General features: G+C 40.3%; 4 protein-coding genes across 9 annotated transcripts; 3 read left to right on the forward strand and 1 right to left on the reverse strand.

Annotated features, from left to right (window-relative positions):
* The first annotated feature begins 6,111 nt into the window (after positions 1–6,111).
* LOC147181422 (ethanolamine-phosphate cytidylyltransferase-like) lies at positions 6,112–18,170 on the forward strand. Its single transcript, XM_086075451.1, has 13 exons — positions 6,112–6,464; positions 8,738–8,826; positions 11,929–12,090; positions 12,168–12,234; positions 12,322–12,406; positions 12,478–12,519; positions 13,844–13,991; positions 14,062–14,144; positions 14,381–14,458; positions 14,542–14,607; positions 14,687–14,752; positions 15,930–16,018; positions 16,090–18,170. Exons 1-13 carry the CDS (start codon positions 6,316–6,318, stop codon positions 16,178–16,180), a joined length of 1,215 nt encoding a protein of 404 aa, XP_085931577.1. The 5' UTR covers positions 6,112–6,315; the 3' UTR covers positions 16,181–18,170.
* A 445-nt stretch (positions 18,171–18,615) lies between these two features.
* On the forward strand, positions 18,616–28,884 carry LOC147181423 (guanine nucleotide-binding protein G(o) subunit alpha-like). 3 transcript variants are annotated; one of them, XM_086092462.1, is made up of 10 exons: positions 18,616–18,755; positions 19,178–19,325; positions 19,414–19,505; positions 19,692–19,784; positions 19,964–20,124; positions 21,889–22,017; positions 23,047–23,176; positions 23,253–23,324; positions 26,248–26,335; positions 27,995–28,884. In XM_086092462.1, exons 1-10 carry the CDS (start codon positions 18,717–18,719, stop codon positions 28,180–28,182), a joined length of 1,140 nt encoding a protein of 379 aa, XP_085948588.1. In that variant the 5' UTR covers positions 18,616–18,716; the 3' UTR covers positions 28,183–28,884. The 3 variants fall into 3 exon arrangements, with proteins under 3 accessions (XP_085948588.1, XP_085948597.1, XP_085948606.1); XM_086092471.1 differs by having other exon boundaries at positions 19,178–19,313; XM_086092480.1 differs by lacking the exons at positions 26,248–26,335; positions 27,995–28,884 and adding an exon at positions 25,639–26,240.
* A 1,996-nt stretch (positions 28,885–30,880) lies between these two features.
* On the reverse strand, positions 30,881–35,475 carry LOC147181424 (neuropeptide B-like). 2 transcript variants are annotated; one of them, XM_086087500.1, is made up of 3 exons: positions 33,868–35,475; positions 32,547–33,607; positions 30,881–32,358 (listed from the first exon to the last, which is right to left on the reverse strand). In XM_086087500.1, exons 2-3 carry the CDS (start codon positions 32,784–32,786, stop codon positions 32,230–32,232), a joined length of 369 nt encoding a protein of 122 aa, XP_085943626.1. In that variant the 5' UTR covers positions 32,787–33,607; positions 33,868–35,475; the 3' UTR covers positions 30,881–32,229. The 2 variants fall into 2 exon arrangements, with proteins under 2 accessions (XP_085943626.1, XP_085943620.1); XM_086087494.1 differs by having other exon boundaries at positions 32,547–35,475.
* On the forward strand, positions 32,735–92,162 carry LOC147181425 (E3 ubiquitin-protein ligase rnf213-alpha-like). 3 transcript variants are annotated; one of them, XM_086087482.1, is made up of 68 exons: positions 32,735–33,003; positions 34,872–35,195; positions 37,750–37,856; positions 39,053–39,141; positions 42,794–43,243; positions 43,320–43,510; positions 43,611–43,772; positions 44,123–44,328; positions 44,405–44,706; positions 44,777–45,039; positions 45,681–45,863; positions 45,945–46,137; positions 47,316–47,371; positions 47,489–47,651; positions 47,741–47,887; positions 49,150–49,248; positions 49,329–49,451; positions 50,535–50,718; positions 53,686–53,859; positions 53,947–54,099; positions 54,180–54,796; positions 56,369–56,528; positions 56,613–56,830; positions 56,938–57,075; positions 59,253–59,417; positions 60,905–62,105; positions 64,868–65,049; positions 65,125–65,280; positions 65,358–68,954; positions 69,045–69,169; positions 70,376–70,492; positions 70,563–70,687; positions 70,770–70,892; positions 70,956–71,023; positions 72,882–73,038; positions 73,117–73,252; positions 73,330–73,512; positions 74,001–74,131; positions 74,205–74,362; positions 74,449–74,655; positions 75,602–75,789; positions 75,855–75,963; positions 76,040–76,140; positions 76,232–76,420; positions 77,015–77,181; positions 77,790–77,892; positions 78,359–78,473; positions 78,871–79,069; positions 79,143–79,342; positions 80,734–80,856; positions 80,937–81,047; positions 81,132–81,371; positions 82,648–82,735; positions 82,859–82,893; positions 82,993–83,093; positions 84,168–84,324; positions 84,409–84,583; positions 85,966–86,048; positions 86,138–86,389; positions 87,024–87,153; positions 87,753–87,836; positions 87,917–88,097; positions 88,613–88,814; positions 89,167–89,244; positions 89,323–89,520; positions 89,634–89,723; positions 91,408–91,586; positions 91,729–92,162. In XM_086087482.1, exons 3-68 carry the CDS (start codon positions 37,757–37,759, stop codon positions 91,865–91,867), a joined length of 15,219 nt encoding a protein of 5,072 aa, XP_085943608.1. In that variant the 5' UTR covers positions 32,735–33,003; positions 34,872–35,195; positions 37,750–37,756; the 3' UTR covers positions 91,868–92,162. The 3 variants fall into 3 exon arrangements, with proteins under 3 accessions (XP_085943608.1, XP_085943592.1, XP_085943600.1); XM_086087466.1 differs by having other exon boundaries at positions 32,736–33,003; positions 81,129–81,371; XM_086087474.1 differs by having other exon boundaries at positions 32,736–33,003; positions 43,614–43,772; positions 81,129–81,371.
* Positions 92,163–144,179: the final 52,017 nt, after the last annotated feature.

Genomic DNA, 144,179 nt, shown 5'->3' on the forward strand with positions numbered 1-144,179 from the left:
ATTGTTCCGCAATGTTTTAATTTCAACCATGAAATACTGTATCTTGAAGTTGTCAAGGATAATTAGAATATTACGACACTTCTCTTGAAGAAAAAAAAATATCCGGATTATTCTGTAATATTGTATTTTCAATCATACTTAAAACCCACTGTTATTGCGAATACCCTGTTCGTTCCTGTTAATATCCAATTTTCAACATTATTTTAAGCCACTGTTGCACTGCGCTTATGCATTTATAATGTTTGAATAATTATTTTGTGTACGACACTTTAAGAATCGCTGGCCCTAACCTACACATTTTCAGGATAGAAACTTTCTGTAATTTTGCAACCCTATTCCAGATTGTAATGGGCCTACATTAACTCATTCACTGCCATTGACGGCTATAGACGTCAAAAATTCATTTTAACTATTTCTATTAGTTTAACATTTTTTTTCCACTTTTGCTAACAAGAGTATTAAAACCTAGGGAAAAATTGTAAAATTAGAACACATATAACATTTTTGATTCATTGTTAGTTAACAAGTGAAGTCATGTGATTAATTACAATTAAAAAATGTAATCGCCTGACGGGCCTAATTAAAAAAAAAAATTAAAAATAAGGGCCGTTTAATCGTAATTAATCGCATGATAATTTTATATCTGTTATGAATGTACAATAAAAAATCTAGGTTTTCATTAAAAAAAATTAATGAAATGAAAAAAAATTTAAACTAATAGAAATAGTTCATTTGAATTTTTGACGTCTATAGTCGTCAATGGCAGTGAATGAGTTAAAGAGTGATCAACTTTTTCAATGTCATTTTATTATGACATAATGATAACTGGAGCCACTCAAATGAAAGGCTGCGTGTATTTTTCTGTTCTGTTCAGGTTATTTATTTATTTATTTTTTGGCTGAGGGTTTGTGTGTACTACGCTTGTTTTGCTCAGGACAAAACAGTTTCATTTTAAAGGAGAACACAAAAACAAACGTGAAGAGAAGCAACGAGGCAGCTCTTTATTTTATTTTGTGTTTGTTTTTCAGCATTTTCATAATAATAAGCTTATGGTAAAGGGCTCCAATCCACGGCACGACCATGTAGAGTTACAATCAGTTCCTCTCAAGAATTTGCACACCTCGTCTCATGCTGGTCAAGCGAGGTGTTGATTGCCGTCTATTGAGTGGGGAAACTAACAATAACAATACACAAGTGTGTATCGGATGTAGCCCGCTGTTGATGTCGATGCGTCTATTACTGTGGTCGTGTTGTGAAGTCCACCTTTTTACGTGTGCGTGTGTCAAGTATTTTCAAACTGTGTTCAGAGTGTCACCGCAATTGTCTATACAGATGCTGCCTCGCTTTATCTCTCTCACATAAACTCACCCCCCCCCACACACACACACACAGTGTGTGTGTATATAGATATATTGCATATATACTCAACAGACACAGAATTAGGTACACCTGCAAAAGCCAAACAAGCTGTATGGTGGGTGAAATCTAAGGTCAGTGGAAAAATTGTGCAGCTATTACCTGGAGGATGAAGTTGTAATTAAGGATAAGAATTAGAACAAACAATTCCAATCCAAAAAAGTGTTTGTTTTTCTTGTAATATTCCGGCGTCCTTTTAAAAAACAAATACAATTTTAATCTTTTATCAAGTTAAGGCTTTTTCATTGTAATATTCCCCCACAAATTATTTTTTTAAAACCCTTTTTTTTTTTTTATTATTTGACTTTTTTTCATATGACATTTTTGTTATTTTCAGTTTTTTTTTTTTCTATTTTCCACCAAACCCCACCCCCTTTAGCAATTTCCTTATTCAATGGCTTTCCCCCCTCTAAACTCATATAATAAAATAAAAAAATGTATTTGTTTATTTTACACAAAAATTCAGTATTTTTTTTGTATGGAGGAAGAAAACTATATTTCCTGAAATGTTATTGCTTTTGACGGGAATTTTGATGACATTTTGACATCTTTTTGGATACAGTATTGAACTATGTAGGTGTACCTAATGAAGCGACCATGAGGGTGTATGCAGGTGAACAGTATGTAGCCACAGTCCGTGTTGGTAATGCGGGGTGAGGGGTGAAAAAAGTGACCCTTAATATGCAACTCAGTGGAAAGGTGTGAATGGAGTCTTAAATCAATATTGTTGACGTGACCATATTGTGTTGTAATAACGGCTGTTTTTTTGTGCTCCTCCCCCCTTTCCCTGTGTTATTTATGTGGTTGCCCTCAAATTTGGCATCCTGAGTGCACTAAAGTGATGCCAAGGTCCAAGAGCTACCTAACCATCTGCAGTGTAGTGTTTGTTTTAATTATTAGCAGTAATAGTACAGTGGTGCCTTGAGATAGAAGTTTAATTTGTTCCGTGACCACGCTTGCATTTTAAAACGCTTTGTATCTGAAATCATTTTAACCCCCATTAAATAAATGGACTTGCAGTTAATCCTTCCCCCAAAAAATACAGTGTTTACGCATTAGTAATATTTAAGGAAAAAAAACTATTATTGTCAAGGGGGGAAAACTTCTGAAGAAAAAAAAATTGCAACAGTAACGGCTAAGAAGTGTGTAATTTTACGTTAAAAGATCGTAAAAGGAAGATAACAAAATATTGAATGCCGTAATTTAACAAGAAGAAAAAATCAAGTTTAAGGAAGAAAAAAAGTATGGCTACGATAAAAGGAAAAAAAAATTAATTTAAGTGAAAGAGTAATTTAACATGATACTAAGAATAACGTTGTAATGTTATGAGAGAGAAAAATTTGCACACAAAAAAAGCTGTGATTTTAAAGAAAATTATAATTTACAAAAAAATTACAAGAAAAAAGTTTGTGGTGGGAAAAAAAATCCTGTTCCAATAAAGGCAAAAAAAAGTAATTTTATTTGAAAAGGGATCAAAAATGTGTTTTCTCCTAATCAACTATTTCACTGAAAAGTAAAGACGTGTGAAAGCACTTGGTAAGAACATGTTTCTCCACATAACCTGCAAACATGGAAAATGCAGCCCTATCCACTGGCTCATTACCGCCACCAACTGATTTTGTCTTTCCACTGCAAGGAAAACAATGTGATTCGATAGTGGCCGGTATGTTGCAAAGTTTGCTGACGCCAAATCAAGGCGCTCTTATCTCAAGGCACCATACCGCTAGTATTATTTCATGCCGTCGTTTTTCTGGTCCACAGCTGGTGCTTTCTAATTATAAACGTAAACCTAAAGAAACATTTAATTACCAAGAGTTATTAAAAATTTATCGCAAAAAGAGTTGAACTTCAACGTTAAATAAATATAACTGAACTGTACTAAGCCGCTATTCTTTCTCATACCACTAGATGGAGCCACACTTTGAGAGTCACTGCAATAGACTGTCGAAAATGTCTGAAGGGCCACTTGCAATATCTTTTTGTCATTATTGTGTATTTTTGTGCATTTGTTCGTGTTTTGTGCATTTGTATAAGCGAGATTCCTGTGCTGCTACACCACGTCAGTAACACCTGCCACAATATTTTCTATTTTTGTTTCATGTTGCAAAAAAATTTTGTACGGTCTAATAAGCTTTTATTTTAATTTTGCAGTTTAAAAAAATGGTTATAATAATTGGAGAGAATAAATAGCACATGTGCTTCTTTTTTTGTAAACTTTGTACACAATCGACTGTGCAATTATGTATTTTCTCCATGCCGCCCCTGTGTTTTGAAGCTTAAAAAAAGTGAGTAATACAAATGTGACAAGTATTTTTTTTTCTGTATGGGTTGTAATAAAATGCAGCAGTACTTTGTATGAGAACAGTGAATTGTAACTATTTATAAATTAAATTATTATTGTACCATTTTGCAATCTGTAGATAAGTCCCGTATGTATTGATATATACAATGTGGATTTAAATGTGAGGTGTCTTAAGTTATTGATGTATATATTGTATGTTTGTTGATACAGCTTCCTTTATTTTCTATAAGATCAATAAAATGTTTGAGGAAAAAATAATTTCACTGTGTTGCATGTCATACTTGATGACCCACTTGGATTGCGGTCAGGCGGATTTTTAGGATGGCGGCATCATTTTCCATGGCATCATTTTTTTCCCTTCTCCCTTCCATGATCCAAAAAAAGCCGCCGGGCGACCCACTTCGGCTAACCTCCGTGGACGTGTTTCTGGCGATGAAAATGCGAGAGTCATGAAGGATGTCTAGGTGTGCTTGTCCTAGATTAGGTGCGTGGCGAGTTAGTCATCTGTGCGCATCCCCATGGGGCTGGGACAAGCATGCCCCACCCCCACCACCCCTCCGTGGGTGTAGTCTGAATCTTGACTTGCTAAATCATCCATAGAGATAGATGGTAGATGATAAGAAATGGTCCTGGATGACCAGTACCAGAAAAAGAGGGTACTGACTCCCCTTTGCCCCCTCCTCGAGAAGGGACAGCTGGACTGTGAGAAGTTGATTGATGCGATAGACTGGGTTAAGGTGAGAGCTGCGGGCCATGTAGGACCACATCGTTCATATTCACCCACTTCCTGCCACCAGGTGTCTGCCTGGCCCACTTCTCGAGGGCCCCCTCCAGAACCCCTTGTCCCCACGGCACCATTCATCCTGACAAGGCGCACATATTCATTTAGCTCGTAACTTAGCACGGCATGCTAAGACAGATTCAAAGGGCAATAGTTATGATGGTTTAAAACTGTGGTGGTTTAGGCTGGCACAAGATGATGTCGCAGACTAAAATAAATAAAATTATCCTATAAGGCGAGGGATGTCAAATATATTGCTTCAGCAAATCTGTTGCCGTCATAACTCCCTTGGTTAACCTTCCTCCATTTCAATGCTGTTCTAAAAATTTTTTATAGATAGACAGTCTGTCTACTGCATGCTGATTTTCCAGATTTCATTAGCAATATACTTTGGCTAGCTTAGCATCAGCAATAAGTCTTGCTCTCGCTAGCAAGCCAAGCCGACCGACTAAACAGAAGTTGAAAAAATTTACGAGCATATTTTGACAAGGTAAGACCAAGAGAGTAGCCTACACGTTTGATTCTGAAATATAAGGAGTACAGGCATGGACAATTCAGATCATTGAGTATTTCTGATATTTCCGCAATGGTTTAAACAAACATTGTATTGCTTTTGCCTGTGACTTGCAAACAAAGTCACAGAAATGACCTAAACAATATGCCTAAAAGTTGTTGTGCGGTTGGATGTTTCAAGTTAACATGATGGAAACTAAACTGTCATTTCATGTTTTCCCATGGACCTAAAAGCAGTGAAAGAATGGGACCGGGTGGTTCGAAATGGGGACTAACCAAGACCCCAATGCTTTGTAGTGAGGATTTCCCAAGCGGTAAGAATCGTTTTTGAGTGTGATAAAATGTATTATTTTGGTTTCTTCATATTTTAGATGTTAGCCAGCTTGCATCATCTATAAAGCCCCATCTGCTCTCCTCAGAGTGACGTTTACCCGTTTTTCTAAGAAAAACTAAGTATAGTAATATAGTAAAATAGTCGTAAATGTGTGAAATGATTTGTTATCAATAAAGGTTCGGTACGGTGTTCACTTCAAACAGCGCTTCTCACTGAGCGCCTTACAAGACATCTTAATGGATCTTTGCCGCCTTCTACTGGCATTAAAGTGTAACTCCTACGGTCCAAGTTCCCACTCCCCCCCTTCCTTCATGTTATGGTTTCAAGTTATTATATTTTATCCGTTCTATTTTTGAGTGTATTGACATAATTATTACTGTTTTGTTATTGTACTATATAACTACATATTACTGTTTACTCACAATATTGAAGGGCCCTTGGTTTAGCTCCACTGTTTGGCATTATCCAATTTATGAAATTATATATACATTTAGATATTGATATTGTTAACATATTAATTTTAATTACTTTTAAAAATGGTTCAAATCGAAGCTAAAATGTCCGTTGCACGTGCCCAAAAGGTAGCCAGGGTAAAATAGCCGGTCATGTGATCAGCACAGAGCTCGCGTCATTATGTAACACGAGCTCGTCACGTGATTCCCACCGGCATCAAGACTACTTGCTTAAAACCCAGCTTTTCCGGTTATTGCCCTTTCAAAACAAAACAATCACCGTTAGAAATGTAAAATGACATCTTTATAGCTAGTTGGGTATTTCCTGTCCATTTTCTCCCGCGACTTGACTCAAAGCGGGCGTTGGAAAGAGGCGGCGTTGACGCAGCGTAACCGCTCGCCGCTGTTCCACGAGTCCACGATCTGTGTCTACTAGTCCACCGTCACGAGTCACGACCCCCCCACGGCTTCGACCAAACTGGAGGCAGCAGTCGTATAAAGGCCGGGGCTTTCAAGCATGCTCAAAAACGGGCACCACCACCATCACCACCACCGGCTCCCCCCACACCAGGTGAGCAAGGATGCGGTCTCCGGCTCGACACCCGGAGCTCCGGCGGGCAGCCCCGAGAAGAGGAGGCGAAGGGTCCGCGTGTGGTGTGATGGATGGTGAGTATATTTGTCTGTAATATACTAATATTGTCTGGGGGTGAGATAAGTAGTTGGGGTGGTGGGGTCTTGGGGCCTGCTGCAGTTTATCCATTGGGCCACTCTATTAGGTTGTTGCCCATTGTGATAAAGTGAGAGCTGTTCCTAATGATCTGTCCCTCTCCTGGAGATAAATGAGAAATATTAAAATTCAATTATTAGAGACTCCGTATTTACAATGCAAACTACATGACAGTGCCCCCCCCTTGCCTCTTTTTTCCCTTCTCATCCTTATTCGAAAAAAGTTGCTGATTTTGTATTTCTTCTGAATCGCCCTAATATGGTGCCAAAGCAATATCTAATAGAAAAGTAGCACAGTATTACAGTTCTTAGTGGAGCCCGACTGATAGGGAGTCGATATTTGAGAGAAGACAATTCCGATAATCACTTAATCGGCGCGTTTCGGTGGATCAATTGGTATATGAAAATATTGTTGTATAAAATGATACATAATCAATATAGTAACTTTTTTTGTCCCATAAATGAATTACATGCAGATGTAATGTGTTAATATGGAAATCAAACATTTTAAAAGAGCTAATACCAGCTGATTAATGTGAACGGCCGGTTAATCGGCCAGGCCCTAGTTTACCTTTTGTACAGTAGCTATAGTAACAGTCACGTTAATGTATACATTAACAACAAGAGCAATATTTTAAGTCATATCTGGACATTCCAAATGTAAAGTGATGATAACTGCTGCTTAATTAAAACAGACAAATCTGCAAGACATGTAATGTAAATTGTGTTTGTCCTCATTAGGGTGGCGGGTGACATGGAGCCCATCTCGGCTGACTTTGGGTGAGAGGTGGTGTCCACCCTGGACTGGTTGCCAGTCAGTCTTCTGGGTTCTGGGTTTGAATCTCAAATCCCTTCCACATTCCCAAAACTTACATGTTAGGTACACTGAAGACTAAATTGTCCATAGGTGTCAATGTGAGTTTTTTTTTAAATTGCGTTTTATTTTATTTTTTAATCTACATATGTCTTGAGACTGACTGCGACCAGTCCTCTGGCCCAAAGTCAACTGGAATAGGCTCCAGCTCATCAGCAACTCAATGGATATCATCATACTTTTCCTACTGTGGTGCAGCAACAAAAAGGATGTTTTTCATTTTCGGGCCCTGGATTACAACGCTTTTCTCCCCGTAGAATTCCGGTAATGCGCACGCGGCTTTGGACACGGGCTCGGCCCCCCGGAATGTTTCCAAATGTTTGGAATGCCTGAACTCTTATAACCGGCAGGCTGAGAGCGTCAAAGAGTGCCGACGTCAACATGAGCTCTCGGCCCATATGGCGTCATTAAGCCGCGTTGTTGGAATCTCTGTCAGCAGCATTCCAAGGAGAGCGCAGCACAATCACACTATGTGTTGTCGCTGTTGTGGATGCTTCAACCCCCCCAACACCACCTTGCTTCACTCTGATTGGTCAGCTGTGTCACTGAAGCATCAGCAAGGATGGGTAAAGTCCGCCTCCACGTTGTCATCTGTTGAGGCCGACCGAAAACCATACCATGAATTGTTTGCTATTGTGCTGATGAAATCTAGGCAACTTTCAACTATTACCTCCACCAAGGAGGATTGGTTATGTCAATGTTTGATACGTCAACCAGAATTTTAAAGAAGTTATAAATTAGGTATCCATTGTATTTTGGTATGAGAATCCACACGTTGATTTTATAAAAAAAAAAAAAAAGAAATGACGTTAAAAATCACTTCATTTAAAAAAAAAACTAAAAAGCTAATTTTACAATGTATTTTAGAATGGTCTAAACTTTCATAAAATCAATCATGACTGCTTTTACAAACTTATATAAAAGAAAATCAGAAAGCAAAACCTATTTGAATGGGTAAAAAAAAATTATACCAAATTTGTTTTAATGGTCAACCTTATCAAAACGACAAACATCAATAAGTCAATACTGTATAAGCGAGTTTATTCAAATTTGGTGTATCAAATTTAATATACCGTATACAGTATAAAAAAATTAATATTATGGGAAATATATGTAAGTGTACATATTCACGCAATGTAAAGTCAAAGTAATAGGAAACAATGTAAAGTGAATATTATTCAATATATTCTGGTAGATGTATCAGAAAAACCTTTACATTTGAACCGGCCTGTGTAGACGCCTAAAATTGCACATAAACCCTGACAGTGGTATCAAAGCACATTCCACATGAGGAAACTCCCTTATGATTCTTTTCTGTCTGTTTTATGTTGTCTTTCAGCTATGATATGGTCCACTACGGTCATTCCAACCAGCTGCGGCAGGCCAAGGCCATGGGAGATTACCTCATTGTGGGCGTGCACACAGACAGTAAGGCTCAGTTATCACCTTTTTTTTTTATTCATATTTTAAGATTATAATATGCCAACCTGTTGTGGTTTAGCCGTGAGGGACGGGCGTTTGTCCATTAGGAGGTTTATGCAGTAACCTAACCAAAAGTTGGTGAGGGGTAAAGAAGAACCACTTCATTTACTTAAAACAAATTTTGTTTTGTGAGAAAAGACGTTTGGTAGTTAGGTTTACTGGGGGGGAAAACGCACAAAAAGGTTTTCAACAAGTCTTGGTTGAAAGAAGGCTGCCCTCTCCCTTCCCTGGGAGAAATGCACACGTCCCACTGTGTAAAGAAAGCAAACATTGTTAAGGACGCTACCCACCCTTTCTGTCCCCCTTTGAACTCGATTCAGCGAAAGAAAAGACAAATAAATCCATTGAGAGACAATTTCTACCCAATTACAATAAAGACATTGAACAAAGCCATGCTCTAATGTAAACTCACTAATTCTGTTCCTGCGCCGCACTATTTCAAGGCTGTGTGGAAATTGATTTGGATTTGATTTCATCAAAGATGAATGTGTGGTTTTGTGTCTATTAGAAATTCCCGCTAACCATAAACATTGAATTGAAGTAAGAAGTGACAGTCAGTAATAAACTACATGAAAATAAAAGCAGTCCGTCTAAAAATAAAAACAAAACAAAGCATCGTACAAGCAACAACCGAGAGATACCGGTAAACAATAACTCTTTGACTGCCAGACGTTTTCAGAAAAGGGATGCCGTCAGTGCCAGCCGATTTAAGCATTTTGACTGATCTTTCAAGGTGCACAGAAAATGTTCTGTTTGGACTATGGAAACACACGTACTACCAAATGAAAGATTGGACTTTCATCTTTCATCAGAAATATGAAATAAAATTTGTTTTACCTTATTCCGTTCTTTAGTAATCAACAATAGAAAATGGCTAGTTTGACCCAATTTCGCCTGTTTTGGACCAAAATACGGAGAAATCAAGCTTTTAGTGAAACGATATTATTTCATGCATTCTAGTGAATTTTACACTTCTTTTTGTCCATGAATGATGCCACAAACACCTAAATAGTGCTTTACTTCTATAAAACACTACCACCAAGAATGAAAAAGTGTTTTTTGATAGCAAAATACGTTTATTTACATTCAACAGTGTAACAATTTGACAACAATTTGGCAAACTATTTACAAATGTGTGCAACTGTGGTGCTATTTACAAATATGTGGATGTTTCAACGACAGTTTTTCTTTTTGTAACACTCTCCTGCGTGCAAGAAGACGCAACAGCATTTGCACAACAGATTGCCTCTTCGTGTGCTCCACTTTCTTGCAGGCCGTTTTTTCCGGGGAATAGCAAGTATATACTGCAGTGTGTGTTGCCATCAAGTCTAATATCAGGATCATGCTACGGTTTCGTTACGTCTCGCTTCCTCGTGTCCTTCAGTTGCTACACCGGGTTGTAAGAGATGTTTTGATCCATTTTATCCACTCCATTCATGGTGGCATCGTAGTCCAGAAACAGTGTCTTCTCCGTGATCAGACTGTACCCGCTCCTCCGATGAATATGCATTGGACTCGGGGTACTCTTCATTGTCCGACAAAATGTCCGCATGTGAAAGCTCCGGCGTTAGCAGCGGTAGCCGCGCTAGCCGGTGAGGCTTACTACGTGATCATAACAGTCGCGTCAAGGCTTCCAACTGTGGCGTCAACCTCAGGATTCACCATCATCATCAATCTGCATTGGTCGATGCCAACTCTCCATCGCCCGATAGAATGTCCGATTGTGTAGAAGTACCCGGTCGGCAATTGTGCGCGTTTTCCGGCCTCAGCAGCGCTAGCCGCGCTTAGCCGGTGAGGCTTACTACGTAATCATAACAGTCGCGTCAAGGCTTCCAACTTTGGCGTCAAGCTCGGAGTCATCATCATCGTCGACATCAATGCGCTTTTTAGTATTGATTGATGCTTTCCGTCTTTGAAAAAAATGCTCAAGCGTGAGCTGCTTGCAACCGGTTGCTTGGTCAAGCCATTGTGGATTGATCAGCCATTGTCTCCTCAACACTCTAGCTCCGCCTCACGTCTTCTACTGACGCCCACGGTGGGCGGCCCATCCAACCTTGTGCAAAGAGAGTCATCGCTGCCCTCTAGGGGCCAAAACGAGTCTTTTACTAATCAGATCTGCCTGATACTTTCAGCACAGCTGCCCAAGGCTTTCCTGCACCCGTTTTCAAAAAAACAAAAAACAAACATAGTCTTTCAACGTCCTCGGCGCCCGTCCCTAGGTTTATGCTAAACGTTTTATAACGTTTATGCTAAACGTTTTATAACGTTTATGGCGGTCAAAGAGATAAAAACAAGCAAGGAACAAGGAGCAGCGTATATAAATAGTCTGCACACCCCTGTTCAAATGCCTTTTTTTTTGTGATATGAAACAATAAGACCAAGCTAAATCATTTTAAGCTCTTTCCATCATCAACTTGATCTACAACCTATACAACTAAATTAGAAAACAAAAATCTATTCAAGAGATATAAAAACAAAAACCTGGCGACAACATTATGTGGTTGCACAAGCGTGCACACCCTTCTTAAAACTGAATGTGGCTGTGTTCAAAAGTAACCAATCACATTCAAACTCATGTTGAATTAGAGTCAGCACACACCCGCCGCCATTTAAAGTACCCCTGATTAACCCTAGTAAAGTTCAGATGTTCTAGCAGGCTTTTCCTGACAGCCGCATTGTAGGCCCAAGCTATGGTGCACAGAGAGCTTTCAAAGGCATCAGAAGGATCTCAACGTTCAAAGGTGTCAGTCAGGTGAAGGGTACAAAAGAATTTCAGAGGCATTAAATATACGCTGGAACAAAGTGAAGACATTTTATCATCAAGTGCGGAAAATATAGCACAATCGTGACATTAGAACTGAACAGTGCATCCCTTCACAATGAATGACAGGATGAGAAGAAAACTGGGAGAGGCATCCAAGAGGCTGTCGGCAACTTTGAAACACAAACTAAAACAATGACGAGAACGTCCCGTTTTAGTTAACAAAGGTAACAGATTTCCACAAAATTTGCCACTATCATTTTTTCCCCATTGGTTGATTTTCCCAGGTGAGATCTCGAAGCACAAGGGCCCGCCGGTTTTCACTCAGGAAGAGCGCTACAAGATGGTGCGGGCCATCAAATGGGTGGACGAGGTGGTGGAGGGAGCGCCCTACGTCACCGCCTTGGAGACCCTCGACAAGTACAATTGCGACTTCTGCGTGCACGGCGGTACGCGTCCGTCTCACTTGGTGTCTCGAAACGGCAACAAAAAATTCCAAAGCGTCATTTGCCGTCTGGTCTTGCAGACGATTTAACGCTGACAGTGGACGGCAAGGACACGTACGAGGAAGTCAAAGAGTCGGGACGCTACAGGTACGACTCGCTTCTCTTCAATTGATCAACAGTTTGCAACTGAAATAAACAAGGATTATTTCCATTTGGTCACATGGCTTCTTCCAGAGAATGCAAGAGAACACAGGGAGTTTCAACCACTGACCTGGTCGGCAGGATGCTCCTCATGACTAAAGCACATCACAGCAACATAGTGAGTCCTTTTCTCATTGACGCCATTCACGTCACAGTGCGAATTTGACCGTGTCATCTCACCTGGCGCAGGATGCTTCTGACTACCAGCAGCACACAGACAACTTTGGAAAGGTTGGTAGTCGTACCATAATCATCATCATCATCATCATCATCATGTTAGCCAGAAGAGCTTTTCTAAAAAAATCTAATAAAAAAAAGACTTAAAGCTACTGAACGTAGAATATTCCATTTTGAATCGCTACTGCCACCTGCTGACGAAAAATGAAACTGCACATAGCGTTCTTCACATACACACCACGCACATTATGTCACTGACAGGGCGCAAGAAATTCTAACCCGAATCCAGTCTGAAAACTATTGGCCAGAGGCTTGCAGGAGTACCCATTGTGAACAGCTAAGGTGTTCATCTACTATAAATAGTCAAATAAAAAGCTTATTGTAAAGTTATTTTTGTGAAAAAAAGTTCCATATTGCAACTTTAACTTTATAACCAAGGGCTTCTTCCAGGAATGATCAATTCCCCCGCCTGCTCCTATTCCTGTAACAACCATTTGTGGATTTGTGTGGAATTGGTTGTTGATATCAGCTAAGGCCTACAAAAAAGGAATGAAACAGAAATTCAGAACGTTCAGAGAGAAATCATACTACAAAGCAAGTAAATACGTTTACGCCCAATGTCGTATTACGTTTGTTTGGTAGCTAGCCCTCCCAACACACACACACACACACACACACACACACACACACACACACACACCCACACACACACACACACACACACACACACTCACATAACAGTTTGCAAATGCACACTGAGACAATGACATGTCCTGTGGTGTGACCAAGCTAAAACGGATCTGTTAGAAATACAGGCACGGTATTATCACGTGTGGTTGTTTTGCACTACACAAAATAGCCGGCAACATTATGTGGAAATACCGAAGCAGCATCTCAAGATATGAGCCGGGAAGTTAAAGTTGGGTCTTCCAAATGGTCAATGATCTGATTCATACAGTCAGACTGGTTACGAAGTCCCTTAAGGATCAAGTAAATGTATTGGAATGGCCATCACAAAGGCCAGATATCAGTTCTATTGAAAATTTAACTCAGCTTAAATCCAGCATCTGTCAGGAGGAATGCGCCCAAATTCCTGCCAACTATTGTGCACGGATACCCAAAATATGTCACCCAAGTCATACAGTTTAAAGGCAATGGTAGCAAATACTAATGAAATGTATCTATGGTAAACTTCTGACTACAAAGATTTTTTTTTTTTTTTTTTTAAATCGTATCATTATTCTGGCATGTTGCAAAAAGTTTTGGTTTTCCTAATTGACCTAAAACAGGATTTAGTCTGACTTCATGTCAGTGATTAAAACAAACAAGTGTTTCTTTTTTCTGTTTCAGTTTTTTTCAGTTTGTGTTTGGATTACAGGATTCCAATGGTCAGAAGAGCCACAGTCCCTGGACGGGGGTGTCTCAGTTCCTTCAGACTTCCCAGAAGATCATCCAGTTCGCTTCGGGCCAGGAGCCGCAGCCTGGCGACACAATTATCTATGTGGCCGGGGCCTTCGACCTGTTCCGTATCTTTTTCTCTCCGGTTAGAGCTACAATCAATGGCACTTGACCTCTTGTCTCCTTGACACCTGTCAGACATTGGCCACGTGGACTTCGTGCGGGCAGTGCATAAGATGTCAGACAAGCCATACATCATTGTGGGGCTGCACTTTGACCAAGTGAGTGTTTATTACGAGCACTTTGGGTAAAATCCTTATCAATCTTGCTTAACGCCTTTTTGCAATCGTGTTGCTATCTCGCTGTTATGTGAGCTAACCAACCGTTAGCATTTCAGCAACTCTCATTAGAAGTAATAGCTGACTACGTGGCAAGATGTAAAATCCTTGTGGATCTTAGCATAACTTGTCCATAAACGTTCGCCGCATATGAGATGATTCATGCTATTTTTTTTAAGGAAGTGAACCGCTACAAAGGGAAGAACTACCCCATCATGAACGTCCATGAGAGAACTCTAAGCGTCCTGGCTTGCCGGGTACGTTCGCATGATCGCTCGCCACCCTTTCCCGAGTCGTTGCCGCCTTGACCTCATTTAAAAGGCTTTCGTTTTGGTTGCAGTACGTCTCCGAGGTGGTGATCGGCGCACCATTTGCAGTCACCAAAGATTTGCTGGATCATTTGAAAGTAAGCGTGAGAGAGGTCTGCAGTCATCCTTGTTCTTTTAACACCTGAAAAGTAAGCAACTTCACGGCGTCTTCTGCAGGTGGACCTCGTATGCCACGGGAAGACACAAATCTACCCCAACAAGGACGGATCTGACCCATATGCCGTAAGCGTCCGTTTGAATTTTTATGGGTGTTTTGTTGAATATTTCCATTAAAAAAATATTTTAAAAATCTATTCGGCCGCATATTGAATCGATTCGAGAATTGCGCGCTGTAATATCGCTATATATTGCAGAATCTATTTTTTATTAAATATATATATAAATATATTTGCTTTCTTCCTAAATATCAAAATTTTAATTAAAAAAAACAAAAACAAAATGGGATTCTTCATATCTTTTTATTTACATTTATTTACACTTGAGAGTTGAAAATCCAATATACAAAGTGAAAATTAATGATTCAGCTTTTTAAATTAATGAAATGAGTAAACAGATTTATTTATTTATTTTTTGGGAAGACAAAGCAAAAATATGCAGAAATGGATACTACAGTGGCCTTGTGGTAGAGTGTCTGCCCTGAGACTGGGAGGTTGTGGGTTCAATCCCTAGCCGGGTCATACCAACGATTATAAAAATGGGACCCATTGCCACCCTGCTTGACACTCAGCATCACGGGTTGGAATTGGGGGGTTAGATCACCAAATGATTCCCAAGCGCGGCCCCTGCTGACCTGATGGGTCAAATGCAGAGAACAAATTTTGCCCCACTTAGGTGGGTGTGACAATCAGTGGTACTTTAACTTTAACATATTTGGATTATTACTGCAAAAAACATTTTTAATGCATTATTCAGATTTTTAAAAATAGTAAAGCAGAACACAATTGAAAACGAGAAGAAAATGAACATCAGATTTGATTTTAATTAAAAGAACCGAGATCCAAAAATAAGATAAAAAAAAAAAAAACTCACAATCGAGATGTGTCTGTTGTAGCATCTAATTTTTATTTTATTTAAAAAAAAATAATTTTGAGCTCAGTATTGTTCATTCGGTAATCCTACCGATTCGACATCTGGCATAGCACAGCGTAGCATCTAATTTCTAACATTTACTTGTACATGTAACAGAGCTTTCAAAACAAACAAAGAAACTTGTACAATGAGGCGCATGCTGCTTCACCAAGTCTGAAGACTATCATCTAATCATCGCATCACATGTAACAGCTGGTATCTTTCTGCATAATTTTTTATTTTATTTTTTACATGAAATTTCTCTTTCAACAATGATGCTACCCCCCCCCCCCCCCCCCCCACACACACACACTCCCTCTTTCAATTCCAGGTGCCCAGAAAGCAAGGAATCCTGCGCAATGTTGACAGCGGGAACAGCCTCACCACGGACGCCATTGTGCAGAGGATAACCAAAAACAGGTAATCTACCAGCTGCCCTTCACATATAAAGATGAAAACATGACCGTTTTTTTTTCATTTTGGGGATTCAGGTTGCTTTTTCAAGACCGGAACCAGAGGAAAGAGACGACAGAGATTGCCGTGATTCAGGCCATGCAGCGACACCAAGTAGCGGACCAGTGACAGAACGCTGTCCTTGTGCTGCTGGACACTCAATGAACCCAAAAGCTATTTATCCTAGCACACCATGGTGGCCATGTTTTCATCCGGGAAACCTGTGTTCGGTTTGTCTTGTCTGTATGGACAAGCAAAACAAATGTCATATATATATTATTTTTTTTCCTGAAAAGCTTTCGCGTGGATCCAGGAGCCACATACCTCTGCTGGATGTGGGTCTTTTAACACCCAGACTTTTTGTCACGCTGCTGAGGGATGATGGTGTTGAACTACATATGAAAGCTTTCAACACCGACATTCTTAAGGCCTAGATACACCAATCCGACGTCGGGAGTCGGACGGCATTGGGCCGTCTGATCAGTGTGTGCATTGCTGTCGTGAAATCTGGTCGAGTTGGAATACGTCGGAGGGGCGTTTCCAGAATATTCGACATGTTGAATCGGGCGTCGGGGGCATTTGATCACTGTGATTGGCTGTTAGCTAGCGAATCAGCGCATGGGGCAAGAAGAGGAGGTGACGGACGCGGATAAACAGTACTCCACTCAACTTTATGGTTTTTCAGAACAGCACACGTGAATATTGAAGTCCCCCAATGACTTCCAAATCGACACTTTTGGTCACACTCGCGGGGAATGTTAGCGTTGAAATACCCTCACTTGAGCAGTGGTAGCTTTTAACACACACTTTTGGTCGCACACAAAGCCACCTCCATTTAGCCGGTGAAAGGCTTCAACAATTACACTTTTCGTCACACCCATGGAGGATGTGGGAGTTGAAACACCCACACTTTGGTGACACTTGTGGGGGATGTTGGTGTTGAAATACCCTTAGTGACCAGTGGAAGGTTCCATCACCCACACTTTTGGTCACACCCAAAAGACCTACAATTTAGCCGGTGAAAAGTTTCAATACCCACATTTTTCGTCACACCTGTTGGGGATGTGGTTGTTGTAAAACACACACTTGGTAGAATGTTTCAACACCCACACTTTTTTATCACCCTCTGAGCTAATGTGGGAATTTCAACACCCAAACATTTTCCGATTCCACAGGTTTTCCCTGGTGAAATGTTTCCACACCAGCACTTTTCATCACACTTGTGGGAAATGTGGGCGTGCAAACATCAACACTGATGAAAGGTTTCAACATCAGATTCTACACAGTCTCTCGATCCTGGGCGCATGTACATCTTTGGACACCCACACTTTCACAACTTCTAAGGTTTCCCCCTCATTTTTTTGTCACACTTTGTGGGGGACGTGGGTTTTTCATCATCCTCACTTTTCCCGCTGTCATTTCACAAGTGGAAACTTATTCTTGAAATTGAGTGACTACTGAAATACAATGTTTATTGGGATTTTTTTTTTCTAACACTTTGGTATAGGTAAACATTCTCAGGTCAAATTGACGCAGGAACATCATCGCTGCTAGTGAGAAAGTAACATAACAGGAGTGTTCATCATTTGGGAGTGAATACTATATTTTTGGTCATATATTTGAACTCTCCACCTCTTGATGATTAATGTGTGTATAAATGTACAGTGAGCAGCTGCAACATTATGACGACTCAATGAGATCCAATATTAGCATGACACTGACACTCATAATAATCATTGAAAAACATCAACGACAGTCAAATACATTTTTAATAAAACAATTATATTTAAAAGACGTATAGAATATACTGAAATTATATAATCAATACAAATAAGTTTAAAAAAAATCACATAATATACACATTCACACATTACAAGCTCAATGTTCAGCATAACGCAAAATTACATTGAGTTGAGTGTTCATAATGTTGTGGCCGGCCAGTGCATGTACATATACAGTATTTATTTAAATGGTTCATGTGTATTTATTATTAATAATAATATAACGCCTGTATGTCAGTTTGGGACGTATAGGCCATAACATGTCATACAAATAATGTGCAAACTGGACTGCAGTAGGCCTATATAATGTATAATAACATGATTTCAAAAAGCAACAACTGGTGTTTATAACTTTGTTAGATGTTGGCGCAAATGAAAGGTTTCTCTTTTATCACTTAGACTTTGCACCTGCAGGTATGTGGATGTTCAAGCACCCACACTTTATTTTTTCATTGTATTTCCTTATTTCACTCTTTATAAAAGAAATGAAAGAGGGACAGAAAAAGTAAAACTTCAGTGATAATCTTTTAAAAAATATTTTTTATTTATTTATGTCACACAGCAGGTTCCGGTCACGTCACAGTATGAATTTGAATACTGTAAATATGAATATATAAAAATATATACTTAGATCAGTCAAAACAGTTAAATTAAAACATAAATAGCCTATATATATATATATAAAATCTAATTTTAGTGGCTTGTTTTTGCAACATAACAATCAATTACCGTCTCGCACACCTGCCTCCATTTAAACCTAAGTACGTGTTACGTCATCGGTACGAGACCAAAACCTACATCCTGGGACTGCGTTGTGGTTTTTAAATTGATAAGTTAATGGTTGAACGGAACGACGACCGGGGCACTCGAAGCCAGTGAAAGCCATGTTTTGCTGTGCGAATATACTACCAGCTCCGTTGCAGGTACCCAATTTCGTCAATTACGTCGTTATTTATTTCTATTTTCATTTTCAATCTATTTCGGAGCAACAAAATGGCTGCCAAGACTTCGTCATAAACCACTTAAATCACTCCCGTATGGCAATGTTTAAGCGTAACTTCAACCTAATTGACATCAAATTAATCAATATAACTCCAATACAGAATGACCAAAATGACTAACGATTTTAACTCCAAGTACAAATTAAATAATTCGACTCCAAGCAGACATTGATTATACCACTCATATAAAAATCGAGTTAAATGATTCAAAGTGACTACAAATGTTGACATTTGATAAGTTTAGTAGCAGAAATATGACCTCTGTTTGCAGTTTTTTCCCCCCTTGACTTCATTACTAGACAGCACTCATCCGTGTTATAAAAAACAAATTAATGGCTCCTCAGACGTGCATGGAAATGTGCCTTCACCAAGATGTCACTGGGGAAGGCAAAAAGGCCAAACTGCGGAGCTCCAAAATAGAGCAACACCTCTCTGAGCAGGCCTGGAATGAGAAGAACGTGGTCAAAATCCTCATGCTGGGTAAGCCTGAAGGTGTGATGTTCGTTGAAATGTCGAAACTGGATTATTATTTTTATTGTTTTTTATTTAAAGAGAGAAACTGTGCTTTCTTGTGTATTAGGAGCTGCCGAGAGTGGAAAGAGCACTCTGATTAAGCAGATCAAGATCATTCACAGTCATGGCTTCTCCAAACAAGAACTCATCAGCTTTAAGGTGCGTCTGTTTCATTGACATCAAGGGGCCACACGAAGCCTACTTTGACTATCAAATGGGCTGGATAAGAAAAATCAAAAGCGTAAGATTTATAAGAAGTTTGTATTTTCTGGGGTGTGAGAATCAATTTGTTGTTTCTTTTTCTTTTTTTCTTCTTTAAAATACTATCCTTCTGCACTGTGGAAGCCTGCAATTATGGACAACCTCCTCAATTCCATGAAGTTTGTCCTTCGAGGAATGGGGATGCTGAGGATAAACCTGGCGAGCAAAAAGAACAAGGTGTGGACTTTGATGTATGTTGTTAAATGAAACAAAATGGACTCTTCAAAGTTGAATGGGCGTTGCTTGCATTGCCCTTCTTTAAACACCAGATGTCAGCCTTTTATCTGGTGTATCTTCCCATCTGCTCACTGATCAGAAATAAGTGAACTCCTCTTGAACCGCTTCTTTCGCTTCAGATTCACGCCCGTGCCATCCTGTCACGTAGCGAGTGTTTGGGTGACGACCAGGAGCTTCTTCCCTTTGTGGCTCATGCTTTCTGTGCGCTTTGGGCCGACCAGGGGGTGAGAGCGGCTGCAGCCAGAGGTTACGAGTTTGAGCTCAATGACTCTGCCCTCTAGTGAGTACTGTGGCTTGGTTCCAATTCATAATCAAATTCAGTTTGCAGGCATACATGACACAGAGGAGCCCCTCTATAGAACTTTTATATATTGCAACAAATATTCATTTGTATATCTTTAGCTCAATATCACAATTGTCCAAGTCATTTTTGACCATACTAACAATAATAAATAAATCCACAAAGGATGATTTGATATAACTGGACTCTTTTTCAATTTCCCCCCTTTCCAAAAACGTTCAAAAAAAGACTTGTGCAATGATGCTATTAGGCTAACGATATGTGAAAGCATGAGAAAATCCCACGGTTATTTCATGTGATCCCTCCTTTATACTCAATCCACATGAGAGGAAACAAGGATGTGATGTGCCATTTTCATTGCGGTATCTTGATAAGCTTGGAATTGGGATGTAAATCTCAAGCTCCCTTTTTCACCGTTCTTAGCCCGTTCTTCACATTGAAATCAATGAATTCACAGGAAATTAATGAGTGGAACTGAGTTCAGGAAGTAGTGGATTTGTGCCCATTACATTTGTGGAATAGGAGTTATGACGCAAAATCCATTTATCCATCTCAGGGGGAGGCCGTTTTTCCACTTGCTGTCAACTGAAGATGACATGGCAGTTGCTCAGGCAACGACCAATCACAGCTCACCTCTTTTCTGAAGCTGAGCTGTCATTGGTCGCTGCCTGAGCAACATTGATGTAATCTTCAGTCGACACGGCTGAATTTTGCTGCTTAACTCGTATTCCACTAATGCAATATTAACCAGAATACCATATTTACACCAGTGGGTCTGCATAGAACATATTATTAATGTTTCGGGTTGACTTCCCCTTTAAAAATTAGATGCAGCTTTTGGTTAAAACTCATCTGCGCAACCAACAACACTTCAGCTCTGCTTCGCTTTTGACTTTAAAGTGACAGTGGTTTCTAAAAAGTAAATGGTGGATCTTTGCCCAGGTAGCTGCCAACTAGTTTGGTGGATGCATATACTCTTGTCGGTGCGGTAGAGCATTTAAATGACTAAGTCTGTGAAAAAATCCGTCACAGGCCCATACAAGCAATTAAGTAATTCACTGCCATTGACGCCTAATTTTGAATAATCTTTTGGGGGGGTTTTAATCGTGAGTTAAGTCGTGAAGTCACGCAATTAGTTACAATTAATTTTAATCACCTGACGCCTCTAATTGTTAATAATCTTTTCTTCTTTTTTTATATATATTTTTTTAAAAGATTATTAAAAATTAGGGGCATTAGGCGATTAGAATTTGTAATTGTAATTAATCGCATGACTTCACTAGTTAACTCACGATTAATCACAAATTTTATATCGGTTCTAAATGTACAGTAAAAAAATTATACGTTTTCATACTCTTGTTAACAAAAGTGGGGAAAAAATGTTAAACTAATAGAAATAGTTCAAATGAATTTTTGACGTTTATAGCCGTCAATGGGAGTGAATTAATTAAAAAGGAAAACATAAAAAATTTGGAGCATCAGGCGATTAAAATTGTAATCGTAATTAATCGCATGACTTTAACAGTTCACTCACGATTAATCACAAATTTTGGATCTGTTCGAAATGTACAATAAAAAAAATTCTAGGTTTCCATACTCTTGTTAACAAAAGTGGGAAAAAATGTTCAACTAATAATAGAAATAGTTCAAATGAATTCTTGCCGTTAATGGCAGTGAATGAGTTAAAAAGTCTTCATATTCCTTTCTTTAAAAAAATGTGATTGTGATGCTTCCCCTCTTGAGTTTCTTTGAGAATATGAGTCGAATCATCGGCCCCAATTACGCCCCCACTGAGCAAGATGTTCTCCGCGTGAGAGTGAGGACCAGCGGAATCATCGAGACACAGTTCCACGCTCATGATAGAATATTCCGGTAAGACCCATGGAATGTAAACCACTTCATTGGTGATATGCAAACAACTGCCTATTTGAACGTGACGTTATGATTGTAATTTTTCTTTATTGCACATGGTGATATTATTGAAACATTTGGAGATATTTGCATCTCATTTCATCCCTCTATCCTTTATTCTATAGCACTTTTCCTCAGTTAGGGATGAGGGTGACTGTGTGTGACCAGCCAATCACAGGGCTCATATTGGACAACCATTTGCTCACTTTCATTCCTATTAACAAATTAAATTCTATAATTGGAACTTGAATGTGGACGAAACTTATAATAAACTCGTCATAATTAGCTGCAGAAAAATGCTTCATGTGTGTGCATGAACAATCATGCTCACGCGGGAAAGACTCTAAAGTTTCCTTAACACCAAGATGAACTGAACCAACATTATTGTTCAGTTTGTCTCACTTTAATACACATTTACTCTCAATTCCCCCCTCCCCTCCCCCCATGTACTTGGCGGTGTATCAAAAACAATGAACTGTGCGTTCTTCTGGCTGACTGGTCCTTCTTTGTCTGCTGTTGTCACATGTCATCGTCCAGACTCATGATTGTTTCCACGGCTTGTTGGAAGTGACGCTCGACCTCGGCGGATAAACGCGCCGGTGCAATCACAGACACACCTGGAGACGCTCTGACCTTAACGGCAACTCATTACCTGTGTCACCAAGTCCCGTGGTGCTGCTAAATGCCACATCATATTTTGAGATGATTTTCCTTTGGCCCTACTTCGCTATCGATTACGCAGCCACATTGCCAGAGAAGAGCAAGTTTTTCCTTTTAGTGGATGACACCGGCAAGACAAATGCAAGTAGCGTAAGTGAAGTTCACCGGGCTGGTAAAGTTGGTGCCAACTTAAGTCAGTCACAGTCCCGCTTCACCCGAATGGGCAACATCTTTGCCGCTGGTTTTTCTAAAGTCAAATTAGGCCAGGTTTTCTAGTCTTCCAGTACCAAATTGAGATCTGTATGGGCTCATGATGATTCTTGTTGACAGCTTGTACGACGTCGGTGTCCAGCGGAGCGACCGAAGGAAATGGCTCCGTTGTTTTGATGGCATCCAGGTATTGCTGTTCGTTGTGGCCCTGAGCAGCTACGATCTGTCGCTCCCTAAAGACCCAACCGTGGTATGTTCTGACATGAGGTGAATGTTGCCGACTGACCAAATGTGTAATCCTCACCGTCCATGCCTGGAAACTCTAGAATCCGCTGCAGGAAAGTTGTGGACTTTTCACATCAATCTGCACCAACGCGATCTTCAAGCTCACCTCCGTGGTAGGTAGCAGACTTTGGGCATGAGGTAGGGTGCATCCTTGACTGCTTGCCAGTCAAACGCTGGGTACATATAGACGACCGTTCGTATTCATTAACGTGTAGTCTTCAGTGAAATTAACGAATTGTATCACTCATTCAAACTCGTCCACCTCAGTTTCTATAGCTTCACCCTCTTCTTCCGTCCAGACACGCAAAATGTTTGTTACAATATGTTCCACGCGGCCCCACTAGTCTAAACGGTATTTCGATGAATATTGCGCTTATGGAATTAAGCAGAAAAACAGTCCATCTCATGCCGTGGCCCGTTTTGCCACTTTTGGTTCACTGAAAATGACATCTGTGCCCAAGGGCTCAGTTTGAGAATGTCACACAACCAAACCCAGAAAATAGGTGATCCGTGACGGTAGTTACCTGAGCCCTTAGGCACTGTATAGTCATTTTCAGTCGACAGGAAGTGGCAAAATGGCCGCCCCCTGAGATGGACACAAAAATGGGTGGACTCTTCTAACCTTGCTCTCGCAAGATGTATTCTCGTGGTATTTGTGAGTTGTGAACTCCAGAGAATAAATCTTGTACTGCTCCCATTGATTTCCACTGATATAAACCACTGATGGTTTCGGACCAATCACAGACCGACATCGTATTTGGAGATGGGATATGTGGCTGTGACGAAAACAAGAAGCGCCGAAGCCGTGGCAAGAAACAAACCAAAAATGGCGACACCGATGGACGAATGCGTGGACGCTGCAATTAATTCTGTTCTCTCTAAATTAGTCTCTTGTATCCGCTTATCAACATTGCAAAACCGACAACATAAACTCAACGCCAAGCTCAACAGGAGCATGTCGGTGACGACATTTTTATCCTTTGCCGTGATTGGTCGAAACAAAAGTTAGGTAGCCGTGCACGCCATTCTGATTCGTCCAATCAGCTTGAAGTGTTGTACAGCATGCCCCGCCTCTCCCGAGCAAATCAGCGCGGAGCGGTCGCAGACTGATAATTGTGGAGAACTCCCTCGAGTGAAGCACAAATCAATCTGACTATTGCCAGGTTAGGACTTTTCTGCTTAATTTATATTCCAGAAATACAATATTAATCAGATCATTGTTTTTACACTTGTATACTATAGAACATTAAATATTTTTGTTTTATTTGACTTATTTTTTAATTTTTACTTTTGGGTTGGTCCACTTTCGAGGTTCCTCTGGTGCGCCGTTGTCAGACACTCAACAGTGTCTTGTTAGCTTCTCATTTGTGACATGATTGGTTTTGACGTGGCTCATTGCAAAGTGGGGCAAGTGATTTGCAATGTGTAGTTTGGCTCACAATTGTTGCATATAACATTTGTCTGGACTATTTAATGAGTCATTCTCTTTGCTGCATGTTTAATTGAGGCAAGTGCTGCCATGCATCCTTCTCAAGTGATTGTGGTTGTTTTTTTCCCCGACATGTTTTTCTTTTCTTTTCTTTTCTTAGCGGCATAGGGTTGTAACCTTAAGTGAAACGGTGAAAGTAAAACCGTTCATTCAAAATTTTAACATGCAATCGAGAGGCAACAGGAAGGTGTTTGCCAAGTGATACTGTGACCACGTGGCGTTTTTATAGTTATTGGTGGAGTCTATAGACGTGAATAATAGAAATAAAATGTAATGATTTGTATTGCTTATATTGTACTGTACAGCCAGGATTTAGTTATATATTACAAACCATTTCCTGTTATACAGTATTATCTCTACCAACTTAATACCAAAATTACAGACTTAAAGGTAAAACGTCAACTTTTTGGAGCTTTTAGCCATGTTAAAATGCTAATTCCTTGCCAAAAGCATCATCGAGGTGGTGTTTTGCTCCATTGCTTCCTCTATGAGGAAAATCTAGGCCATTTTGCTCTCAAAGCACCAAACCCCTCCCGATCTGAGAAAACTAGCGGGGTGCTCACTCTGACGTCATCAGGTGCGGACCCGCCCCAGCACCACCTATGCGGACTAAACACACTTTGTCTGAGACCACCATGCTCGCAGGTGACGAAAGTAACCTTTATCAGTAAACACTCTGTCCAAATGAATTCAAAGCAATCAATTATCTTTCACATTTGCAATGACAAATGTCTGTCTTGAATTTCCGGAAAGGTTCAGACGCGTAGTGGCTGACACTTGTGGAAACTACAAATAAAATTTCTGCGCCACCGAAGTTAACTGAACAAATAGTGTAGTGGTTGGTGTACTCGCCTTGTAAACAAAAGGTACTGGGTTCGTGTATCACCCATTTTTTTTCTCTCTCTCTTTCTCTCCTCCTCCACTACAATTTCTTGCAGCAAGGAGCCGTTTTGTTTCAAATGTTTATTGAAGAATCAAACATCCATCCAATTTCCACATTTAAAGAAGACACTGTTGTACTGCAAGGGCTGACCGTGAACGCAGCTCTCCAGAGTTTTGTGGGCTGTATGCGCAGCAGCCGGCTCGGAGAAGAGGGGCGCGGCAACCACACGGGAAGAGGCGGGGTTTTACTGAATCTGGCGTTTTACTTGTTAGAAGAATAGCCAGCAAAATACCTAATATTTCATGAAAAATTACATCACTATGGTGTCAAAGGTAAGATTTAATCATTTATATGCCTATAGTTAACTGTTGAAGGGCTTAAAATACCATGATATAGTACCTTTTAATATTTTTTTGCAAGCAATTACTCTGATTGCATGCAAATGTTTACATATAAGAAACTTATTAAAAAAAAAAAATCTGCTGTTACTTTCTCAATATTCCACTGCTTTGTTGCCTAAATGCGCTGTTGTAGAACTATAAGAAGGTAAAGAAGAAATAAAGGTGTTACATTAACTGTGTTTGTGTTCTGGCAACAATAGTGATTATATTGTGCTGCATAACATTTTATTTGAGTTTAACCCTTTCCACTGTTATTCTTCCAGATTTTGTTCATGAACAAAGCTGACCTTTTCCAAGAGAAGATACTCCACTCTGGAAGACACCTGAGATTCTACATTTCCACTTTTCAAGGTACCGGATTTTGCAGACATTTAGATTCAATCATGGTATATACAGGAGGGTCCGGGCCGTGGAACAGTGGACCAGCTCTACACCCTCGGCAGGGTCCTCGAGGGTTCATGGGAGTTCGCCCAAGTAGTCCACATGTGCTTTGTGGACTTGGAGAAGGCGTTTGACGTGTCCCTCAGGGGGTGCTTTGGGAGTACTGGGTACAGAGCCCCCTGATACGGACAGTTCGGTTCCTGTACGACCGATGTCAGAGTTTGGTTCACATTGCTGGCAGTAAGTCGAATTTGTTTCCAGTGAGGGTTGGACTCCGCTAAGGTTGCCCTTTGTCACCGATTCTGTTCATAACTTTTATGGACAGAATTTTTAGGCGTAGTTGAGGGGGTCCGGTTTGGTGGCATCAACATTGCATCTCTGCTTTTTGCAGATGATGTGGTGCTGTTGGCTTTTTCAAGCCGTGATCTCCAACTCTCACTGGACCGGTTCGCGGCCGAGTGTGAAGCGGTTGGGATGAAAATCAGCACCTCCAAATCCGAGACCATGGTCCTCAGTCGGAAAAAGGTGGAGTGCCCTCTCCGGGTCGGGGATGAGATCCTGCCCCAAGTGGAGGAGTTCAAGTATCTTGGGGTCTTGTTCAGTGAGGGTAGGTTGGAGCGGGAGATCGACAGGCGGATCGGTGCAGCGTCTGCAGTGATGCGGACTCTGTATCGATCCATTGTAGTAAAATAGGAGCTGAGCCGAAAGGCAAAGCTCCAGATTTACCGGTCGATCTACGTTCCTACCCTCACCTATGGTCACGAGCTGTGGGTCGTGACCGAAAGAGCAAGAACCCGGATACAAGCGGGTATCCGGGCTCTCCCTTAGAGATAGGGTGAGAAGCTTGGTTATCCGGGAGGGACTCCATGTTCAGCCGCTACTCCTTCGTGTTGAGAGGAACGAATTAAGGTGGCTCGGGCATCTGGTTCAGATGCCTCCTGGACGCCTCCCTGGAGAGGTGTTCCGGGCATGAGGCCCCGGGGACGACCCAGGACACGCTGGAGAGACTATGTCCTTCGGCTGGCCTGGGAACACCTTGGGATCTCGTCTGAGGAGCTGGCTGAAGTGGCTTGGGAGAGGGAAGTCTGGGCTTCCCTGCTAAAGCTGCTGCCCCCGCGACCCGACTCCCGATAAGCAGTAGATGATGGATGGATATATACAGTAGCCGTGCATTTCTTGATTCCTGGGCGTCCACTGCCGTCATTAAGTCAATCTGTAGCTGGCTGTTGGGTAACATCCCAATTATGATTTTTGATTTTTTTTTTATACTGTTGTCAAAACAATGGCAAACATTCAGGGCCAGTGTCCACCCTAAAACGGGTTTGAAGTAACATTTTGACATTGACTGATAGTGTTTCATCCCTCAGCACCCAGCTGGAAAATGAATGGCACTAGCTTGATTTAACCATATTTCCTGTGTAATGTTGTCATTTTCTTCTTATCATCCATTGAGTCTTCTAATTTTGCCAAGAAAGTGGTATAAAGTCCACACAGCCCTGTTCAAATGCCAGGTTTTTGTAATATTAAAAAAATTTGACCAAGAAAAAAAGCCTCAAACTATATTGCTGTTGGTTTCATGCCATATTTGTTGACTTTGTCCGGTTCTACCGCATCTCGGCCTCCCTCCAGGAGCAGATGCAGACGTGGACGCTGCAGCTCGCCACATCACCGCCATGTTCTCCACATGCGGTGGTGACGATTGGCTCATCTTCCACCACTTCACGACGGCCACAGACACCACCAATGTCCGGGTTGTTTTCCAGGTTGCCGTGGAGCAGATTTTGGAGCAGAACCTTGCAACAGCTCAGCTCCTCTAACAGTATTTTAAATATCACTTAATTAGGCTACACATGTTTTAAATCATTTTTAATAAAAATCTATTTATGATGTTGGGGCATTTGTTCCCCCATACACCAACATCTTCAAAAGTCATTGTGAATGGCATCAGCAAATCTCTAAACTTCAGCCCCGTGTGCATCTAGAGCAGGATTACACCCTCAACTGTCCACTTTTATTGGGTCGCAAATTTAGAAAATTTTATAAATCATCACAATGTTTCTTGACAGGGCTTTATTGATTCATGTTTGTTGCAATACAGGTATTGCTATCCTTAATTTTGGCATGTACACATGATTTCAGTAAGTTTGATTCCTTTTTTCTTCTTCTTCTGGAGAGCTCAGTATTGTTCATTTGGTAATTTTACCGATTTGACATGTCATCATCATTGCTCTCTTTTTTTATTTTATTTTTTTATTTTGTATGTGCGTGAGTGTGTATTCATTAGTTCACCTAAAACCTATTAAAAAATCCCATACCGTTCACCTGAACCGAACACTTCAGAATCCAGCCAGAGTCGTGAGGCCGTCAGGAGACCCGAGGAAGGACCAAAGAAAGGAAAGTGAAATCCAGCACCGACCAGACAGTAAGTTTGATTCCTGACGATGGAACTAAATTACTCATTTTAATCTTAATTTTCATATAAATACAAACCCAATTCCAATGAAGTTTGGAATTTAGACATTTCATCATATGTCCATAATATCAAAAGGTTCCGAGAATTTGGAGAAGTCATTGCATGTAAGCTGCAAGGCCAAAAACCAACATTGAATGCCCATGAATTCCAATCCCTCAGGCGGCACTGCATCAAAAACTGACATCAATGTGTAAAGGAAATCACATGGGCTCAGGAACATTTCAAAAAACCAATGTCAGTAAATACAGTCCGATGCTACATTCGTAAGTACTTCAAAGTCTACTATGCAAAGCAAAAACCATTTATCAACAGCCAGAAATGCCGCCGGCTTCTCTGGGCCCAAGCTCATCTAAGATGGACTGATGCAAAATGAAAAAGTGCCGGACCACATTCTGCGCGTGCTTCAAACGCGTGGCTTTGTTGGAAAAGAGTGCGGGTATTAGACTGCCTGCAGTCCAGACCTGTCTCCCATTGAAAATGTGTGCCAACACATTATGATGGGTAAAATATGACAATGGAGACCCCGGACTGTTGAACAGTTGAAGCTGTAAATCTAGCAAGAATAGGAACACATTTCACCTACAAAGCTTTAACTATTAGTTTCAACAGTTCCCAAACGTTTATTGAATGTTAAACGAATGGTAATGTAACACAGTGGTAAACATTAGACTGTCTCAGCTCTTTAACTCACCCATCAAAGTTTGGTGGGCAGGTCCTAACACTTGATTGGTCACTCTGCTCGCCAAGTCAAGGCAAATCCATTTCAGAATAATGAATTGATACAGTGTGAGTAGCTAGTAAACACAATTCGATAGGCTGGGTGGCGCTAATGACCTCAATAGGTGCGTTACCATTATACTCAGATTTACGCACTCATGAGGTGCTTTTTGAGACGTGTTGAAATGGAAGTCACTTTTTCCGCATTTCCTGTAGTCATGTGACCCCACCCGGTAAAAGGAAGTACAGGGCCACACGCTTTTGTGTCGGAATTGCTTCCTGAGGGGACAACAAGTCTTACTGAGCCAAGGCTGCCGTTAGCATGACATGACCACCTACAGCCCTACAAGAACTGCGAGATCTCGCGAGAGTCGAGGCGGGACATTACGAGAACTACGCCTCAGAAGCAAATCACTCTTCAATGGGGACACCTACAAGTCAAAACGGTACTTTAGCGAAATAATAGAAATATCGCTTTTATTTTTATGTTGGTTTTGCACAATAACAAGCCTCGATCACTCTATTTCAGCAACAACAACAAAAATCTATCACCTTAGCCACCATGTTTCTAACCCCTTCAGGCCGAAGCAGTCGATTAGACAAGATTTGAGTGAATCAGCCCCGCCCACTAACTTTGACGGCGAGTTTGACAGATAAAATAAATTCATGAAACTGCAACACAGGAACATGAAATAAATTAATATAGAAATGATTATATATATATGTAGGTAATTTAATTAATGACACATTTATTTAATTATTGGTTTATTTAATTCCATATTTAATTAATAAATGATGCATTTAATTATTTCATGACATTTATTTATTTAATGGTGTATTCATTTATTTAATTTTGGCATTGTTGGTCCTCCATAGGTCTTTGAGTGTGTTCATTGTTTAATTAAATCTAGGTTGAGCATGATTTGTGAATCATTGTATTGTTTCACATTTCAACTTTATTAGAGCTGGGTTTGTATTTTTAGTTATGACTACTACTGTTAGTATAGGTTCATGCTAGACTATGATGAAGCATTACAAATTTGTATTTGTGCAAATTTGAGTAACATTGCATAATGTACTTTTTTTTTTTTAAATAAACACTAAGTACAACCTAAACAAAGCATATCTGTTGAACACCATTAAAATACAGTACATTGGTGCCTTGACACACAAGCGATGCAACTTATATATGAGCCTTCATTCAGACTTGTTTTTAGCGAGAGATCTCTTTTTTCCCCCTTTTTTGTTGTTGCTTGAGAGCAAACTTGATGTGAATGTCATATGGTAGCCATGAACCCAATTCAACTCACTTCACAATAAGCAGCAATTGTTCAACTTGTTTAATGCCACTCCCAGTAAAAGTTATTCACATAACATAACAATTACACACATTTGAAACAACCACATTGCTTTGTCTCAGGTAATGCAACAATACTGACAGGCATGTTTACGGCTTGGCATATATTTATCCTCTATGAGAAATGACTACCATTACAGCATAGTCACTTCAACAACAAAAACACACCATAATAGTAGTAGTTACTTTTAGTTTGTCTGCATGACTGCACTGCATTATACTGTCTCCCAGTGGCTGAGTTGAGCACACAAAGAAGCAGCACAATGAATACGATTGCAGCGTGGTGTACAAACGGATTCATACTTTACATGCCATTTAATTACCTGTATATCACTTTTTGTGAAGTCCACTATTATGGAGTAAGATTTTTCCTTAAAAAAAAAAAACAAGACAGCGGGCTAGAACAGATTGACATTTCCATTAATTTCAGTGATGGGAAAATGATGTGATTGCAAAACAAATTACTCATATCTCAAGGCAACACTCTACATAAGGCTATAAATTAAATTAATCAAATACAAGACTGGTTACATTACTTACTTTTTTTTTTTTATCTGCTCTATGTAGGATTTTGCTCGAAAATATCTTTACAGTAGCCATTTTATTTGACCATTTATGACTCAAACATCTAATTAGCAGATATAGCAGATAAACACCTTAGCCGTTCACAATGGGTACACCCAAAATAGTTTTCAGACTGGATTCAGGTTTGAGTTTGTCGCCCACTGTCTGCAGATGATGTCATGTGCACAGCATGCATGTGAAGAAAGGAGTGTGTAGTTTCATTTTTCGGCCACATGTGGCAGTAGTGATTCACAATTCAATTTCCTATAGAGCAGCTTTAAATATTACAAGCCCTGGAAACATTATGCAGTCTAAACATTAACACTGCTGTGCTATATAGAAAAACTAAAACGGCATTCAACAATCCTATTGACCTGAATTGCAACTAAAAGTTACAATAAAATGTTACACATATATTTGTAAAAAAAAAGAAAAAAGTCTTTAAAATGAAAATGTTTAACTTAAAAGTGAAACACATTTACAACATGATATTCACATACCACAAGAGAGCTAGTGGTACAAGTGCCACACATTAAGAATCACTGCTCGGTAGTCCATCGATCTAAAACCTAGCCCTTATTTTACTTCTTTTTTTTTTGTAACTTCAGGAACATACAATACTTGAAAGTTTTTATATTTTATTCAAATGGCGAACAAGTGAATTTGGTTTGTATTTCTGGTTAGGATTATACAACTATGTACACACAAATACATACAAAAATCTGAAGAAAAAAAAGTGCTGCATGTTACGTCTTAGTCCTCCACACAGTCAGCAGAGTCCAGGGAGAGGAGGATGTCCGCTTTGCACCTGATTGATGTCTTGTCGCCAGAGAAGAGTTCACAACTCAACAGGTTTGGCACTATGTCTCTTATACATGTGGGCTGTAGAAGAGAAACATTCATATTTGTGGAATACTGTAGCCTATATTTGCATGGATGGTCTACTACACCATATCATAGAAATATTAATTTCTACACACTTTAAAATATATATATGTGTGCAGTCAGTATATTAAAAAAGCTATGTTATATTAATTAATTATGTATCTTATAAAGTAAAGAACACTGACCATTGTCTTCAGGCTAATACGCAGCGCTTCCGTTTCAGGAAACAAACTTTCTGACGGCTCCATGTCGGCTCCTCTCCGGACGTACGGTGACCTCCGGATACCTGACAGCAAGCCGGACGCCCTGCCCACCGAGTGGTAGCTTGGACCCGCCACTTGCTTGTACCAAGCCTCGGTGGGGCTAGTGCAGAGCAGCAGAGCGGAGAGTACCACGCAGGGCAACAGCAGGAGTTTAGCCGGCATCTCGTCGTCGTCGATTGTGCTCCTTTCAACTTTTTTCTCTGTTCTTATAGATATCCGGTAATCGCTCTCATGTGACGTAAGTGCATTATTATTACTATTGCTACACGACGCGTGCTATTAACACGCCCACAGCAAGTACTACAAGTCCCAGAGTGCAATGTGACGCTCCCCATGCAGAGCCGCCCCAACCCAGTCTCTCGTTTTGCTGTCGCTCGAGGTACAAGTGAGTTGTCAAACTTGACACAAATCTAGTTTGAAATACAGTAACGGGTAACATAATGTTCAAAGCAAGATTCTGAACACGTTACGAAGTGGTGTTTTGTAACATAAACGGTCAAAAACATTAGCTCACGGGAACTAATGTTAGCTTTCTGAGCTCCAGCTAGCACATCGTTATCTAGCAGAGGAGCAATCTGCCGTGACACAAAAAGGGCTTTGTCTTAAACATTTTTCTTACAGTTGGCGCCTTGCTCAGGCGTTGGCTTTGATAAAATGTGAGGTGAAAATAGCTTGCTTGAAGGGAAATTAAGTCACAATATTTGTTTCACAATAATAATGCAATGCAGTATAAAATCAAGTATCAGTATGAAAGCATGTGCCCCCACTAGTCTAAACACGTCATTCGAATTAATTTTGTATTTATGGAATATGAGTTAGGCAGTAAAAGCCACACGTTCAGTCATCTCAGTGGCAGTGGCATCCATTATGCTACATGCTGTCAACTAAAAAGGACATCACAGTTCCTTCCACGGCTCTGATAACAACCAATCACGGCTCAGCTTCATAAACCAGACGTTTCATCCAAGTCAAGGTCGGTATCACTGAAAAGGACCAAACACTCCATAGGTTGTTAAATGCATAGTAGGAAAGAATTATAACAGTCAAAAGGTATTTGTAGTTGATTAAATTCATGAAATTAGCATTGGAAGTAACAGAAAGCATGAGCCATTTTGGTTGGTTGGACTTGGAGTGACGTCACAAGCAACCTGGCAAGCAGCAAGTAGAAGAAATGTGGCTTGGCAGAATCAGAGAAAAACACACAATTCAGATAATTATATGTATTTGAAAAAATTGATCTTACCGTTGATCATTTTGAGGGCCGATTGTCAACTACACATTTGGGAAATATCTGAGATTTGTAACATGTACTTGGATCAATAGGGAAATGTTAAAGTGATGGATACAACTAGGAAATGTAGTCCATGTCATCATGGTGGGGCACAGTGGTAAGATAAATAATGCAAATGCAGCGAAACACGGAATCCAGCAGTTTCAACACTACTCAAATTGCACGATAGTTGAGTGACCACTGCCAACAGCCAGCCTGCGGTGCTTACACATACCTACTCAGTGGGCCTAAAAATGTTTAAATAAAAATCTTAGGAGCTAGGTTGTCCCTGGCAGGGCCAAACAGGTCCTCGTTGAGAGACTACAAATTAAAGCACAGAACCCTGATTGCAATGTTAATATAGAGACAGCGTTTTCTTTCACCTGTGCATGATGTATTGTTTTCGTTGTGGGTTCTCAATAAACCAAACCTTTACTTGAGGAAGAAGGTGTTATATATTTCAGTTGGACTCAACAGATGTACAGACATGAATACAGTGCAGACGCATTTTCGCTCTCTCGTTTTTCAGTTCTGTCTCACAAGCGCCCTCTGCTGTCTGGTTGTTGCGATATTACACCAACCAATAATAGGCAAATAAAACAGTTACTTTTTGCTGTTATCATTACACACGGGTCATAGGGCACCCTTCAGGTGCCAGCTCAGAACGGGTCTCATTTGAAAGGTGGCGATGTGCGGAAAAGTCAAGGCCATTTTGTTTTTGTGGCAACGGGAGGCTAACAAAGTCACCAACTTCACCCAAAGTGCGAGGAGGCTCTGTATTCAAAACACCTACGTTGACAATTAACTTTAAACCCAATTTATTCCAAATTTTGTCAATCGGATTTGTCAAAATATGTCTCACTTGAAGGCTGGCGATGTGTAGAGTGTGGAAAATGTGAATTCACGCCATTTTGATTTTATGGATATGGGAGTTGGGAGCGAGTTTAAATCTGTTTTTTTTCTTTCTCCCCCTCTAGCTAACAAGGAAACCAGCGTCTTTAGCCATGCAAAACTGTGGAAACGCTGCAATCTACAGGCGAAAAAGCGCATTTGCGGGCTTTTAAGGTGGTATGAAAGGATGAATTAACGGCAGCGCGACTGTGGCAACTGTATCGTCAGGGTCGTCTTTAACGACAATCAGCATTTATTATAAAACGAAAACTGCTAGTACGGTGGGCTATTTCATTTGTGAGAAAACGAAAGCGAAACAATTAGGACAGCTCTAACCTGCCCCTTGCGCGACTCCGGGTTAGTCCACTGCGACTGAGGGAGGGGAGAGGACGCGCCCTTTACCGAGTCGGGTAAGAGCTCAAAACGACTACAACATGCAACTTAACTTTGATTTAATGTCTAGTTTTCGAGTGATTTTCGTCTGCGTAGTTCCATGTGCGGTGGCGCTTCTAAAAAGGAGCACGTCGTCCACTATGTTGCCCCTTAAGCGCCATAATTATTCGTGACGAAACTTAACAGGACGTCAGCTTTAAAGTGCTATACGTATAGTGATTGTTACTTACGTGTTTTTATAATGACATTTAACAAACAGCCATGATTTTCATTTCCTGGCTCTTCACTGAGCTCCTCTCTTCTAACCGACGTACCACTATGGCGCTTACAAATGTATCCACAATGCTGCGGCCTGACTGTTAAAACAGCAGCCGCGCATCTGTAAAATATACAAGCTGTGGACGGTGCTAATAATAATGTTAGGATGAATCGCCTTGTTTGTGCCCCCAATGTTTGAAGCGAATCTTTTAGTGTACTGATTTTACATTGTGAAAAACAGAAGTAAAACGGATCTGTTTTTATGGGACCAGAATGCCTTCACATTTATGGCGTTTCTGATCATTTTCTGAAAGAAATGAAACTCCTTGTTGGTGGCCTCATCACGCCCGGAAACTCACCAATTCTGGCCGGTGTGTGTATGTGCCTGTGATTCTGAAAACTTGACTTGAGCTGACAACAATACAATTAAAACAAAACTTTGCTTTATTGTTTGAAGTTATAGCTGAAAGAGGAGCGATTCAGTTTCATTTCACCAGCGCATCAGAGACGTCATGATTGCACTATGCATGACTTGGGACCTTTGCTTGATGAGGAGCATAATATACATAAATCTTGGTAGCACATACCTCAGGTCAAAGGTCTTCCAACATGTGGATAAATCACTGATTTTACAACGAATAAATGGGCACTATGTGTTGGACAATGTTCATGTGTTTTCAGTACTAATGATGGGGTTCCATTTTGGTCGTATTAAAAAAAAGTGTAAAAATGATTATGCTCATGTCAGTTTTAGCAGGAATTAAAGTCACTATTAATATAAAATAATCACCAGGCTGTTTAGAAATTTCAGTAATTATGATGCCCAAATGTCAAAACTGACTGCTTTTGTCAACTAGCTCCTCTCTGTTCGCAGTCATGTTGTTGGTGGAAGCAGTAGACGTCCTCTGGAATACAGCTTTGAACTTTGGAAGCTGCTTAAAAAAAAATTATGGATAAAATTGCCAAATTAACTCATGTTAAACAGTATAAATAGTCCATAATGAATTCATATGTTATGCCGTTTTACTGACAAAATTTGCTGTCAAACAGCATGCCTCACCAGGTCCAGATGTATTTTATTGGAAAGTCAAGGGATTTTCTCACGTGTACACAGCTGCTTAAAAAAATCTTAATGGATAGAATTCCCAAATTAACTCATTCACTCCCAGCCATTTTCACTGAATCAATCCCCTTCACTCCCGACAGTTTTACTGGATTTTGACAGATTTTTCATATTGTGTTCTATTGCTGTAAAAACATGGAACCTACTAAAAGAAAGATTAGAGTATCTTCTTTCATCAGGAAAAAAAGTATATTTCTATCTGTTTTTGTTTTGCAGCAATTAAAATTAGAATGTAGCTAAGTTTTATCATTATTCACAAATCTGTTTAAAACACTGGGGAAAAGAGCCTTTTTGCAAAAAGGCCCTGGTTGATCTCTTATACTCTGCTGCCACCTGCTAGCCGTTTGTGTAATAACTACCATTTCTCCAACTGTTCTTTGCAGTTGAGAGGCTGCATCAAAGCCTTCTGTATGCACTAGCATTCAAAAAAAGAAGAAAAAAAAAAGCATAAAACGTATAAATATGTCTTTGGGACACTTACAACATTTAAAATAGAACATATTTATACGTTTTTGGGAGCAAATGAGTTAATAAAACGGATTCATCGACACCCTTGGAATGTAAACAATATTTGCCCAGCGACACCTCTTTCACAGACATGAAATTGGGGGAACATGTCTTTCGAAATGAGTCTCAAGGACCCATGCGCGAAATTGAACGAAAGGTTACCCATTTTGTTTGAAAGCAGTCTATGGCGGTAGCATGCTTTCAATGTATGTTGATCATTTGATATAGTTTGAGACAATTTGTTTTCTTTGTCATTGCACAAGTACAAATCAACAAAACGGCGTTAACAGGCTCAACTGTGTAAGAAACACACAAAAAACAAATGGGAGCTGCGATGACACAGCAGGGCAGCAACTCAAGGAGTGCACTCCCCAACATCTGTGGCCTTCACAGGGAGAAGATATGGGCACCAATAGAGGCATTGAAAACAGGATGTGTATGTTTGTGAGTCCTTGTGTATGTGTGTGCGCGATGTCGGTGTCTTTTGTATCAGAACACTGAGCCAAAACAGGGGAAGCGTCCAGCCGTATTTATTGATCCAAGCGAAAAGTCCAGATAACAGATTTACAGATTTACATATATTTGCCTTGATAACAGGTGTCAGGGCCTATTCATTGCTACTTGCAGGTTTTATTAATTGTTTTTATGTCTCCCTCCACCACCCTCTGCATAACTCTGAAAAGTGTCACGATGCGGTGTCCCAGCTGTGACAATGAGGATTTGGAGAAGAAAGACAAGTTCTGCAGAGAGTGTGGCAGCAACTTATCGGTCCAGTCTGCCAACAGCCAAGGTGAAAGAGGTTTTCCTCACCAGACAGCACATTCATAGTTTGAAAATGATGGCCATCATGTCAATGCATCTTTGCAGATGGACTATGAATTCACTAAAAATAAAGTGCTGTACTAAATTAAAGCAAAAAAAACGGCTTCAAAGTTGCCGAAATTATAATTCTAAAATTATTATTTTTTTGTCTTTGCTGCATTCGTCACATAGGATTTGTATGTCAATTGACAGGTGTAATTCAGTAGCTTGTTAATGAAGTGCTGACCCCATGAATGAAAATACAGTCAACACTTTGTCCTTATAGCCTTTATCTCCTATCTTAATAATATTAATAATAATAATAATGATAATAATAATACTGTTTACAAGACAAGGTCTTCAGTAAAAAAAAAAACATTAACCCCACACCATTGACAAGAACACAACTTTGTAAAACATCTAATATGTGGATCAAACTTAAAGCCACCTTATATGTAGAACTACTCTCACCATTCAGTACTTCGAAAAAATATTTTAAAATCAACCATAAAGCAACAATGAACGTTTTTAAGTTGATGCCTTACTTACTGTCTCTTTGTATTAGCTTACCTGCGTAACGGAGACCGCTCAGCTATGTGGAGTGTCATTTGTGTTGTCTTTTGTTTATTCCGCAATTCTCTGCCACCTGGCATGGTCAGGACTCTCCCTGTGAGAATCGTATTTGTAACTCAATGGGAACTATCCTGGCTAAATGCAGGTTAAATAAAATTAAATAATCTACCTTGTATTGTCATGGTTACGAAAGCTGTTCTTTTGTAGGCACCCCCAGGAGGCGGGGTGTGCTGTAGCTATTTTGACATGATAGGACCGCCTCCTCAAAACGGTTCAGTTACACAAAAAAAGAAAATTTAAACCGTTTACTTTGTCTTGAAAGATGGAAAAAATTTATAGAGCAAATGCACAAAATGGAGAATAACCTTTTATTCATTCTACTGTATACTTCTGACAGAAACGTATATACAATTATTTGTTTAATTTCTTAGAACATGGCATCATAAAATATCAATGCTGCTCCACCATACCTAAAGACAAAATGTAATTAGGAAGTTAAGTATTGGTCATGCATGAAAAAATCCTGTAATGGTGTTTGCTGCATTGATTATTTCCATGTGTGTCAATGTAAAAACTGTAGAAATGTAACCTTCTTCTTTAATCTGCATCAAGGAGATGAACCAAAATCCTTGGTAGCAGATTTGGAACATGCTACGTCGGATTGCAACCTTTCTGTAGACAACAAAGATTCTAACAAAAAGGTAAGCATGGTTCGCATTTCTACTAACTAAAATATGTCTTTTGTAAAAAATTGGACACACCTGCACATTAAAATGAGATTGAAAAAAAAGAGTGCCTTTACAAATGGTCAATGCTTAGTTTTGAGTTTTCAGAGTGATTTGTTCTGGAGGCCAAATTGTCGCCATCGTTTAACCAGGGTTCCTACACAAGCATGGAAAGTTTGGAAAATTAAGAATTAGAAAAATACTTTTGCTTCCATGATATAGCACAAGTGGTAGAATGCTGAATGGGTGGTTTACAAGACGTGTTTGCTAACTACTTAATTGTGTCATTTAAGCAAGTTATGCATAAGATTTGAATCGCTTTTTTACACAAGCTATCCCCGCGACCCTTGTGAGGACAAGCGTTTAAGAAAATGGATGGATATGCATTTTACATTAAAACATTTTTAAAATTGGTATACATTATTGATGTCTGAAAATTTTGCGCAGGATTTATTATTGAACAAATTAAACATTTAAATAAATGTTTGTTGTTTTTTCCTTCTGTTAAATTTGAGTAAAATTGTAATCGTCCAGAGAGACTGAAGGGGGAAAAAAAAATATCATAATTTTATTTTTTGGTCATATCCGCCAGCCCTAACACTAATAATGGTGAGATGCAAATTCTTAGGCGCACGGTTTAATAATCCCAAATATGAAGAGAATTGAATAAAATATTACATAATTCAGTGTTTGTTTATAGTGTTGATACTTGAACATTAAAAAAATGTGAGAATTGAAGTGTTAATGTGTTAAAATTTAAGATGTTAAGAATAATTAAAGTACATGGTTTTATTTACTCAGATTTAGCATATTTCTCTTAGACAGAGAAAAACAACAGAGAAGTCTGAAAATTAGCATATGGAAAAGTATGGAATTTTGAAATTCCATATATGTAGGAACCCCGTTTAACTTTATTACTAGTACAGGCAATACAGTTAAAGGTAGTGTTTAACTTCAATTGTAACTCAGCAATAAGCAAAATGTTTCTGTTCGGTTGGGCACAACAAAACACTATTTAACCTTAAGGCAACTCTGGAGGTATCTATTTTTTAAACTTTAAATTTGTTACAAGTATTACATGAACCACTAATGTTGTATAAAAAGGTAAAACAGGATATCCAGATTGCAGGGAGATACAAACAAGAATGAGTAGTGGAAAAAGAAATAGAAGGATGTCAAACTTTTTCTACAGCAATGACATTGTCCAATATTGACAACTGACAATTGACATCACCACGTTGTGTGTGTGTATCTGTTGTTTTTATTTTTATCTTCGTTCTGCACTCGTACTGCGCGTCTGCCTGTGCAGTGACCGCGCGCACCCCAGAAAAGTATTTTCTCGCCGCCGACGCGAGACAGACTGGTCCCATCTGGGCCGGCCCGGAACACTTACGGAAGACTGACGAGTGATGACGATGTCCAATACATCCGCGCCACTACATTGAAGTAAAATTCTGCTTGTCTGACTGCTTGTACACTTTTGTATGCTTGTCCATTAAGGAATTAAATTAACGGCGATGTTTTGTTTTTTGTCACACCGTGAGAGTTACATGTTAACGCCGACAGCCCAGCTCTAAATAAAACACAACTATCCGGAGCAAAAATACTATTTAAAATATCTGGTAGCAAAACTACCGCAAGTGTTTAATCGGGATAGTTTGCACAATTAGGAGTGTCAAAATTAGGGCGTTAGTATCAAGTGAATTTAAAGTTCCTTTTAACGCCACTAATTTCTTTAGAGCTCGATTAACGACCGCAAATGCATCGTAATGCACTGCAGCTAAAATACACAATGTTTAAAGAGCAGAAAGTTTGAGTGGAGGAGCCATTTGGACTGTGTAGCACCACCAGCACCGCTTCTTTGCTTCAAAAAAACACATTCAGCAGTGCCAGTTAGCAGGTGGCACCGAGCTAGGTTACTGCAACTCTCAAAGAGGTCTGTATGGGCTCTCTCTGACCCCTTTGAGAGCCAAGAGCCGAGTGTTTGTCCGTCTTGTGACTTGGAGTGACTCCAAGCCACCCGATCTTTAGATGTAAGGCCTATTTTATTCAGCAACGCCAGAATATACCTCGTAAGGGCAGCACATTTATGTTCGTTTGCAGTAAAGCTGCATGAAACTGTATGAAACTAAACAAAATAAATCGACAATTTAAAAATATTTGCATAAAATTATTGTCATTTTACATTTCATATCTTGCTCTGACAGTTAACCTTGTTTTTTCCAATTCACACACGTCCTCACCACACACACACACACACACACACACGCACACACGCACACACGCACACACGCACATCCTCACCCACATACAAAATAATAATGAAAAAAAAGAGCAACGATGATGACATGTCAAATCGGTAAAATTGCCGAATGAACAATACTGAGCTGTTAAAAAAATAATAATAATAATAATAATTACTCACGATTAATCACACATTTTATATCAATTTTAAATATACAATATAAAAAATTCTAGGTTTTCATACTCTAAGTGGGAATAAAAAACCTAATAGAAATAGTTCAAAATAATTTTTGACGTCTATATCCATTCACATACTGCGGCGTAAGTCGTCCGTCCGGCGCGGCGGCCTCCCTGTTTGTTTTGGTGGACCGCTTCAATGCTTCTCCAGTGCTTGGATCCTCCCAGAATGATGGCAAGCCCTGACGTTTTCTTGCTTCCTCACCTACCGAACCATGGATTCATTTATGTGGAATTATCTCGCGGCTGTTTTATTCCCATGTACAACCGCCTTAACTGATAGATTGCAGTTTAAATTGTGCCTTGTAAGCATGTCTCGACTTTAAGCTAATGCCATTTACTGACTTCCGCCAGAGTTCGAGTCGTCTCCTTGGATAGCGCCGGGTCGCTACACATCGCCTAATGGGTGGGGTCCAAACGGGGTAAACGAAATGAACTACAGGAGACAGGAGGTCACACTGCAGTCTGGCGTTTCATTTGATCTTTGTTTATTCACTTTCTCGTTACATCTCCATACTTGAATACATACAGCGACAGCTCTCTTCTGCCTTCGACCCCCCCCCCCCCCCCCCAGCAGTCCCAACACAGGCCAGCAGCCAACCAAGAACAATCGTGAACCAGACCACCTATCAGAAACGTGCCTTGGCGCAGCAACATTTGCCCCGAAGCTTGGCTGGAAGGAAAACGTCTCCGGAACTCGTGCACACATAAGACAAATTTAAATGCGCCTTATAGTTTTAAAATACGTTAAATTGTCTTGAAAACTTCTTGGGCGGATTAACATGGTGTGGCAATGGCTGTTTCTCCCGGCTGGTCTGGGAATGCCTTGGAATCCCTCCAAAGGAGCTAGACGAAGTAGCTTCAGAGAGGGAAGTCTGGGCTTCCCCGTGCTGCCCACTCGGCCCAACCACCAATAAGTGGTTGAAGATGGATGGATGGATGGATGGATGGATGGATGGATGGATGGATGGATGGATGATGGACGGACTTATAAGAATCGTTTGCAAGGGAGTAAAAATGCTCAAATTTGGACTGATTGTCAGTATTTGTACTCTGTTTTATTTGTTTTGCATGGGTACAGAAGTAGACTATGTATACTAAGATTTTTACTTAATAACATAGTTTCACATGATGTTTTTATTTGTAGAAAAAAAGGAAAGCCCGGAAGAGAAAAAGAAAGGATAGGTCCTCGTCAAGAGAGGACCAGTCCGATTCCTTTGCCAATACCAACAATCCACTTGATGAATCATCAGTTACGCATGATGAAAAAGATAAAGATGAAGATGAGGATAATGCACAAAAATCAGTTCAAGATTCAACAGGTACGACTCATCAGTCCAACTCCAATGACAACGCAAGTTTGGACGCTAACTCAGGTACAGGCACAGCGTCCGCGACTGACAACACAAAGTCTGAAGAAGAGTCAAAAGGAAGTGAGCCAAAGAGTGAGCATGAGCAAGCCACTTGTGAGCAACCGCCACTGGACCAGAATGCCAAAGTGGATCAGGAACAGCCAGGGAAGCAAGAGGAGGAGAAACAGAACCAGTCTGCCACTGCAGAACAATCAATGGTTTTTGGCCCACAATTACCATCCAAGGTAACACTTTATGCAAATAAACAGCTCGGATCCAACATTGTATTCTGCTCCTATTGGGGTGTTTTTATGCTCGCAGGTGCTTGTTCCAGACCCAGGCTCCAGCGTGGACCCTCACAGCTCCAGCGTGGACCCTCACAGCTCCAGCGTGGACCCTCACAGCTCCAGCGTGGACCCTCACAATGCAGTGGAAGACAGGCAGATCCAAACGTCTGATGCAGACTGTCATCCACAACATTCCACCTCTCAACCTCAACCAACGGCCATAAGGTTTGTCTCTTTCAGCAGGTTTTCTGTTGAGGACACTTTCCATCATGTTAACAATAATAATAATATATGTTTATCTTTTTTTTTGGCTTTGCACTTCAAGCAGGAGCAGAACCGTAGCTTCCCATAACAGACTCACTATTTACTTCCATGCCATCCTCTCGAAGGATTTCAAGTTCAACCTCAATGAAGATCGCATCTTCATCAAAGCTGGACCTCCTTTAGCATCATGGGATGACTATGCACTGGAGCTAAATGTGACCAGGTAATTCTTCTGCGTTTAGTGTATTCTTGAGTGTTTCATTAATGATTTTAAAATCCATCCATCCATCCTATTAAAGAGAAATTATTTATATATTCAAATTTTCTAGTACTAAATACTTACTGGGGCACCATAACGGTCTATTTGCTAGCATATCTGAAACAGTTTAGGATGTACCGTGCCCCTCGGCAGTTAGTTAGTTAGTTTGAGTAGGATCCACGTGATGCAGTGACAACTAGTATAATACTGCATGTTAATGTTGATGTCACAATTTTGATCAGTATTAGGATAGACAATTTTTACCTTGTTTCATGTATGCATTATCCTTGATCTATTATCTTCTTTTTGTGCAGGAATCTCAATGACCATGGATTTTTTGTCGAAGGCAGTCTGGTGACCAAGAAAATGGAGACTGAGTCCAAGTCTATACCTTACAAATATGTTGTCTATCGGAAGGCAAAGGGAAAATATGAGTTTGAGCACATCTACAAACGGGATTCTGATCAGCGCAACACCAACAGATGCTTGTTTGTTAAACCTCACCTCCTTAATGAAGATGGTATGAAAACACCTCAATCACACCTGTTATGTAGACTTCTATGTTTGTTAATTATGTTTTTTTTCTTTTTTTTAAGGGGATTGGCATCAATACGATGACATTGTATGTGTGAAGCCATCAAAGAACATGTTCATGCGCTTGTATGAAAAAGTGACAGAGAGCTTGTGGGCTGACCAAAGCAAACAACTGATTCAAGGCCGAGAAATTGCAGGGGAAATAATGATGGACACAATATTTGATCTTCTCAGAACCTGGAGTGACGACAATTTAAAAGGTTTTCTAAAACAGCTGAATCAGTTCTTTGACATTTATGCAAACCCATCTACTTATGAGGAAACCCATAAGAAATGGCAGTCGTTAAACTATGATGAGAAAAAAGTAAGTTCCGTTGCTTGTGTGGCAAATCTGTGCTAGTGTGAATCCTTCTAAACCACTTTGCATTTCTCAGATGAGGGCGATAGTGAAGGACTTCATGTTGACAAATGTCACTCCTGGGTTACTTGGGAATGAGAATGCTGAGCGTTTGTACATTAAAGATCCTCTGCGGGCGGCTGTCATCATGCTCTATGTGTGCGAAGAGTACCGTATCAAACTGGACACTCCCCAGCTCCTCCGCCTGTGCACGGAGCTGTCTTTACCAAAACTGGAAAGAGGTGGCTTCCTCCAGTACTGGCAACATTTCATACAAGATGTTGCTCCTCTTCTTCCAGGGTAAGTACAGTTGTGCTTGAAGTGGATGGTGAGAAAAAGGCTTAATGCTCGTGAAATTCAAAATACTGTGTGTGAACATTTTTGGTGTCATTTAGCGAGGTTTAGCTTTTGTACAATTAAAGTTGTGCACATAAGTTTACCAACTTTCAAGCACAACTGTATAGTGGCACCTGAAGGCTTACTTTAATGCACACCGTAACACTTTAATTTGGATGACGTTCAAAACATTTGGAGAAATGTATCACGAAAAGCAAAACAAACATACAGTGTTAATCCTTTCGCTCAGGGGTGCTCAAGTTCGGTCCTTGAGAGCCCCTATCCAGCCTGTTTTCCATGTTTCTCTCCACTAACACACCTGATTCATGATCAGGATCGTTATCAGGCTTCTGCAAAGCTCGCTGATTAGCAGATCATTAGATTCAGCTGTGCTGCAGAAGGGAAAAATGGAAAACAGGCTGAATAGGGGCTCTCGAGGACCGAACTTGAGCACCCCTGCTTTAGCTACTTGATGACTTTCAGCAACACATAGAAAGGCATACAGTATTGTTTCTTAATAAATGGAATGCCATTATCAACTGAAAATGGCAACCGTTTATTATATTCATCTCATTTGTAATGGATTTTGTGGGTCTATGTTGTAGCCTGCCAAACTACTTGTTCTCTTTCATCAAAACTGTGAAACAACTTGGGAAGCCACACTGGATTGTGGCGTTGCCGCTCTTTCATCTCCTTGAAGGCAAAGCAGCAAGACCCTTTCAGGTGCTGACATCTGCAGATGGTCTACATGATCTTGGAATGGGTGGAATAAACTTTGGTGATAGGAAGTAAGAACACTCCCAACTATGTGTACACATCTTACCTTGAATCTGTCCGTAAACTGATCACTTCTGTCTTTTGCTTGTCAGGGCAATACTCAACATGATGAAAACACATCGTCACTTGATGGAGGTGGATCCACTTGTTGTGCGATCTGGTTTGTACCTGATGTCTGTCAGTGAAATAGAACATTACAGCATCAACATGAATGTCCAGCTTTTGGACATTCTTCGTGTTTTCACTGTCAAGGCACCAAAGGACATAAGCTACACCAACTTTCAGGTACGCTGTTATTAAAACTATATATTAGAAAAAGTACATTACATGGTCCTTCTGTATCAGGAGTCGCCAACATTTTGCACATGAGCACCAGGTGTAGCCCCTATGAACCACATCAGTGATATAGTTCATGGCCATGTTGTAAAAATAGCTCACCAGATATGGGACATTTTTAAAAAGAGCTAGCATTAAAACTAATCAAAGTGATGTAAAAATGCTTGGAACATGCGTGGAACCTAGAGAATTAAAAAGGGCAAAACTGTGGAGTGTTCGGGGTAAACTGGGAAGATACAAGCTGATAGGCGCAGCCGCAGTCAAAAACTCAGGGCTCTTTGTAATCATCTGGGCACTGGTAGAGCATGCATGATGGAGAAAAGTCTTTAACATTCACATTTTAAATTCTGCAATGCAGCTTTGAAAACAAAACATGCTTCATTTGTAAAACATTGCTAGCACTAATGCTAAAGTCAATGGAGGATACCATTTAAATGCTCACGGGAAATTAGCATGGACTTTGGGAATGATATTCCTTACAATAACAAATGGTACCACGCAACCGCTGTGGAAACAAAGTGGCGAATAAATCTTTTACCGGGATGAAACAAGTTGGCCAGCTACAAGCGTTCTCTGCCTAATCCTCACAAGGTCCAGGTTTCTTCTTCTTTTGAAAAGTCACCCTTGAAAATGAATTTTTAGTCATGTACAGTTGGTTGTCCTCTATCGGCTTCATGTAATGAAATCCCACTAGAGTATAGGACAGAAAAATGCTGATGTCCCCTGAGGTCTGTAAGTGGGCATTTACATTCTGTGTGTGTATTCATCTTGTAATCTGATTGGTTTAGATTCTTTAGAAAAAAAAAACAATTTTATAGTGTTTCAATTGTACGGGGCTTGCAATCTTGAGTATGAAGGCGTTGCGAAGATTACACTAATATAGCAACACATGTAAGCTGAAATCCGATTGGACAAAAAAAGAAGAAGCTATAAACGACTGCAGAATGCTTAGCCAAGACACATACTAAAGACAAATACTGTTGGAAATAAATGTATACAATACTTTACAAATTTATATAAAGTTGTAAATTCCGGTCAGGACTTTTTATCATGTTTAGGCTTAGTCTTGGAAGGCCCCGATGACACGCCACTGCTCCAAAAAAATCATTGAGATACTTTCATTTCAGGAAGTATCTGACATTCTCTCACACATCCAAAAGAATCTCCTTGAGAAAAAATACAGGTAATTTAGATTTGTATCTATACTTGGTTGTAATTTTTTTTTAATCTCCCATAATTTTCTTCTTTTGTTCAATTTGCATACTAAACTCTATTACTGCTATTTCTACTCCTTTGATAGTTGCTCCTCTGAGGCTGATGCAAGAATGTGCCTGGTTGAAGCAGTGAAGCTTTTAGAGAAGTTAACTAATGGATCGAAGACATCTTATAGTAAGGATATTCCTGTATCCTGCATGAACCTGGTTGCTTCAGTGTTTGACTTGGTGGCTCCACACATGCAACAGGTATGTAGTGTGAAGGCTTATGAATGCAGTAGTACAACCGTCACATAAAGTTGGTTTGCCAATCTAAACAGAAAAATTATTCCCTTTAGGAGGTTCGAGGCAATGGACAGCAGACACACGCAGAAGAGATCTCAAAGGCAATGCGCATCACAAGAAGCTGGATGAGTTCACATAAGGGGGATTTGCTATCCAGGAGTTTTGTCTTTCGCAAGGTTGAGGCTGCGCAGGAGATGGAAGTAAGCATTGTAATGTTTTCAAATGAAATGTCTGTGTATTTTAATGATCTTTTTAAATTAAGTTCTATTAAAAGTTTACACTTAATACATTAAATATAAAATAATATACTGTATAGTAGTATTGGGTTATGGGTTAGAAATAATAGTAGTGCTGTGGTTATTTGCATAGAAAATTATTTTGTCCTAATTTCAACTCTAATTTGTTTTGTATACTTTTAATATAATTTCATTTAGAAAGATAATAATAAAAAAATACATTAGACGTTGAGGGCATCTTGTAAGAATCAATTTGTTAATTTTTTGTAATCGTTTTACAAACAGATTGTGTAGGCATTACTTACATATTTTGTTGTAGTATTGTTGCTGTAGGTAGTCATGAAAGATGGCCGACCTTCTGCGCATGCACGCATCATTGTTGAGGGGGTCTCGGATCATGTCTTGACAGGCTTATGGGCGCCACACACGGGAGGCGTCATCGCTCGATCTCGATTCATTTCCTATGGAAGCATGGCGACAAGGCGAAAATTGCGTTCTGCTAAGGATTTCACATCATTGCCACACCTAACTAATGAACCGTCTGTGTGGCTGAATTACTACTATCACCACAAATGTCTACTTTATGCTTCAAGTCAATCTTTTTTTTTTAAATTTAACCAGGAAATATGCTGTTGAGAATCAAACCTCTTTTTCAAGTGCGTCCTGGCAAAGAGGCAGCAATAAACATAAAATACAGTTACATATTTAACACGGCATTTTACAAACAAAATGTGAAAAAGAAGTGCATATTATGTAATTTGTCTTAAAAACTGTCAGTTTGGATTTTGTTTGTGTGTTTAAAGAAATTAAATCAGTTAGCTTCCAGCCTTTTTGTAGCATATTGCATGCATAAGGAGCAGAGTAAACACTTTTTTTTTATCCAGTTCTGTACAAGGACAGGGGACTGAAAGCAACAAATGACGCTTTCCCATTAGCCCCAAACAGCACCAGACCACACCGCTTGTTCATTTAAATGGGGGTGGGGGATCAATGGAACTGTGCAAGCCTGGGCCCTCGCAGTGTGTTGGGTTCTGCTGTAACATTTCACGAGTGGCAAGTCTTGGCCACTGTTTTTGCAGCGATTCCAAATCTGAATTTACCCATGCATGATGTAGCGTTGGCGCAAACTACAGCCCATCAAATGCACATCAGAAAAATCAATTTCCAGATTTAAGACAAAAATACAATATATACAATAGTACACACATTGCATTTTACATCAACAGGTATGGAACCGAATACTTGGCATCCGCTTCAACAATAGTAGGTGTGAAGAAGAGTGGAGGCAGAAATTATCTTTGGATTTTGAGGGCAAGTACAAAAAGGTACAGTATATCCATACTAATTGTGCATCATACTTTTTACACTACAAAATGAGTGAAATCCCTGTTATGTTTGGTTTTAGGCAAATCCTTTGGATCAGATTGAGTTTTACTGCACAAAAATAGAAGAACTTGATCACTCTCTTCAACACATCGCGCCTAGTATTGAGAAGTGTGCACTCGAGGCTGTTACGTCCGTATGCCAGGTATCTGTATGTTCTCTTCAACACCTACCACCAACTAAAATAAAATTAGCAGACGATGTGAGAACGCAGCCTGAAGGTGAAAGAGCTTAAGTCTTAAAGTAATACACCATGTATTAAAAACTAAACAGCTATTCTGAGAAATGGTTAATTTCAACTCTTACCTGAATAAAATTGTCAATTCATGTTGAGAAATTATGATTCTCTAGTACTTTTAGAGATATTTTTGCATTAGGTATGGTAGCGGCCATTTTTGGACAGTCATGTGATCATCGTGACGTATCGAGTGCTGTAAACGCGTAAAATCACATGGTGTCGAATGACTAATAAGAAACTCAATAGTAATTGTTGCATCCCACGGCGGACATAAAAGAGGGAATTATTACACCCTACAGCAATTGGCAACAAACCACTTCTTCAAAAGTATTACAGCCACGGAGCACTTGCCCAAAATTTGTGTCGAGCCAAAAGTGAAGATGAAACTGTAGCCGATGATGAGGACGCATTCCTTCGCCTCGTAGCGAGTAAAAGTTAGGGACTGTCAACAAATTACATATTACAGGGTGACGTATGTGGTACTCAATTAAGCATTTACATACGTCAAACTGGAATATGTCATTTGTGGATGGTCCCTAACCTGCACGATAAATAACTTTTACTGGCTTGGCCAGCTACATGCTCAGTCTGCTTACCCTACATCAGGAGACGCCAACCCCCACCACCCCACCCCCACAAGCAAGGACATAAAACCTGACATGCTAAGGATTACGTCAATCAGAATTGGCACAGTATATGGCGACAGTAGATGACATTTTTGCCCATTATATCGTCAAAACTCACATTCAAATGAATGAAGACGGCTGTTCTTTGCACGCTGGATATGTCATTGCGATCACTTTGACTGGATAATGGCGCTGCCCATGTTATATTCTTCTTTTGATACTTAATCATATTCAGGTAATAAAATGCCAGCGGTATTTGCACATCCACTTTTATTCTTAAAAAACACTATGAATACTGGAAAATCTGTTTTCCGTGGTATATTGCTTTAATGTCACTGTATGCTTGTCAAATGTCCTCATCCAGACCAAGTCTGAGGGCCAACTGTTTGAGAATTTCAAGATGAACGGCAGGTTTGTGAAACTCGTCTCACCCATTGTCACAAATTCCTGGCCGAGGGATCACCAAGGAAATTATGAAGACAAAGAAGAGGTGGTCCTTCAGCACCTTCTCTCCTGGACCGCTGCCAGGCACATTTTCCAGCTATTTGGTACAGTTATCCCAACTTTTAATTCCCATGTCCACCATTAGCTAAAAAAAGACTATTACGGAGCATTTAAAAGATGTGCAAATCATCTTTTTGAGATTTGGCGACATTAAAGCAAATTAAGCAACTGTTAATTCCTTGGTTATAGCTCAAGCCCCTTTCACATAGTGTGACATTTTCACATCTGAACCGTAACAGTTTGCCGCCGCAGAACAGTAGAAGGAGTATGGGGTGTTATCCTTTCAAACAGTTGGTTTACACCACAGAATAAGGAATGAGAGCATAACCGTCAATAGGCGCCTTCGTTGGAGTCCGGTGAACCTCGGCAATTTCGGTGGCAGCCATTTCGTTTAGTTTAAAGTAGTGTTACACGAGATGCCGGTACCAGTACCGTACCTCGATGTTTCGGTGTCAAAAACAGCTCTGTATCCTTTTTTTAGCACTGGTATTTAAAAAAATAAATATGAGACAGCTTGCCAACTCATACACGCATGGCCGCCTGTCTACCGATATGTGGCAAACGCCTTAAGCGACACGCCTCTTTATGCGTTTGTGCGAGAGGGCGCATGAAGATGGCTTCACGCACTGAACACTGAAGCGCTCGCTGGCCGTCCACTTATTTCTATTAGTTTGTTTTCTTTTGCGATACGAAGAGGTGAATGCATATGGTGTAGAAAGCAGTGAAGAAAACAAAGAACGGAATCAAATTTTTCGCCTACATCGCATTCAACACCACAGTTTTATAGGTTTACTCCTTTTCTAAACAAAATATCTAGGCAATATTGACTTTTTTTATATGAATCACAATTCCACAAGACCGGTAACTTGGTGTAACCAATAATTATTAAAGTATTGATACTTGAAATATTCTGCGTCAGAGTGATGCTCATGACTTTTGAAAATATCAGCCGCCCTTTGCATTCAAGTTGTCAGCTGTTCTTATCATCTGCATCAATGATGACCAGAGATTCAGTGTATTGCTGAACTCCGAGTGGGATGGGTACCGATGACATATTCCAAAGCGCATTTTAAGTTGTGACTGAGCAGGAGTAGATGTATTGGTAATTGGCAAAAGGAGCGAGCGTGAAAACAGTCCACCAACCAGGAGCGCGGGCGTTCGCACAGCTGAATATGCATAATGCATGCAGACAAGACACATGAATCAAACTCCTAGCACGTCCACAAAACGAGTCCACCAGTCCACCAATCTGTAGTGTGCGTTGGCACAGCTAAATTTGCATATGACACTGATAAAAGTGTAATTACATTATTACATATTATTACCTCTGCGGCTTGGCTGGCGGTGAAACGTTGCAAGTCGGGTTACTTCCGTGAACACTGCAAGGTGATGTTGTTTTGGGTGTACGTCACTCGGCGTGTGCTCTTTTGTGAGTCGCACCACGAGCGCGTTGCGTTCACATTAGATGTCGCATTTGTTTTTGTAATGTGAACGGTACATAAAAAGATCAGATTTAACAAAAAATCCGAATTGGGCATCACGCGCTGCAGTGTGAAGGTAGCCATGTTGTTAGGTGTGTGGCTTTACCATCGTTATAATATATTATCGTTTTTAGAGTTTTAGAACAATACTTACCAGGTACTTATACCATATTCATAATTTCATGGGTAACGATAAAGTTGCAAAATCGAATTGTGGCCAACTTGTCGCAATAGCAAGCATTACATACTGCGTCGGATACATTAAAATGAGTTTGCTCCCGAGTCCCAATTATTCTCTTCATTGTCATTCACGTCCTCTTCCAACTGTCATTTTTTTGCGAGATTTTACTCACAAATTGTGTTTGAATTCATCGTGCTATGTGCGGCAGGCACGTTCTTGAAAATGTGTTCAAACAACTGCACAAGGAACCTAAATAACACAAATACAATTATTTATCTTTTGTTATTGTATTACTGCTTACCGTTGTTCATTGTTAAGAACTTTGCCTCTCACTTTGTAATTAATTTGGTATTATCTACATATTATTAATGTAGTAACTTGATTTTTTTTGTTACTCCATTCTATCTGGCTCATGTGTTTTAAGCTCATGATGTTTTATTTGTCAGATTTTATTTCAATGAAAAATAACTGTTAAAGTGAATGTTCTTTTTTAAAAATTATTATTTTATTGTTAAATAAATTAACATTTATTACCACAAACAACAGAACAAAAGTACAAAAAATTGGTACTGTTCAGTACCAGTATTGATACCCCGGTACTGATAATTGGACCCGAACTGGTTCAAATGCGAAAGGTACCCATCCCTATTTGAAGGCAGTGCATGCTGTTTTTCAGCATCCATCCATAGTCCAATAAATGTATCAAAGATGTTTGCATTTTCGCAAACAGTTTTTCAGTTTTTGCCACAAAATTTTGATCATTTGAATTCGCCATCCCTTCGTCCACTTCATCCCTTCCCGCCCGTTTGACAAGTGCCCGACGAATATTAATGGGGGAAATTTTGGTCAAAGTGCTTCTCATCTTTTTCACCCCTGACCTGTTTTCATGCATGACTTAAGCAAATATTATATATTTGGTACCGAGGTATACTTGTATACCGTAGAGTCATTAATTCCTTCCTCCCCTGTCCGTCAAAAGGCTGGGCGCACTGGTGCAACAGTTTATTTTTAATTTTTAGGCATACCATTGAGAAATAAGGGCACCTAGGTGCCCAAATTGGTCTCAGTCTAGAGGTCAGTACCACTGGACCATAGTTTTTGTGTGGGGGCCTTTGGTACTGAAAGCAAACAGAGTGGTTTCCATAGCTGAAGGACACAATCTGGCTTGTGGGTTGTTTGTGGCCTGAGATGGTTTTCATGACACCGCTCACTCCACTGACGTTACTCAGCTCCAACTTGAGCTTTTTGTTGTCTGACTTCTTCGCCTTCCCAAGCGCTTTAATGACAGATGTAAACTAGGTTTTAATATCTACCCAGCCTAAAATGTTTTTTTTTCTTTTCCTTTCCAGGTGCAGAGGAAAACCTTTTTGACAGACTCACTGAGGATGCCACAAACAGAATCATTTATGCCATATCAACATTTAACACCATCAAAAATAAGTTCATTAAGGGAAACATCACAGTGAAACTGCTCAGAATCATTTTGGCCAGTCAAGCTGCCTTCCTGGAACTACTGAAGACTGGTAATAGTTGTCTGTTTATTACAAAAGACTGATGGAGGCATGTCAAGAAGACATACTGACGTGCATTGCGGACTGTGTCATCTCCAGACTGTCTCTCTGAGAATGAGCAACACAGAAATGCTGGAAAAATGGGAAGGCTTCTGAAGTGCAGGGAAGGAGAAGTTCAAGCTGTTTACAAAGAGAAGGAGCAAGTTGACGCCCTGCTCACAATGATCCACCACCTTGACGAACTTGTGGCGAGTAAGAGGACCATGTTCAGTGTGATCAAACATTTGCAGTGAATGTTTTATTGTGAACGTTTATATCACTTTTCATTTCAGTTGATGTCCATGACATGAATGAGAGACGCCACGTTACTATAGAGACAATGCCCCTGGATTCTTTTATGGAAGTTCATCCATTTGACCAACTTCCCTCCCCTACGGCCGGTGTTGTGACTTACTTCAAAATGAATGAAGACCTAAGATACATGTCAGATATCTTGTACACGTTCAAAGATAGCCACAATTTCATATTGTGCTGGAAGGAAGAAGGCAGACTGGCCAGTGAAGACTTCATGGACGACAATCCCGTTGAGGAAGAGCTACAGTGCCAAACGCTGACACTTGATGAGCTTCATGCAGATATTTTTACGCCTTGCTTTGACAATTACAAGAAAATATACACACGTTTGAAAAATGGCAGTATTAAGCTGGAGGAGGTGAACCGGCTTTTCAGCAACTATAAGGGCAAGTATACAGAACTTGCACGAGACTTGGATGTCATGTGCAAAATTGACATGTCGACAGATAAGCAGTGGATTCACACCAGGCTTCAACAGATTGAGCAATATCACGAGCTCCATCTGGGAGTGGCTGCAGCTGAGGTCATCATGGCGGTCAAAGAGACACTCTGCCTTCAAGGAGACTTCAGCGTGCTGGAGACACTCTTGAAAGTTGTAAGTCTGTCTACTTACTATTGCAATGGAACTTCCAAGGTAAAATACAATCCGATTAGAATTTGAATTTCACATTGAAAAATTATGGAAATAGTTTACAAATTACATGATCAATTTCTTAGTATACAGGTGCTCATCAAACATTTTTGAATATCCTCAAAAAGTGGAATAATTTCCATAATTTCATTCAAAAAGTCAAACTTTCATAGATTATAGACTCAGGGCCCACAATTTAAGTGATTTCAGTGTTTTGTAATACAGTACTATCAAGAGGATAGTGAGGGCCACCAGACCCAAAAACTGAGAGCTGACAGGAAGCATCAAGAAACCCCCAGGCAATGCCACGGCGCATCGAGGCAGTGTTTAGGGCAAAGAGATTCCCAGCCAACTACTGAAGATTGACATATCGTTTTGAAAATACCATCCGTCCATCCATCCATCCTTTTTCTCATGCAAAATACTGCAAAGTATGCATGGTGATTTCTTCACAGTATTCTATTGCTTTGAAATACTGTTTTTGTGGGTTTTATGTGCTGGAAGCCCAAATAATTTAAAGATAAACAAATAAATACTTGAAATCACTTAAATTGTGGGCCCTGAATCTATAATCTATGAAAGTTTGAATTTGTGAATGAAATTATGTAAATTATTAAATTTTTTGATGAGCACTTTTATGTAGTTGTCCGGGGTGTTTATTTAGATCTCTTGAGGGTGGTGCGTGCCAGTTTTTGCACATTTCTAAAAGATAATATTGAACAATATATCACTGGTGTCCTAAACCTGCTACATTTCCAAAATGTCATTACTATTTAAAACATTTACACAAATCAATACTGTTGGTATGGATGTTATTTTTACGATTAAAAAAAAAAGAAAATAAAGTGTTGAAAACAGCGGGATCCCTTTGGCGATGTAATCTTAATGACCCCATAATCAATGCCTGTTTTGGGTTTCCTGAAACGTACGTTATTTTTGAGATTCAATGTTTACGCCCGTCGGCGAGCACGGGCGAAACGTGTTAGTTACAGTAATATATTATGTTTAGGCAGTAACGACATGATATTACAAAATTATAATGAGTAACTCATTATATTACAGTTGCTGACACATTACAATTTTGTGGCCACAAAAAAAAAAAATTCTATCACCACAAATGTCAACTTAATGCTTTGTGTTTCAAAGGAATTTAATTAAAGACAAATATAAAGTCTAAATGTTACTCAAAATAACCTTGCGTTCATGATGCAGACGCATCGCGTGCATATCCCATTAGTATTCACATATGAAAGAGGCCCAGGATGGATTTGAAGAAATCGGAATTGTACTGTTCACGCTCTATGGGAAAAAAAAATCTGGCACGTTGCATATGGGCAAATTTTTTTTATAATTAGGCTGCAGTGTGAACATAGCCTATTTTTTTAAATTTCCATTGGATCTCTGCTTTTGTTACACACTCCCCATCCAGCATTATGTTTCCAGTCACACCATAAGTTCCACTGTATTCCCAATAACAATGAAAGATTTGCTCAAGCTGTCCTGGACATTGTTTGCTTCATGGTTTTCTCCCCTCAGAGTCATACAGACTTGCAAATGGCGCAGCTGCAGTGCATCGACAATGACTTGATCGGGGCTAAGAATGATCTGGTGGACATCACGGAACCTCGTAGACTTTGCTTAAATGAGTTGACGCACAGAGGCCGCTTTGTACAATGGGTAAAAGAGGCACTGAAAGGTAACATTCATGAGTTCCAACTAAGCAATATCTCGAAGTTCATCAAGGCCAAGCAAACATTTTTCAAATGCTGATTACTTTCAGATCTCAAGGATTTGAAGGTTTTTGTTGACTTGGCTTCCATCTCTGCGGGAGAGAATGACATGGACGTGGATCGTGTAGCTTGTTTCCATGACGCCATTCTTGGCTACTCTCCCATCCTGTACGAGCTTCAGCCAGACTCCGGTTTTCTGGCCTTCAAGGAAGTTTTAAAGAAACTCTGGAGAGCTTTAGACAATGACAGCAACCTTCCCAAGAAAATGGTAATAGGGGAAAAACAAAAGATTTTGATTCCGTTTACGATTTCTCATTAAGGTTTATGGCCAGCTATTTATTCCTCTACACTATTAAAAAAGAAGTGCTTCCGCAGAGTGACAGTGCCCGCCATTTGGAATGGCTGAAGACAGTAAAGGATAGTCATGGCTCAGTGGAGCTGTCCTCTATGTCTCTGGCATCAGCCATCAACAGTAAGGGCATCTATCGGATCTCTGCACACAGTGGAAAAAAGGTAAATTGACAAAAAATGGATCTGCAGCTCATCGTATTTTTTAATGTGTATTTACTTTCATGCTGTAATGCCCAGGGGTGGATTTGAGAAATTTGGGGCCCCAGGCAAAGGTAGGCATGGGGCCTTTTGGAATGAGAAGACATATATTTTAAATAGGGATGTTCAATACTGCTTTTTTTTTTTCATACCGATACTCAACTGTTGAGTAGTCACAGATACTGATACCAGATACCGATACCACTACATAAAAATTCCCCCCTAAAAATAGACAGATCATTTTAAAGGCTGACCTATAAATCCCAATATAGTATTCTTCCTTAAAATTGCATGACATACTTTTAGAACTCTCACAGCACATCCAGGTCTTATTATGAAACCAATACGCACATCCACAGTATAAGGCTTCTTATTCAGTGGTATTGTCAAGTGCTAATGTAGAAATTTGAGGATTTTGCCTGTTCCGCTGTATCGCTGAGGCAAATACTGCACTCTCTACTCAACTATTGTACAGTCCACAGCATAATCGAGTACACTACACCCCCTTTAAAAAAATAACCCTTTAAACAATGTGTCAATGAACACAAAAACAATTTCCAAAATGATCCATCCATCACAAGACTAAATTTATACAAAATCTATTTAATCTATAACATGAAAGTAAAATTAATAATATGGATCAGAGAACAACATTTTCAGTTTTACTCAAATAAGGGTGTTGCAAAAATGAGTACACCCCACAGAACGTCTCTGGAGCAAAGCCCAAAAAGCTCAAACTTTAGACTACAAGCGTCTACAGGTGAGTCTCATTATTCATTACACAGGTGTCAAGCAGACAGTTAATTATAAATGGGTGTTACTTAAAGAAAACACTTTACCACTTGTTTTTGTATTCATTCAGATATTGTTTAAAATGTTACTTTTCAAAGTAACTCTTTTACGCTGAGCACTGTAAATTATGTTGCTGGTTACATATTTCAAACCCTTCCTGCTCAGCGGAAACCATATACCCCTAAAATGATGATTTAATGCTTAAAGTGAAAGATTATTTCTTTGCGGGGTGACTTCTTAGGATACAACTTTAAAAAAAGAAATCACACAAGCCTAAAAACAGGCTGGCTGCAACTCACAGTGATGCTACAAAATATATGAACATTGTTTAAAATGTCCAACAGCACATGAATTCATTTAAAATGAGCTTAAAAATGGCACGTAGCCAGGGTAGTGACGTACATTTCTTAAATGTTCTAGAGATAGCAGGCTACAACGATAAGGGGCCCTCCCAAGTTCAATGAGATGAAGAAATACTTATCAATAGAGGGGAAATGTCACAAGTTGAACAATTACTCACTACTTTTGGGTCTCCAACAGGCGTCGATCTTGTTGCTGCTGCAGGCTGTAGGTCGCCATAGATGCAGTGAATATATTTGTCATTTTTGGTAACTTGGTAATAAACTTTCATTTTTTACATTCTCCTTTCTAGTCTCGCTCACTGCCGTCACTTCGCGCTCTTCCGCTCTGTTCTTTTGCCGCATGCACATGACTGTTCCTTTAGTCGAAACTGAGGGGGGGAAGAGACATATGATACAAGAAGCCTTCTGCTGGCATTTTAGAGAAATAATTTGGATCAAAAACATAAAACTATATTGGCCATTAGTGTATGAGGAATTTGATGGGGCCCTAGGCAACTGCCCAGGTTTGCCTAATGGTAAGTCCGCCTCTGGTAATGCCCCTCGCATGTTGAAAAGGAAAGTCACAATTGTGCTTTCAGCGATTTACTTGAAACAAAATCTGGGAGAGCAGTAAAACACATAAGCGCCATGAGCACATTCATGCAGGAACTACTGTTAACCACAATTCATGCCGAGACAATCGCGTTTAAACTCGACAATCGTTTTAGGCAACTGGCCAACTTTCCCCGCTTACTGACATCACACACCACCTCACCAGGGCCTGCCTCTTAAATTTACGTATCTATTACACTAATGCTAAAATATGCACTCTATTCTCTACATTTTGTATTTACATTTATTGTGTGTGTTTAAAATTGTGTTTAAGATTCAATATTTTTAAAGCATTCAATTTAATACAGTATGGTCTTTATATAACACAATTTCAGCCCTTGAAGTGTGTCTGATAATTGGACTGGATATGTGAAATGTGCTTTTTGTGACACACAGGTAAGTCTTGACACCACCTTGAAACTTGAGATCGTAGAGGAGGAGGAGGAAGAGCATGAGACGCGCTACTATTCTCTGGAAGATGTGCGGGAGCTGCAGAACAAACTGATGCTCATGTCTGGGAAAGGCGATCAGGGACAGAAGGAAGTGAATTACTTTGCAGAGGTACTATATTTCTAAGAGTGGCTGATGAAACAAATAGTAGGGGCACCACACAATTGAAGTAATCATGGTCTAATGGGCCTTGTATAGGGATGTCCCGATCTGATCACGTGATCGGAAATCGGGCCCGATCATGCGGTTGTTGACTCGATGGGAATCGGATAAATATGAGGTTATTTTCATATAACTCTTTATTAAATCTGGAGTTACACAGTGGCACAGAGTGAGACTTCATTTTTACACACAGCTAAGCGTGTGGCATGGCTTTGCTACAGTGACACTATTGGCTGAATGCCGCCTACAAGGAAATAGCTATAGCTGATAGTAAATTATTATCATCTTTAATGTGGAAAGCGGAGACGGTGCGACTTGCGTTATGTGCAAGCTAGTGAGCATTCCATGTGGCGGAAAGGATATGATGCGTTGCACGCTTCCCCGCTGCACTTCACTGACGGGCAGCCCCACCGCCATAAGGGGCTGGCGAATCTTAACGTGCTTCATGCCCTCGGATTCGGCTGCAGACGTGCTTCGGGTCCTCCCCGCGGATCGTGTTGAGGCGCTCGCTGGGACTCTGCACTGGTGTCTGTCGCCATTCAAAGGGACCCCGGCGCCTAGCTTAGCCAAGCCTAGCGCGAATCCGGAGAGTCGGATGTCCTTTGCTGGGTAGCCAATCCCGCCCAGGCCGGCAGTCTAGTCTGGTGCGAGTCCAGACCCAAAGTCAGGATATGGTATGATTAAATACACTTGCTTGCTTGCCTTCAAATGCTGCCTTTTGTTTGTTGTGAAGTTGACACACTACACCCCACCCACCCCACGCAAAATTTGAGGGAAATAGTCTGTTACGTTTGTGCCATAAAAAGTTTTGTTTGTGCTGCTACTAATTATTTTTTCGGTCATCTAGAGTCCTTCTCGCCCTTCATCTCCTGAAAAATGGACCCAAAATGACATAATTCGTATGTTGCTGTATTTGTGCTTGTTTTCACTGTATTCTTCTTCCTAAAGAAAAACAACATTCGGTTAGCCCATCAGTTTGTGTTAAGTAGCATGCTTTAAAGCTGCTACAGTAAGTTCTCAAAAATAAAGCTATCGTGAAAAATTAATATACTGGTTAATAATAGCCCTTTGAGTAACTCATAGAGGTGCCAAAAAATCAAAACAAAAGATTTTTAAATGTTTTATGTAGTTAAACCACTGCTCCACTCACCATATAAAAAGTGTTGGGGTAGTTTTGATTAAAAAAAAATCTCTCTAATGTAATGCCGGGGTATCAGGTTCAGGGCTCTGAATCGACCAATCTTCAAAATTAGGTGACTCGGACTCAGACTCTGGTCCAAAAAAGTGTTATCGGGACATCCCTAGTTTTGTATTGTATTTTTTCTTCCTCCTGACATTTTTATGATTAAGTTGAAAAGAAAAGTTGCAACTTAAAAATAATTTGGCTTTACAGGAGACACAGCTTTGCCTAATCAATCCTTTTATTTTATTTTCAGGTCTTTGCCGGTGTTCAAAGACTAGCTGAGGCTTTCATTGCTCTCTATGCTGCTGGAAATCCTCTGTTCAGGCACTGGGAAGCTGAAGTTCACTGCTGCTTCAATAAAAACCTCAGCATTGTGATGGACTTCAACCTGGATGAGAATTTTAATCTTGTCACCATTGAAGGGTGCCTTGCTGAACTTTGCAAGAAAATGGAGAACTGCCTGGACTTTTGGATGGATTTTGTGGACAAACAGCGATCACAGCATTACTATTTGAACTACTTCACAGCAGAACAAATCTTCTTCCTATGCAACAATCTACCAAAAGAACATGGAAAAAGTGTGGATGGTCAAGTTCTCATGATGCTGTCCTTTATTAAGTCCCACTGCACAGACTCAGATGTATGGGGTGTCTGGCATGAATTTCAAAATGAAATTCTCACCCAACTGCAAGAACAAAATGAGGAAACTGAATTCCAGGGGATGTCGGATCCATGTATGGAACTGGATCCTGATGTACAAGGAAATAGATTTCAGAGGTTTGATCAGATATGGAATGATTACATGACAGACCCAAAGCATGTTTTCCCACACATTCTTGATATAAAAAGTGTTGGAAGACTGCTGGAAATGCTGGCTGAGAAGGAAGAGGGTGCTGAAGAGAAGGTTGGAAATTTTATAGAGAGAGCGCTCCCAAAAAGCATGGTAGCTGGGAAACCAAACCTCATTGTTTGCCCTCAGACGGCAGTGTTAACTACTTGCATCTCCATTTATATGACCAGCGAAGATCAACCACTCCCAACTTACGATGAGGTCCTGCTGTGCAGTTCCTCCTCAACTTACGAGCAGGTGGAGCTCTTTCTAAGACGTTGTCTCGGCGCAGGTTGCAAGAGGAAGAAGATCTACTGCCTGCTGTACGGGGAGCTGCTTCCGTATGATGTCAGTTCTAAAGTTGAAAAAAAATTTCAGCGTATGAAAGTGCAGTGCACGACAGACTACAGGCTTATTATTCTGTGTAGCTCAGAAAGAGAACATGCATACCTTCCATCAGCTTTCAGTCAGTACAGGTTGCCGATTATTCCTCAAACGTCAATGGCCAGCATCCAAAAGTACCTCCACCAGCATTATGTGGTCCCGACAGATAAACGCAGTGCAGCTGCTGCATTCAAAGATCGCCTCTGCGTAGGCACCGTCTCATCCAAAAGGGCTGGTGTTGGTAAGTGTATGGCTGTGTGTTTGGTTTTGTTTAAACTCTTTGGTTCACTTACTTTTGCACCTACATGAATTGACCAAAAACTCTTTTTAATTAAGTTTTGACTACACAATTGATAAAAAAAAAAAAAAAAGAACAATGCATTGAATTGATAAACCTTCACCTGTTATTTCATATAAAATCTAATGGTTCAGATTGAACAACAAAATCAGGTTGAAACAATTGGAAAGTCCAAATTGCTCAAGAGGTTCACAAACTTTTCAGCAGCATTGTAGGTGCATGTCCACTCTGAGAGGCACAATCTAAAATAAAAAATTAGAAAATCACGTTGTATGATTTTTACAGCATTTATTTGTATGTTGTGCCTGACTGGTTCGCACGTCTACCGTCCAGTGCTGAGGACGTGAGATCGAGTCCGGGCTTTGGCCTACCTGGGTGGAGTTTGCATTTTCTCCCTGTGCCAGTGTGGGTTTTCTCCAGGTTCTGCGGTCTCCTCCCACATTCCAAAGACATACATGGCAGGTTAATTGATTGTCCCTAGGTGCGATTGTGAGTGTGGATGGTTGTTTGTCTCTATGTGCCCTGCGATTGGCTGGCAACCAGTTCAGGGTGTATCCCCTCCTATTGCCCATAGCCATCTGTGATAGGCTTCAGCACCCCGCGATCCTTGTGAGGAATGGATGGATTGATATTTGTTTGTTAGTGCTAGAAATAAGTATTTGAACATGTGAGAAAATAAAGGTTATATTTGGTACAAAAGCCTTTGTTTACAATTACAGAGGTCACGCGTTTCTTGTAGTTCTTTACCAGGAATTTTGGCCCACTCCTCCGTACCGATCTTCTCTAGAACTCTTTAGGTTTCGTGGCTGTTTCTAAGGAACATAGAGTTTCAGTTGGAGACTGGTGAGGCCACTCCAAAATCTTGATATGCTTCTTACGGAGCCACTTCCTGATTATACTGGCTGTGTGCTTTGGTTTGTTGTCATGTTGGAAGACCCAACCACGACCCATCTTTAATGCTTGACTGATGGAAAGCGGTAACCTGGTAATAGCCAGACTGATGCTGTGATTCACTCAAGGGAGTTCTCCGCAATATCAATCTGGGACTGTTCAATGGTGATTTGCTTGGGAAAGGTGGGACATACTGTACAATATTTCAAGCTTCATGCGGCATATTGTGCACGTCTACCTAACTTTCGTTTTGACCAATCACGGCCATGGATGAAAATGTCGTCTTCGTTCTCGTCGTAGGGGGAGGGAAAAAAAGCACAAACATCTTAACCAGCTAAAAATGCACGAAGAGCATCTCGCTGTTAAACATTCAACAAGGAAACTGTGAGTAATTCTGTAAAAACAGAATTAATTGCAGCGTCCATTCGTCCATGTTAGGTTAGTCTGTTTCCCCCGACGTCGGCACTTCCTTGTTTCGCCACAGCGGCATATCCCGCCCCAAATACAATGCCGCTCTGTGATTGGTCCTGGTGGTTCGGATCGGTGAAAATCAACGGGCTCTGTACAAGATGTATTTTTCCCGAGTTTGTGAACTCACAAATACTGTGAGAATTCAGCTTGCAGAGCAAGGTTAGGAAAGAGGTTGTTGACCGTAATCTTGCAATGCATAGCCCTGTTCATCTTCTCCTTAATACGGCGCAGTCATCATGTCCCCTGTGCAGAAAAACAGCCCCAAAGCATGACACTTCTACCCCCATGTGTCACAATAGGGATGGTGTCTTTGGAATGGTACTCGTCCTCCAAACATGGCAAGTGGAGTTAAGACCAAAACAATTCTATTTTGGTCTCATCTGACCACATGACTTTCTCCCATGAGTCCTCTGGATCATCCAGATGGTCTTTGCCAAACTACAAAGTGCCTGGACATGTGCTGACTTAAGCAGGAGAACCTTGCGTGCGATGCATGATTTTATACCATGACGTCTTACTGTATTACCAATAGTAACCTTTGAATTAATGGTCCCAGCTCTCTTCAGGTCATTGAGCAGCTCCTCCTTTGTCCTTCTGGGCTGATTTCTCGCCTTTCTTAGCATCACTGATTCCCCACAAATTTGACATCTTGCATGGAGCCCCAGTCCAAGGGAGTTTGACAGTCATCATTACCCTCTTCTGTTTTCTAGCAGTTGCTCCAACAGTTGTTTTTTCTTCTTCACCAAGCATCTTGGCATTTGCCACGTAGCCTATTGTGGAGAGTTCTACCATCTTGTCCCTGGTGTCTTTTGAAAGCTCTTTGGTTTTGGTAGCAGTTGTACTCTTGACAGATTGTGAGGTGCACATGTGTTTTTATGCACCTAACAACCTCAAAAAGGTGCTGCTAAATTGGATTAATAAGTGAATTGGGGGTGGACTTTATGAAGGCACAGTAACAGGTCTTTGAGGGTCAGGATTCTTGCTGATTGGCATGTGTTCAAATACTTATTTCCAGCACTAAAATACAAATACGATCTTTAAAAATCATACAATGTGATTTTCAGATTTTTTATTTTACATTGTTACTCTCACAGTGGACAACATGCACCTATAAGGAAAATGTCAGACCCCTCCATGAATTCAAAGTGGGAGAACTTGCAAAATCACACCAAATGTGCCCAGCAGGTACCTTAAAAAAATTAGTTCAGACAAGAGTGCATAACTGCAAGCCGGAACAAAGCATGAACAAAATAAAATGTATATTTCTTAATTTGGAATTGCAGAATGGTGCAAACTGTCAGCATTATCCATCCATCATCTCATCATGGTTTTCAACATTTTAGGTAAATCACTTTACATCCAGAGGATTTACGAAACATTGAAGCATTCAGTTGAGGAACGCACCATGATGAAATGCATTCGCTTGATTGAACCCAGTGTTGATGAGAATGCCATCCTTCAGTCTCTTTTGGAAAGCGCTAAAAGGAACACACTCACCATATTTCATTTCGACATTACCTCATCGGTAATTGTTACTCCTTTTGTTACATTTTGTCTGCTGGTGGTATTCTGTTAATCAGTATTTGTGTTGTTTTAAAAGGTGAGGAAAGGTATCCACGAGTTTCTATTCAAGTTGTTGATTCTGCGTTACCTAATGGACTCTGAAGGAAACACTTGGAAGTGCAGTGATAAACATCTATATGTCATTGAGTTTTTAGAAGAAACTGTCAAGCCAAGCAGAAATGCTTCTGCTCAGGTAAGAGTTTTGACGACTCACATGGTCATCTGATGATACAGCTTTGCTTAAATTGGGCTTTTCTGTTGTCTACTTAGACTAATACACCAATCAGCTCATTCACAGACGTGTTCCCAAATATTCTTTGCTGGTCACCGAAAGACGTCCTGATTCTTGCAATGATGAAGGAAAAAGAGACCATTGACACCCCACTGATGGATGAAAAAGTGTTCAAGAGTTCAGCCTTCCAGCGACCATACCAGTATCTCCAAAGGTTTCATAAAAACATTAGTCTTGATCAGTTCAGCTACAAGACCAATGATGGTACAGGGTCGCATGTGGAATGTCTTCAGACGCTTCTCATATACTGTGGCATTCTGGATCCATCCTGGGCGGAACTTAGAAACTTCACTTGGTTTCTCAACCTGCAGCTGAAAGACTGTGAGAAATCTGTTTTCTGTGATGCTAATTTGACTGGAGACGTCCTCAACGGATTTAAAGCATTTGTGGTGGGTTTTATGATTGTCATGGCAAGGGACTTTGCAACACCATCACTAAGTATCTCCGACCAGAGCCCCGGCAGTTCACAAATAGACTTGAACAATATCCGAGATGAGGACTTGGCTCCTTTTTTGATCAGAAAGAGATGGGAAACGGAACCACACCCTTACATTTTCTTTAATGAGGACCACTCGTCCATGACCTTCATTGGGTTTGATCTAAAACGCAATTTACAGGATCAATTAGATGCAATTGATCCAAAGTCTGGTAGGGTTATTAAAACAAACGTTATGTCAAAGGCGTTGTTTGAAGGCCTGCAGCGTCAGGGTGTTCCTTTTAACATAGACTTTGATAGCCTACCCAGATGTGACAAAATACAGCAACTATGCAATGTCCTCGGAATCAAGAAGCCTTTTGACCCTGATCCAACATATGAGCTTACAACTGACAACATTCTGAAGATGCTGGCGATTCACATGCGTTTCAGATGTGGCATACCTGTCATCATCATGGGAGAGACGGGATGCGGGAAGACAAGACTCATCAAATATCTGTGCGAGTTGCGCAGGAGAGGCGTTGCTACTGAAAACATGAAACTGGTCAAAGTGCATGGAGGGACATCTTCAGAGATGATTTATGCCAAAGTAAGAGAAGCAGAACATATTGCTTTCACTAACAAACAAGACCATGGGTTCGACTCTGTTCTCTTCTTAGACGAGGCCAATACCACAGAGGACATAAGCAGTATAAAAGAGGTACTTTGTGACAAGGCAGTCAATGGGGTCAGTTTGGCAGCCGGAACTGGATTGCAGATCATTGCAGCATGCAACCCTTACCGAAAGCACACAGATAAGATGATCAAGAGGCTAGAATCTGCCGGTCTTGGCTACAGAGTCCGGGCTGAGGAAACAGATGAAAAAATAGGCTCAATTCCTCTCCGCCAGCTCGTCTATAGAGTTCAAGCGTTGCCACCAAGCATGCTCCCTTTGGTGTGGGACTTTGGCCAGTTAAATGATAAGGCAGAAGAAAAATACATCGAGCAGATTGTGAAGAGAGTTGTGGAAAGTGAAAACATTCCTCAGGAGTACTTCAAATGCATTACTCTGTCTCTTTCTGCATCACAAAAGTACATGCGGGGAAGGAGGGATGAATGTAGCTTTGTCAGCTTGAGAGATGTTGAACGTTGCATGCAGGCTTTTGTTTGGTTCCATAACAACCACACTCGGTTCTTTGTAGAGCTTAAAGAATTTGACAGTAATCAAAACAGGAAAAAACTACAGGATCAGAATGGGCAAGAGGAACGAGATCCTGTAATGTGGTCCTTAATCATAGCCTTAGGTGTGTGCTACCATGCCTGCCTTGAGCACAAGGGTAAATACAGACTGTGTGTCAGCAAAAGTCTACCGCCAGAGTACACTCCAGCAAAAATAAGGGAGGAAATCACACTTATGCAGGATTTACTCTTAAGGGGTGTGCCAATGGCTGATACTATTGCAAAAAATGCCGCCCTCAAAGAAAATGTCTTCATGATGGTTCTCTGCATTGAGCTCAGGATCCCACTCTTCTTAGTTGGAAAACCAGGAACATCAAAATCTCTGTCTAAAACGCTGGTGGCAGATGCAATGCAGGGCCAAGCCGCCCACTCTGACCTCTACAAAATGTTTAAGCAGGTTCATTTGGTGTCCTTCCAATGTAGTCCACACTCTACACCAGAAGGCATCATTAATATATTCAAACAATGTGGACGCTTTCAGGAAGGAAAGAATCTCGATGAGTACATTTCAGTCGTTGTCCTTGATGAAATTGGGCTGGCTGAAGACTCCCCAAAAATGCCACTTAAAACTCTTCACCCATTATTGGAAGAAGGGTGCATTGATGATGAGCCACTGCAACACAAAAAGGTTGGATTCATTGGCATTTCCAACTGGGCGTTAGACCCTGCAAAGATGAACAGAGGCATATTTGTTTCTCGGGGTGATCCAGATAAGAAAGAACTGATTGAGAGCGCAGAGGGCATATGCTCATCTGATGTGATGGTTTTGGAGAAGGTCAGGGAACTGTTCTGCCATTTTGCAGTAGCCTATATAAAAATTGTCCATAACCAAGGCAAAGGATTTTTCGGCCTGCGTGACTATTACAGCTTGATTAAGATGGTTTATGCAGTGGCCAAGTCATCCCAACGAAAGCCCACCATTAAGGAGGTCACCAAAGCCATATTGAGGAATTTCAGCGGCAAAGATGATGTGGATGCCATGTCTGTCTTCAATGAAAATTTTTGCATTGCGCCTGACCTGGAGAACATCAATGCCATTGAGTTTGTGAGAGAAAACATTCAGGCAGTTGGACATGAAGAAGAATGTCGGTACTTGCTGGTGCTAACCCGAAATTATGGAGCTCTCCAGATCTTGCAACAAACTTTTTTTTCAGAGATTGGCCAGCCAGAAATAATCTTTGGATCCAGCTTTCCAAAAGACCAGGAGTACACCCAAATCTGCCGCAACATTAACAGAGTAAAGCTCTGCATGGAGACTGGTAAAACTGTTGTGCTTCTGAACTTGCAGAACCTTTATGAAAGTCTCTATGATGCCCTCAATCAATATTATGTATACTTGGGGGGGCAGAAATATGTGGACCTTGGTCTTGGTACCCACCGTGTCAAGTGCAGGGTGCACAACGACTTCCGGCTTATTGTCATTGAAGAAAGAAAGGTGGTCTACGAACAGTTCCCAATACCTCTCATTAATAGGCTGGAGAAGCACTACCTGGACATCCAAACTGTCCTGACAACAGCGCAGAAGAGGCTTGTTGAGAAATTAAAAGAATGGGTCAGGCGCTTTGTTTCAGTCAGCAATCACATTGACATGACTCAGACGTACAAATACAATCCATCAGACGTCTTCATTGGCTATCATTCAGAGGCTTGCGCTTCAGTGATCCATCAAGTGATCAAAAAAAGCAAGGATGCTTTTGAAATCTCAGATGCCGAGCAGAGAGTTCTTCAAGAGGCTAAACTTGTACTGCTCAGGTGTGCCACACCGGATTCAGTGATGCGGTTAGGCCAGACAGACCTTCCTAATGGTGAAAGTGAAGATCTTGCAAATGTCTACTTTGAAGATCAGAACAACAGCTGCCTGCTTGACTTCATAGTTGCTCATACAAGAGAGGAAGTCCATCACGTTTCCTCCTTCACAGAGGTAATGTAATGTTAACATAGCAGTGCTTGATAACTCACAAATCTGTCATTCCTCTTAAATTTACCCGACTTGTTGTTTTTTAAACCACAGGTTACAACATTTTCCAGACTTTTAACTGCACCCGACTTAAAACCATTGGTGCAAATGTTGCAAAGTGTTGAGCTTCTCTCACTGCAGCAGTTTGACACGGAACACTTCTTCTTGAAGGAAATCAGGTTTGTGGATAAAATGACTAACATGCTATTATCAGCACAGTTTAGCCATATAGGTTGCGCACAATAAACAACTGATACAGTACAGGCCAAAAGTTTGGACACGCCTTCTCGTTAAATACTTTGCTTTATTTTCATGACTATGTACATTGTAGTTTCTCACTGAAGGCATCAAAACTATGACGACAACTAATGAACACGTGGAGTTATGAACTTAACAAAACAAAAAATGAAAATAATAAAATAAATATCTAAATAAATTGCCACCCTTTTCACTGATTACTTTTTTGCACATTCTTGGCTTTCTCTTGATGAGCTTCAAAAGGAAGTCTCCTAAAAGGGTTTTCCAATCTTTAAGGAGTTTCCAGAGGTAAGAATGTCATGAGTATGCAAAAAGAGTAACCAGAGAAATGGATGGCTATTTTGAAGAATCTATAATATAAAACATGTTTTCAGTTATTTCGCCTTTTTTTCGTTAAGTACATAACTTGACATCAGTTCATCATAGTTTTTATGGCTTCAGTGAGAATCTACAATGTAAATAGTCATGAGAATAAAGCAAATGCATTAAATAAGAAAGTGTGTCCAAACTTTTGGCCTGTACTGTATGTAATGCTGTGTTGAATTCTATATGACAAATGAATAGACCCAAGATTTATTTTTGTGTTTGTTCATTAAGGCAATTATATATATGCATCATTTCTAAAATGAAAAAGGTAGAAGCGGGTTGGACAATTTTTGAGTTTTGATTTGTTACATACAGTAATTTCTGGACTATAAGCCGCTACTTTTTTCACTTGCATTCAACCCTGCGGCTAATACAAAGGTGCGGCTTATCCATCAGATCACAAGGGGGCGCACTATAAAGGAAGCGCAAGAGCATCAGGCAGAGCAAAACAAACCAAGTGAGCCCAAATACAGTAGGAGAGACAATTTTCGCCCTTATTATGGAAAAGAAAGTAGCGGGAACCCGGTGCGGTAACATTAAAACACCTGCGGCTTACAGTCGGGTGCAGCTTATACATGTGTAACAAGCTCGAGTATTCCCCAAATTTAGTTAGCGCGGCTTATAGTCAGGTGCTCCTTACAATCCAGAAATTGGTGTACATAATACATATTGTAAGGATTTGTTGCAGGCTCTGGAAACTATCAGTTTGTTCTACTTGTTAAGGTGAGAGTGACGGTCAGTAGAATGCTATTTTCTTGCAGAAACTTCCTTACTTCTGACAAAGAAAGCCTTGATAATGGACCTTGTCACAAGGTCCTTATCATTCAGAGTGAGTTCAAGGAGGCCACTCATAGTGCCCATCTCATTGCATCTGCAAAGTAAGCAAGCATCACTTTTGCAATACGCTTGGTTGTTGTACAATACTGAACTTTTGCTGCCCAATCATAGATATTCGGCTGTAAATGAAATCACCAAGATCATTCAAGAGGGCTTGGGCTGGAGGGTTTTTGTCTACTTTATCAGCAGGCTTCCAAGAATTCAAGGAGGAACTTCCTATGTTGGATTCCATGGCGGTATGATCACTAAAACTTGTATATTTGTGCTTTTGGCATAAATAACCTGAAGAATCATTTAAGCATGTCTTAACGTTGACAGATCCCTGGATTTCGGCGCATATAGATGACCTCAGACAGTCAAAAGACATTTTTACAGGCATTAGAAGCTTGCAAAGTACAGCAATTTGTCAACTGTTTGAAACAAAGATGAGCCAACCTCAAGGTCGGGGATATTAATTGATCTTTGATTTAAAACGTTCTGTCGCTAAACACAATCTTTTTACAGTTCTGGAGGAAAGTGAGGTGGGTGATTCGTGTGACTTAAACAAGGACGAATCAGATACAAGAGAAGATGTGAGTATGCAAGGCATGTAATGCCAACGAAAGTTGCGTATGTAACTATGGTTCTATGAGTCCCGAACGACCGCCAGAGGCAGTGCTTAACAGCACAGAAATGCCTTCACACACGCGCACAAGAATGCATGCCAAAGAGACATGTCACTAGTAGGGTTGGGCGGTTTGGCGGTGATACGCTATCCCGGGGTGTCCAAACATGGCAACGGTGTCACTTTCATTACCGTCATAAAAAACAAAAAAAAAACTGCAGGGTATAATGACCTATTATGATATTAAACATAATTTTTGAAAACACATTTTTACTGGCAGCAAATGTCGATGAGGCCTGTGTGCAAAATCTGCATGAGGACGGTAACGGTGTGAGATGGAGTATACTTCGCATCTCCGGACTTATCTGAATCCCCCGCTCACTGCTGCAAAGCGATGAGTTTGTCGCAGAGTCCGCAAACTACTATTAAGCTCATATGACCTCCAGAAGCACGCAACAAAGTGCTTTTATTTATGCAAAATATCAGTACGTGATTTCGTTTTTCATCCAAAGACACAGTCTTGGTCTGAAAAAATGGTGCCGCTAGTTTTATAAATGTAAATGTAGTTTCAGTTGGTTAACATTATTTTATTTTATTTATTTATTTTTTCTATATTTTTTCTCAAAATCTTTTTCAAATTTTTTTTCAATCAACCGCCGGCACACGCAGGTGAGTGGATCTGTGTGTGATGTGGGGTGAGGGGCTGCATGCGCATGTTTGTGTGTCGCATAGATGTCGAGTGTGCGCCCACAATATTGTCCAGTAAACCAAGAAACAGTTTATGAGTGTGTAGGACTGCTAGACGTTTGTACAGGTCTGCGGGGAAACTGTTTAAACTGAGCTTGGCTTTGCGGCGTAAAATAAGCACATGGCATACTCATGTCAGCTGCACACTTCAGCAAAAGTAGTGCTGTCATGGAGTGATAGACATTCAAATGCATCACACAAAAGATTATTACAAATGCAACCGGAACACACAGGGAACGGATCTGTGACCATTAACTTCTACACAGATTGGCTGTCAGCGCAGGATAAGTCTTAAAAAAAAAAGTCTAAAATTAGCAACGGTATTACTGTACACCCCGGTGAAATCTGGAGACGGTAAACGGTGTCAAAATTTGAATAACGGCCAACCCTAGTCACTAGTGACCCAGGACGTGCATATAAAAGGCCATGGCACCCGGAAGACTTTCCCTCAGCACCAACTCGCTCCAACATGAGGGCTCCGAGTGACAAGACACTCTGGCGGTGTTGTTTTGTTATTGGACTTCTGTGCTTGTCATGAATTATTCATAACGAACACCATGTTCAAACATGATGGTGTCCATATGTGCACTTGGCACCAGGACACCCTAGGCCGCATGTGTTGGACACTCGGGGGGGGAAGAGAGGGGCGGAGCTGTCAACTTATCACCATTTGCTGGTGTTTTGGCTCCGATGGCGGGGGAGGATGTCGGTCCGACTTGGTAGAACCAAACTTATTGTAGGGTCTGCTGGGAACGTATGGCAAAATCCCCTGTCAGAAAAAGTTTCAACACCCTCCTGCGGCAGAACTTCTCCCTTGTCCCGGGGGAGGCGGGGGACATTGGGAGGGACTCAGAGTCGAGCCGCTGCTCTTCCACGTTAAGAGGAATCAGTTGAGGGGGCTCGGGCATCTGGTTCGGATGCCTCCTGCACGCCTCCCTGGAGAGGTGTTCCGGGCATGTCCCATCGGCGGGAGGCCCTGGGGACGACCCAGGACACTCCTGGCCTGGGATCGCTTGGGATCCCACCGGAGGAGCTGGTTGAAGTGGCTTTTTCTTAATCACGATATTGTTATTGTGCAGTGCGATGATGACACTGTCTTGGACACCACAGCACTGGTGCGAAGCTGTATGCAGAGTGCAGTAGGCATGCTCAGAGACCAGCAAGGCCGTGGCTGCCGCAGCACTCAAAGACTTGACACACTTCTGATGCTTCTCAGTGACGGTGAACAAGTAACAGGTAGGAGTTTAACTATCTTGCTTTCTGGTTGTTTCCTGGTTGTCATCAGTGCCCTTAATGTTTCCTTATTCTTGGCAGGTGACTTCCTGCAAACTCTGAAGAGGCGTCTTTACTTAATGCTAGCGAGTGAAAGCAACTTTTCATCTGCCACAAGAGATTGGGTCATAAAGGTGGCTTCTAACATTGACGCCTTACAGGAAGGTGGTACATTTTGGTGAGTGGAGTCCCTTTACAGTAAAACATTTTTGTTTGCCTTTTAAAAATTGTAACCAATATTTTGGGGCGGTACAGCCATTCTTTATGGAAACGCATGCAGGCTGTGGTGACCCCTGTCTTGGCTCAACTGGTTTCAGTCATTGACACTGACAAAAACCTGGACATCTTATTGAGAGACTGTAGACCCTCTGTGAAGAGGCTGTGGTTACACATCTTCGCCGATGACAAGTTGCTGGAAATTCCACAGCCATTGCTTGAGTAGGTTGGAAGCACTAATGGACTTCAGAGGTCAATCTCTGATTGAACCAATAAATCAATCAAGTATTTTGAATAATTTGAACAATAAGCAGAAGTTTTCACCATTTCATAATCCGTTCATATTCTAAATTGTGTACAAAAGTTAAAGGAGACATACTACCAGTATGTGGTTTTCACAATTCGAAATTTTAATAACATGTTTTAGACTTGTCAAAATACTCCAGACTTATAAAAATTATGTAATGGACCCTGTTTATTGCGGGGGAACATTCCAGACCCAATTGGCAAAGCAAAGAGAACAAAATCAACATCGAGTGATCAAAATTCGACTGTTATTGGGATCTACAAATATGTGACAGCATTGGAGAATTATTGTTGTTAAAGTGCAGTATTTTATTTTGAACATGTCAGCAATTTTGGAACGTTCAAATCTGGGATCTCTTTTTGCACATTGCACAAATTTCTCAGCAACTTTCTCCCTCAAACAGCTCAGAGACGAGAACAATTCTTGTACGAAACTACTTAGCCGAAGGCAGGGACTTTACCTTCAGCATGCCTTTCAGTGGGAGGATCAAGGACTACTTAGAGGATCTCTGGGTTCATGCGCTTCAAAATGAAGGTAATGGCCTACTGCAGAAAAATTGCTTTTCTTGGTCTTTTTACTTTAATTAACCATAGATTTTACTTGTTAGGTCATACTCAACAAAGATTCCTTGAATTCTTTTCCAAAACGCCATTGGGACAGTACATCGCGAAAGACACACCAGATATGCAGTATGAGTTCTTTCATCTCTACCTGCGGGATTTTCTCTTCTTGACTATGAATGTCAGCCGTCAAGAGGATCTGGAGGTTGATGTATTTGCAATATTGATGACATCTGTTTAGGACAAAGTGTGCATACACATGCATTCATCCTTGCTATTTGCATGCTTTAGCTACTGCATAAAGCTTTGAACAGCTGCGTCAATGAACTGCGCTTGCATTTCGGTGCAATGGACACGGTTCCGGCACTTCCATGGGTCCATGCTGCCTACCACAAGTCCAAGAACCGACTGCAGAACCTCTCCAGAATGGTCTGCCTTGAACCGCAGGTGACCGCTGACCTCTTAAGGAGTCTTGATTTCAGCAATGGAGATGAGCTGGTGAGTTTAGTATTTTTTTGCTGTGTGTAGTAATAGGTTTATCACATTAATTTCTAGACTCATTGAATAAGAGAGATTAGTAAGCACTATCAACTGTACAGAAAATGTACTTGTAATATTGTAATATTGTTGGAAATTGATTTGTGATTTTAATGACTCATTTTAGGCTGTCTTTTATATCCGCCCAAGGGACTGCCAATTAAAATTTGCTGGCCTTAGCTAACTTGGGCACATTTACATTGTAAAATGTTGATTAATGTGCATTGTCCCTTTTTAATTAAATAAATACATTCAAGAAGTTCAATTCAGTGTTTTCTAACCTTTGTCGAGCACCTTATCTCTAGATAGAGGCCAGAGGAAACTCATATCGGCCATTTGTGTCCACGATCTTGTTCCTTGAGTCGTGACCCGCTGTTCATGACCTTAGGTGAGGTGGGGGTGTAGTTGACCGGTAAATCAAGAGCTTTGCATCTCAGCTCAGCTCAGTCGTCACTTTACTGTCAATCTCCAGCCCAGTCTACCAAACTCGTGAGCCCAAGATACTTGTTCCCCTTCCACTTGGGGAAGCTTCTATTCTCGACCCAATGAGGGGCCCCCATCCTTTTATAACTAATTCTCATTCCAACTGCTTCACTAGTGGCCTCTGCCACTAAACCGGACCTCTTCAACGCATTGGCTGCCCCTAGAAAGTCTGTCTATAAAAAATCTGAACAGAATTGGTGACAAAGTACTGCCTTGGCGTTGGCGGAGTCCAATGTTCAGGAGCTGGACATTAGGGCCACATTTTAAGGTATTAGCGAAAGCGTAAAAAAATACAAGCATGCAGTAGGTGCGTCTTTCAACAAGTATTCTTAGTTGCATTTTATGGAAAAATGTGCATGTAGATGGGTTTGTAAATGGCGTTTCATGAATGTGCAGCGTTTGAATTGATTGCACTGTCTTCAAGGTGCTTGATGTGTATGCTGCTTTGGCTTGCCTGGAGTACATGGAGCCCAGAGTCCTGGAGACGGATGCCCAAAGACAAGCATGGGTCAGACGTGTAAACAAACTCAAGTTTCCGATTGAGCTGATCTGCTCGGAGGACAGTGTGAGAGGTTACCAAGACAGGAGCAAGACGATTGTCTGCATTGTCCGGTAAGTCAACATTTAACGAAAGGAGCTTTTGAACAAAAACACATTTTTTTACTCCTACTTCTCAGAGCTAGGTGGAATCGGATATTTTCACTGTCCTTGTTTGTGGAGCACTTTGAAACCTGCCAGAGCGAAATAACATCTTTAGTTCTGAAACACGGGCGACTTCTGAACCAGGTTGGTGAGGGTTATGTGCCTGTTAAATAGATGACATCAGGCACCATAAAAAAAGAAATAAACTTTTCTTTCTCAGGCTCTAGAAAGTAATTCTGATCTGAAAAGTCAACAGCCGTTTGAGGTGATGATTCGCCTGCTGAAAACCTGCAAAAATGAAGCTCTCGAAGGAATTTTCAAGTACATTTTAGCAATGATTGCTCATAATCAGTCTTTTTAATTGTCTTTGCGCTCTACTCCATCATTTTTCTGTCATTTTGACTGTGTCCAGGTTTCGTTCTGTCCCGTGGTGCTTACTGTGTCGAGGAGACCCACAAGATCCCGTCTGTCTGCCCTGCGAGCACATCTTCTGTGCCGCATGCATCAAAAAGTGCTTGGTTCCCTGTCAGATGTATGTTTGTCCCCACTGTAAGCAGGCCGTTCCTGATGACTTTACCCCTGTTCCCTCTGAGGACTTACGGTTGGTGAAAGTGGATTTTTTTTTTTTAAAGACCAATGAATTAATTTGCCTTCATAACATGAGTTACAATTTAAAGCCCCAGTGAAATGAAAATAAGTTATAAAATATAACACACCACAGGAAAAATTTTGTGACAACACTGCCATGTTTGAATGCACACTCACAGCTAACAACAAGGCACTCTAAAGTGGCTACACCAGCAGACTAGCCAAAGAGAAAATGCATTTTCAGTATGTAGGCATAGCTAACTAGCTAAATGTGTGCCACATTTGCGCTGGATAACTTTATATGAACAATGGTGCCCAAGTTCTTATAAAGTGAGGGAGGGGCATGCCAGGGCCCAAGTGTGTCACTGGCCATGTTTACCAATGACCCCCACCCCCCTCCCCAAAAAATTAAATAAGGAAAGCTACAATAGTAAATAGTGACAGTTTAACACTATAGCTCAATGACTGAGTACTAGATAATTCTAATTCTTTATGAATTTTTTCAGCAGTTATTTCCAAAAATGTATAGAAACAAATATATATATTTTTTAAACAACCGTACACTGCATGCCCTGCTTTCATTGTCCCTCTGGTACATTCTGTGCAGGTATCGGGTTGAACAACACGCTTTATTCAGGAGTCAGTGCAACGCTTTCTTCATCGACTTGGTGTCTAGTGTGTGCTTCAAGGACAACTCTCCCCCATGCCCAGCTGTCATCCACCACTTGCTTTCCTTTCTTTTGGTGGAAGCCAGTGCTGCTCCTATTCTTAATGGTACCTATTTGCTTGTGTACTGTATGCATTCAGGTTAGGGGTTTCCAAGATCCACGATCATATTTCCTCAAATAGTACAACATACTCTATTAAATGTTGTCACCACGCTATACTGTACACATGCATGAAAATGAACACTTGATTGAACTAAATATTATCTTATACATCTTCAGATAGTGTTCTGTGTTTGTTTTTGTTAGCAGCATTGACAAACACAACACCACAGAATTCAATGAAAGGTTCAGATGACATTGAGATCACATTCAGTTTGGGGGAACAAAAGAATAAAATATTTGCACAAAATGGAACTGTCAACCACAGCAGGATAAATAGCTATCTGAATGCTTTCAACTTCTATTTCTCATGCCAATGTAATATGGAGCCCGGAGGAGCCATGTTGCTCATCAGGCTACACACTAGTTTAGACTTACTTGCCAGCGCCTGTGATGACGTTGAACTTGGTTCAACACGTGATTAATCAAAAATCTACTGTGCATGAATTCCTCAAGTAGGCCTATTGTAAACAGACCAATCATTCATAATGCCCGTCTCTAGTACACATCTTTTTTAACTGTCACGTTAATTCTGCAATATTTTTAACTTCTCAGGGGATCGGCAAATCATGACCAAGGTGCTCTCTCCATTTAATGACTCTGCGGATAAAAACCCAGTGGTTCGATCAGTTGTGCTCAAACTTCTGTTGAAGTACAGGTGAGGTGCCAGAAAGTAGTACATTTCAGCCATAAGCACTTCTTTTGGCCATTTTTTATTCTGTTGTGGCTAATGACATGCAAGACATGTTATTGATGTTCTCTGTATTTGTGTCTGACAACCGTGCATGCTTTACCTCACTTGCTCCTGATTGGCTATTGTCTTTCACGTCACAATCAAGGAGTTAGTTCAGGCCAACTTGATGGTTACCACCACTACACATAAGGTTGTATGATCATGAATATTGAGCAAGCTTAATATTTATGATTATCGTCCCCGATAATGCAGATAGCAGGAGAAAAATCACTCACACCACATGATAACATATTAGGCTAATCTTTTAGAAGTAACCAAAAATCTGGACAGTGCTGACTTTGATCACAAGAAGGAAAGGGCTCAAAGTTGTCGCTGTTATCGGTAAGTGTTTGACCTGCTTAACCATGTCATGAATGTCACTTCCTCACAGTTTTGATGATGTGAAAGATTATCTGCAGCAGCACCTGCAGGCTGTCGAGCAGTGCCTCATTTTAGAAGAAAAGGACAAAACCAAACTCTATTGCCTTTACTTGAAGTGCCTGCAGGTATACATATTTATTTTTTTACTTTCAATTTCCTGTCTTTATGATCTGGTCTAAAACTTGGTAGTGTTGTAAGATGAATTTGAAGTCATTTTGAACTGTTTTATGATCAAAGTTTATGATATATTAATGTTTTAAACTATTATGAGATATTGTGAACACTGTCCTCGTTCCCCCCAGTCAGTCACATGGCGCACATAGACAATAATGGATTCACACTCAAACCTGCCTTTTAGGCAAATTCTCTTGAACCTAACATGCATGTTTTTTTAATGTGGGATGAAGTCAGAGTACATGTAGAAAATCTGCAGCCGTCTTGTTGGATATGTACGAATATAGGCAAATTCCGCTGCACACACTTTAATAGATAATTTCTTATCGATCTTGTTCTCGCATGGAGGACTCCATGTTTGAGAGTTTCCAGTTCAGGTCGGACACGGACAAGCAGGCATGCATGCGCCGCGAAACTGCCTTCGTGACAGAGGTCCTGCAATCGCTTTGCCCATCGGCGGAGGAGACGGCGGTCACAGTGGAGCATCTGCAGCAGTTGGCAAGAGTGCGAATGGACCTGGATTTAGCAGCGACCATCATTACCACTGGTAAGCAGTGCAAGACGATGACAGGATGCTGCTTGCTGTGTCGTGGTTGAACAATGTTCACCCATTGTAACAGAAATGCCGCACGGAGGAGGTCCGAGTCAAAGCGACAACTTCCTAGAGAGTGTGGTGAACTTGTGTAGCCGCAGTGGCAACAACTGGTATCGCGTCTACTTGGTTCGTAAAATATGCAGCCAACGCGGAGTGGAGTTTGCCCTGGAGCTTCTCAAAATGGATGGCAAGCACTGGCTGTTTCCAGAGGAAGTTCTACAAAAGGTCTGGTGTTCTGACTTTTTACTATGAAAGCAAAGGCTCTAAATCAACGGTGGGAAAAGTATGGCCTGGGGGACACATATAGCCCACTCTTATTAAATCCGGCACAATATTTGCATCATCCAGAGTCCTGTAATATTTATTCCATTGTTTCCCCCCCTAAAATTGGCTAATTAAGATCTATACAATGGTACCTTGGAGTTTGAATATAATTCGTTCCTGCAAAGTGTTCAAAGTCCGAATTGTTCAACCTCCAAAACATTTTTTCCCATAGGAAATAATGTAAATGCAATTAATCCGTTCCCAAGCTTTAAAAACAGAAAATTCCCATTTTAATTTCTATTTATGTTTTTTTTTTTTTTTTACATTTACAGTACAGTACAGTATTTAAACAATTAAAAAAAATGCTAGCTTGAGTTCAGTGCTGAGTTTGCATATTGTTAGACTACTAAGCGGTCCTTGCGTACGTTGTTTAACGTCAGGCATGTTGTTGAACAGTTAAGAAGGGTCCTCGTGCCAGTATTTACAGAAGTAGTCACGGTAGTTACAACAGCGCGATAATCTCCTTCCTAATTCCACTGTGTTTCGTAGCACTGTATGTTTTTCTTTGCTGCCACTGGCACTGTTGTCTTTCTTTGGGCCCATGGTGAATAAAATTGTCGTGGAAAAATCAAAATGCACACGAGAGTATTTACGATCTGACTGGAAATGAACAGTGCATCGAACTACCGTAACGTGAGCATTCGGCATTACTCGGCTTCGCTCGGCTTCACTCGGCTACCCGTTTTTAAGGTACGTTCGGCTTAGCTTGCTTTGCTTGGATGTTCGAACTCCGAGGCATTTTTTTACTCCTTTGTTGGTTGACGTCCGAATTATACAAGTTCCGAGACGTTCCATCTCCGAGGTTCCACTGTATAAATGTTGTCAAAAATTTTCGTTCAATTTTGTCAAAATTTTTCGTTCAATTTTGTCAATTTTATTACGTTTTTGTAAATAACAGTTGTATTGTAAAATGAACTGTCATATACAGCACGATAACATGTTTGATATTAATTAATTACTCAAATATTAAAATGTTAATAATTATAAATACATGTAAAAAAGAATTAACATTTCATTTTTATTATAAAAATAAACCATACTTTACATACTTTACTCTCATCTGAAAATGGGCTGGTCCATCTGTATGTCTTTTTTTATTTTATTTGAACTTTATTTAACAAGGAACTATCTAATTGAGATTAAGAACTTCTTTTTCAAGGGAGTTCTGCCCGAAACCCAGCAAATCTTAAAAGTCAAATGTGGCCCCAGAGCACAAATGTTTGCCCACTGTTGCCTAAAAACAATACATATTTTTTAAAGGAGTTCTTATATTTCATTTGAATTGTACTTAGAGTGGAGAAGCCATCATCGTTGACTATTATCTTTTGTACGGGGAGAGCTACAAGAAAATCAGAGATGCATTCGCAAACGCAATCACAGAGGGCCGAATGGACTGCCTAGATAAGATTTGTCAGGTAATTTGTTCTTCTTTTGTGTGTGTGGTTTTTTTTCTCCACTGTAATCTTTCAAGTTTGTTTTGGCTTTTACCTTATAGGACTGCACAACTTCACCACAGAAGGCAACGGTGTACCTGCTGTTGGCACTGCACAGAGAAGTGACCACCCTCTTCAGAAATGGCAATTTACGTTTGCATCAAAATTCAAAGGTAGATTCCCAAATAAAGCGCAAAACAAGTGTTTGCAAGGTCAGGTGTGACTTTTTGTGTCTTTCTGTTCGCAACTTCCAGCAGTTCCATGCCCTGATGAAATTCATCGATACTTCCAAATGGCTTACCAGCCCAAAAGTCAAGGCCTTTGCTCGGGCTCTGGTAACCAACCATCCCGGGCCTATGGAGGTCACTCCCGGAACTTCCGCGGACTATTGTGCATCATTGGCATTGGCTGTTCACCTGGCTGTTGTTTTGCTTTGCACAAACCAAAATATTGTAAAACCTCTGCAACATCTAGCGATGGAACCTGCCACCATGCAGGTACAGTACAACCTCTACAATCCAGATTTTTCTCAACGTTTATGTGTTTAAAAAAAAAAATGGGACAAATGTAATCGCGAACAGATGTGGAAGCTTTACTAACCAGGCCCACCATGAATTACGTCAGATTGTGGTATAGTTCGTTTTGCGTGTTCTTCAATAGTTTTGTTTATTAGGCTTTTTTCGTGGTTGCTGCCTTCCACAAAATTATTAGTGATAGATTTCTTTTCTATATGAATCAGTAATGATTTTCTTCCACTAAAAAATACAATTCAAGTGCTTCAAACTAAAGCGCAAAAACCTCTTTTCAATGCAGTGGTCCACCATTTTACCTGTTGCCAGCCGCATCCACAAACTCTTCGTGAGAGAACATTAATTAATTTATGTACGTGGGATCTTAAAATTTAACAAAACATAAACCTCAGAAGTTTTTCTATAGCTTTTGCGGCACCTCTCCAAAAAATGTGAAGGTCCCAATGCATCGTATGAACGCCTAGACGCACCTCACCGTTTGCAAATTCACCTACCGGTATGTTTTGTATTCCGTCGAACCTCATGTTAGATACTCGCCGAAAAATTTATCTCCCTGTGGAGCTACGTTTAAATCAGATTTTTAATGGAAGTTATGGCGACTCTTCACAGCATGACTATGCTTTTGCTCTTCGGAGAGACTGTTAAAAAGCTCAAGCTAACCATCGAGTTGGCACATGTCTTGTTATTGTTTGACAATACAATTATTTTGTGAAGGCGACAAACGCACACTTAGTAGTTTTTTTTCTTCTTAATCAAATATTCTGTAAGCCATTTATTTTTAAAGGGGAACTGTCAACCCCAAGCCCCACTAGTAAATATAATATTCTGGTTAATATTGCATTAGTGGAATATGAGTTAAGCAGCAAAAGTTTTTATCAATATCAGAAGGCAGCCATTTTGCTACTTGCTGTCGACTGAAGATGACATTAGAGTTGCTCAGGCAACAACCAATCACAGCTCACCTGTTTTGTGAAGCTGAGCTGTGATTGGCTGTTACCTGAGACCTGAGCAGATGTGATGTCATCTTCAGTCGACAGCAAGTGTCAAAATGGCCATCCCCTGAGATGGATAAAAATGGCTGGATTTTGCTGCATAACTCATATTCCACAAATGTAATATTAACCAGAATGTCATGTTGAGACTAGTGAGTCACATATAACATATTATTGACAAGAAATGTTTAAGATTGACTTCCCCTTTAAGATGACTTTGACATTGTCATTGTTTCATCTGCCCACAATAGGCTGCCTTCTTGCCCACAATGCCACAGGACAAGTTAGCAGAGGCTCAGCAAGCTCTAGTGGCCACTTCAGAACGATTGACGTGGTACAGTAAGTACAAAAAAACAACAACCACGAAAATCACACCATTATGATAAAAAAAAAAATCGAGTTTGTCTGCTTTGAAGAGAATTCATATGAAAACATATTAACGTCTTAACAATGTTCTTATAGCATGTCCAAATGGTCACCCCTGCTTGGTTGGAGAGGTTTGTGATTTTTATTCTCTTCCAAAGATTTACTGTATCTGCAATTCTATTTGTTTTCACATTAAAAGTATGTCCCTTCCCCCTCTTTCGTCTGACCAGTGTGGTCGACCCATGGAGAAACAGATGTGCCTCGACTGTAAAGCTCCCATTGGTGGGGAACATCACAAACCTGTGAAGGATTTTAAAGAACTACAGAGGCAGTGAGTGACCAACTCGTAAACAATCAGGCCACGGCTCCATCCATCCAGCCATCCACCCAACCCTCCATCCATCCATTTTCTGAACCGCTTATTCCTCACAAGTGTCGCGGGGGTGCTGGAGCCTATTCCAGCTGGCTTCGGGCAGTGGGGCGGGGTACATCCTGAACTGGTTGCCAGCCAATCACAGGGCACACAGAGACAAACAACCATCCACACTCACAATCACACCTATGGACAACTTGGAGTGTTCAATTAACCTGCCATGCATGTCTTTGGAATGTGGGAGGAAACCGGAGCACCCGGAGAAAACCCACACAGGCACGGGGAGAACATTCAAACTCCACCCAGGAAGGCCGAAGCCTAGACTCGATCTCACGTCCTCTGCACTGGGAGGCGATTCCGCCTCACTTTGCAGTTTTGCAGTGAAACTTGTTAAAAGTTACTGGTTCTTGGAATGCATGAAAACAAAGGATCGGTTAATGAAATAAAAAGACAAATCGGTAGATGTGCAAACCATATTTTCATACAATGAAGGCCAAATCCACTAAAGGTTTGTATGGCTTGATATAAATGGAGCAATCTGCGAGCATCTAATGCACAAAGCACACGCAGATGAGGGAAATTTATTAGCTGCGCTGCCAACCAGATTGATTTAGTTGGTTTAGTTGCATTTCTAATAGTGTACTAAACATTGAGACCATTTTCTATCATAGTAGTTTCCATTTCCGGTACTATGGCTGCGTGATTGAGTTTATTGATTAATTCAAATTTATATAATATCCTTAAATTAATTTCTTTAGCAGGTTCCATAGTTCAAATCTTATCCCTAAGTCCACTTCCAAGAACTAACAACAAGGTTAACAATCAGTTAACAAAATTTAATAATGCGACCAGCATGTTTAATCCCCCTGTTTAAGAAACAGACATGAGCAGTCATTTGCCTGAATTGTAAGCAGTTAAGATAATGGATGGATGGATGTAAACAATCCTGGATGGTGTGGTAAAAGAGATATGACATCTAAAAGTCATGTACGGCACAGTTCTCATTCGTCATTGTGCGCTGTTTGTTTCCAGGCATGACCGCACTCAGACGGGCCACATACTTGGCGATCCCGATCGAAGGGACAATGCAGACATGCTGGACACCAAGCACCTTTCCACTCTTCCCTTCACACTCATCCGCATGCTTACCCACTTGGCCATGCTGATCGGTGCCTACGGCCACTCACAGGTGTCGTCCCTCGTGCTTTGGAGCATGACTGCAGATGTTTGGAGAATATGAGCTTTATGATGGATGTCTGTTTCACAATGACAGAATATCGCTTCCATCATAAAACCTCGAGTCGCTGAGCCGGGTTCGTTTCTACTGGCTCATCTGAAGAAAGACAAGGAGCATCTTGGTAGATGTCTGGGCAAAGGTACAGATGACACTGTCGGCGCTGTTCACCTGCTCATCAGTGGCTTCCTGGAACCCCAGCATCCGCAAAGCTGTAAGACAAACCTCAGTGCTCAGTCTCTCTACTGACTTTGAGTGAATACTTATTTATTCATAGTTCATTCTTTGTTCGTGAAGGTTTATTTTAATTTTTTTTGAGATTGTTAAACTTAGTGGGATTTCAACCGCACCAAAGTAGATACGAACACCACAAGAGTGTAGTGCCAGGCGAACCTTCCATTTGGTAATAAAAAGTGTGCCAAGCCTGTTGCATTAACCAAAGGTGGGCGGCGTGTCAGTAAATTTCGAGCCTTCGGTCATTGTCAGTCAGTCAATATTTTAAGCCAAACCGCATTGCAATCGTCAGTTCGTCATTCCTCTGTGAAATGGGCGTCTGTCAATGTTTCCGTCATTCGTCATTAAGACGGGCGTTCCATCATTGGAAACGCCCATTTTAATGATGAATGACAGACAGACACGTTAGTACATCAGGTTATTAACTCAATTCACTCCCAGGCATTTTCACTGAAGCAACCCCCTTCACTCCTGGCTGTTACTGGGTTACTTACTGGGTTTTGACAGATTTTGCCATACCCACAAAATATTGTGTTCTATTGCTATAAAAACATGAAACTTACCAAAAGAAAGATTAAAGTCTCTTCTTTCATCAGGAAAAAAAAGTATATTTGTATCTGTTTCTGTTTCGCAGCAATCAGCATTAGAATATAGGTAAGTTTCATCATTATTCACAAACCCGTTTAAAACACCGGGGAAAAGACTAAAAAAAACTCAAAACTGCCATTGACGGCTATAGACGTCAAAAATTCATTTGAACTATTTCTATTAGTTTAACATTTTTTTCCACTTTTGTTAACAAGAGTATGAAAACCTAGAATTTTTGGGGGGATATTTAGAACAGATATAAAATCGTGGGTTAACTAGTAAAGTCATGCGATTAATTACGATGACAAATTTTAATTGCCTGACACCCCTAATTTTTAATAATCTTTTCTTCTTAAAAAAAGATTAAAAAGAAAAGATTATTAAAAAAATATGGGCGTCAGGTGATAATTTTTTTTTAATTGTAATTAATTGCATGACTACTAGATAACTCACGATTATTAACAAATTTTATATCTGTTTTGAATGTGCAAGACTTTTTTTTTTCTAGGTTTTTATAGATTAACCATTAACAAAAGTGGAAACAAATGTTAAATCAATTAGTCAAAATTAATTTTTGACGTCTATAGGCGTCAATGGCAGTGAATGAATTAAGGAACGAAGGTTGTTGGTACTTTAGGGTTTCCACTTTATTCTGTCATTAAGGGTTACTGGAGTTGATCTTTATTGTATTATCTGTAAATGATCCAGGGAGATGAAACATTTTTACGTGATTGTATTGTGAACCGCCTTCCTTGATCTTATCTGTGCTTTCAGCTGGCTCGTGGATCCTTTCCACCAATGTGGAAAGAAATGAATGGGAGGTACAAATGAGCCTCTGCATCAAACCCAACTTGAAGGTAACATGCGTTTAGATGACGAGTGAGGTATAATCAGTGTGAGCAGTGGTGGTTTTTAATTTTGCTGCCTCCCCGTTCTCCACCCGCAGCACTTGGACAATCATCTGAAGGAAATGAACACCTCCATCCAAACGGACTCTCAAAATTCTGACAATCCCATCATGTGGCTACTGAGTGACAATCCAGCCTTCTTATTGGCTTCTCTTCGCGTCAATTCCTGCCTTCATAGTTCTGCTGTATGGAGCTGCAAGGAGGAAGTGTCTCTGCTTCACCTTACCCACGTGGTGGAGCTGAATGATGGCAGAGACACCTTGCCTTTGCTCTGGAGATTTCTAAACAAGGTTAGTAAATGAAATCCTGGCCCACTGTTCTTGACTAAAAACGGGGGTAATTCTAAATCAGAGAGGCCAAAGCATGTCTGTGTAGTATTGATCCTTGGTCAGATTTTGGATTTGCCGCCCTCAATTTAAGCCATTTAAGGTATGGCAAACATTCAAAAGAATATTGAGAACACTGTGTGCAGCTGGTGGAGCTCCTGGCAAAAAATGATATGCAATCCCCTTGATGTGTGAATCCTTACCCTAAGTAAGACGTTTTGTTGAATATTCCCATAAAAAAATGTCTTTTTAAAAATTGATTCGGCCACATATCGAATCCATTTGAGAATTGCGCGCTGTAATATCACGATATTGCCGAATCAATTTTTTCTAACACCCCTACAACTAACTGATTGAGTAATTGACTCACCTGATATGAAGTGATCACTACATAAGCGATATCTACCACAATGAGGAGGATCCCAATTCTCAATTGGCGACGCATTGTTTCCTCTTTTGGTAGCCTGAAGAAAGCAGGGGCCACCCCGTGCCTCCGCCATTGTAGATACGTTTTGATGAACTGATACTTATGATATCAAAAAATTGTCGGAAGGATTTGACCGTGAGCACTTGATCACTTTATCATTTGCACTGTCAGGAAGCCGAGCTGCGACTGGTGAGGCACCTCCCTGACATTGTCACCCTCCAGAAAGGGCTCCTTAAGCAGTTTCTCAACGTCGCCGAAGATTCAAGCGGCACCATCGCCCAGTTCCTCAGCAGCCAGACAGGTTACTGAAACAGTGGCTCCAATTGCACAGATGTGTATAGTGTCCTTTCCAGCTGATAGATTTGCCATTTGAGAAATATTAAAATCACATTTTGGCCAGGCTATGAATCATTTTTGGCTTTGTTAACCGGAGAATACTATGGTCTAACTTGTAATTTATTTATTTATTTTTTAAAGCAAAACGCAAAAACAACTTAATGTTGATGATCTTTTCCCAAACTCTTTGAACCATTCACCACACTTCACCATTGCGACAGGGAATAGGAATAGGAAGGGAAAACAACGCCCATTGTAGGCATCATGTTTAATCAAGCAATCATGATTCAAACTATTAAATAAAACGGGAACATCACCAAAGCACATTTCTATGACCTTAGAAAAAAAGGTTGCGGCTGATCTCCAAATGAATACACAAGTAATTATGTACCTTCTGCAATCTGATTAGAGAATTTCATTGCTGTGCCTGTCATTGTACGTCTCTCTAATTACAATCAATAATTTAAAAAAAGTTGAGGGATACTTTGGACACACCTGATGCTGTCATGAAAAAGTCAGTGGTCGGGAATCATCGATGTAGTCAACATTTTTATCTTTGTGCAGGTTCGTTAAGAACCTGGTATGCCAAACACATCGACACCTTCTTGACGACCTGGAATCAGCTCAGGTCATCTTTGGCAACATATGGTAAGTACGACAACACCCTCGCTGTAAATGCAACAAGCGCGACCGTGTGAGCTGACCTGCGCTGAATTGTCGTCGCCCAGACGAGATAAGTGTGCCCACCGAGTTCTGTCAACGGGACCTGGACACAGAGAGTGACCTCAAGGTGCTGCTACCGCGGCGGCATGGCCCCGGTCTGTGCTCCACCGCCCTGGTCAGCTACCTCATCGGCATGCACAATGACATGATCAGATGTGTGGACAGTCACACGGGAGATAAGACCAGGTGAGGGCGCTCTTTACTCACTTTTGCATCCATGGATATTCATACTCACTTGTACAATGTACATTAAGTTTTATTTTAGATCATTAAGGTGACATTTCAGCACTTTCCTTATATTACTTCTGCCCTTGCTTATAAGATAGTGGGATTGCTGTTAGAAAAAGCAAAATACAATGACATTATTTAGATCATGTTTTGCTTTTTGTTTTGGGCTCCAAGTGATGATTTACTTTATTTCTCCTTCACACTAAATACGTTTTGATTTGTTTTTATCCCCCAGCATTACCTTACATCCACTTTCACTCAAATATGAAAAAAAGAAAGAAAATGTCTCTTTTGTCAAACAAAAGTCTTAATAAATTGACATTTTAAATATTAAACAATTCATCACAGTAAAATTGTCATGCACATCAGTGGGACGTTAAAAGAAAAGTTTTTTCTATATGAACTCAGTATGCAGTGAGCAAAATGCCGCCAGGACAGGAGCAAAGACTAATTTTCTTTTCCCCCTCACCCAGCTACGAGGTTAGCCCTGTAGATTTGACAGACCTGCACGTGATCCACTACGAGCTGGAGAGGGATCTGATGCCGCTGGTCCTCGCCAACACCCAGTACAGTGTCGAAAGGGGCCAGGAGACCATTCGCGAGTACGATTTACCCCGGATCCAGAAACAGATTTTCACTCGCTTCCTTCTGGGCAGACCAATCATCCAACTCAAAGTGAGAACACAGCCTCCTTTTTTCGACACAGAAATGCCTACGACGGCGCTGTAACAGTAACCAGTGTTACTAAACTGCCTTTCAAAAACCAACCAATTTTTGACGACCGCCGTTTCCCAACTTCTATTGAGACAAGGCACACCAACGAACACAAAAATGTCACAGAAGTGTATATATTTTGCACACTCGTGAATGTTTTATAAATGACATCTTCTGCCATCTAGTGGAACAGCATTAAATTGTTCTGCTTGCCCCAACATATCACTTACAAAAAGATGAACAAATATCTATTATTTGTAGTGAATGACTACAAATGCATTCTTTCCAACCCGTGTTCGTCCCTTCACCACAGGGCATCCCGACACTTGTGAACAGGCCCGAGCGCAACTATGACGTCATCCTGAAAGACGTCAAAGAGAAAGTCAAACAAGTGAGTTGGGCTGCCATCTTGAAAGCATCGCATGAATGTCTTTGTGAGGCCGAGCGTTGACAAGCTGTACGCCGACAGGAGCCTCTCACGGCCCAGACCATGCTGGCAGTGGCTGTGGAGCTGCACAACTACAGCGAGGCGTGCGAGGCCCTGTCCACTCTGGAGGTGGCCCTGGGCTTCCTCGCCATGGCCGGGGGAGACCCTCACATGCGGCTGTCCAGCTACATGGAGGACGTGCTGCAGATGGGAAGTCAGATATCGGAATGTATCCTCAAGGTGGCCTCTACTTTTCATTGATTCTTGCCTGTTTGCCCAATTTCCTTCCTGGACCGGTTTGCACCATCTCTGTTGTACTTTCAGTCATACTGTCTTTATTTTGTGTGCCACAGGTCCTGAGTTGGTGCTATTTGAAGCATTGTGTGGTCTTGTGGCAGCTGCTGAACTCTTTCAAATCAGAAACTATGCTGATGCTTAAAAGGGTAATAATGCTTGAAACAAATTGTTACATATTAGTAGAGCAGTCCAACAATCTCCCGGAGTAGTTGTGTACAGGTGATCACAAAAAATAATTTCTGTATGGACTATATGCCACGGAGGAGGCGGGACTTCCGGGTTTTCTCCAATCAGCTTTGTTTTCCGGTTCCGGTTTGCGACGGGTGGGCCGCGTCCCAGTACTTGCACTTCCGCCTTTGGTGGCCCTCGGTTGCGCGTTCCCGTCGACGGGTGCGAGTGTGTAGTGTGTCTGTCTCAGTTGTCCCAAGCATTTCAGAGAACTGAGACGCCCTGGGAGCTCAGAGGTGGGGGTGCGAATGTTGGAGCGCGGCCTGAAGTGGCCGGAAATGGCGCTGATGTGCAAAACCCGGAAGTCAGAAGCCCGTTGCATCTACCCTATACAGAGTTCGAGCCCCTCACAAAGTTTTGCCGTTTAGGAACTAGATGGCACTTATATGTTACACATTTAAACTGACGTCGGTATGTTTAAGATGTTTATGTCGTTCATGAGTAGACTGTTGGCAGTCTAGTCTGAATATTTCCATTAAAAAAATTAAGTAGCTCTATAAAAAGCAGTCTATATGATCCAGCCGCGGTATATAGGCACATGCACTAAACGAATGACCACTCAATTCAAACACAATCTGCTTCTTCCTCTGGTCGCTGAATCGGTGGAGGCTGATGTCTGTGGATCTCACTCTGCTAGCCTTCCTTCCTTCCTTTAGTCTTTCCTTTGGCCTCTTGAGGTCTCTCTAATTTGTTGGAATTTAAATGCTTCTGGGGTTGGTGAAAGATTCTGGATTGTAACCTGGTGGGTAGTAGGTGGTGTCTGGTCAGTGCTGGATTTCACCTTTCTCTCTTTTCTTTGATCACTCCTCGGGTCTCGTGACAACTTCACGACTCTCGTGATTCTGAAGTATTTGGTTCAGGTGAAGGGTATGGAATTTTTAATAGGTTTCAGGTGAATTAATGAGTACAAACTCGCACGCGCACACACATACACGCACATGCATATACTCACGCGCAAAAAAAAGAAAAAAAAGAGAGAGAGAGAGCAATGTTGATGACATTTTGAATCGGTAAGATTACCGAATGAATACTGAGCTCTCTCTCAAAAATAAATAAATAAATAAATGAATGACTACTGTGACAAATTTGCATAAAACAGTATATCTTCCCTAATTGAGACATTATGTTTACTGCTGTTTGTATTATTATCATTGGGTGACACAGTGGAGTAGTGGTTAGCACTTCCTCACAGTGACAAAGCTCTGGCTTCAAATCTGAGCTCCGGCCTTCTTGTTTGCTTAATTCTTCCCCCATTCCAAAAACACATAATGTTCATTGAGAAATTAATTGTCCATAAGATTGAATGCTTATTGATCTATATGTGCCCTGTGATTGACTGTCAATAAATCCCGACATAAATTGAGATCGGCTCCAGCTCACTCCCGACCCTAATGAGGACAAGCACTCTAGAAAACGGAAGCTATGGAATTGTATCTTATTTTCCTTTGTTTGGACAGTCATTTGGTTGCGAGAGAACATTTGAACTGGACTTGTCTTTTGTCTGGTTCCAACTGTACGACTAGGATGAGGAGGTTCCAAGTCGATGTTAAATCATTTGCATGTAGAGAGCACTGGAATTTGATCACCACTGTGTCCCTACAGGATCCTTTTAAAAAAGTGTGCAAGGAGTATAAGCAGGCCCTGGGTGATAAAGAGCGCCGCCTGCTGACTTCTTTCTGCTCTGGGAGCAGCACTGATACTTTCCTGCTGGAGTTGCATGAGTTGCTGGTGCTGGCACTTAAGCATCCCAATGCGCCACTTGAACGCAATCCTGACTGGAGGTAGGTCCTTTTACTGCGGGTTACGCTTTCATTTGTGTTTGTTGAAACCAGGAGTTCACAATCTTTATTGAGCTTCATTTCATTCTTTTTATTTTGGTAGTTGTTTTTGTTCACGTGAGTTGACGTTTTTGTCTGTTCAAAGCTTGATTTCCATTTTGGACCCTTGCCTGGAGGACAAGTATCCGGGCTTCCCGTCGGACGTCTGTCTATCTCACTGTGTCGAAACCTGGAAGTTCGTCAATGCCATCAAGAAGGAGCGTATTCGCAGGCAAATTGGATAAGAGGGAGCTTTTTGTGCCTTATTTGTTTTTCTTCAAATCGTTCCTTATCTGTATACTGTTGAATTGCATTTGCACTCCACTCCACAGCAGAAGCTCAAGAAAATAAATACATTCATTAATCACACAATCCGTTGGTGCGGGTTCACTTCTGCACAATAGACAGAAAATAATTTCTTCTCAATTCCTAAATCCTTGCAGGCCTGCGGTATAAAACAATATACTGCAGACTATATAATCACTTTTGCTGTGAAGGATCACAATCAGTAATATGCAAATAAAAATACTTTTCAACATTCGCATGAGTTTGTTCCATCATTTGTTGCACTCATCCAGGGCTCCAGCAGGTACTGTATTTTTCCCCCACAGGCCTTTGCTGGCTAGCAGTCTGGGGCAATGTTGTCTATTGGTAACCCTTTGTGGTTCTTGTAATTACTTGATCAAATAAGTATTTTAAGGCCAATGTCGTTTTGGAATCTATGTGCAAACAGTTCTCCGTGAGGTGAGATGAAGGGAAATTGTGAAAATGCAAGTACCGGTATAGTAAACTATTTACTCACAGGGGAAATAGACCTAACGCTGCTGTGAATAGGAAAAACAGTAGTAAGTGACCAATCCAAATAAATGTTTACAATTGCCTGTATATTTTAAATAGGTATAGTAGTTCTCAAAACTATATATGCTAAATGCTTCCGTCTCCAAGTACAATTAAAAAAAACTAGTAGCAATACAGGCCTTATTTTTACGGTTAGGGGTATTTAATGTTTAATTGGCCTTACAATTATGTGGAGCTGTTGGGGGTCCATGGAAGAATCCCCCTGTAAGGGTTCTTGGCTTGGACCCTAAAAAAAAATTGGGGAACCCCTGATGGTGATGTCACTCTCCACCTTGACCTTTCACCCCTGCTATTCCCTTTGCCTGTATTCCTAGCACACAACACAAATACACAACACCCTCTTCGGTTGCTCTGGATAATATTTATCTTCCATTTTAATTCCAAAGACTGGAGTGGGTTGGGAGGGGGGGTTACACAGACAGTGGCAGGCAGACAAACCCGAGCGACCTTGGGCCCCCTGGCCCCTTCGTCTGAGGTGAGTTCCTGTGTGAACCTGAGACAATTCATATTCTCTTCCAGCAGTGCGAGGTTAAAATAAGCAACATGGGCCATTAAGAGCTCCAATGCAACCAAGAAACAGCCGTGTGTATATTTATCCATGTGGTGAAACCAAAAATAAAACGGCCACAGTACACTATCAGTGTTGGGTATGTGAGCTTCCACTCACTGTTGAAATTGAATCCAACCACAAGTTTTTTTTTCTCACCACTATTAAAAAAAATAAAAATTCACCATAAAATTGTGTTGTATTCAGGTCATATTTCACTGACCATATTGTACTTAATATTGTTTGCATGAAGTGGCTTTGTGGCTCACTGGTTAGCATGTGCAGAGGTTGAAATCCGGGCTCCGACCTTCCTGGGTGGGGTTTGCACCTTTTTCCACGTACCTGCGTGAGTTATCTCCAGGTACTCCGGTTTCCTCCCACGTTAAGAAAAGCATGCATGGTAGCTTAATTGAAGAGTCTAAATTGTCCCTCGGTGTGAATGATCGTTTGTCTATATGTGCCATGTAATTGGCTAGCAACTATAGTCAGGGTGTGCTAATAATGCCAGTCTCTTATAAAATAGGTTCCACTAGGCCAGCTAGGGTATGTTAATTTATGAGCACAGCTGTATGTCTGCGAATGGTGCATACCCTGATGGTATGTAAATGAGCACAACTGAAACTCCCACTTAAAAGAAGAAGCCAAAAATATTAATGGCTTTGAAATTTCTCTAATACCACAAACCAATTCTTTGGGTGTTGTTTAGGATGAATGTCTAAACTTGAATAATGATGTAATAAGTATGTTTGCAGTTGCTTGGTATTCTAAAAAAAAAAAAAGTTTGTTCCCTGACCCATCTTTCTCTTTCTTCTTCTCTTCACTTGACTCTTTTTTTTTTTTTCCATAGGTGTGTAGTAATATAGCCTAGGCTGCAATTTATCCAACACACCGTATCTGAACAAATTACTGATAATTCACAAGAGAGAAAAAAAAATCTGTCAGGACACGGCCCATATGCACCTCTTTTGGGGAAACTCATTTAGTATTATTACTTTTACATGAGCTCACTAGTTTTCATTTATGTAATTTAATGCAGAAGTACATCAACAATACATATTTACACTGTGTTCCCATTTATTAGCAATTTTCCGCTTTTGAGCTAGTTTTTGCGCTAGTCTGTCCAGTTCTCAAATTACCAAATCAGTCGCCCCCTTCCTCAAATAGCGTACTTCGGATTTTGCATGATATTTCGATGTTATGTTCTGCCTTTTTTCCCTCTCCACACAGAACATTGTATGTTCCTTCCCAACAATTCAACTTTGGTTTCATCCATTCACAGACGACAGTCAGGTTGTGAAACATAGAAGGGCTATATTTGAAACTTGCAGCAGGGGGCAGCAGTAGCACCCTCTGGTGTTCTCCCAAAACAAACTACAAAAACTATTTGTCAATAGAGACACTAATAAATGCCAGACAATTCTGTAAGTCTTAATCTGACATGCCAATATTTTCTTTCAACTCCTTGCACATTCTACACTGTAGGGAGAATGTGGTATCAATGTGCCTTTTACGCAAGGGGATTTCAGAAATGCCTCCTACTAAAATATGTACATATAGTTCAGGATGTTGTGCATCCCTGGGTTTTGCCCCCAACTGTGCCATTGATAAAATATATATATATATCATTTTAATCTCGCAAACGATAATACTATAATAAAAAAGACAAATTCAGTACCAAAGTACTTGTTTAACGTTTATTTACAGTTTTAACATCATCAAAGGCCAATTCGCTTCAACAAGGCCTAACACGTTCAAAACAAAATGAAAATTCCAAAATGAGCATGTAACTGAATCGGAATCAATCATCTGACCATCACTTTAGAGCGGTTATCAAAGAACCCCCCCCCCCCCCCCCAAATTTTGTGCAATAGCTTTACCAAGAGAGGTTGCATTACTTCAGGAACGTGGCATGCCAAAATGGTATCACGCTTTAACCAATCAGGTCCTTGCAACGGTTAAATGTTTATCAGCACATTGCAGTTTACATTCACATTTAGTTGAAGTTAAGTTAAGCTATCTGCTCTAAATAACTATCCAATAATATTAAATAAATGAATACACCATTAAACAATCAATAAATGTGTCATTAATTAATTAAATGTTATATTTATTAATTAAATATGGAATTAAATAAATCTATGTGTTATTAATTGTGTCATTAATTAACGAAATTTCCTATGATTATTTGTAAATATATATATATCATTATTTCTCTATTTAATTAATGATTTCATGATCACTGTGTTGCGGTGTTTCATGAATTTATTTTATATGTCATACTCACCAATCAAAGTTTGGTGGGCAGGTCCTAACACCTGATTGGTCACCCTGCTCACCAAGTCAACGCAAATCCATTTCAGAATAATGAATTGATGCAGAGTAATTCAATAGGCTGGGGGGCGCTATTGACCTCAATAGGTGCGTTACCATTAAACTCAGATTTACGCTCTCATGAGGTGCTTTTTGAGACGTGTTGAAATGGAAGTCACTTATTTTCCCGCATTTCCTGTAGTCATGTGACCCCGCCCGGTAAAAGGAAGAAAATGAAGTAGGAAGTACAGAGCCACTCGCTTTTGTGTTGGAATTGCTTCCTGAGGGGACAACAAGTCTTATTGAGCCAAGGCTGCCGCGGCTCCATGCACGCATACTATTTTTTCTCGTGACGTTCATGAGGAGCCTTTAGCGTGACTTGACCGCCTACAAGAACTGCGAGATCTCACGAGAGTCGAGGCGGGACATTACGAGAACTACGCCTCAGAAGCAAATCACTCTTCAATGGGAACACCTACAAGTCAAAACGGTACTTTAGCGAAATAATAGAAATATCGCTTTTATTTTTATGTTGGTTTTGCACAATAACAAGCCTCGGTCACTCTATTTCAGCAACAACAACAAAAATCCATAGCCTTAGCCGCCATGTTTCTAACCCCTTCAGGCCGAAGCAGTCGATTAGACAAGTTTTTAGTGAATCAGCCCCGCCTACTCTATTTGACGGGCGAGTTTGACAGATAAAATTAATTCATGAAACGCTGCAACACAGGAACATGAAATAAATCAATACTAAATAATTATATATATATATTTATATATGTAGGTAATTTAATTAATGACACATTTATTTAATTATTGGTTTATTTGATTCTATATTTAAATAATAAATGATGCATTTAATTATGTCATGACACATTTATTTAAGTATTGGTTTATTTAATTCCATATTTAATTAATAAATGACACATTTAATTATTTCATGACACATTTATTTAATGATGTATTCATTTATTTAATTTTGGCACTTTTGGTCCTCCATAGGCGTCAATGTTATTTGTTTGCACAAACTCAAAAAACATCTTACAACATTGCAGCGCTGTGGGTGGCGAAGTTGTACCGTCACCTGTCTTTGGTGCAGGTGACATGGGTTTGCTTCTCCACCGATGTATGTGTGCGTGTTTGTGTGAGTGAGTTGGGGGGGAAAAAAAGTTCACGGCGGTGCATGACACCTAAGTCATACAATTTGCTGCTAGTGGTTTAATATGGTCAGATAGCTCTTTCTCTGTGTTCTCACTGAAGACTCGTTTGGTGGCTGCCGTTCTTTCATAGCCATAACTTGCTTATGAAGATTGATGATGTAAAATTAAACTATTCTTTTGCAAGATAGCAGCAATTTTTCCAGGCTAATATCCAATTTACGTCCGGCGACTTGTGAAGGCGTGTATGCAATGCTTGATCATTCATAAATATGCTCAAGTAATGGCCATGACTTTGAAAAATAGCCTGTTTATGCTAGCTCGCAACGCCTGTTGTGACGGGTCTTCAAACTGTACATGTAAAGCTTCAGGCTTATTAACATGCATCTAGAATTACATGAGGTTTCACTGGTGATAACAGGAGGCTCACATGTCATTAACAGTTATTTATGGGCCTGCCATCTAAAATGGATGCTATTGTTTTCTAAAATGGACAGATGATTCAGGCCATTTGTAGATGAGTGCAAATGAATCGGTACGCAAACTTACCTTTGTGGCTGACTGCTTCTTACTGAAAAGTGATCCATTTTTAACTAAACAGGCTTACGCAAATGTATTGAACTTAACCGTTTTCATTTGCTATTCTCTGAAAAAGAAAACAAGGCTTTCTGGCTTGCTGATATACAGCTGAGCATCAATCTTCAACTGTTTATCATTATGTATTATGTGTGTTAAATGTGGTGCCTGTCTTACATCACGCCATGGCCACTTTGATTCATCCATCTCTGTGTCCTTAGTCATGATAAACATAGAATGAGTTCATGCCATGGGATCTCCAAGTCTTTTTCTTCTTCATATGCTTATCTAGTCAAACACAGACACTGTGAGTGAATCTCGGGGCAAACGTGTAACTCCATTGTTGAAGAAAAGACACCGATCAAGCGTCTGATAGCACTTGCATGTTCCCAGCGGTTATCAGTGATTCATAGCCACACACTCAGAAGAGAAAATAACTCCCTCATTCTTAACCCTGCACCAATAGACATTTTGTGTCTTTTGTTTTTGTTTTTTTGGTCCGAGACATTTGGTTTGTGTTGAATGAATGTAGGTTGAATTTGCTACAGTGTATTCACTATATTTTTGCTATCACAAAATAATTAACTTATTGACAATTGCGAACATCCGGGCATTTGTGATATTTCCTCAATGCGACACAATGCGAATGTCGCCTTTATACGGTGAAAACAAACGGCGGATTATGTTTTAGTATTTAAATGACATATCAACACACATATCCAAATAATGCTCACAAGTCAAGTGACAAGGATCCAAAGTCGAATGCCTTTCAATGAGTGGAGTGCCGAGTAACGCCCGATTCACACTGACTGCGGAACGGACGCGGTGCGTTTTCCGTACGGCATCCGCACAGACCGCAAGTCACACCGCGTGCGTTGTGTGAGCTGTCCGTGCACTCGCCAGACCAAAAGATCACGAGGGTTCACGCTGGAGAGTTGAGTTCACGCGATAACAAGCGTGTATATAGAGTCCCATTGGTAAACAATAGCCACACTTGCCTGTTGTCACATGATCGATATGCTTTTGGACATTATTTCTGTGACTTCTACCATGGGTAAGTATGTTTTGTGTTTAAAAAGTGTTATTTTGTCATATTTAATTTATTCTGAGCTTGTTTTTTTCTATTAAATGTCCGACTCATGTCAAGCTATGTAGTTAGCTAGCTTCCCTCTCCCCCAAAATGAGTTTGCAAACACTTTTATTTTGAAATATACCGGATCTACCTTGATGCCGACGCTCGACTTCCTGTCCGGCTCGTGTCATTTCTTAGCTTCATGAAAATCCGCTTGCGCCGCATTAGTTTTGCACCACACTGCAGCTGGTGTGAATTGCCACGCAGACTCGAATGCTTTCTATTCTTGCGGCGTCCGTACGGAAAACGCACCGCGTCCGTTCCGCAGTCACTATGAATTGGGCGGTTAGACCGCCATTTTGACTTCAATGTCCATTTCAATTTGTAATTTCTACATTCGTCCACAAGATGGCCCTACTTCGCCCCGCTGATGTTAGAGATTTTATTTGAAGGCTATATTTCTATTTAAAACTGGAGACACATCGCCCATGCTGCTTTGTGTCGGAATCAACTGTCCATACCGCACTGACATTGCCATGCATCAAATTACCCGAATGTGGTAAGCCATAAGGGTTGTCTTGCGTCTTCAAGTTCTGTCAGAAAGGGACAAGCAAATGAATGAATCCCGGCTCTACTGTGATGCCAATTTGAAAGAATTGAAAGGGGCTAATGAGATTGAGAAGAGATCTGCAATCAGATACAGTTAGCCGCATGTGCTGCTAACATCGTCATCCTCCTTTTGATCAGGCTTGTCTGACACTGGCTCATATTCCAGTAAGTGATCTTCTATTAACAAACATGAGAACAAGCGGCAGTGGGCGTGCAAGAGGTTGCCGACACCAACGCGCTCCATTGACGGACTATTTGCTTGGCCATTGAGAGGTGATGACGGCTTGACGGGAAGTTGTGAACATTAGCGAATTTATCCAAGCCGCTTGGAAACGCTCACGTACAGAATGTCTGCATCCGGATAGCGGTGGTATAAATCTCAGAGGGAGGAAGCTGTGTATCCCCGCCTTCTGTTTTTGGTGAATCTGTCAACGCTGCAGCTCGCCAGGTCATCAGCGCCCCGTTATGAGGAGCGGATGTGTCAGCTCACTTCTGCCAGTAAATGAATACCACAGGCCCAATCACAGTTGAAAAAAAAAAAAAGAAGCACACTCATTAACTCATTGACTGCCATTGACGGCTATAAACGTCAAAAATTCATTTGAACTATTTTTATTAGTTTAACGTTTTTTCCCCCACTTTTGTTAACAAGAGTATGAAAACCTAGAATTTTTTTATGGTACATTTAGAACAGATATGAAATTTGTGATTTATCGCGAGTTAACTAGTGAAGTCATGCGATTAATTACGATTAAAAACTTTAATCGCCTGACGCCCCAAATTTTTTATATTTTCTTCTTTTTTTTTATTAATTCACTGTCATTGACATCAAAAAATCATTTTAACTATTTCTATTAGTTTAACATTTTTTACCCACTTTTGTTAACAAGAGTATGAAAACCTAGAATTTTTTATTGTACATTTAGAACTGATATCAAATTTGTGATTAATCGTGAGTTAACTAGTGAAGTCATGCGATTAATTACAGTTAAAAAATGTAATCGCCTCTTGCCCCAAATTTTTAATAATCTTTTCTAAAAATGAATTTTTGGCAGTGAATGAGTTAAGTTACATAAATGACTGTGTTCAGTAGTTAAATTATTCAAACCACCTTCACAGGGGCTCTTCAGTTGTTATAGATAGCATACTAGCATCCTTCAGACGCAAGCACAAACTGACGTCACACATGGGCCACAAATATGTGAAGAACTTGCCCAGTCACTGGTGTTGTGTTGTGTGAAAGGCCTTGAAATTCTTCAAGATGGTTCCTAACTTGGATTTCAGCTGTTGTACTGCCATCTCATAAAAGGAAAAGTGTCACCCACATTCCCTCTCTTGCAGTACCCCCACTGACCTGTTGATGGCAGTCAAGCTCCATCTGCCAAGCGGTCCCAAGCTATGCTGGACTTTCAGACACTAAGGTATTAGGATTTAACAGCGGACATCTCTACTACGCGAATGCCGTAATTAACATGTGACCGGGCCTGCGGGGTTCTACGCAATTGGCTAACATACTGTATGCACGTGTGAGCACTTACTTGAACATTTACAGTACTTGATTTCTTTGATATCCAGGTTAAAAACAATTCAGCACACTGGTAGAAATACTAAGAGGCAAGAGGACATGTTTCTAGTTTGGCATTGCACGTTAGTTGACAACTGTAGGCTACTAGTACTATTAATGACATTTACACTCTACCCAATAGTTTCCCGATATTTGCACTTCAACTGTGGGCTAATTCAATGAAATTAATCAAATAAAGTTAGGTTGAGGTGAATATATTTTTCTCAAGATGCTGGACTTCCCGTGAGATAATAGACAGAGTGGGGAAAATATAATTGTTTTTATTTCATTATATTTAATTGTGCACAAAAAAAAAAGCAATGGACAATTTCTGCAAGGCAAACCAATGCAAATACTTCCCTTTATCCATTCAGGACAACACAGCATAACTGCTTTTTCTTAGCCAAGCACCTCCTTTCTTACCTGACTTGGCGTTTTGAGATTTTTATGAACACTCCTTTTTAACTTTTTATACTAATATGTGATCATAACATTGACACTAGATAACCGTTATGTTGGAAGACGCACATGCACCCCTTTTACAGAACAATTTTCTCCACACATTTTATCCCCCCGCCCCCACCCACACACCCACACCCAACTGACTATTTGTATGAGTGACGCCAGTGAGGGTTGAAAGGTTATCAGGTGATCCTCTCGCTCTCTGAGATTTCACCGATAGCCTGAAAACACTGACAGGTTCTTAACCGTTGACGCAGTTTCACAACAGATTTCCCCGCAGTGACACAGCCCTCACCCCCCTTGTGTAGTTCATAGAGATTCTTGTGTATTTGTGTTCATCATTCAGATGTAAAGTTTTTGTCATTGACATATTTACTGTAGTAAGTTTTGCGATTAGCAATGATGCATAATTAATTTGTGCAGTGACGTAAGAAAGTCAACATTTGGCACAAGAAGGAACACTGAATTCTTACCCACTAATTGTTTTTCACTTTGTTTTAGAGAAGTGCTTTTTAGCCAAACATTTACGGTAATTATAACTTTATTACTAAGTTAGTGAAGGACTACGCCACTTTGAGACATACATTACATACCATTTTGAATTAACAGCATTGGAACAGAAAGACATCATAAACCACAGTGTTGCATAATATTTGGCTTTGATGTTGCAGCCTAATGTCGTAGGCCTACTTTTATATTAGAGGGAATATTTCGCGCCATCTTGTGCCATGTTCACCAATTCACAATATTTTGTGATTATTTGGGGGGGGGGGGGGGTGAGGAGTGGGAGGGGGGTTCGGTGGGGTCAGGGGTAACCAACAACCATTTTTCGCGATAAACACTTACTTGTGTTTTTTTTTTCCTTCCAATAATTTTTAAGGTTTAAAAATAAAACCTTTTTTTTATTTTTTTTTTTACGGGCCAGCCAAGTTATTATCCGTCCACTGTAGATTTTGTTGTGTAGAACTTCACCAAAAGTGTACAGTAACTTTATAGTCACAATGGTAATATTAAATATTGTCTGCAATATTTCCATGGATTTATAAAACAGATATATAAAAAAAAAAAATCCAATATAGTGATTCCCATCACCCCAAACTTATATAAAAAAAACTCCTAAAAAAGTTATCCCTCTCTCTCACATCATGTGACATTATAGCCATCTTTTTATCTTTGTTTAAAAAAATGCTTGTCTTTCAAAAATAAGATTCCCAAGTTGAATGGATCGTATGTATTGATTTTTTTTTTTAAAGTTCTCTCTGCATCACTGAGTCAAAAACATAATTAAATGGCTATTAGGAAAGTAGTAATTGGAATTTTTACATTTTGTAATGTGGTAGCATGCATTCTTGCACTTTTGGTAATTTTTTCAAAAGTATTTCCACTTCTACATTCAAGGTAAATTTTTCTCAGAAAATAACTGCTCAATTGCAAATTTGACAAGCTTCAGTCCGTCCAATTCAGACACAATTTCCCAAGTTGTTCTTACAGGAATGCAAGATAGAGGACAGCCAGCGGATTGCCCATTTCGTTGCGCATAATACGGGCGAAGATCATTTGTTTAACAGCAGTAAAAACCTCCTTAACGTGGGCGTGGAGGGGCTAGAGGCTAAAACTTGGCCAGTTCTAAAACAGCACTGCGGGCCCGAGGTGCCATTAGTGGCCGTGCAGCAGCTGGAAGCGATTCTGAAAACACGGCGTGGAGGAGGAGGTCCGTTTCAAAAACCACACAGGCGGTTTCGACAGGCTTTTGACACCGTTCTCGGCAATTTACGACTAAAAAGCTTCACGTGGCCCCGGTGTGACTCACGATCCAACAGCGGGGAGGGACAACACGGAGGGCGAAATCAGAGATGTCCTGCTACTGTATGGTGCTGTAGGTGTTTATGGGCTTATATGATCCCATAAGGAGAGCAAAAGGAAGGACATCTGCTTCCTGCAACTCATCCGAGGAATGTTTGATGCTTGATTTTGTCTCGCTGTCAAAACACGCACACTGAATATCGTACTGTACTTACCGTTTTATTGACTGGTTTTGCGTTTATGGAGTTCTAGTATTTTTCGTGCAAGTTTTAGAGTTTTAATGACTTAACTAATGCGCTAGTGTAGGTTAGTGATACACAACAGCAATGTACTTATTTTAAGGATTTAAAGTCTGAATGGAAATTTTAAACGGGTAATTGAACTGAAAAAAAAAAATCTAGTTTAAATTTAAGATGGGCTACCACTATTTAAGAATCCAAATAAACCCGTCACAATCGTATTCATACACTAGCAGCACACAATTGATTCCCATAGAAACTCAACAGGCAGACTGGCTAACAGTTAGCCCGCTAACAGCCTGCTGCCATCCTGAGCCTGCAACATTTACACTTGTTGACTCCCAAGCTGCGGCACGGTGGATGACTGGTTAGCGCGTCCGCCTGCCAGTGTAGAGGACGTGAGATCAAGTCCGGGCTTTGGCCTTCCTGGGTGGAGTTTGCATGTTCTCCCCGTGCTTGCGTGGGTTTTCTCCGGCTACTCCGGTTTCCTCCCACATTCCAAAGACATGCATGTCAGGTTAATTTAACACTCCAAATTGTCCATAGGTGTGATTGTGAGTGTGGACGGTTGTTCGTCTCTGTGTGCCCTGCGATTGGCTGGCAACCAGCTTAGGGTGTACCCTGCCTACTGCCCAAAGCCAGCTGGGATAGGATCCAGTGCCCCCGCGACCCTTGTGAGGACAAGCGGTTAAGAAAATGGACGGATTGGATGGACTCCCAGGCTGCTCAATAGGCCAGGACCCTCCTTTTAAAGCCACACACATTCAAAGTCGCAAATACAGTGTAGAGCGTGAGGATGACTACCCCAAGTGGGCAAAATGAATTTACAGATCAAACATGTGTATTTTGCATTGGTATTATGCATAAAGCTTTCACTTACATTATGTTCAAATAATAATATAAATATACGGTCAGTGGTTACTACAGATTTCAGTCTGTAAAAGAGGGCAACCGCATCCAGAAATGTATCTATCTGCACAATAATACAAAAAGTACCAGGTACATGAAAAATATCCCCCCAGAAACTCTTGTGAATGCAGTGATGCTTGTGAAATCCAACTAAATGGCCTTCTCAAAGTAAATGGCCATGATTTAGTGTTAAATTCAGCACATCTAATAGGCTATGAGGTAGATTTCATATCTCAGATGTACCCCATTACTATCCATTGCTGTAAAATGAAATCGGGGCGGTTGCATCGCGCTTCTTGTTTACATCTCTTTGAACGGTTAAACGACCCTAATGGCACTTAAGTGCAGCGTGTTCCCCTAATAGTCCGTCCGGCTATCGCGTCCGCAGTTGGAAAAACTATCTTTGCGATGTCTATCTCTCAACCCCACCTGTTTGCAGTCCATTTGCACGAGGCTGAGGTGGTTAAGAAAGCTGCAATCTTATCAACATTGTTCTCTGCAATTCAACTTGCTCGGACTTTGCCATGCAACTGTGACTACTATCAGATTGCCGTGTTAATGTGGTACCCCAACCTTATGAATTCATGCTTCATTTGCTATTATTTTAGAGTAAGGTAGAGAAAACCAAATCTACTAATGCAGTTTTTGTCTTGAAAACTAATATCCATCAAGTCATATTCTAACTTTCTCCCCCCCCTCCCTAACATCTATGTGGATGTGCGGCCCACCTTCACTGTCGGACGGCTGACCCGCTGCATCATCGTGACAGATAGCGCCGGAGCAAAAGCCCCCGTGGAGGCCTGTGCGAAAACCAGACTGTATTTGTGAGTCAGTAAAACCCCGCTGATTTACATTTATGGACCGTGGCGGCCTCACTGCATACAATCCCTTTGCATCGGTAAAAAGCAGACTTCCAGCTCTTCAGTACATGTACAAATGATAGCTTTGGACAAAATCTTTTTCTTTTTCTTTTTTATTACCTTCCCATTTGTACAAAAGAAACATTACTGTAGGTAGAGGAAACACCACTCAAAAGATTTTGCTATTTCTTAGATGGCTGGCTCTTTCTAATTATTTCAGCGAGTTAAATGTGGAGATGTCCAGCATGTGTAACTAAAAGAAACTTTGACGACAATGGAATTCAAGTTTCAAGAAATCCTTCTGCTCAGCCGTAAAACGAGCTTTCCTCACAAAACTGCAAATTGTAACAAAGAAGTTTGGAACATTCAAGTCCTGACCACACTGAAAATAGAGCAGCTTGCTTATATTCTGGGGCTGCTTTGCTACACCTGGCAGCGGATGTTTTGAATCTGTACCTGGGTTCAGTCACACTTCAAGACTATCAGGACATCCTGGAATAAATTCAGGCTATCAAGGAATTTCCACTTTCTCTACTTCCCTAACGTACTCTGTGTTTTGATTTAAACCTCCATATTTGAGCACTTATATGTGCCCCCTAATGGCGGAGGATGAGAGCGGCACAAGTGAGGGGGAATAGTGTAACTCGTCCGCCATGCTTAACATTTCCCGATGTTGACGAGCGAACGTGAGGATATTTTCGGGGAAGGTGAATTCACGGCTCGGGCACCCGCATTCCTTGCACGCATATGCGGGGGACTGTCTTTTTAACATTTGATGTATTTTGGAATTTGGGGGGCGGGAGAGCATATGAAAGTCCAAATATTTTCCTAGCTGATTTTCTGTCAGCAACATTCTCCAAATTGTGGGTTTGATTTTGATTCCGTCATGAATGAAAAGGTCCTTTCTTTGGAAGCTAGTCCAGGCCAAAGTGGGCACTGGCCAGAAACACTGAAGACCTTCATTCTTTTTATATATGCATACACAGTATAACGTTTACTGATTTATTTATTGTTGCAATGTTATTTTTCTTTCAGCTTTTTGACATAAAAAAAATATGGAAAAACGAAAAGCAGCACACAACAAAAAGTAAAAGTAAGAATCAACAGCAGGAGCACTGGAAGTACACAGTTAATTCTGTAGAGTAAATTTTACTCTTACCTGGTCCCACTCTGAATAGAGTAAAATTTACACTCGGAAGAGAGGAAAATTATTATAAAATGACATTTTTAAAAAGTCACTCAAGGGTTGAGGAACAAACTCCACAACTCCAGGTTGGGAGACAACCAATCTACTCCCCGAGGCACGCAGCTCCTGCTGTGTGTTAGTAGCTCGTGTCAGCTGGAATCTTTATAATTCTAAAACCAAAAATTATGCTTTTGGTCTCCTCTTGGGTGTAAACAAACAGTAGGAGTGGCATAGCTCAGGTGGTAGAGGGGCAGTCTCCCAAGCTGAAGGTCGTGAGATCGTTCCTCAACCCTTGAGTGACTTTTTTTAATTTTTTTAATTTTACCCTCTTCCAAGTGTAAATTTTACTCTATTTAGAGCGGGATCAAATAGAGTAAAATTTACTGCGTACTCAACTAAATCAATCAGTTGTGTGATGCAGTCTAATAAACCTTCTTAAGTCATTTCCCTGTGAGACATTTCTTTATAATGGCAATTTTACATGCTGCTAACATGTATATAAGCAGGTACAGTACGTATCTTCCTTTAACACAGAGTCCTCTGGTAAATATATACAATACCGCACATGAAAACATTAAATCCTATTAATAAATGACACACATTCTTCCAGAAAGACGCCATCTTTGTGCAGATCCAGAACACATGCATATGACCGACACTATGCACCACACTGGCGCCAACATGGCTGCACTACTTTGTTTGATTTTGGGTGTGATAAGGAGCCTAATCATGTTCTTCCAACAATGTTCTCTACAAATACCAGATGACGATGTGTTTTTATCATACATAACTGTTGAGATTCTGTGATGTTTATTTTTTCAAGTTCTCTTTCCCATGTGTGTTTGACACACAGTCACCCCCCCCCCCCCCCCTTCCCTTTTGCCAAGTCATGGTACAGTGCGCATATAAAACATTTTTGGCCCCGACAACAGATTTAATTAATCCATGCGGCTCTATCTGTAACTCATGTTCTAGTTCTTTCTCCTGTAAATATCCGAAATAATCCTGTGTACCTAAAGCATAGTTTTGCTGATAGTCTTGGAAATGCAGTTCTGTCCTTGGGGATCCACTGTAAAAAATGACTCATCAAGACTGTTAGGGATGAATTACCTATCAGAAGATATCCGTCGTTGGCTATCCGGATCATTTTCTAACCACAGTTCTAGCGTAAAATGTGTCACATTATCCCTAAATTCATCCTCACATATCCCCACCCTATCATCAGCAAGGAGGCTTTGAGCTTCCCTTCCTTGAACATTTTCAAGTTACTTCACACCAGTTGGCTGCCACCCTCATGTGCACCATGGAAATATTCCCTTCGGTTTGGTTAACGCCGCGGCCGTACCCCTCTTTGCCCTCGCCTGAAGTGTTTTGAATTTAACTCTTGGTTTGCGGTTATTCTGCACAAATATTGAAATAACTTTCTCCTAATTGCAAAATTATTTTACCGTGCATATTTTTTGTCAGGACTTGAAATATATATATATATATTTTTTTTAAAGTCTTGCTTTGAGCATATTTCTTTTCATTTCATTCATTTGTTTCAGGCAGCAATCAACATCAACAAGATATAATTTTTTTTCAAATAATACTCAACTAAAAACTGGCCTGAAAAGGAGGGGGAGGAAGAAAAACTTGTTCATTTTTATAGCCTTTATCCTGGAGCCAAAATCTAATCCGAGAACCTCCCACCTCAACAATATCATTTCTAATGTCTTCATCAACCTTGTTATAATTGTCGCTATTTAATTTCTCCTTTTTTTTTTTTAAGGTGACCCAAGATAATCCCTCCCCCACTTATAGCTGTAATGAAATATGTTTCGATTTTTCAATTTGTATTACCGTATTTTCACGACTATAAGGCGTATTAGGGCCACGTATAAATAATTTTTTTAGAGGGCAGGGGCAATATTCCGAGAATTATTATTTTTTTGCATGTTTATTAAGTGACAAATTTGCCACTTTATTTAGTGGCAAATTTGCCACTTTGCGAAGGTCCACACCCGGACGATCAAGCATTTAAGTTAATTTGTTAAAATGTATATTTACTTGTACATTTATGTTTCCAGAATTATTATTTACACGTTCACACATTTTGGTATTTTTTTGTACAAGTATCTAAATTGATGTGTCGAATTTGCTGCTCTTTGTCATTCACTAGCATATACCTAAAGTATGCTAGCATCTGATTGGTTAGTGATAGTCAGCTGATAGGGGATCAGGAAGTGTTGTCGCTCTTCCTGCAGTGAATGAAAAGTTTTAATTTAAGAATGAATCTGTCTCCATCCTGCCTTTTCATTTTATAAACAGTGTCCGACTAACCACCACAAATCCTCACAAAATGTATAGACTAAAATTGTAAAAACGGAATAAACCTAAGAATATAAAAGTAGGATACTTTAAGATTGAAGAAATAATAAAATAGATAGAAGCACCTTCGCGTTTGCCGGTGACGTCACTACTGCAGAGCTAACGAAATGCGCGATTCACTTCGGTTTGGTTTATTTTTTAGCTCTTCACAATCACATTACATCACAAAAACAGTCTTAATGATAATAGGAACAATTAACAATCTAAACTGACAATATTTGTCACATCTCAGGCAATTATCGTTATTTATTCAATATATCTGGTGTTTATATTCTTAGGTTTATTTACGTTTTTACAATCTCAGTCTGTACATTTAGTTGTTTAAATGACATTTTAAGTATTTTCTTTCCAATGTTTGACGTCAACTGGATAATTTCCGGCCAATCCTGTAGTGTAACGTGTTCGTTAGGCGACCCCGATACGATCGGGCAGCCCGATCACATTTGGTACTGACATCGTAACTTTGACTGCGCCTTATAATACGGTGCGTATTTTATTTTTCACGCATTTTTGCAGATGCATTTCTTCAATAAGTACAGTATGGGACAAAAGTATGGAAACACCTTCTCATTCAATACATGCTTTATTTTCATGACTATGTACATTGTAGATTCTCACTGAAGGCATCAAAACTACAACTATTACAATTAGAAAACACATTTGGAGTTATGTAATTAACAAAAAAGGTGAAAATAATAAAATAAGTACATAAATAGCCACCCTTTTCTCTGATTACTTTTTTGCACATTATTGGCATTTTCAATGAACTTCAAAAGGTAGTCAGTCACCTGAAAGGGTTTTTCATCAGTCTTCAAGGAGTTTCCAGAGGTAAGAATGTCAAGAGTATATAAAAAAGTAACCAGAGCAAAGGATGGCTATTTTGAAGAATCTATAACATCAAACATGTTTTCAGTTATTTCACCTTTTTTTATTTTATTTTTTATTTATTTTTTAGACATAGGCATAGACATAACTTGACGTCAGTTCATACATAGTTTTGATGCCTTCAGTGACAATCTCCAAAGTAACCAGTCATGAGAATAAAGTAAATGCATTGAATAAGAAAGTGTGTCCAAACTTATGTCCTGTACTGCACATGATCCAAATGGTATTTTTTAAAGTTTCATTTATTAATTCATTTTATTTGACAGTGGCGTGTAACAAATTTCCAAAGTGCTGTATAGGTGAAAACAGCTGGATATTGTAAAGTTATTATTTTACAAAAGTTATTTGCGTTAATATTTTCTTGACTTGTAATTACTTTAAATTTTGATGATTGGAATAAGCACTAGCTTCTGATATTTGGCGCGTCCCTCAAATCGGTTTCGGATCAACAATTACTTTCACACTGGACAACAGAACCGGTTGTTTCCTGTAAGAATAGCCCCGCAAAAGTAATCACTGTATTCCTAACATGTATTTTATGTTTTGTGTCCTGGTTTTGTGCATGCATTTGGCACAATGGCCGCATTGATTTTTTTCTTCTCAATTTCGCAGTGAGTTGTCCTCGAGCAGTGCAAACAAACAATTTATTGTATTGGTGGGGTGATCCTGCAACCTGGCCTGGTTTGGGGAATTGGGCATAACTAAGCCTGGGGAAATGAGCTGTTTTTAACGTTGACACAGAGATGTACGCGTGGCATACGGAGCAGGCCCGCGTTCGCCAGTCGCCCCGAGATTATTAGCCAGGACACCGAGCGGGTGAACGCGGTAATTTACACCCGGTGTGGTGGTGTTGTCAGCGTTACGAGGCGTGACACGAGGCAGGCCGTGCCACCAAAACAGGTGGAAGTCAAGGTCAGGAAGGAGCCGGCTTCTGGGAGAGGCTGTTATCCGACATGGAAAGGGCCAGAGGAAATTCAATTTCCTGCAGTGCTACTGTTCAATTCCAGCAAGGCAGAAATGAACGAGGTGTGTAAATGTCATCTCTTAAAGGGGATTTCAAATGTTTTAATATTCTCACTCATTTGTCCCAAATAATAAATATAATAATAAATATCTATATGGAGATGGTCGTCAGTAAGCTGTCGTCAAGGATTTTGGAGAGGATAATTTTGCTACACCGTTTGTGCTCTAATAGCCATTGCTCAAAAGGTTGCAACTTACAACGCCATTGCTATTCCTCAGCCCATCTTTGGAGTTTTGCTTTGTTTGTTAGCATTGAGCTAAACTGACTCATGCTGTGTGGTTCTTTTAAATGCATATGTAAGTCTTCATTTTATGCTTAGTTGACCGTGTATCTCTTATTTCATTCGTTTTCTTGTTTGTCCACAAGATGCCCCCTTTTTTTTCTTCTATTCAAAGCATGCCACATCATGCCACCATTTTCTAAAACAGTATTCCTTGTCACTGAAATGATAAGAGAGATAAGAGTTCATTTGTTTCTCTCATTTTTGTCCATGATGTCACCGGTTCCCCCTTACATGAAGCAAAAGGCCACCGTTTCTACTGATTCCTGCAATTGGGCCATTCCGCTGAAATGGTAAGTGACATCGGCACTAATCTATGACGCTGCTATATTAATTGACATCTTTTTCACCCAACGATGTATCCATGGTGGCTGGAAAGCCGGCCACCGATAATACATTCGGACTGTGTGGGGAAGCAAGACTTGCATGCCGACTGAGAGAATGATGAATGAGGAGTCATTTCGAATGAAAACGAAGAAACACAAATATCGACTGAATCATTAAATTAACGCAGAAGTGAAGTGATTGCCCTATTTCTGTGTTTTTCTTATCCTATTACTACGTACTCGACTCAGCGATCCGTGGTTTTGCCGAGGCGTCGGGAATGGCAGCAGAGCAAAAAATAATAATAAACAACCTGGGATTATGATAATTGGCCGGCAGGGGCACAGCTCAGCAGACCACGTTCAATTAATCAACTGTTCTGGCAAAACCGTTTTTATAACAAGCACAACAATAACCTTTTAACAGATGGGAATCATTTTGCCAAATTAACAACAGAAATAAACACAGCCTTGTGACAACAGAAGACCCGCTGGTTGTTATAGCCTCCGCACTTTAGACACCGCCTCAAGAGTTTCCTCGCCAGCAAAGGGAGCAATCAAGCCGGTCACTAAAAGTGTATTTTTATGACGACAATCTAATTTTACATAGGATCTCATGTTGCCTTTTTTTCAAAAATCTCCCAAATGCTTTTTTCTTTTTTAAATGATGATAATCAAAACATGGATGGACTTCTTTATAGTAAAATACAGGGTGTCCATGAAGTCTGGGAACATGGTTAAACCCCGCCCACATACTTCAGACAACAAAATTGTATTCAATTGTAATGGTAAATACTATGTTCAACATGATTTCCATCATTTTCAATGCATAATTTGATGCACTTTGAGAAATTCAGGAATAGGTCAAAGGTTAAATTCACGCAATTTTGCGATAAGACCATGATCCTTCTCATCCACTTACCAAATCGATTGGTTCTTCTTTTGACAGAGCCATCTTCATTCTGGCAAAGAATAAATAAATAAATAAATAAAATAATGAAATCCCCTATGTAGCCAGACTTTGTGGACACCCCTGTCTGCCACCCTCTTGAGGCCATTTTATGAAGAGGTACTAGAAAGAAATTAGAAATTAGAAGAATAGAAAATTGCCTTTGATTTCATGAAATTGAATTGAAAATGCTATATTGGGACATATAGGTATTTTTTTTAAATTATCAGACTTTTTTTTGGTTGTTGGGGAGGGAGTTTTATGTATCAAAAGTACTAGTGGTACCGACCGGGGTACTTGTGGTATCGGTGACTACTTGAGTTAAGTACTCGTACTGGTAGAGCTAGAACATTCCAAGCATTTCTTATTATTTTATAAGAATATTGCATTTTACATTTACTGGTATATAAACTGTACATATCATAATCCTTGAGCACAAACTTTGAAGCACAAAAAGATTTACAGTCTAATACACCTGTTGAAGTGACAGCATGTGTTTGTAATTACTTGGTTGATTGCACACATGAAGTTTTTGCACGCTGTCATCTTTGTTGTTGTTGTTTTATTTCCATCCTAACTCTGTCGGCCATCCAAATTCGCATCTCTGAATCGACCTCTTTGTCTACTCCAATCATCGAGTCCAATCCAGTGCCCTCGTGTGCCGTCGCCATGGGAACCGGGACTACGGCGGATCCCCGGCGTTGAACTGTTTGCTTTGGCCGCGAATCAAAGTTCTTGCGGAGGTGGGGGTGGAGGAGGGGGGCCGGAGAGGGAGGCGATACGGGCCTGACATGGGGATGGTAGGCCTGATACACGGTGGCTTTGTCCTCCTAAACAGAAAGCCCCCAGGGCACGCTGGGGCCTCAGGCATTAGGTTTTTCTGACCACCCCTGCCTTGTCATCAACTCAATGAGCTCTTCCTGATCCTGACAACATATGCGTGTGTCGCAGGCTTCAATGAGCCAACCCCCCCACCACAAGTCCAACACCGACCCACTGCAAACCTCGCAGTACCCTCACTCACGCCATTTGTTGCTGCATGATCTAACCATCATGTGATACAATTAACAGCTACAGTGGAAGCTTGAAAGTGGAAACCAGTTTTCGCGTTGAGATCAGTTATACAGTCGGGCCTCGAGATAAAATTCACACTGTGATGTATCTCGAATGATATTTCGCCATTGAAATCAAAGGAGATGCCATTGATCCATTCCAGACCCCCCAAAAACAAACACATTTTTGTAAAATGTTTACAAAAACCCCCCGATAAATTACACTTAACAGTGTTGTACTGCATAAAAGCATGCAATAATAATTGCTCTCCACATAACTTGAAAGCAATGTACTTGTGAAAATTTGCTCCAGGCTCCAAACTGTCACCATCATCCAACTGCTATTAATGAAATGTATTGATTTGTCGCCACTTCTTGGTGCCAAGAAACTGTGCTGAAGTGAAAGGAGGTATTTAGTTTAGTCAGAGCATAGCTAGCTATCTGCTGCCATTTTGTGGAGAGGGCATTATAAAACTTTTTTGGGGTTGGGGGCATCAATTTCTAGCAGATTTTTGCTCTCCGTGGCAAGTCTCACTTCCCATCTTACACAAATGTTTTGAAAAAGTCTTTGTTCATCTGTCTATGCCTGTCATGTATCGTGCAATGCAGACGAATGAAATGCTCTTCCATTAGAACCCAAAAAGTACAATCAAAATCCTGTGTCTACTTCTTACCGTTCATACAAAAGACTTTTCATGGCTTCCTGTCAGTAAATTAGTTTTTTTTTCACTTGAGCAGGCCCATGTCAGCTTATCAAAAAATCAAGACAAGATCCTCACTATTTCAGGATTCAAACCTTTTGTGACATTGTTGTTTCGTAGCATGGTTTCCCTAGTGTAACATGGCAGCTTTGGCCCAATAAAGGTTGGCAAAACACTGCCCTAGTCTGTACGTTTTTATCGCCATGGAGGCTAATGAATGTCAAGACTACTGGAATCTAACAGTCCTCATTCCAAAAAAACAGACTGTTGGTATTCTATTCCCTTCAGGAGCACCAGGAGAATTCTTTCCTTACAGTATGTTTTAGTGCCTAAGGTTTGGGATTCTGTATTGTCTAATCCGTACCGCTGTACAAATAAAGTCACCGTGGACTGTAAGTCTTGTGGTTCCAAAATTCATCTTGGATGGACAAGGCCATTTATCACTGTCAGTAGCGCCGCTCACTTGAACAAGCGGCTGTTTTGACAAGCGCACCGGCGGCAGGAACAGCTGAGATTCGGACAGGCTCTGTAGGGGGTCCTCTGGCGTACTAGAGCCTGACGTCCCCGGCTCCTCTCACATTCAGGTGTAAAAAACCCCTCGAGAAGCACAGTCGGCTTAACGTTGCTCGGGAGTCACAGCGCCGCGCTGTCTGCCGCGAGCCCCCGAGCCTCCCCGCTGGCTACTAAAATAGAAATGAGGGAAAGTGTTAACCTCACACCAAGACATGGCTACACATCTAGCGTGTAACAATCTGAATGGTCATTGGATTTTTGGGGAGCTCATTCGTCATTTTAAATATGGCAATAAACATAGTTGGGCTTTATTGGTTTAATTTAATGAGGAATTCATCCCCAAATAATCAAGAGTAGGTGATTTTTTTCTTTTCCAGAGTGAACCAATTTTGAGTTTGTCTAAATTTCTTGCCAAAAATATGCCCCAATGCAAATTTTTTGGGAGTTTAATTTGTCATTGGAAATTTTGCAAGGCTATTTGCTGCAGTAAATAATACAGCACGACAGCACTAAAAGATTTTAGGCTATTCTTTCAAGACTTGCGCTAAATCTGAGATTGTTGTACAATCACGACTTTCACTATGCAAGACTACCACTAAATCAAACGAGCAAGCACACATTTGACCAGACTTCTTTCGTGACTTTCACTAAATCACCCAATGCAAATATTTTGAGAATTCCCTTTAAATGTTACAAGACTTCAAACATGTCTTGAGACTAAAGAGAGTTCAAGCCACCATCATACGTGATGTCACATGAGAAAAATATTCTGCCAAAGCATACATGACTTTTGCAAATCTTCCACTAAATTATGGAGGACTGCTAAAAATCAGCATGAGATTTAAGATCAGTATTTGGATATGGACACAAGATGTTGATAAATTCACAAAATGTTTTACTAAATTGCATGAGACCCTCACAAGCTTTCCAGTAAAGAGGCGTGCACTAAATAATCCAGCAATGTCACTAAACTACGCCTGATTTAAGCGAATCTTGCATAACTTCCTATAAATCATATGAGACTTTCACAAATCTTACAAGAGTTCTGCAAAACCACTTGAGACTCACACAAAATCTCAGAACTTCCACGAAACAATGCTGGACTTAGGCAAATAGCCCAAAACGTCAGCAAATCTCACATTACTTCACCTACCAAATATCACAAAGGGTCTTCAGAATTGCATGAGATTCTGCAAAGCTAACAAGAGTTCCACTAAATCACGCAACACTTCTCGTTAAAATTTGGCTAATTCACAGGATACGTCTGCAAATCTCAGATGACTTCCAATGAATCATGCAAGACTTGAGCCAATCTTTCAAGACTTTCAAGAAAAATCACATTTCCACAAATCTTAAAAGAACTCTACAAAATCACGATACTTTTTCAAATCTTACGCATGTCCTATAATACCACGCGGGCAACTCTCTACACTGCGGCGAAATCTGTCAAGACTTCTGCAAAATCACACAAGACTTCGGCAAATCTCATGAGAATGCAGACAAGTGATGTTATGATACTGGTTTGACTGCTTCCTGTTTTGTTCCCATTCCTGTTGCTGGGTGATGGGACCTGTATATATATTGGGCATGTTTGGAAAAAACCTGACTGACTTGGATCCCGAGACTGGTGTCGTATATTTTAGTCTTTCTGTTTATGACTGAGTGAAGCGGTAGATTGCTATGTTAGCTTCTCGCGCTAGCTGCCAACTGGCCAAACGTGTGTCATTTATATGCATGTGTTAGTTAGTTTTAAATGAAATGACATTCTCTTAATATAATGCACACGTCTTGTTCTTTGTAGAGATGATTTGACAATTTCAATACATTTATAAAAGCCCTCGCCGTGTTGCAAATAAAAAGAGCTTAACTTATAAATATATATGTACGGATGGATATTGGAGCTTTCCCCACCCCTCCTCCTCCGGCGTCATTAGTGTCACGGCTCATTTCCCCTCTCCTATTGAGGACAGGCCTCCTTGTGGGACCCCTGCACCTTGGCAGCAGATCTGTCAAGCGGACTGATGATGACGGGAGTCTTTGGACACGTGTGCACTTGTACAGTGCGAGTACATGCATAATGTATGCGGCTTTAAACCAACATCCACTCGACTGCGGTGTTATCTGGTGAACTTTTTTTTTTTTTGAGTGGGAGGTGTATTAAATATAAACTGTAAGCATGCACATGCAGACATACCTGTTGTTATTGTTGCTACAACACATAGATTGGATGTTATGTCTCTCGAATGGTTCAAATTTTTAAGATTTGTTTTCTTCTATGATGTACTGACAGCAAGACTAGTCAGCAGCATTGTATGTAGCAATGTATATGATGCAACTGTAGGAAAGGGCGATATAGAAGCCAACATCACCTTATCCCGTCTAAGCACTTCTGCCTTGGCCTCATAGGGAGCGACCTGATGGCTTCTTTGGGGGATTTAATGATGTTGTACCTTGGTGTCAAATGACACGAGGCGACATTCGCCTGCAGCTTAAAATGTGGCGCCCTGCGCACAGCGTGAGCTCCTCAGTTTTGAGAGGGCGACAACTTTTTTAAATAGCTATCAGAATGAAGTAAAACGTGCAAATTTAGGAGGCACACAGTTGCAATCTTCATTCACACTAAAACACTCTAAATACAAAGCAAAAATTGGAGTTAAATTTGTGGGAGTTCAATTTAACGCCCATAGTGTAATTTTAATCTTTTCAGAGTTAAATGGTGTGTTAGATCACTCAACTCCGCCTGCTCGTCTCCAGTTTGAGAGAGACAAGCCAGCACCATTTTCCTCATCCTTCTTCCTTTCTTGCATATCACTGGGAAATACTGACAGTCTTGACAGACAAAAGGAGTTTTGGATCCATTAATTCATTTTCAGTCTTCGCTTCGCTTAAAAAAAAAAAGCCCTTAAATAAAATGCGGAAGGTTTCGCCCGTGACGGGCCGATGTTGGCAGAACCACATCTTAGGCGAGTACTTTTGAAAAAAATCTGTCCGTGTATTTTTTCCGTGGCTTCGCTATTAAAGAATCGCTGTGAATGCGTAATGGGCTGAAGTTACAGGTAAAATTAGTTTATAACGCCCTAAAGAGCCTAGATGTTAAGGTTGCTACCTTTGGTACGACAGTGCGCCAGTTGGATCACCGTCGTGGTAGACCTTTTAGGACTAAACTTTTATGAGTGTCTGAGAAGATTTAAATGTCTACTCCTGTAGTGTTAAGTAACTCTGCTTAGTGAGTTCAAAATGTTTTCCCTCCCAGTGTTAAGTATTTTCTCTAGAAAGTGTGGAGCTATATAAACTATGAAAAAAGTGTTGAAATCAACTCTGTGAGTCAATTCATCACTGGGCTTTTTACTGTGTAGGCCTACAATTTTGAGTTTTTCTGGTTATGTCCTGTGTGCATGTATTGACCAACAAGCTGCGCCTTCAGGTTTCAAAAGGACTATTTCAAAATACAAGCAAGGGTGAGAAGCTCAGTCAGGGCGGGGCTCAAGTACAACCGCTGCTGCTCCACATTGAGAGGAGCCAGATGAGGCGGATAGTGCATTAAGTTAAGATGCCTCCTGCACGCCGCTGTGATGAGGTTTTCTGAGCATGTCCCACTGGAAGGAGACCCTGGAGACAACCCAGGACACGCTGAAGGGACAATGGCTCCCGGTTGGCCTGGTAACACCGCAGGATCCCCCTGGAAGAGCTGGAGGAATTGGCGGGAAGGAAGTCTACAGTTTCACCACAGATTCAATGACAAAGCAGCCCCAGAACATAAACAAGCCTCCTCAAACATGTTTCACATGTTTCTCTCTTTAACGGAAAATGGATGAATAGATACTTGGATAGGTTCAGGTCAAGATCTCCCCCGAATGAGGACCTCTGCTCATTGAGAATCTTGAATGATGCAATTGTCCAAGCCAATTTATTTTTATGTAGGTGGTAGAAGTCTTATGGAGTAAGTCAGGGCCTCTTATCAGCCTGTACCGAGGATATGCCTGTGGGCAGTTTCCAGAGCTGAACGCTGACTGGACTAACTCAGACAGCTTTTCAACACCGGCAACGTTACTTTCTGCTTTGTGCCAGCAGCCTCCACCCCCGCCGGCGTGCATCACTTCCGTACAAACAGAGATTATCTCCCAAGGGACGGAGATCAAGAAAAATGGGCGGATTGTAGCGGAAGAGCTTGAGCTGCAAAGATAGCAGCAGCCCGGTGGTTTGTACTTAATGTCATGCATTGCCAATGAATGATTCCCAGTACAGTGGAACATCTAGTGCAGGGATGTTCACCTCACGGCCCGCGGTTCTTTTGCGGCCCACAGGATGACATTTTGCGGCCCCCTACTTGACGTCAAACTTCATTGGCCCCATCTTTTTTTCTGTTTCGATGCCCTGGGTTCCCCCCTCCCCACTCCTAAATCATTTATGGGCTACCGTGGCTCAGGCTCATTTGAATCTATTTGTTTCCGCTGGTACACAAGGAGGCACACTGAGTAAGAACGTGGACTGCTGTCTGAGGTTCTCGCCATACTATTACAGACGGGTTACGTTCTTCTTCAGTGCTGTCTGAGTTCAAGGAATTACAATATGTAGTAGTGGATTTTTGAGGCCACCCATTTGCCTTCATCTGCCACTGTACAGGTTCACTTTTCAGGGAAAATACGAACATGAGCTTTTTGTTTTTGCTACTCTTAATTAGCAGTGTCAAGTTGGGAGCGGGCCTCAAATCAGCCTAGTCAAATTTAAGGAGATGGTGTGTGTGTGCGTGCGTGTGTGTGTGAGGTTAATGTAGAATGTAGCAGCGTGTTCACAGCTCTGTTTTAGCAACAAATGGAAGTGAGGGAAATGAGCTCTCAATGAAAACAGAATGAGTGCTGATAACTTTTGGGCTGGGCAATGACTACATTTGAGTTAATCACTTAAGGGTGCTCTTTCACCGATGTACAGTCCTGCTCACAGTTATTGGCACCCCTTCCATTTTTGCATGATCTCTACAATAGCTTCGGAAATAAATGGAAATGTACCAAATTTATATCATCAGGACCTTTTAATTGGATGTCCACAATTCCACAAAGGAAATTGTTTTTCAACTTGCATAATGTAATTCCAAAGAAGAAATAGAAAACAAAGCATGTGCAGCAATAATGGCACCTCTCTTTGATATTTGTGGTTGCACACCTTTTGGCAGTGATGACAGCTTCCAAATGTTTCTTGTAGCCATCTCTAAACTTCTTGCACTTCTCTGCTGGTATTTCCCCCCACTCTTCCTTTGCAAATTGTTCAAGCTCTTGAATGTTTGCAGTTTTCTTTTCGCAAAGGCACATTTCAGCTCATATCAAAGATTTTGTTTTGTTGGTTGTTTTATTAATTTTTTCCTTTCAGACACATTATTACAGGTTACATCGATCAAGTCAAGTTTATTTATATAGCCCTTAATCACACAAGAGTCACAAAGGGCTTCACATGCCCGCAGTTTACAAACATCAACGACATCCCCTAATCGAAGCACAAGAGAGCAAGAAAAAAAAAAACAACAGGCAAAAAATGAAAAACCTTGAAAAGGGGCCGCAAATGTGGTAATCCCCCTTCCAGGATGATCAGGCTGCAATGGATGCCGAATGGGCAAAAATGTACATAGTTTGTGATACTAAACATTATTAAATAGAATAGTGCGAAAGTCCATTGGAGAAATTGAAGCACAGGAAGAAAACGTCAGGGAAGTGAGTCCTCATCCAAATCCAGCCCGGTTGGTCGGAGCAGCTATCTCCATTACGGCAACTTCAAGGTGATGGTCCTCCCCGGATTACGCGCTGCTGAAACAGGGCTACCAAAATCTTTGGAGATAGCCGTATACCATTTGGTGGTCTTGTGTTTGCGAATTATAGCACTTCTGATGTCCTCAGACAGCTCCTTTGTTTTGATGATTATTACAAAGGTAAAGGGGATAACGAGTGGCTTTTTAAAACATTAAAAGTCTTTATTCATTGGTTAATTCATGTCAATTGGGCACAGACAATTTAAAACAGGAAATTCTCATTTGTGATTTACCAAAGGTTAGCCACAATGTGTTTCCATACTGATTTACAGGAAAGGGTGCCAATACCAGTGACAGAGCACATTTTAAGTTTTCTATTTTTTTTACTCCCATTGTTTATCGTTTTAAATCGTTTTTTTTTTTATTTATCATTTGGTCTTTCAGATAAAACACAAGTTCGCTATAAAAATTAAAATGTTTTAGTTAACTAATTTTTTTTCAAAATATATTCCACATTATGGTACTTTACCTTCATGGGTTCCAATAATGGTGAGCAGGACTGTACTAGTTTCATGCGGTACTGTTTTGGCTAGCTTGTTGCCAAAAAACAACATGTACACTAATGTTAAATGATGTCATTGTTATTTACTTTTTCTAAAAGTGAAAAAGACAAAATTGTTTAAAATCGGATATTGAATTAAAAAAAGACAAAAACAAAAAACGGAGAATTCACTTTAATCTCCCAGCCCTATATGCTAACATGACAAGACCACACGCTGTTTTAGTTTGGCCTCCAGTCTAGTCTCAGCCCCCAGACTAAATTACATGTCATCTCGGCTCTGATGTTTCCTCACAGCAGACAGTGTTGGTTGCCTCGGTTGTGGCCTTGTCTCGATCATTATAGAAACCCAGTAAGGATATCTACAATTGCACGCTGACATGCAGGTTAAAGCCAAAGAAGGACAGTGTAAAATTCAGTAAACATCAAACCTGTAAATGACCTCCCATGCTCCATGTTGGCGTCTCGCTGCCACCTTCTCGCTTCCAGACACACGAAACCAGAAGTGGTCTCCAGGGCTGAATGAACACCGCATGAAGGCTGTCTTTGTCCTCTGTGGCCGCGTTGCTATCGTAGGCTTGTACCAATGCTGCTGCCCCCCCCCCCCCCCCCTGGGCCCTGGCGTGTCACCCAAGGAGGTGTCGGGCTAAAAAAACATGCTAGTGACGCTGACATCAGTGACGTCACCCCTTGCCATCCGCCCGCCCTTCTGCTTTTGCTTGCATTGATTGGCTTGGTTGCTTGTGCGTGTACTGTGTTGAAAGTAGTATTGTCCAAACGGGCAGGGTGGGCAATGTTTTAAAGGAGGAATATTGTGGAAAACTGACTTTTTAATATGTGTATAAAAATAGCTGCATTTGTAGAGTGCCAGACCACCCATCAAGTGTGAAGTTAAGCGAGGCTACAGCGGTGGCTTGAGATACAAGTTTAGTTTGTATCATGACTACAGACCACTCAAAAGACTTCGCAAATCATATTTTCCAATCGAAATGAATGGCAATGCCATTAATCAGTTTCGGCCTTTCCCCAAACAATAAAAAAAGATGGCTGTAATGTGTACTTCAATGAGGAAAATACCGTACTTTAATTAAATAGAACTAAAAACTGCATCGAGTGAATGGCAATTGCGCTCCTCTTTCTGGTGTGCCCGCCTTGGACACTTGGAAGCCGTATAATACAGACAGATGGACATACTGTTCATTGAGTTATCTCCATTCCTCTCAGCTCAACACTTCACTTCTTCACAGAGGATGAATATACCATTATATTGTCTGTCTACATATGGTGCTGCACTGTTTGTGTAGATGCTTTTTAGAGCGGAATTAAGGTAGCAGGTTGAATGCTGTTTTAAATACGGTAATTATTTTTGTTTTATAGTTAGTGTGATGCATTGGCTAACACTGTTGCTTGCGTTAGTTGTTGACAATACTGCTATAAGGATGTTCAACTAAGTTGTCTATGTGACGTAATCGACAAGTTTATTATGGTGGCTTGGTGATAAAATGCTGCATCGATCAGTGATAAATAATACAGTGGATAACAAAGTGGAATCTGAGCTCTTAAATGAGATAACAACATTAGTTGGTTTTCTAATGTGGTCATACACTTCAAAATATACATTTAACTTTCGAGTAAGTAATGCAAAGTATGTTAATTAGGTTAATTATCAGTCACTTGTAAATAATACTGTGATGTTTTTATTTTTTATTACGTTTTTTAATTATTAAAATGACATACAGTATGTTACCACCACACTCCAACACACAACCTCATTTACGACTTACCTAGCCATATAATGTGTCCATTTCAAAAAAAAAAAAAGTAACGTTTGCCCACCACGGTTATACACACGGTCCAGAACGCACAACCACAAAATAGCCCAAAAGGCACTATGAATACCTGCCTTAGAAGAGCTGCTGAGATGCACACTTTGCAGAAACTCCATAAAGTGGAGACATTAGGCTGGTGACAAGTTCTTCTCCAGTGGTCACACGCCCTTTTGCCAGTAAGTCGTTGTGCAATATATTACTGGGCCAAGCCAAACAGTGCAGTTTCATACCTTCGTGTTCTTGCACACCCTTTCACCAGGCGAGCCGACCAGTACTCCAAAACTATTTTCCCCATATTAGTCAGTTTCGAGTCAAGCTATTGCCATTTGGAAAACCTTTGTTTACTTCACAGACAATGTGTTAATTAAAATGTGAACGTTTTGACTGATGTACAAATGCGAAACACAAATGAACCAATAACTGATATTCATAGTAAAATACAATTAAAAATCATTTTGCGCGCACCGAGAAAATGCTTCGATGACGTAGTTGATGACAGTCGAAGCCTCAAAAACAATGTAGGTTTCCCGTTTTGCCACAACAGAATTTCCTCACTGTATATATAAACGGTCATCATTTTAAGCACAATATTAAAATGAGCAATACAAATAATAGGCTATATATTAATATTACCTATATATAATAAGTTACTATATAGGCGGCGTGGTGGCTGACTGGTTAGCACGTCTACCTCTGAGTGCCGAGGTCGTGAGTACGGATCCAGGCTCCGGCCTTCCTCGGTGGAATAAGTGAGCACAATATTAAAATGATACATATTAATAGTAACTTTATGTAAAAAGTTATTATGCTTGTTTGCCGCTCTTGGCAACAAACTGTGGCATTGTTTTGATGTCAGTGCACAGCAGACGCGCACCAGTTGCACAGCTGACATTATTATCGAAGTGAGAAAGTACCAAATATCCGCCGGCATGATGACCCCCCCCACTTTTTTACCCCAACAGGTTTCTTGAACATTTTCTGTCAGAAACAAGCCACACAAACACAGAAGGCTGGCTATTTCCAGAAATTTTGGGCAAGTGTGGTGACTGAAACTTCTGTTCTCCAAAATCACACTTTAATACTAACGTGTGTAGTTGGAGCAGCTAATGGCAGGCAGACCATAGCCCCAAAACACCTGACCTTCCTGCGACATTCAGCAGCAGAGTGGCTCGTAAGGATTTATGGGAAAAGGTGAGAGGCTCTGGCATTTGCCCCGTGTCCCACTGACCATCCCCCTTGGGAGGCACCGGCTTTTCCTCGTGTGTTGACAGTCTTACAGCGGGCCGGCCCAAAAATTGGGTGTGCTTTTTCTTCCCAATTGTTCTGACCCCTATAAAATGCGTGGCCTGGCTACCGGTGGGCTTTTCCGCTCGAAATATCTCACCCTTATTGGGGCCGCCGGGAGCCCCATGACTGGCTTCATTAACTCTGCGTTGATTGTTTGTGAGCTTTGGAAATGTTCAGCATTTGCAAGGATAATGTGACTCTATGAAAAGGCATTAAAAACTCCCTAAAGACTAATTACGGCCTGGTTAAGGTTTAGGTGCCTTGCATAAAACGATTTGAAACGACTTCGTTTCCTTGTTATTATTGTGATGGTGAATAAATCGTTATTTGGGAGAGCTTTCCCATACTCTGTAGCAACCCAGGATTTGTTTGTATAGTTATAATTATTTTAAATAAAATTAACCGCTGTAGTGGTTGATGTTCAACTTTGACACGAAGATGCACGTATCTAAATAAAATCCACTTATCAGTAGCTGTGGACTGTAGTGAGTGCAACTCGAGATCAAGACTCACACATACAGTAGAAAACAGCTGTCAACTATAGTTGCTGATGCTCCATTTTGACATCCAAACATGTCCAAATATGGTCATTCATATTTCTTCTCAAATCGTTACAATTGGTCTTTCTCTGCTATGATGATTAGTCAACACTTCTTTTTATTTGTTGCACTACTCATGCGTTGAAGACCTTTGAAAAAGAGTTTGGAAAAAATATGTACCGCAGCCATTTTTGTGAAGTATTTAAGGCTTTTTGTTTGGTTGGGGGCTTGGCATAAGTCCACTTTGATGTGGATGGCTGCAGCTGGCACCGTATTTTACCATTTTAATTAGTGAAAATGTAATTCATTGATTCGATTCTACATGATTTTGGTGTGTTGTTGTATTGATGTTGCACCACCATATACTGTAATATATGGTGTAATATTAATTTGTACACTTAGCTTTTTGGTAACTCAAGAAGGTCTTTTTTTTTTTTTATATTTTTAAATTTTTTATTATTATAATTTATTAATTTTTTGTTCCTGTAAAGTAAGCATTTTAGAGACACAAGGATTTCGCCTGACAACAAAATAGAAGAAAACAGATTTTGAATAACTGTCCACATGACACATGCATGTAGAAGAAAACCGTTTTGCAGTTGTGGAAAGGAAAAGTACTGTCCCCAAAAATGAGAAAATAAAGTATTCACACACTTATCCTGAAACACCTGAGCAAAGTTCCAGTAAGGAAGGGGCAGGGTTTCTCGTGAAGAGAAAAACACACACGCACATGCAAAACCTCAATTTTTCTGCTTCTATTCAAATAAATCTTAACAATCGGCTCTTTTATGAGCTCCTGTTTGTTTAGCTTAGAATTGCAATAAGACCGGAGTTAGCCCCAAAACAGACCACAAAAAAAAGAGAAGATTAAAATGAGGAAAGTGAGCAGCAAGCAAGATGTCATCATGCGTCTGTCATTTTTTTATGTGCGTTTTATGTGACAGCGGTAGTAAAATGGTCAATGCAAATACTTGCAATAAAAAGGAAATGTGTTCATGGGTGGGACAAACGTAAATGAACATAGAACACAGCATTGATTAACAATCATACAGTCAACTTTGTCTTTATTATTTTTTATCTATTTCATATATTTCTAGGTGTGTAGATATGGTATAGATTGTCATAATTAGGAAAGACATACAGTATATCTTCTTGGCCCTCTTTCCTACTCTGTACAGAAAATAAGAACATTGCTAATGTTTAGGACTGGTGTTGTCATTTTTGCTCGTCTCGTTTTTGGGAATAAATAGTTGCTGGAAGGCTTGGAGAAGTCACTAAATTGTATTTTTAAATGTTGGCAACATTGCAGACACTTGTGTCTACACGTGCGCATAAAACAAAAGCGCAACTTTCCAATTAAAAGCCACTCTATATTTTACGTTTTATTTTAATTTGATGGGCTACTGTGAGGGCAGAGGTCAGAGACCAGGTGTGGCCCCTGGGCCATACTTTAGCCAGTTTCGTGCTAGAGTCAACTGGAACTGAAATCGTTGGGAAAAACATTGCATGGGAAGTTCTTTAACAACACTGACTCTGTGTGTTGGTGCTGCTGTTTTGATTAGCAAAAGTGGTCAAAGGTTCTTCACTTAACTCTTGTTTTTTGCCAGTTTGACATGGCGACATGAAATGTTGTCGATAGTGAGTAGACACACAAGAAAGTCTCAAGAACTCATGCCTCAAAAGAGAACTTTCCATTTTGTTCTGAAGCGGCCATTTGAATCACATTTTAGCGTGTCCTTCAAAGGCGAAGAGTTTGTCCGAACTAGGTGGTGGAAAGCTACATAGACAGACTAACAAATCGTATCGGTGTTGTTATGCAATCGGTGTTTGAACACAAATGGTGAAACAAATCATACTGTCCTGACAGTATTTATGCTTTGAGAAAAATGACTAATATTATCGCAGCTTACTGAATCAATTGTGAAAGTTCTTTGTGTCTCTCACTGTCTGTATTATGCTGCCCCCAGGTGGCCAAAGCATACAGCTGAAGCAGCACAATGCCCATTGAACTGAGGCAGAAAACTAAAACTCTTTAATTTCATCAGATTTTCTTTAACTCATTTGTTCCAAAAATGTATAAAAACATTCTATTTTAAATATTGCCATCAGAGGTGGGTAGTAAAGAGGTAGTAGTACATTTATCGGTACTTGAGTTACTTTTTGAAAACATTTTTACTTCTAAGAGTAGTTTTACCACACAATACTTTTTACTTTTACTTGAGTAGATGTTTGAAGAAGAAACGCTACTCTTACTCCGCTATATCGGGCCGCTTTAAGAAACTGCCACCTATGGTCGTTAGACTGGGAGGCAGCTGCGAGCGAGTTACGCCACAATTTGTGAATGGATTGGATTGTGCATTTGTCTGTCTGATGACATTGTTTTTAAAAATGACTGAGTATCCTTTTCAGCGAATACTTTTTTACTTATACGTGAGTGATTTTTTTGATGACTACATTTTACTTTTACTAGAGTCATATTATTTTGAAGTAAGGCTACTCTTACTTGAGTACAATTTTTGGCTACTCTACCCACCTCTGATTGCCATGGTCCCAAAAACATATTTATATGTTTATGTTTTTTTTTATGCTAGAGCATACAGAGGGCTTTGATGCAGCCTCTGATCTGAAGAGGTCGCTTAAAGCAATGGTAGTTATTACAAAAACAGCTAGCAGGTGGCAGCAGACTATGAGATCAACCAGGGCCATATTGCAACAAAGCTTTTTTCCCCAGTGTTTTAATCGGGTTTGTGAATAATGATGAAACTTAGCTATATTCTAATGCTAATTTATGCAAAAGCAAAACAGATAGGAACATACTTTTTTTTCTGATGAAAGAAGAGACTCTAATCTTTCTTTTGGTAGGTTCCATCTTTTTATAGCAATAGAATAGAAACGCAATATTCTGTGGGCCTTGCTAAATCATTCAAATTCCAGCAGCCGGGAGCGAATGGGATTGCTTCAGTGTAAATGGCTGGGAGTGAATGAGTTAATGATGTCATCACGGAATACTATTTTTCTAATAAATAAAAAAACACACATAAACAATTCCGTTTTTTTGGTTGCATCTGAACCAGATAAATGCCCTTTCCTTTCATTTCAAAGTGGAAGCATGATTTGAGATTCACAAGGAAGGGGATAGCCTTTTACAAGTGGAATCCATCAGTCAATCAAGCTGGTAAAAAGCCAGTGAGTGTGACGGCACGAGTTATGAAAGTGCTCTTGTGTCTGGACACGATGGGAGGGACAATTTTCTGTTCCTCCTTGTGTAAATAGTACACATGCGGCGGCGGGTATTAGGATTCGTCACAATCCCTGGTTATTTGGAAGCCTGTTGCTAATGGAAGCGTGGTCATGACTGGACGTCACGAGCGCCCCCCAGCCGAACAAAGACGCTCTTTCTGTGGGCTCCGAGGTGCTGAAAGGCCGGACCGGGGTGGCAAGGGACTCTACAGGGTCTTGCCATTGAGATTTGTAGACAAAAGTGAGGCGTAAGGCTGGGACGATACACCAATACAGTATCAAGATGCCAACATCAGGCATTCATATTGCTACTGTTTGATTGACGATGGTATTTTCCTATTGCAGTGCAAAATATGAATGCTCAATGGAGCTGACCACCATTGCTTTTTACTCATTCACTGCCATTGACGGCTATAGACGTCAACAATTCATTTGAACTATTTCTATTAGTTGAATTTTTTTTCCACTTTGTTAATAAGAGTATGAAAACCTAGAATTTTTTTTATTGTATATTTAGAAAATGAAGAAAAAATTCTTAAAAAATAGGGGCGTCAGGTGATTGCATTTTTTTATTGTAATTAATCGCATGACTTTACTAGTTAACTCATGATTAATAACAAATTGTATATCTGTTCTAAATGTGCAATAAAAAATTCTAGGTTTTCATACTCTTGTTTACAAAAGTGGAAAAAAAATGTTAAACTAATAGAAATAGTTACAATTAATTTTTGACGTCTATAGGCGTCAATGGCAGTGAATGAGTTAATACAGCAAGTGTGTCAATGAAGGTACTAAATTAGGCAGATATCATGTAAAGGCAATTGAAGAGCTAGTTAGATACAACTTTATCATGAACGATGACTAGGTTGCTGTTTTGGATTAAAGTGATATTTTAAGCAGATGTTTGACAATCAAATAATTGAACTATGTCAATTTGAATTGACGTAATTGTGACTGTCATTATGTTATTGAAGCAAGCACAGACAACCTTCAAAACATTGTTTCAAACTCAAAGGCTCACAACAGTATCAATAATAGGAGCTGACGTTGTTTCCTCGTTTTAATTAATAAACGAGTACCTCTTATGTTCTAAGGAGATAATTGACAATAAATATATGAAACTATGCTTTTTATGATGCCACATTCATTATGGATTGAGAAAAATGTCTCTCTTTTTGGGTATTCTGTAATTCAAACCACATGTTCCCTCTTATACGAAGAAGTGGACGTCCGAGACAATTATGGATTTAAAACATAGTCGGTTTAAAACACAAACAGTGGTTAAAGGCGGGAGGGGAAAAAAAACAAAATGCCCTTCTGTCACTTCTTTCACAGTTATGGAGGAATTAATTACCAGAATATCAAGTGAACCAAGGGAGATACAGTATGTTATGTTTCTTGTATAAATATGCAGTTACCCGAGGTATCATTTGTGTTTTTTTAAGTAATTCATTTGAGTCTTGTGTCCAGGTTCGACATATGGTTCGAGTGCAAAGTGGCAGACAGAAATGCAATTAAAAAAAAAAGGTCAAGCATACATTATCACTTTTTTTCTCCCTCTCTCTTTAAAAAAAAAAAAAAGAAGGTATTATAGGAACACATTGCACAGGCGCAGGAACATTCCTTTATAAATAGTCCAGATGGAATTTCTTTTAACAAGATTTTGTAAGGAAAGTAAGAGTAACATTTTTTTCGTTTTTTATAAATTAAAAGGAATATATTCTTCAGGTTGCTTGAAAAAGTGTCATCTATTTTAAATGCTATATATGTCTGCTGTGCTTTCATTTTTGGGAATTCTCATGGTGAAGTTTTGCAGTGACATAAATTTTTCTGATAAATTGTCCAGAGAGTACTTTATTTAGAAACATTTTGTGTGAAAAATAAGTGTAAGTATTCTTTAATATTTAAAAGAAGATATCTTTGAGGTGTAACTTGGTTGGGGTTTGCAGAAGTGTGTGACGGCCGTGGCTCAGAGACGGTCGTCCAGTAACCAGAAGGTTGGCTGTTCGATCCCACTCTCTCACGTGTTGTTGTGTCCTTGGGCAAGGCACTTCACACACTTTGCCTAAAGCGCTACTCACACCGGTGTATGGAAGGTGCCAATGTTTGGTGGTGGTCGGAGGGACCGTAGGCGCACACTGGCAGCTTACCACCACCACAGTGTGAATGTGTAAGTGCATGAATAATATAGCCATTCCATTGTAAAGCGTCTTTGAATATCTGATTAGATAAAAGCAGATTTCATTGTTCCCATCAGTCTCAGCATGTTGTACAGGTCCTGAAAGAGTAAAGCAGCCCCAGACCAACTGACAGTTGGTGTGATGTTATTTTTCTGAAATGCTGTGATAGATTCATGTAACGAGACACACACCTTTCACAAAGTTCAACTTTTGTCTTGTCAGTCCATAGAATATTCTCGTAAAAGTCTTGGGAATCATTCAGATTGTTATTTTTATTTATTTTTATTATTTTTTTGCCAACATGATGTCCTTTTTGTGTCACTAGTGGTTTTGGCCTTGCAACTCTGCCATGGATGCCATTTTTGCCACTCAACTTCCGTAGCCTGCAGTTTTTTTTAGAATAGATTTTGTCCTGTGTTCTTTTGTGACCTCCTCGATGAGTCGTCGATGTGCTCTTCGGATCGTTTTTGGGGGCTAGATGTTCATCATTTTTCTTATTTTTTTTCCATTTCTGGAAGTCTAAAAGCTTTAGAAATGACTTTTTAACCCTATACAGACTGACAGAGCCACTTATTTTATTTCTAATCTGTTCTTGGGTTTCTTTAGATTTTGCCATTTTGTTACAGCTCTTTGAGATCGTTAGGCTGACTCCATTTTGTCAGACAGGTTCTATTTAATTCATCGGGCTTGGGTGTGGTCAGTCAAAATGAACTGAGCATTGCCCAAAATTTGATTAGCCATAGTTAATTCACAATTTTAACCAGTAGAGTGGCAAGTACGTTAGCCACACAGGGATAGGTAGCTTTTAATAGTTTTTTTTTTGGTAAATAGTTTCCTTCGGTTATCTTTACCCAATATTTACTCTACATTTGTTTGATTACTTTTAACATTAAAGTGGGAATCTTAATTTGAGGAGATATTTATTTTTACTTATCAAGGACTTTAATATTTCTTTTTGTGATGGCATTAGTTGACTTTGTGCGTGTGAACGCAAAGGTGTGCCTGAAGCCTGGAAGTCGAACATGCTCCCTCCCGGGAAAGCCTCAAGGCCACACGCCGTGTTCCGCATACAGTCTGCCATTTACCTCCTCGTGTGTGCACAAAGGGGAACTTATGCGAGCCCCCTGCTCACTCCATTTCACCCTTTCCTCCGCCACCTCACCCTCGACCTTCACGGCCCCCTTCCTTCTGCCTACCATAATGATACAGATCAGGCTCTACCACTGGATAGTAAAACCCCGCACAGAACATGCTAGGAACTTGAGGGTATTAGCAACATACAAGAAACTCTCATTCTGTGATTTATTGTTGTTAGCTTGTCATCGAATGACATCGACTGATGCAGCGTGGTTATCATCTATACTTCACAGTCTCTGATTCTAGTTTTCTTGCAGCCCTCACCCAGTCTCCCCTCAGTAAAGGTTTTTTTTTTTTTTTTTTTTACGTCATGTTCTGACAGATGCGTTTTATGCAGTCTGATTTTTTGGAGTATTGTACTCCACAGTCTCCATTTGGCTGCAGCATTTTGTTTTCTCAGTCCTGTGTCCTCTTGAAACAAAATTGTCTTACAGAAGAGCCTCATTGCCCACTTTTGTTGTTTTAGTGTATTACGATTACCTTCTTAGTGATGCATTCAATGCAGCGTGGTAATCGCAGTTTCCCACAATGCTGTTTTGTTGGTGAGTAGAGCTTGCACACATTAGAAAATTGGTAATATTTAGCGGAATGTGATGCTAGTTAAGCCGAGGGCTATTGTGTAGTATTTCATTTCCACGAGTCACTGTAAAAATGTTCTTTCTTGGCTTTAAGAATAGCATGTTGCTAAGTCCACACGCAGAGTAAATAAACCAAGGGGAGCACATCCTTGACACCATGTGTGTGGCAGGCGGTTGGGAAAACAAAGTCGGGTCAAGTTGTCAGTGTGACTTTTTACTTTTGGGTTCCAAGTTCTGCTTGTTTGTTAATGAATAAAGGTTATATATTCAAATCGCATACTTTCCCTCCTGTTGATTCTCAGTAAACAGTAAACGTTTACGTTTAAAGGGGGTTCCAGGTTTTTTTCTCTTGTAAATAATATATTTTAAAATCTCAAATAAAATGCTGGAGGGACTTAACTGGGCTACTCAGATTTCTGACTGGGCTATAGCACCACTTAGTCCTGGTGTATAGAGCATCACTGACGGATAGAAACTAGCCAACGGCTAATTTGGTATATTTACATGTAAACGTTCCTTTCATCCCCTTTTAACAAAATGATTTGTGAAAGACCCTCTTGAAACTCCTTTGTTCACAAAAATTTGACAGCTATCTCCCAGTGGCCTTTATGATAAGCTAATCTTTACGCAGTGCTCATTTTTGTCAAATAGCACAACAGATTCCAATCATGACAACAGTCGCAGACGAACCAAATAAAAGTATTTTTTTTTTCACACAAAGCTTGTCAGCAAGCCTCTCCAGTTTGGAGCATCTTTTGGATCCTCGAGCCCACCGGCTGTGTATTTCTAGCAAGGATGGCATTAAGGCGAGTTTAAAAAACTATTTGCGGATACTCAAACAAGTGTCTATCAAGGCGGGCTTTTCCCAGAAAGCCTTCTGACTACACGTCACAAGGTGGCAAGGAAAATTGGCCTTACAGTATTCCAGAGCAGCATAAGCCACCATCAGCGGGATTGAGAGTGACAACAACAATGTGCACATGAGCATGTGAAACGCGCGTACGCCTAATCTCCATTCCTTCGTAGGGATTTGCCTCGGAACGACTCCCTCGCCCTCGCTCCTTTCTGTTTGTTGTCGTGGCGTAGACTTTAAATAAACACAGCTTTGATAAGTTAGGGGCCAGACAGTCACCTCTGACCCATGGCAGTTCCGATCCAGGTCTCCGGGACGTGAAGTTCAACAGGTGACGAGGCAAGCATGGCTCTAAATTAGCAGAGGAGAGGAGGGATTTGTAAACAACGGGAATGGATGAGGGAGTGTCGCTCGGAAATTGACTTTGTCCAGAGTGTGTTGACCGAGCGGGGAGCAGGGGTCAAGAGGAGGCAGGACCCAGAGGAAGCTCGGAATGTTTGATAAAAAATTGTTTTCATTATATTTATATACTGTCAAGTAGGGCTGCTTAAATCAAGTCTCAGATTTGATTCAATGACAATTGAATTATTCAAAGCACGTTTTACCTTTTTCCCCCCTTTTTCTCCTTTTACGCTCGTCTGGGATTGCCTTAATTTCCCCTGGCACCAAACAAGCTCTGTTTAATTTTTCCCCCAGCATTACTTTGCATTGACTTCCATAGAAACGATAGAAATACTTCATTTTATTTTTTGTTACAGACAATAATAAAATGTGTCTCCCCTTGTGAAAAAAATTACCCTTTTGACAAAAAATTGTTGTTAATAAATGCTATATGTTCTAGATATACAATATACAATATGTTATAGCATTAATAAATTGAGCCATTACACTGCAGCTCAGCTGGTCCATAAATGTGTACTAACGAGTACTACATAACCGCTTTCTCTCACTTAGTGTTGCACAAATAAGGCAAGACCATCTTATTTGCATACTTGTCGTACATACCTTGGGTCAAAAGATTCTGACGTGGATAAATACTTGTTTTGACAACATATTCCCATGTGATGATTTTGCTCATCTTGCCTGGTTCTTGTCCCTAACTAGACTAAGTGCAATTTATGCAGAAATTGCGTGGGAATGCTGGAAGCTAAATGCTAATAGCGGAATGTTAAGCTGAATGCCTATGAAAGAAATTGAAAAATAAATTATGTGAACATATTTTAATTGCATGCTAAATGACAAAATAATAAAAACAACACTTGCACTGCAAATTGTCTAAAGTCAGTTGGTATTGAACCATTGAATGTACTAAAATATGGTCCAAGCGGGGAACCCGGGTTCGCCGTTGTGGGAGGCAATTGCTCTAAGCACTAAGCTTACTTGACTTGTTCAAAATGGTGTATTTATTTTTGGGCATCTCATTGAGGGATTTGCAGACCTCTTTTGCTGCATCTAGGACACATGTGCATGCTTCAACAATCAGAAGAAAAGCCAATCGATAATGCTTTCATGTAGAAGTCTCTGCTCACAAAAAAAGATCAAAGCTGCCCATCTCAACTTTGCCAGCGGGTACCTGGACAAACCTGAAGCTTTTTGGAAGTCCCTTCTGTGGACAGATAAGTCCAAAATTGAACTGTTTTGTCACAACTAAAACAGTCATGTTTAATGAAAAGTCAACACTGCATAACAGCAAAAGAACCTTCACCTTACAGTGAAGCATGGGGGTGAGAATGTTAAGTTCTGGGCTGGCTTTTCAATACAACCAAGGAATGGCTGATTCATGTTCTGGATGTGCCAAGTCAAAATCCTGACTTAAATCCTTTCAAAATACTGTGGCGGGACCTGAAGCGGGCAGTTTATGCTAGATGCCCCTCCAACCTCTCTTAACTGGCTGCATTTTGCAAGGAAGAGTGACAAAAATTTCCCCAAAGTAGATGTGAAAGACTGATAAGTCACTAAAGAAAGTGTTTGGATAAAGTTAAGTGAGAGGTTCACATACTTTTGCAACCATGAAATCTGAGTTTTTCTTAAATCAACAACTTTTGTTCAAGAATGAATGACAATTTATCATTCTTTTGTTCAAGTCCATTATTTTCAATGTCAGCATTGTAGATTGGGGTATGACTAAACATTTAATAAGGTTATTTTAATATTTGATACCAAAAATCTGACCATGCCTGCAGGGTTCGCAAACTTTTGAGCAGCACTGTATATAAAATGAGTATAAATGAGTATCTTCTATTTGTGTTTACGATTATGCCAATTTTGTAAATATGGAGTGTAATAATTGTAAATTGTAATTGGATTTCGATTAATTGCGCAGCCCTATTTTGAACCAGTCAAAGGTTTTGTTCATAGCCTTAATTTGTAAGGCTATGAATAAATGGTAGGCTACTTCATTTATATAGCGCTTTTCCACCGGATTGTGATTTTGAATTGAATAGTGTAAGCGTTGCTGCTTGAGGATGTAAAATGCCAGAGACTGATAAAGAATCCCAATAACATATGTGGGAATGCTTCCAGCATAAACTCCCTATCGCCTTAGAAAAAAAACGTTGCACAAGGGGTTTGCAATTGTCACTAAATATGGCAACCAAATCGTTAAGTTGGCAACACTGACTGCTTTTGTAAGCGATTCCCTCTTTGTCTGCAGCCATTTTGTTAATGTGGCAAGGGTCAGCAAGGATGCACTTTCATCTAAAATCAATAACCCAAAATCTATTAAGAAAACTGTCCTGGGTACTAAGCTCAAATTAATCAATGAAATGAGTTAACTGCCCAGCCCAAATGACGTGCTAATAACACAACAGCGGAAGCGATACGTTCCAACATCTGATGATGAAGAAGAAGAAAAAAAACAATCTCGTTGGAATTCCCAGAGTCAAACTGTCACCCACGGCAAAGCCGTTTTTTTCACTTCCACTCTGCATACAGTACTTTGTGATTTGTGGCCTTTCCCACGCTGAAAAGGAAGCCCTAGGTGTTCCTTCATATGACATTTTAAACCTGTACATTGTAAAGAAGCGGGTGGGGAGGTGGAAGGGGATTACAGCATCGTAACTAGTCATCTGTCATACCTGGACGGATGTTTATGTTATTTTACAGCTTTGCCTTGCGGGGAGACCCGTTGCCATTAATAAGTACAGTTACAGTGATGAATGGGAGTAATTACCTTGCAGTCTAAATGCCACAAAAGCAAGGGAGCGGAGCCTGTTTTTGTTTTTTTTCATCCTGTATTTAAAGACTGTGTTAATTTCAACTGTGCATGAGGTTACAGTAGTGTATGTACCTTAATACAGTACTCAGCTTCATTTTAGTTTGGTCACGGTGGTGGCCCATGGAAAGGTAAGTATTTATTGAGGCAGTACTTGCCTTACCTAATGTATGTAACGGTGTACAGTACCCATGCTTCCGATTGAGGCTCATTTGAGCGCTTTCCCTTGTCGGAATCTGTCAAAATAGGAGTCCTGGAGTCCGCTCAAAATGGCTGCTTCAAACCAAAATGACTGACTTCCTGTTTAATTTGTGTACGGGAGACTTTTCCTACGTCCTGTCATGATAGATAGATGTCCACCGACTTCCGTGTTAAAACTGGTGTCATGGGCTCATTTTTGTGTGGGTGCGTTTTCCTGATGAAGATGGACATTTTTATAGTAAATGACAAGAGAAACCCCAAATGTAGATTTGTGCGTGTGGTTAATATTCCTTTCTGGGCATAAAATGGTTCTTTAAGAAAAAGACTGGCACTCAGGGACTCTGAGCACTGACGGACAACCTGCTTTCCAGTCAGTGATGACTTTTTTTTTTTTTTGTATATTTGCACAGTGAGTGATTTGCAGAAAGACATCCTTGTAAAGGCCACCAGCATTGCTCTCTAAGGGCACTCGGGCCGCTGACACGTCACGTCCATCATCTCCACTTGAAGGCTTTCCGTGATTCACTGCTACTTTTTCTGGTTGCATATCATGAGGAGCAAGCTAGGAGCCAGAGCAGGCAGAAGATATCAGAAAATTATTTGAAATCCATACAAGTGAAGGTCTTGCAAGCATTAAAGTGTCATTTTGTGTCCTTAGCATGCCTGAAAAGTTATCAATTTCGGAACATGTTTATCCAAGTTAACACACATCCACATCACCAAACAGAAAATCAGTTTGACCAACTACTATTCGCAATTTGTAACCTTGGGAAGGGAGTGCACACAGCAGTCGGGGACACGCGCCGATTAACATTTATCGACTGGAGCGAATGGCCATTAGACGGAAAATGGACTGGGCTGAGCATTTGGGAGACTCATAAAATTCATTATTCATCTTTGCTATGTATGAACCAGTATCGCGCTGCGGGTCGCCTGTCCCATCTAAGGCTGCAGCTAGCGCATATTTGGTATTCAAATATCTTCTTTTCTGCCACACTAAGTTTCATTTCCTTTTCTGTGGTTAGCATTACATCTTCACTGAGCTTCTCTCTGAGCTGAAGTTTTGTAGGATTTACTGATGTAACGCATATATTTTGGTTGAAATCTGAATTTCAGCAAAGTCAGGACCAAAATACAGTAAAAGGGTACCAAGTCTGTTATAGTAAAAGTCGAGACTATCTCCTTTGAACACGCACGCATATATATATATATACACACATTTATACATACATATATACATATATATATATATACACTTTTTTTCATCACAAAGACGAGACTTAAATTATATTATATATATACATATATATATATATATATATATATATATATATATATATATATATATGTATATGTATATATGTGTGTATATATATATATGTATATATATATACGTATATATATATGTATGTATATGTAAAAAAAAAAGTGTTGAGAAAGTGAAAGACCTTATTGTTAACGCTTGTCGCCGATAAGGCTAAAGGCTACCATGGAAACGCAGCCACCTGGAGCCAGGGTCCAATTTGGACAAAACCACAAAGTCAACATGAGCGTGTGCTACGCTCGAAAGAGAATGGAAAAAAATAACGTTGTGATTGTACGGCCCATAATCACAAGTCCAAATATATAAAGTGGAAAAGAGCTCGCAGTACAGTCAAACATCGCCATTCATCGCCATCAGTTTAGGTAAACTATCACTGTGGAGCACATTTACAGTCAATTTAATGTGAATCTCTGGCCCAACAGCATTTACAGCAAAAGCTGCACATTTTGTCCGCCCGTTTCAAATACATGGTCTGCTTTGAGAGGCCATATATTAATGCCTATATGCATGAGACACTGCAGCAGTGTTTTTCTTATGTGGCCGTGATTATGATGCAGCACACTGACACTGATCAGGCCGCTGTGGTCCAATTATGCTGATGCAACCGCAAGTCTGCAGTCGCGCACTCCCAATTAACACAAACCAACATGATTTCCTTGCTTACGTCACATGTCGCATGCAATAGTAAATGTTGATGTAAATATTCAGCACGTGCCTTTTTGGAATCCCCTCCCACAGAAGTCCTCTTACCCCATTAGCCAACTTGTCATAACACAGTTGATTATTTCAATTGGCCGAACATGATAATGAAAACAAGAATACAGCAGCGTCAATTAAAGATCAACAATATTACATTTGGTCATTGCATTGTATTCCCTCGCCATGGTCTGGCTTTATTCGGTTGAAAAATATTTTGTCTGAGAGGATACTGAGAGCAGTGAGGAAATGGAGCCCTATCGCCAAGTGTAGACTGTGGGGTATAAAGGTGCAGTGTTGGAATGTATCAACTGGAATGCAACACGCTTACAGACAACAAGTGAGCAGAAGGAGGGTCTTCTATATTCTCATTCATCCAAGAGGAGATTGAGAGCAGAAGAAAATGGAAAACTACTGAAAAGTGGACACTTTGTAGTCAAACAGTATAGCTGCTTTTTATAAAATAATTTGGAATGCCACACGCTAACAAACAACAAAGAGGCAAATTGAGAGTCTCCAGTATTTCCTTCTCTGAGAAACATTTTATCCAAGAGGCAACTGAGGACATCAAGACAACAGAGCGCTGCAGCAAGTGAAGAATGGAGATTATTATTATTATTATTGTACAATAGTACAGTATAAAATTGCAAAAACCAAGCAAGACCGAGCCCAATGATTCAATTGAACGAGCAACTGATATTGTGGAGTGCAATATTACAGCGCGAAACTGTGAAAAACTGCTAACAAACAACGACATACGAGGAAAAACGTCTCCCATATTTACTTATCTCCGACACATTACATCCGTGAGGAGACTCAGGGCAGCAAGGAGCCTAATCCTATCTCTGAAGAGATGAAGGGGTTCAATAAACCGAGGCTGGGAAGAGTACAAGAGTAAAAATGCAAAAAGTACACTGCATTTGAGGCAACTGTTAGAATGAGACACACTAATAAATAGGGGTGTGAATTGCCTAGTACCTGGCGATTCAATTCGTATCACGATTCGATACCGATTAATCCCAATACAAATCTATAAATTGATTATTGCGATTTTTTTTTATACTCAAATTTAGAAAATACTAATCAGTTAACTTGTACTGCAAGTCTGTTTCATGTTTGAACAGCACTGAAATAAAAATATTAAGGCTTAATGTTTCATTAATATAACATTCTTCTATGTGTGAATCCTAACCCTAAGTAAGACGTTTTGTTGAATATTCCCATAAAAAAATGACGTTTAAAAATCGATTCGGCTGCTTAGCGAATCGATTCGAGAATTGCACGCTGTAATATAGCGATATATTGCAGAATCGATTTTTTCCCGAACACCCCTACTAATAAACAACTGGAATGGTCCTCCATTTAGTTCTCCGAGACACATTTGATCCGAGAGACAATAGGGCAATAGTGGGGAGAAACATAGTACAAAAAGTACTTTGTTAATGTACTTAAGTAGATTTTCCAAGTATCTGTATACTTTACTTGATCATTTTTTTCCTGATGACTTTTAACTTTTTAATACCAACATTTTGAATACAGAAATATTTGCTTTCTACTCCTTTACTTCGTGAAAATAGACTTTTCCCAACTTCAACAGAAATTCTCAGTGTAATCAAAAAAATGTTTTAATCTTTACCCTCAAAAGCTGCGATATCCCAGCTGATTACATGCCCAATCCTAACCCTAACCTAACAACCATGATGCGTGCCTGTCAAAAAGTGTTTTCGTGTACCTCTGGACACATTGTAAACTCTGTGGATCACCCAATAAATACTGCGGGAGAGGGGGCGAAGGTAGAAAACACACTAGGAGACATACGTGGAGGTGTAGCGGACTGGAGCGCGAGGGTGTAATTCAGCGGACCCCGAGCTGGACCCCGAGAGCAGACACACAAGGCCCTACAGTCACAAGGGGGTTAATTGTAGGCGTGTGTCGTTAAAGCAGCGGGTGGCTGAAAAAGACTTCTATATATACGCCAAGCCAGTTAATGAGGTGAAATTATTCGACGTGACGGGAAGGGGGGGGGATGGATGCCAAGTGATCGCAGCTATGACATTCTCCTGCAAATGTTTTCAGTTTAAATTGGAGCGCCCATAGGTAAAACTGTAAAATATATATTGTAATTACACTGCAGCATTGCAGAGGTTGACTTTGTTGAGTGAATCTTTGATGACGTGACCTAAAGGAGCATAGAATGCAAGTTTTGTTTTCGTTTTCCCTGAGGGATGACACTTTTCCAGAATGAGAAAGCAATCCGTTTCTCCACTAGGGGGCGCAACTCCATTCTGCATAACACCAAAGTGGCCCCACACAAATCAGTGGATTGTATTAAGACACACAGAGACATTTGGATTCCTTTGCAGCCATTTCAGGTTTGAAATCCTAATAAGTTCATGGCATACCGCGATAAATGGCAGAAGCAGAAAGAAGCAAGTTTTGTTGCTCAGAAATAAGTCAAAACTTCATTCTCTCTTTTATTATTACATTTGCATTTGTATTGTTTTGGAGCCATTTCAAAGTTTTAATCCTAATGGTCACATCACGTATCAGTAAATAGCTTCACAAAATGGTGGAGGAGAAAGAAATTAGACAAAAAGCAAATTCACACTTTTATTCCACCCATATTCACATGGAAATGTTTTAAAAAAAAGTCATTTGGATTCGATTGCAGACATTTTAGTGTAGTAATACCAATAAGTTGATGTCACACAGTTTTAAATGGCATCACAAAATGGAGCAGCAGAATCATGTTGAAGCTATTTCAACATTTTTTAATGCGCTTTGAATAATGATTGTGTTAAACTTGAAGTGCTTTTGAACAAGCCAAGAAAAACAGCCTCAAAATAATACATATGAAACAAATAAGCTACATATTTGTGTGAGCATTCTGAGCTAAATTGTTTTATTTTGTGTTTTTGTTTTGTTGTGGGAAATATACAAATCGCAATAATCAATTTATAGATTCGTATCGGGATTAATCGGTATTGGATCGAATCGTGACCTATGAATCGTGATACGAATCGAATCGGCAGGTACTAGGCAATTCACCCCCCCTAGTAACTACTTTCCTTGAGCTTGGCGGCAGTATGAAGCATGGGCTCATAAAAAAAAAAAGGACGTGGGTAAATCTGTCAAAAAAAAAAGTGCTGTAATAAAAATTGCCCTATTAACTTGAGCTGAATGGTATTTCAGGGCAGAGGAAATCTAATAACACCAAGTTAAAAAAAAAAAGTTTACTCAACTGCTGATGGGGAAGAGGTATTTTAGTATGAGAGGCCTTTATTTGTACAAATGTGTTTTTTTTTTTGAATACTTACTGCAATGAAAAATTTAAACCCCCCAAAAAACAGCTCGAGAGAAATGAAGAACTTGAATACCAAAGTTACGCCTATTAGCAGACTGCCTATCGCGGCATTGTTTGATGGTGTATTTCCTAATCCTGCTAAACCAAACAACGACTGTAAAACTCGTTGGAAATTTTCATAGCAGAAACCGACAGGTGGCATACACATTTTGCTTCGGCAATTGTCATCTTGGATTTCATCCAGGGGATGTGTTTATGTGTTTCGGTGCCACTGGTTTTGTTAGCAATTGGGCTCAGCTGTTTAATGCTAAATTCTATCTACACATTGTAAGTCACATTGTGCTCAGCAGTGCAATCAATCAGATTCCCCTGTGCACACTTCCAAAGGCTCGACATCCAACTTCCTTTTTGAGATTGCTTATTACCCCTCTGTGTTGCCTTCATGCACTTTCGCAATGGCCGTCACAGACATTATCTACAGTACATATGGCCCTCCCCTTTCATCCCCTGATCGCTCTCTCAGTTGCGGCGCCCTTCACCGGTCACGATGAAAGAAAAATGTGAACCTCCTAATAACATTTGCAGTGCCCCTGCCTCGTATGAAATCACTCACCACCAACGGTGAGGCCAATTCCTTTGTTCTTTTGCTGCAGATTTAAAGTGTTTGGGTTTGACATCAGACGAGCTTTCATTTCCAGGTATTTGCGTCTGTATTTGATACACAACTAACATTTATTATGTTAGGATTATTTGAAATGAAGCATCACATTTATCGGTGTATCGAGACAGCTGTACTTCAAAAAATGTCAGCCTTTGTTGTTTGTCCCTTCGGCTTCTCAGTAGCAGGTCAAATGCTTTTATTCTCTACAGGGTTTAAGTCTGGAGATTGGCCCTTTAAGTTTGCTTCTGTTTTTCTTTATTACAAATAAATTGGCCCCATTGTCCTAATAATTTACGTGGGCAGTCTTTTAATATTGTTTGCTACACTCTAAAAACAATTGGGTCAAAAGTAATCAAATTATGGATTAAAAAAATAATAAATGGACCGATCTACTTTATGGGTCAATTTGACCCAACTTTCTGTGTTTTTTTTTTTTTACAAGATAATTTTTATTGACTCAAAATGGGGTAAAATAGACCCAAGTAGAGGATCGGTCCATTTTTGACCTATAATTGGGTTATTTTTTAGAGCGTAGTTACCTTGTGATGCTAATTATAGTGAAATTTATGAACAAACAGTGGCTAGCTAGTTAACTAGGCATATTCTATCTATGTGTAGGTGTGAGTGTAGCCATGGAATCCAAGCGGACGCATGAATTTTCTGGTGTTTGTCTTGCCCAACGTCTAAACTGACCCGTCAGACCGGGACTTGCACCCTGCTTCCAATGAATCACCACTGTGTGTGTGGGTGTGTGTGTGTGTGTGTTTTGAGCTAATGAATGCTGACGTCATGCCTTTAAACGCTGCTAAAAATAGACACATTTACATAGTCTGTACACCCACGCACTACACTCATAGCTAGTGTGTCTACAGAAATAAAATAAAAAAATCTGTCTTTCATTTTTCATTTCTTGTATTTTTTGCAAAGACCAAATCTTGCTTCTTCAAGACTTAAAAAATATTGCGACATGATGTTATGATTATCACAAAATACAACTGAGAAAAGATTTCTTTGATGTAATGGGTTTATCAGGGCGAGCGACGAAGTGGGTCCGAGACGATTGAGGAAGTTGAACAGGTACACACCAGAGCAGACGACATAGGCTCATTCATAAAAAAACAAACAAACAAAAACCTTAGAACAAAAACCGGCTTTATTATCGAGACACAGTGTATTGCTTAACCTGTTTGGTTGTCTCAAAGCTTTCCGTTTTAATCCAGTGCCGCCATGACAGCGCAGATGCAGCCCTTAAGTAGGCCAGCGCACATGTCTGGATTGAGGCCAAGAGACAGAATGTCCTAAATCTGTCAGTTTGCAGGAAAATAGATACCAAGGCAAGGCATCAGAATAATTATTCATGTTTCTTTTGTCAACACCAGCTACAATAATAATGTTGGAGAAGGAATATTTGAGGCTTAGCATACAAAATGAGGGGTTGGCATAACCACAAACAGAATCCAGTTCACGGCTACAGCAATTGAGTTCGCAGGCATCGGTGAAGTTGGGCCTTTTGGACTTTGCAGGAAATTGCTAACAATCTTAGCCCCGATATTAGCTGTCTATTTTTTTTTAATCTTAATAATATCAATTGCCTTATAGGCTTTATAAACAGCTTTATTGTAATATTGAGTTAGTTAGTAGAACTGCCTCAAAACTGTGTTGCATGGCGTCCACTAACAAAAAGTAAGGAAAGCTCAAAATGATAAAAATCTAATGTACAACATCCTTAAAACCTGTATGAAAAGCATTTGTGTAATATTTTGTTACTAATGTTTCTTGCATGGGGAAACCAACCTCTGGCAAAAAATAAAAAATAAAATGATTTTGTGTTTTAAAGGCACTGTTTATGAGAACTGTGTCACTTCAGTTTAGTGACTGCCTTTACATGCAGTCAATTTATGAGGTACTCCCGTATACATGGTCATTTCGCTTTCGCCTACTAATCGCCAGCTTTATGTTCAAATTAATTTTGGCTTAATTTATATTTTTAAACATGCTGCTATTTTTCTAAACTATAGACCTCTCCACTAGTGCATAGTAAATGTGTCTTTTCCAGATTCAGCCACCATTAAGACAAACAAGCACTTTGGGCAAAAACACAAAGCACCTGACTTTAGCATTCCATGGAAATTGTGCCAGATTTGAGTTCAACTGAAAAAACAAAAAAAATCCTTGTTACCGTTCACAAAAACCTTTTGGCGAGTCAGCCTGTTTGAGCAACAAATGACTGGTGGTCCTATTTTATTGACCTGACACATTCTACATTCACCTTTTACAGGGTGGGCGCGGCCGCCCTGCCCTCGCCATATAAAAATGGCTCAAACAAACACCCGGAAAATGTCGGAAAATGCCTCGTCTTCCAGACCGACGTAAAACTCACTGCCTCGGCTCTAATGGGCCGTTAGCACGGCGTTAACAAAACTTCGCCGCGGTGTGTCACCGACGTGCAAACGAGCGAGTGTTATTGGAAGAGACGTCATCCAATGAATGGAACACATCACCGTGTTTCTTTTGCGTGAGAATTTTGTAGGAAATGTACTATGTATGGAAACATTCATTGTACAAAATTGAGCCACTGAAGCTAACGGGGCTAGCTAAACTAACGTTCCACAATTTCTCATTTGGGTTCATCTGTGTTCCATACGCGTCACGGTGAGAACAGGCTTAACTGCTGAAGCTTTTTGAGGCGATGCATTCTGCTAATGGCCACAACATGCAGTTGAGCGACCGGTCTTGTAGTCTTGTGCACGGCGCTCAGGCTTGCTGTTAACACCCTGCAGCGAGACCTCTTGCCCCTTGGCTATTAGTCATCCTGACAAGCAATGTGTTTTGTGCCACTCTGTGCATGGCCAGAACTCCATCTTGCCACCTTCACATATGCACGTGTATCCCTAACACGTAGTGGCAACAGGGACACAGGCCACTGAAGCAAAACAAGCAGCTGTCAATCAGCATATCATGTACGACCT

Source organism: Leptonotus elevatus, chromosome 1 (assembly GCF_054856555.1).
Source record: "Leptonotus elevatus isolate MCC_2025b chromosome 1, RoL_Lele_1.0, whole genome shotgun sequence".
Classification (NCBI taxonomy): Eukaryota; Metazoa; Chordata; class Actinopteri; order Syngnathiformes; family Syngnathidae; genus Leptonotus; species Leptonotus elevatus.

What these genes read in the sequence shown, in the direction of transcription:
- LOC147181423 (XM_086092462.1), top strand. Translation starts at nt 18,717, where the DNA reads ATGTTTTGCTGTGCGAATATACTACCAGCTCCGTTGCAG. An exon ending in TCCCTAAAGACCCAACCGTG is followed by an intron (nt 23,177 to 23,252) that starts GTATGTTCTGAC and finishes TGGAAACTCTAG; the next exon opens with AATCCGCTGCAGGAAAGTTG. An exon ending in CTACATTTCCACTTTTCAAG is followed by an intron (nt 26,336 to 27,994) that starts GTACCGGATTTT and finishes GCCTCCCTCCAG; the next exon opens with GAGCAGATGCAGACGTGGAC.
- LOC147181424 (XM_086087500.1), bottom strand. Translation starts at nt 32,786, where the DNA reads ATGCCGGCTAAACTCCTGCTGTTGCCCTGCGTGGTACTCTCCGCTCTG. An exon ending in GTATTAGCCTGAAGACAATG is followed by an intron (nt 32,359 to 32,546) that starts GTCAGTGTTCTT and finishes TCTCTTCTACAG; the next exon opens with CCCACATGTATAAGAGACAT.
- LOC147181422 (XM_086075451.1), top strand. Translation starts at nt 6,316, where the DNA reads ATGCTCAAAAACGGGCACCACCACCATCACCACCACCGGCTCCCCCCA. An exon ending in CGACTTCTGCGTGCACGGCG is followed by an intron (nt 12,091 to 12,167) that starts GTACGCGTCCGT and finishes CTGGTCTTGCAG; the next exon opens with ACGATTTAACGCTGACAGTG. An exon ending in TAAGCGTCCTGGCTTGCCGG is followed by an intron (nt 14,459 to 14,541) that starts GTACGTTCGCAT and finishes TTTTGGTTGCAG; the next exon opens with TACGTCTCCGAGGTGGTGAT.
- LOC147181425 (XM_086087466.1), top strand. Translation starts at nt 37,757, where the DNA reads ATGCGGTGTCCCAGCTGTGACAATGAGGATTTGGAGAAGAAAGACAAG. An exon ending in ACAAAGATTCTAACAAAAAG is followed by an intron (nt 39,142 to 42,793) that starts GTAAGCATGGTT and finishes TTTTATTTGTAG; the next exon opens with AAAAAAAGGAAAGCCCGGAA. An exon ending in CCTGGAACTACTGAAGACTG is followed by an intron (nt 53,860 to 53,946) that starts GTAATAGTTGTC and finishes TGTCATCTCCAG; the next exon opens with ACTGTCTCTCTGAGAATGAG.